We start from the raw sequence: 144,179 nt of genomic DNA, 5'->3' as shown, positions 1-144,179 counted from the left end.
CTTATGAATCCCACGCAACACATATATCAAATCAATTTCAGAGTCAGATGTCGATAAGGCCTTCAATTCACAAACTGAAACTAAAACATGAACATATCTTTCTACAGTAAACAGATATAAATGCTATAACGCAAAGCACACATGCAAATTAATCCAGGAATTCTCCTTAAGTACTGATTAGACATAATTAAGTAAGATTAACGTTAATCAAGGATCGGGGTTGTTACAACCTTTGAGTCCAAATTTGAGTGGGTCCCACACGTCTTTTGGGGTGGATCCAAAAAGGTGGCGTGTTCTTTGTCGCGTGGCAAGTCACACGGTGAAGACGATTCGCCAAAACCATTTATGAGCGAATGAGAAGTTGACATCGTTCTTGGGTTCGTGAAATGGGAAGTTAAAGAGTCAAAAGTGGGTTTTGTCCCACATTGAAACTTTAAGAGAGCTAAGTATATAAGGTCTAGGTTGATACACTTAGGTTGGGCCCCAAGGGGCACCCCAAGTTTTGTAAGGAGAGAAGTTATAGATAAAATGGGCTTGGCTCAAAACCGCCACATGCGTGCCACTACTGCTACCACCTGTCCGACCGGCTGAGATGAGCCGTGTTGATTGTGGGTTGGGTCGGGTCCTAACTTTAATTTTTTGGACAAAAATTGTTCGAATTATTTATTTATTTATTTTACTTCCATAATTCTTGCGGGAAATTTGAATTCCTAACTGGAAAAAATTCAAACACTTGCTTCAAAATGTCAAATTCAAACCTAAACAGTGGCATCCCTTCCTTCTCCGGTCACCTCTCTTCACTCCGGCAGTTTCTTAATTTCACACCTGTTCGGAGGGCTTCTAAACCCATCCGAACAGTCACCTTATTGCCTATAAATTCAAACTTTCTTCAACCATTTCTCTCATTTGTTTTTCTTCATTTTCTCTATATTGCTTTTCTGCATTCTTATATATTCTGTAAAAGAGAGAGATACAACTCAGTTTGTTTGTCAGACCCAGATTGTAGTGCTGCAATTTTGGGATATAGTCATTGTATCCACGGAGGTTGGCATCATCTGTTCTCGAGCACCGTTGTGAGGACATAACGATCTTAAGGAAAGTGTGTCCAACACATGCCTCGGCTGTCTTTCCTTTCTGTATTTCTACAGTAATAATCTGTAAGTTGTTTTGTATGCAAATTTTTCCTGTTTTATTTCAGTGTGTGTTCTTGTTCTTGTTTTAGACTTGAACAAGAAATTTCTTTTCTTTTCTTTCCTTTCCTTCGTTTTCAGAAACATTTCTGTTATGAGTTTTGGGAATTAAAATTTACGTTATGAAATTTAGTTTTAGAATTTTACTTGCAGTTGTGGTTTTATTAAATACACACAGTTTGCTATTTAATTTAAATAGACGTATTTTTCCTACATCCATTACATTTATGTTGGGTGTTTGGGAAACAATAAGCGATATTTACATTTATGATTTGTGAAAGATAATGCCACGTTGTACTCTATTAACATACAAAAATTTCTCCCAACTCTCACCCCATTCTCAGGTCTTTCATTGTGTTTGGATGATAAATTTGAATAAAAATTTAGAAAGAGAAAGAGAAACAAAAATGGAAATAAGAATGAAATAAAATTACATTTTAATTATATTTTATACATTTTTTTAACATTTTAAAATTTTTATCTAAATTCATAATCCAAACATAACTTTAGAGTTTTGGTGAGTCTATTTGAGATAATCGTGATGATATGAAATTTTGACTTTGTAGGTTAGTTATCCAAAGAATTAAGTTAAAAATTTGGTTGAATTATATAATTTTTAAAATCATAATTTTTATTTAATTTGATTTTTAAAATTTGATTTAATCATGCGAATGTCTTGATCAATTTAATCTTTTTACCTAAATAATTTATTTGACTTGTTTAACATGTTGAATCATTTGAATCATCTAAAGAAGTTCAAAATGAGCCCCAACAACACAACACAACACAACACAACACAACACAAATCCCACCATAGTACCATACTGTGTGATTGATGACTGGTATTCGACCCAACTATCGTTAGAGACACAAAGGTCGACCACCCAGTCTGACACATAGCCCAGCCCATGAATCCAAAGCCCAAGCCTTCGAGCATACAAATAGTATTGACTAAACTATTTTACCTCATAAATCATGAATACAGACTGCAGTTAAATAGTATTTTTACTGTTGATTGGAGAGAGAGTATGGTCTCGTTTGGAAATAAGTTTTTTTAGTGATTTTTTGATTTTTTAGTTAAAATATGAAATCAGAGAAATTAATATATTTAGAATATTTTTTAATTTTTTACAAAAATATGTGTAAAAAATAGAATGAATGAGAAGAAATTTTTTATTTTTTGATATTTGTTGATTTTTTAAGTGACTTTTAAATTAAAACATAAAGTGAGAAAATAAAGTCAATTGTAAATAGTACAACTGACCATAAAAAAGATGTGACGAATTTAACTAATCACTAGTGTTTGTTCTAATGCTGACGGATGAATATTGACTTAACAAATTTCATGATTGGTTAAGATGGCTTGGACGTATAATTGGTTAAGATGTTTACACAATAACAATTTAGTGACTATTAACATTAACCTTCTTTGGATATGATTAAAAAAAATTACTACTTCTGGCAACATAAAAATATTGTAACATAGAGATTCGTAAACGCTCATGTACTTGAGTTATAACTTAACACTGATCCTACTAGAATATAATAAAAATAAATAAATGACTAAAAATTAATAAAAAATAATTTCACTCTGAACATCGTCATAAAAACTCAAGCCTATGTCCACCAAATCAAAATGGGAGTAAATCCCATCACCACAATTTTCAAAGACAAAAACTGACACTGAAAACACACAAACCTTCTACTCAAAATGGCAGAAGAAAACAGTCATTGTGGAAGTACTCTCAAATTGACAAGAAAAAGTACAAACTGTTTGGCTGTTTGTTAATGGAAAATTACCAAATAATCCACAGCCATTTTAACAGCACTGACAGTCCATTTATTTTCTAGCATTGTGAGTGCCCACCATGTGAGAGGGAGTGCTATTTTTTTTTTTTTTTCGATACAGCGGAAATGAAGAGGCAGTGTTATTAATACAGTAATTTTATTTGTGGGAATTTAGCAGTCTCCTTGTTAATAACAGAATAATGATACATATCTTTAATTTGAGAACTCTAAATAAAACACTAGTGAGTGGAAGAGAAAGGAGTGTGAATCCCACCTTCACATAGGTATTTGAGAGGGTAATTTATACCTAAATGGGCCGAGCTGGGTAAATGGACCGTTTTTTGGGCCACAGTAAGAAGGGCTGGATGAAAAAGGGCTTGTAGTTAGCCCGGTCCTAGTAAGGCTAATTGTTATCCCGGTCCGAAAGAATCTTGAAGTTAGTCCGGTCTAAGAGAAGCTTTGAATATAGCCCGATTGCCGTACTCAAAGTTAGCACGGTCATGGCTTATCGTGGTTATCTCGGCCAAAGCCTTGCGGTTTGTTAGCTCGGTCTGACCACACCATGGTTAGCATTGGGAGAAACTGGGGTAAGAGCAATGAATGGAAGAGTCGAACTAAAGTTAGCTCGGTCTAGTCTGCGGCTTAGCATAGCCATGCTTACCTCGGTCATATTGGAGTCCGACCATGGTAAAACCATCTCACTTAGTTTAAGCAGTGAGGAGGGTGTTGAAGGATAAGCATTATCTTTCAGGAGTATGACTCCTAGGAGGACTCTACATGGAAGAGTAAGAGTCCTACTAGGATTGTGCCACGCGGAACCTATAAAAGCTCACAACATCACCTATGGAGAGGTAACACAACTTTGATTCCTGAACACACAGCTTTTTGTCTATTTGTCTATTTTGCTGACTTAGGCATTGGAGAGGTATCCGGCACACACCCGCCGGCTAGCTCACGTTTGTGTTTTCAGGGAGTAAAGTGACGACCTACAGAGGAGCGCAGACTTGATCAGCAGGATTATACGGGAAGAATATTTCGTGCCCGTACAATTGGCGCCATTTGTGGGAAGATCAGACTAGAACAAAACCTCTTGATCAAGCTTTTCCTCTTTAGAAGCAATGGCGCACAACGAAGATTTGCCGTAGCCCGCCATCGACGGACAAACACCAGAGGGGGGTGCAAGGCGCGAAGGCCTACCTTTTATCCCTCCCATGGCGGACTTAGAGCCACAACGATAAAATCCCAAGAGGGATGCAAGGGGGAGGAGGCGGACTAACAGTCCCCGTCACTCTTGTTCACGAAGTCCTGACAGACAAAGGCGGAGGATTGATCCTCAAGTTCTGGAGGATCGCGTGAAGGAGCAAGATGAATTAATAAGGAAGATGGCGGCAGACATGGAGGCCATGAAGTGCCAGATCAAGGGAAAATGGGTGGCGATAAGAGAGGGGCACAAAGGCAATGCGCCTCCTCGCCACTCAGAAGATCGTAGTAGGTATACCACGACATCGCAAGCAGAAAGTAGAAGCCTTAAGACGAGCGACACTCAATCAAGGACTTCCAGAACTCGTTACTCCAGGTCTGAGAGAACGAGATCATTAAGGTCTTACACAGAGGGAAGTACCTATCGGCCCTCACACACGCACCATACATCATCCAGGCAAACGGAGTTGCCTAGATCGCCTGACTTACGGATTGTACTTGAAGAAAGGGCGCGACAGAAGGAGGATGTTAGGGCACGCGACCCGCACAGAGTTTCAGCCCTTCGGCGGTTGGCTCCTCGGACGCATGGAAGCGTCGAGGTTGGAATGCCAGTACCACACCTTGCCTACGAACCAACAGATAAAGTGTTGGCAAGACTACATAGCTCGCCGTTCGTTCCGGCGATTGAGAACGCATCATTACCCTCAGGCTTTATCCAGCCTAAATTTACCATGTACGAAGGAAAGACAGACCCTTATATGCACCTAAGCCACTTCCACCAGGTTATGGCAGTATATCGACGAAACGAGGCTTTGATGTGCATCCTCTTCCCATCAAGCCTTGGTGACCTAGGCTTGACTTGGTTCGAAAAACTTCCAGAAGGCAGCATAGCCTCCTGGGTGCAATTGGCGGAGGCATTCGTAACAAGGTTCAGAACAAACACCAAAACCCCGGTGGAAATTGATCAACTGCTCTCCATCGACATGGGCGAAAAAGAGTCATTAAAATCCTACAATAGCCGCTACTGGGAGACCTTCAACCAGATTGGGGACTGCCCCACCAATCTCGCCATCGCATAGTACAAAAGAGGCCTTCCAGTCGGGAACAGACTAAGGGACTCAATCACTATGACATCGCCTCTCACGATGGAGGCCTTAATGGAGAGAGTGCACCAGCACATTCGGGTTGAAGAAGATGGTGCCCGTGCTAAAGCAAAGTCTAGCACGATGGCAGTACCAGATAAAAAGACCGCGGCAAAGGTCAACACGGTAGAACGTCCGAACAAAAACGGACGAGGCAGGGGGGACAACGGAGAAGACCATGATAAGAGATGGTTGAGAGTTCGCACTGCCATTACCACGGTATTCGAAAAGCCAATCCACCGAATTCTAAGCGAGATACGCGATGAACCTTTCGTCAGATGGCCTGCCAAGCTAGGAGAGGCACAGAAGGACTACGACGAAAGATCACGGTGCACCTTCCATAAAGAAAAAGGGCACCGCACTAAAAATTGTACACCATTGAGACAACATCTAGAGGAATTGGTGGCAGCCGGTCACCTGGACAAATACATTGAAGGAGGGGCGCAGCCAGCCCCCCAAAATGACAACCACCCGAACGGTATGCCAATCGACGCCCCACCTCAAGGTGTGATCAACGTAATTCATGGAGTATTCGAACCTGAGCGCGTATGCGAGCTTAGGGGCATGATAAAGAAGGCTGAGCACTTGAGAAAGGTACTAAGTGCCCAACCTACCATCAAAAAGGGGAGAACAGAGGCCACGAACGTCATGTCTTTTTCAAACAAGGACTTGGAAAGAATATATTGCCCTCACAACGATGCACTGGTCGTCACCCTCCGCATCAAAGACTACGACGTCAAGCGAATTATGATAGACCAAGGTAGCTCGTGTGAGATAATGTACTACGACACCTTCAAACAACTGAAATTGGAGGACAAAATCCTGGCACCAGCTATATCCCCCCTGATCGGATTCAACTCAATGCCAGAATGGCCAGTTGGCAAAATTATCCTGCCAGTCAGGGCAGGAAGCGTGACAAAACAAGTGAAATTTTGGGTGTTAAAGGTCTCTTCCACTTACAACATAATCTTGGGAAGAACATGGCTCCATGCCATGAAATCAGTAGCATCATCCTACCATCAAGTAATGCGGTTCCCCAACGAAGCCGAAGTAATTGAAGAGGTCTTTGGAGATCAAATTATGTCCAAGTAATGCTTTGTCACGGTTAACGGCAGCCGCGCTACCAAGGGATATGTTCACTCGGTGGAAGAACCTAAGAGCAACGAAATGTTCACAGATGTCGGCAAAGTAGCTGATCAAAAAGTAGTGGAAGACTTGGTAGAGGTAAGAATAGATGAAAAGAACCCAGATAAGTTCTTTTTGCTCAGTTCGTCGTTGTCCAGCACTGAGAGATTAGAGGTCTTGGAATTCTTGACCTCTAACATCGAAGTGTTCGCCTGGACACCCTACGATATGTCAGGCATTAATCCAAACTTCATCTGTCACTAACTCAATGTCCACCCATCCGCCAGACCAATCATTCAGCGCACTCGCAGATCGGCACTCCACCAAGCCGAGATAGTGGCAGAAGAAGTGGGAAATCTGCTAGAGGTAGGAGCTATCAGAGAGGTGCATTACCCCAGATGGATTTCCAACACAGTCGTGGTACCAAAAAAAAATGGCAAATGGCGTGTTTGCGTCGACTATAAGACAATCAACAAAGCATGCCCAAAGGACAGCTTCCCCCTACCGCGGATAGATCAACGGGTAGACCTAACGGCAGGGCACAACTGACTTAGCTTTCTTGATACGTATAGAGGCTACCATCAGGTCGCCATGTACGAACCAGACTAGGAGGTCACATCCTTTACAACTCCAAGAGGACTGTATTGCTACAAGGTCATGCCCTTTGGCCTAAAGAATGCAGGGGTAACATTCCAACGGATGGTCACCAAGATGTTTGAACCATTGTTAGACAGAATAATGGAGGCTTACATCGATGGCATGGTGGTCAAGAGCAAGGATGAGAATGACCATCTAAGGGACCTAGGTGAGATGTTCCAGATTCTGAAGAGACACAAGTTGCGCCTTAATGCATCTAAGTGCGCGTTCGGTGTAGGATCTGGCAAATTCCTAGGCTTCCTGGTGACCAACCGGGGTATAGAGGCAGACCTCTCCCAGATCAAAGCTATTTAGGATTTGGAGAGGCCTAACTCAGTAAAAGAAGTACAGCATCTCACCGGCATGGCTGCTGCACTCAACCGATTCATTAGCCGGTCGTCAGACAGACTACGACCATTTTTTCAAGCATTGAAAGCCAAGTTCGAGTGGGACGAAGAATGCGACCACGCTCTGAAAAGCTTGAAAGAATACATGTCTTCTCCACCAATATTGGTAACCCCAATACCTGGAGAAGAACTCTTCCTGTACCTGGCAGTCTCTCAGCACGCAATTAGCGCAGTGTTGGTCCGTGCGGAAGGAATCCAACATCTGCCCATCTATTATGTCAACAAGACATTGCTAGGTGCCGAAACAAGGTACTTGCCACTGGAAAAACTAGCCTTGGCCTTGATGATGGCCTCAAGAAAGTTATCGCACTACTTTCACGCCCACACCATAGTCGTCCTCACAGCTTTCCCATTAAAAGCTTTGTTTGAGAGGGCAAACTTTTCTGGGCGAATCTTGAAGTGGGCAGTAGAGTTGGGACAATTCGACATCAAGTTCCAACCCAGAACCGCGATAAAGGCCCAAGCTTTGGCAGACTTTGTCGCAGAATTTACCCCGGGAAGTCATCATATCTATTCAGTCGACCTGACTAATGACACAACCGAACTAGGGGTGGGAGTTGACGCCAGAATAGCGCAACCCCTGGTGCAGAATACTCAGTCGGATCCCAAGGCAGACCAGAATAAAGAAAGCAAGGCAGAAGTGCACCATGCTACACCAAGCCAAGACTCACCAACAAATAAAGACTTGGTTCAATCAGATAGCGAGGGACAGACAGCCAGTATGGACCTTGAAGAAAACACCAACAACATCCTTGACCCCATGGCATTATCTGATCCCTCCACTTGTTGGAAATTGTTCGTTGGAGAGATATGGAAGCTCTTTGTGGACGGAGCATCCAACCGGCATGGTGCAGGACTTGGCATAGTCCTCATCTCACCAGTCGGCCTGGTACGCAAGCAGTCAACCTTGGATTCCCAGTATCAAACAACGAAGAGGAATATGAAGCGCTTCTTGTAGGTCTCAAATTAGCATTCTACATGAAGGCCACCGAGCTAATGGTCTACAGCGACTCACAGCTGGTGGTAAATCAAATTTCTGGCGACTACGAAACAAAGGATGACAGGATGGCCAAGTACCAAGAATTGGTCAGAACAAAGATCAAGAAATTTGAAGTAGTAAGGATAGAACAGATTGGCAGGGAGAAAAACAACAGAGCAGACGAACTAGCAGAATTTGCTTCAATGGCAGACACATCCATCCCTCACCCACTGCTAAGCGATTACCTACCAAAACCAAGCATTGAAGACCCCGAAGCAGAAGAGGTATGTTGCGCCGAACTAGGCCCTTCATGGATGGATCCCATCATAGCATTCTTAAAAAACGGCGTCTTACCAGAAGAAAAGAAAGAAGCCAACAAAATTAGAGCAACGTCGCAGCGATTTTGGCTCTCCCCATCTATAGCATTGTACAAAAAGTCATTCTCAGGACCTTATCTAAAGTGTGTCCACCCCAGTAAAGTAGAAGCATTCTTGTATTAAAGCTTTTAAATTAGAACTCTCAAACATTATTATTAATAATAATCAGTGTGTTTGGTTTGGGTTTTCTGGATTAAGTTTTTTGAAAATTGACTTTTTTAATTTTCGTATTTTTTTTATTTTTAGTGAATATTTTTTAAATTTTAAACATTTTTTTATTTTTTTGGATGCACCTTACTTAGATGTATCTAAAAAGTAAAGAATTTGTGAAAAAATATTTAAAAAAATTAATAAATACATAAAAATACAAAAAAATGTACTAAATTTTTATATTTTTTTGTATTTTTGGCATTTAGTGAATTTTTAAAATATTTTTTTTACAATTTTTTTTACTTTTTAAGTGTATTTATGTTAGGTGTGTCTAAAAAGTAAAAAAAATACTTAAAATATTTTTAAAAATTCAATAAAAATAAAAAAACACGAAAAATAAAAAAAAAATTAAAAAAAATATTTTTTGAAAAGTAGAAACAAACAAATTAAATATGTCTGGCACTACTTAACAGTCTCAAATTTGGCATCACAATCACTACCTTCTCTGTGCATGTAAGGGAAATTGCTTCGGCCAGAAATAGTGATTGTGTAAAAAGGAGTGGCGTCAATACAGGGGTTCTCTCATAAAACTTGAGTTCGAGTATTTTGTTGTGAATATAACTTCTCTTTCCTTATTTTCTTTTCTTTATTTATTTCAACATAGTTTATAACGGCAATATATATATATATATATATAGCGGGATCGATCATATTAATCTGACAGTTTATTATTGAATAATGATATCTTGTACTGATGCAAGAATTCTCTCTAATACTTTCATCATCTCATTATCATTATAATTTTTTTTGAAAAGTAAGTTAAAAATTAAATTTTTAATTTTATTTAAAAAAATGTAAAGTGATGATGTAACCTAAAAATATTAAAAAAATAATTTTTAATTAAATTGTCAAAATAAACTTTTAAATCAACTGTTAGATAGGATTCGAATCCATGTCGACGATGATGACATGACATGATGTTACAATTGGATTAAATGTTTGTTTAACAACAGTTGGTCCAACCCAACGAGAGAACCATTTTAACTCACAGGCTTGTTCAGTTCAGTACCATTCCCTGCTCGGCCTATATACTGGCTATCTTTGGCATGCGAGGTTGGAATTATGTTAGTCATAAAAAAATAAAACGGATTAAAAAATTAATAAAATAAAATGTGATATTTAAAATATAATTATTTTATTTTTTTATAAAAGTTAAGAAAATAAAAAAATATTTATTTTAAATGAGATTTTTTAATTAAAGTTAAAATAGCCAAAAAAAATAAAAAATTAATTTACTTCGTTTGAGAAGGCACTCTAAGCCGTCCAGTCTTTAAGTTTAAAAATAAATATTTTTGAATTTTTGTAACTTGTAGAATTTTTTAATAATTTTTAAAAAATAATTTTAATATTGAAAATCGCCTAAAAATGACATTTGTTTAGATAGAGATGGATTAAATTGTTTTTTTTTTCTTAATTTAAAATTGTAAAAGAATTTTTTTTTTTAAATGAGGGAATATTAAAAAAAAATTAAATTCAAGAAAGAATTAAAAAGACTTTTGACACTTTAAAAAATTAAGGTTTTAGAGATCAAAATCTAGAGACCAAATTATTTTTTAGGAACTACATAATTTTGGAGAAAATTAGTCTAAGGTCCCTCTCCCATTTTTAGTAATGGAAGAGATCCACAATATTATTTTATGATATCTAAAGTCCCTCAACTCCCACACCCATATATCACAGAGAAATTTGACTGAAATCAAACCTCAGCATTCCACTTCTCTCTCTCTCTCTAGAATACATACAAAAACATATATATATAGCTTCAATGGCGGTGGAGTTGTTGTGGTTTCCGTAGATGGATAAATAGATGGCAAGATAAGAGGCGGCTTCAACTGGATTGAAAGCCATGGAACATCTGATTCATATAATTTCTCATCAGTCTCAGCAAAGGCAACAACAATAACAACCTTCTTCGAATTAGTTGGATTGCAGAGAACTCACTGATTTCATTGTTTCCAAGTTCAAAAAAGTCATTTCAGTTTTGAACCAGATCAGCCACGCTCAATTCCGTCGCGGACCGATTTGTCCTCCGTCGTCTTCCTCCTCGTCTCTTCACGATCAAACTCCGACGCCAGCCTCTGTGGCTCCGGCAAGCTATCATCCATACTCTATTGATTGATGTGAAATTACAAGAGTAAATGAAAATTTGAAACATCAGTACGGCCACTTACAACCAAAATACAACACTGGAAATTTTTAGTAATTTTCCTACGGTTTCTCAGAGACCAAACACATGCACAAGTGAAGGGTATGTAGAGAATTAGAGAGAATATCACATTTGTCTGCTGAATCGAGTGGAGAATAGAGAGAGCACGTCCAGCTCAAAGGTAGGGAAGCCAGAGAAATTTCAAATTTCTCTAGAAAGGTAATTTTGTGAGGAGGCCGGTGAAGCCAAAGAAATTTTCAAATTTCTCTGGAGTGTTCCAGAGAGTCCAGCGTAAGAGGGTTGTAGAGAGAGAAGGTGGAGAGTCCAGAGAAATTTCCTTTATCCTAAGTAAGCTCAATCTCATTGTTTATGATTTCTATGAGCATTTGAAAACCCAATAAGATTTGAGCGTGAACAGCTTTTTTATATTTGAATCAAAAAAAATTTCTCTCTGGTTTGGTCTAGAGAAAATTCAGTCCAAACTACAGAATTTCTCTAGACCAATCCAATTTTCTCTGAAATAGAGCACTAGAAACCAGAGAATTTCTCTAGACCAACCCAATTTTCTCTAAAGCAGAGCACTAGTTCAACCCAGAGAATTTCTTTGGACCAACCCAATTTTCTCAGAAGCAGAGCACTAGTTCAACTCAAAGAAAATTCAGTCCAAACCAGAGAATTTCTCTGAACCAACCCAATTTTCTCTGAAGCAAAGCACTAGCCTTCATTGTTGTCCAGAGAAATTTGGAGTTTTCTCTGTGATGTGTCCAGAGAAATTTGAAATTTTCTCTGTGATTTGTCCAGAGAAATTCTCTGGATCGAATTTTCTCTGAATCGATGTTGAGGGACCTTAGATATTATGAAAATATTAAGTGTCCTTTATACTATAAAATCTTAATACGAGGAACCTCAAAAAAAAATCATTTTGAGACTAAATTATTTTGTCCTTAAAAGTCTATTTATTAGTGACATTTTCAAAATTTTGTCACTCAAAGTCTTATTTTTGACTTTTCGGGACGACCTTTTAGTGATTATCCTTACGACGATGAAAATTGGTCCATAAATGTTTTTTACAACAAATTTTTCACTTTTTGACCTCAAAATATCTTGAGTGGGCCCTGCGGTTAAAGTTGTTGTGTAAAATATAATAACATGACTATCTGGACATGCATGCAACACTGTGAGCTTTGCATGACCGACGTGTTCGGACACGCTACACCGAGGGCAATTCGACTCACCGCGCCGAGTCATCGGGGTTCACTCGCTTGAAAAATCAAAGATTTAAATTTGAATACTTAATTAGTAATCAAAATAAATACCCAACTCGGCTAGAACTTGGGGTGTTGCTGTGACTTAATCACAGCAGCAATCTGCTGTGCCTCCATGCGGGCTTTTTTCAAGACTTTTTTGATGATTTGAACCGTTCATATTATAGGGTTTGTTGAATAGATCATCCATGCAAAAAATCAAATTGATTGTAAATCTATGGCTTTGCTTGGTTGTGATTTGTAAACGTGTTCATGTGCGTTTGGGTATGATGTTTGGTTGTTGTTTTGGAATCAATTTTTACGAGCTCTGCAGAGAGCTCTGTGCATCATCAGTCGCTGTTTTTGTGAAAATTTTGCATAGGGGAAGACCGCCCGGATGTCCTCCGCTGTACAGATTTTTTTTTTTTTTTTTTTTTTTTGCAATTGATTTATATAATTGGGAAAAATATTTTCTGAAATTTTTTTAATTTTTAATGTGCTTTAAAATAATTTTGAGTTGTATGCTTAGTTATGAGTTGTAAATTTTTGTATCACATATCAAATATCACATCAACAATTCCCCACTTAAATCAAACATCTTTTCCAAAACTATTTTCAAAACTCTTTACCAAACAAATTTTCTACACTCAAATCATAATTCTACAACACACAAATTCAAAATATAACTCATACTCTCAAATCACATTTATAAAATACAACCAAACGCAGGCTATATCTTTATAACAAGAGCACATTTGTTTTTAAAAAAATAAACGGTTGACATTATCTTGAATTTTTTTTTAGAACAATTTGAATTTGATCATGGGGTTACGGATTTCTGATTAACTTAATTTTGGGCATGGATGATATACTCGACGAATTCTACAATGTGAGCGGTTCGAATTATTGAAAAAGACTCGGAAAAAAGCCCCATAGACTCACAGCAGATTGCCAGCACCCCGGGTCCACCGGGCTGTTTACTAGAAGGTCCATCTTCTAGTGATTGTTAATGTTTTTTTTTTTTGAATATTTACTGTAATTTGTTTATCTTTGTTTTGTGATTATTGAATTTGTTGGGTTTGCCGTATTGTATTGTGAGATTTTCTTAAATAATTGAATGTGTAGTTTAAGTTGAGAGAAATTACAGTTCAATTGGGATTTTAAAAAATAATTATAAAGAAGTGATAATTTTTTAATGAAATTACCATTGAATAATAATTTTCTTTTAATTTAAGTGTTATAATATTGTATTTATCTCTTATCATTTGAAAAATAAATAAATAATATATATAGCACCGCTGAGATGCATTCAAATAAATAATGTATATGACACCGCTTAGCCTTAGATGGTAATTGTTACCCAAAAGACAATTTAAGAGGGGATAAATTAGGTTTTGATAATTAAAATTAATAATACCTTAATAAAAATTATGACTAACACAATAAATAAATATAATTAATGAAATAAAAATAATTAAAACAAGTATCTTCACAACTATGTCAGTTAATGATTTTAGTACAGTAAAAATGTGAAATATAGCTATGGCAATTTAAAATAAAATAAAGAGATAAGAGAGAGAGGGGCAAACAAATTTATAGAAGTTTGGCTTCAGCTCGACCTACGTCCACTCCTCAAGTTTCACTTGAGATTTTTCACTATTTTCTAGCTTCATAGGGGTGCTAGCAACCTCTTCACAAATGGAGCAATCTTCCACGGATTTTACACAGACTTCACAAGTCTAAACCCTTGCAAATCTTAGGTGATTCATAATCACTCTCAAGATTTCAAGAACACAGTATTTGCAATACTTTTACAAGATGAAATGGTATTTTTGCTTTCAAAAAAAACTTACAATAAAGATCTCTCAAAGATAGATATATAAAATGAAACTTTAATTTTTCTGTAAATCTCACACAGGAAAGATAAGCTTAAAGCTATAAAGCTCAGTGTAAAATTTCTGAGAATAGATGTGAGTGATTATAGATCAAAGAATATTTTCAATTTTTTTGTAACTTATTTACATTAGAGGCTTTGGTATATATAATGAAAACTATAACCGTTTATAGCCGTTGTATTCATTTGAACTTATAACCGTTTATACTCGTTGTAGTTATTTGAATTTATAGCCGTTTATAGTCGTTGTACTTCCATGATTACCAATTTGAATATCTTCCACTCCATCATTACAAATTTGAAAATCTTCTACTTGAACCTTTTGAACCTTTTGAGCCTTTATAACCATTTATAGCCGTTATACTTTCATCAGTACTAATTTAAATATCTTCCACTTGAATCTTTTAAACCTTAGGCTGTTTGAACCTTCGTTTTGGGCTGTTTGAACTCCTGATTTAATCAAATATTAAATACATTCTAACAACATTTAGGATAAATGTTTAGGTGAGAAATAATAGAACAAAATAAATTTTGATTTTATTTTTGTCTTTCAAGTAAATCATCAAAATAAATTTTAGATTCTATTTTTCTCTTTTAAATAAATTAAAACATAATTAAATAAATCATCAAAATAAATAAGTTTAACAGTAATTTAGAAGTATTTTCAAATGCTTTGTAGGGCAAAAAAATTTGCTTTTGAAGGTAATATGTTAATGGCGAGATTACCCCTCACTGGTACTTCAAGAAAGTTTATTACGGATTTATGAAAAAAATTATGATTTTAATTATTAATATTTATATAATTTATTACTTATTGGTAATTATTTTTAAAAAATTTCACTGAATTTAATTTACCCCTATATTGTTAGTTCTCTAGTGCCTATTTGGTGTCAAAAGTTTTTTTTTTTTTTTTTTTTTTTTTTTTTTTTTGTAATCGATAAGATTTAAATTTAACATTTCATGTTATTACTTGACTTTAGAACACAAACAATAATGGCTAAAGTTTATTAATTAAGAGGGAGCTCTTTTTTAAAGTAATTAAACATATTAATTGTTAGTTCTCTCATGTCTACCAAATGGTGCCAAAAATTGTTTCTTTTTTCTTTTTATTTTTAACTAGCTTATCACTCGTGTTATGCATGGGATAATTATAGATATTTATATTTGTTTTAGATTTTTTTAATATATAAATTATGTTTTTAAAGATTTTTTATAAAAATAATTTAACAATCTTATCACTAACCATAGTTTATGAGAGAAGTTGAAAAGGATATTGTAGTAACTATATACGGATTGTATCTATAGTTATTTGTATGAGGGGATTTTAAATACTGATCAGGGGATTTTGACCAAATCAATAAATGCAGTCATGTGGAAAGACATGTGGATTGAAAAAAATTAATAAATGCTAATCAGAGAATTTTAATCAAATTAATAAATGATGAGTTTTTTTTTTAAATAAAAAATAAAAAATTTAAAAAATTCAGATTGAAATATTGAAACTCCCACAGGCCTTGGGGGTTAAAAATTCATTTTTACTTAATATATAGTATAGATTAATAAGATTTAAATTTAACATTTCATATTATTACTCGACTTAAAATACAAACAACAATGGGTAAAGTATATTAATTATGTAGGAGGGAGCTCTTTTTTCTAAAGTAAATATATTAATTGTTGGTTCTCTCGTGCCTACCAATTGGTGCCAAAAGTTTTTTTTTAAGTTGATAAGATTTAAAAAATTTTTATAGGTACAACGGAAAGTAATAAGATTTAAATTTTAACATTTCATATTAGTACTCAACTTAAAGCACAAACAATAATGGCTAACGTGTATTAATAATGTAGGACGGAGCTCCTTTTTGTTTTGTTTTATAATTGGGGTATGATGAAGATTATTTAAAATTGTATAGAAAAAATTACTTTAGATATGAGCAAATCCACAATGAAATGTTGCCTAAACATTTATTTATTTATTACATCTTGTGACATTTTGTTCAATTTTATTATATTCATTATATGACTTACTTAAAATTGAGTATTATTAAGGACATTTTCCAAGGGCCACTTTGAAAAATTAGAATTATTTATTTTGTAAGATTTATAAAGCAGAGTACCTATATAAAAAATCAAACTAATCGAATATCAATAGTCAAATAATTAGACTATGAGCTCGTTTGGGATGTCCAATTGGGGCTAAAATAGCCACATAAGACAAAATAAGTTATTTTAGACAAATAAAACAAAATGTCACATACAACCTATAATCATTTCATTTTTTTTCTTATAAAAGTCAAAAAAGTCAAAAAATCTATCTCAAATGAGATTTTTTAGCTTCAGGCTAAAATAACCAAAAATCTAAAAAGCTAAAAAACCAACCCACATCCCAAAAGTCAGTTGTTAATTGTTTGATTAATACCTATGAGGATTAGTCTTCTCATCCTTGCCCTTAATTCAATTCCCTTTAAAGTGAGTTAAACTTATGACTTGTCTCTTAAAATTTAATAAGTCAGAGTGGCCTAGTTGGTTTCATGAATTTTATTCTTAATCTACACTACAAATTAAATGAATGGGATGATAAATTTATCAACATCATTCTAGTTAGATACCACTAGTGTAGCAATCTCCTTCTGATTAACCTATGTAAAGTTATTACAGCACTTTTGACAATGTAAATTGGGGCTATTTTAGCTATTACGGGACAAAAGAGACTAAAGTAGCCAAATAGAGACAAAAATCACTGCAATTGATTGGCAACAATCCACTTTAAGGTAAATTTATCAAACTACCCCCACATGAAAAATCACAAATAAAAACAAATTAATGTATACAAATAAAAATAAAAATGACAAAAACGTAAATTAAAAAAAAAAAAGAACTACAAAAATACGCCTCATCCAAAAATTAGCATTTTTCACATCATTTAAAAAAAACATAAAAAATCTTTTTCCAAAAACAAAAAACAAATTAAAACAAAGAAAACTTTATTATTTTTCAAGTCATTTGAAAAAAAAAAAAAAACATAATAAAGCCTTTTCCAAAAAAAAAAAACAAATAAAAAACAACAACAACAACAACAACAAAAACACGTTAAAATGAAACTGAAATAAGCATTGTCAACGTCATTTAAAATTAAAAAACAAGAAAAAACCTTTTCAAAAAAAAAAATTTAACAAAATAAAAAGTCAATAAAATGAAACTGAAATTAGCAGTTTCCACGTCATTTCAAAAAAAAAATGAAAAAGCCTGTTCCAAAATAAAAAAAACAAATTAATATATATATATATATAAAGAAGACAACAACATAACACCCAAATTTACATTTTCAAAGTCATGTTGAAAAAAACAAAACATAAAAAAGATTTTTCCAAACCCAAAAAAAACAAAAAGCAAATTGAAAACAATAAAAAAAAATGACAAAAACGTAAATGAAAAAAAAAAAGAATCACAAAAATACGCCTCATCCAACCAAAAAAAAATAATTTAAAAACAGAAATTAGCAGTTGTCACGTAATTTTAAAATAAATAAAACACATGAAAAACTATTTTTGAAAAATAAAAACAAATTAATGTATACAAATAAAAATAAAAATGAGAAAAAAGTAAATTAACAAAAAAAAGAACATAAAAAATACGCCTCATCCAACCAAAATAATAATAATAATAAATTTTAAAAAAGAAATTAGCAGTTGTCACGTAATTTTAAAATAAATAAAACACATGAAAAACTATTTTTGAAAAATAAAAACAAATTAATGTATACAAATAAAAATAAAAATGAGAAAAACATAAATTAACAAAAAAAAGTACATAAAAAATACGCCTCATCCAACCAAAATAAATAAATAAATAAATTTAAAAACAGAAATTAGCAGTTGTCACGTAATTTAAAAATAAATAAAACACATGAAAAATCATTTTTGAAAAATAAAAACAAATTAATGTATACAAATAAAAATAAAAATGAGAAAAACGTAAATTAAAAAAAAAAAAAGAACATCAAAAATATGCCTAATCCAAAAAAAAAAAAAAAAACAGAAATTAGCATTTGCCACATAATTTAAAAATAAACAAAACACATGAAAAACTATTTTTGAAAAATTACAACAAATTAATGCATACAAATAAAAATAAAAATGACAAAACGTAAATTAAAAAAAAAAGAACCAGAAAAATACGCCTCGTCCAAAAAAAAAAAAATTAAAAACAGAAGTTACCATTTGCCACGTAATTTACAAATAAATAAAACACATGAAAACCTATTTCTGAAAAATAAAAACAAATTATTGTATACCAATAAAAATAAATAAGACGAAAACTTAAATTAAAGAAAAAGAACAAATTAATATATACAAAAAGAAAAATGACAAAAACATAAATTAAAAAAAAAAAACCATAAAAATATGCCTAATCCACCCCCCAAAAAAATAAAATAAAATAAAATAAATCCGCACCAATGACGTTGACGTGGAGAATGTATGGCAAGGAGTAAAAATATAAAAAATCACTTCAAGGGTAGTTTGGTCATTTACCATGAAGACACTTCACCAAAAAGCCAAAAAATCAAAAAAGTCAAAAAGTCCTTCCCAAACCAGACTTTTTAACCTCAGGCTAAAATAACTTAAAAAGCCAAAAAACCAATCCACTTCCCAAACGGAGGCTACATCAGGTGTGGAGGTGTAAATTTGGACCATTGGTTCGTGGCACACTTGAAGCCTGTTCCCAGTCCAGTTAGGCCCAATTCTGAGCCTAGCCCAAGACTATGGGCCATCTGTTTCGAAGCCTAGCCCAACTCGTCAACCTGCTCAACACCCACTCGAGGCTTGGTTTGAGGCCTGGTTTGCCTGGCCCATTCGAGGCCCAATGTTATTTTTGGTGGAAAGAAATAATTTTTTGGTGAAAAAATAATTAAAAAAATAAAAAAAAATAGTCAGGCTTGTCTAACCCCGCCTGACTTTTGAAGGGAGCCTACACAATCTGACAGTCGGCCGGGTCAGGCCTACGTAAGGTAGACCGGGCCAAATTTACACCCCTAATTAGGTGTTCTAGCTAGGGAGGGATATGCAAAATACTGCATAATCCGCTAAAATCGTACGGATCCGTATCAATCCACATTGCTCTATTTGTCAATTACAAATTAAATTTTAAAATTTATAATCCACCTTCCAAACGGGCTCCGTTATAATTGATACATATATATATTTTTAATATCCAATGAAATATCAAAGTAAAAATGAGTATAAGAGAGATTTAAGATGTAAAATTTGTTACAAATTAGTAGTTATATATATGAAACATACTATGGGTTCGTTTGGGATGTAGGTTGGCTTTTTGACTATTTTAACTTGAGGCTAAAAAGTCTCGTTTGTGATAGGCTTTTTGACTTTTTTGACTTTTGTAAAAGAAAAAATGAAATGATTATGGGTTGGATGTGATATTTTATTCTATTTAACTAGAATAATCTATTTTGTCCTATATGACTATTTTAGTCCAAACACTCATCCCAAACGGGGCCTATGTAAAATTACTTTGTATTAATATTATACAAATTTGTGTTATATATATTTTTTTTTGATCGGCACAAATTTGTGTTATATATTATGCAAATGTTTGATAATTAGTTAGAATATTCTTTAATCTCCCAATCCGTCCAAAATCATCCAAATCAGAATTTGCCAATACCAAATCCACTAATCCATTATTCGATTTGTAATTTTACTCTCAAACTATCAGAACTACACCGCGCACACCCGTAATTCTAGCTATCTCAAAGACAACCAAAGGTTATTTGATAATTTTAAAACATTATTCCACATCATTCATCACATAACAAATGTCAAATTGTGTGCTAAGAATCAATATAAAAATATTGAATCTTATTGTTTTAACTTTAAAAAAAAATAAAATTAAAACACTACATAGATTTCCTCCAAAATCACCCTATGATTTTCCGTCAAAGACACCATTTTTCTTTTTGTTTCTAGTCTCCCAAACGATTGATCTTTGCCCATTGTAGTTGGAAGTATAAGTTAAAGCTGTGCTTTCCTCTCTTTCTTTGCATGTTTGCTTTCTTTAACTTTGGTACTCGTGGTTTCCCAAACACCAAGCAAAAACTGTGATTGGGCCATCACGCTCTCAAACGGGCCTAAAAGTTGGTGAAAAACTTTAATTATTTATTCATAATTTTTCTTTTAAAAATATATTTTTTTGTATTAAATTTAAATTTAGGTGTAATTTAACAAAAAAAAAAAAAATTGTAATTGTTTTACTTTTATGCTTCTTTAGAATTCTAATAAATTGATATATAATATTCGTCTTATTTGATAGATTTTGTCATGTAGATTTTAAATATATAAATTTTATTAAAAACAAACATATATATTAAAATTTATAATATTTTAAAATTTTTAATATCAAATATATAAATAAATAAATAAAATAAAATGCCACATCAACAATGTGTGGAGTAGATGTGTGGAGTAGAAGTGCATGCACAGCTTTTACTCAAAATTCACATACGTGTTGGGTTAAATTTTTGTAATAAATATTTAGGTCAAGTTTGGCATATTATAAAAAAGTTGAAAAGTTAAAAAGCTATTCAAAAAGTTAAAAGGTTAATACTATTCACCAAAAGTCAATAATTACGACTGCACAACTTTCAATCTTAATTTTTTCTTACAAATCAATTTTTACAATTTTTTATTACACATTTTTCTATAAAAAGTCAAAAAGTTAACCCAAACATCCATATTTTCTTCCTGAATTTTTTAGTCTAAAAAAACAAAAAGTGCACTTATTTAGGACACTCCAAACAACCCCTAAGTCTCAAATAAATATACAAATGAGACTTTTTAAATGTACCTATCCAAAAAATAATAATAAGAATAATAATAATAAATTCCCATAGATATTTTGAATAATAATCTATTATGAGACTTTATTATTGTTATTAATTTCCATAGAAAATTAATTTTTTTATCTACTTTTTTACACATTTTTTTATGAAAAATAAAAATATTAAATTCCCAAAATAACACTTAAACTTATTATAAAATAAAGGAAGAATATATATAAACCCACTTTCTAGATTCATTTTTTAGATCTAATGATATGCAAGTGATATGATTAGTTGATAATTAAAGAAAATATGTGAAAAAATATTACCTTTATATCCTTATTGATGGTCATATCATTACGCTTAAAAATTGAATATAATTTTTAAATTATATAACAATACTTAAAATAAAATAGTAAAAATTGATGTGGATAATAACATTTATTTATGTTAGAGCATCTCCAACCATTGTTGCTATAATTTCATTGCTATTGCTGTAATTTGGCAATGAATAGTGTTATTTTGCCAAATTATAGCAATGGTGCTTCAATGGTCATTTGCTATTTTGGCAAATCTCAACCAACTTTGCCTCCAAATTTGTAGGTGTTGTTTGGATATAGATTTTTTTGTGATTTTTTTTGGTTTATTTTTTGTCTTTTGTGACATTTTTTTAACCTGTTTGTAAAAAAAAAATTATATTTATATTATTCCCAACTAGACAAATATAAAAAATGAAAAAAAATTGAAAAATTGGAAGAAAAAAAAAACTAAATATAATTCACCCCACCAAAAAACATATCACTACATATTTAATAAAATTTTTTAATTACACATAAAAAATAAACAATCATCAATTACCCACCAACAATCATCTATCATTCACCCATCATTCATTCACTAACAATCAACCACCAGCAATCATCCATTATTAACCCAGCATTCATTCACCAATAACTACCCATCCAACAATCATTCATTATATCAACTTGAGATATCCCATTTGGGTGAATATTTTCGACTTGCTCTAAACACCTCTGAAATTTGTTACAACATTTCATGATTATACCCCATCGAGATTGAATAGACACTTGTGTTCTTAACTGATCATTCTGAAGCAAGCAATAATTTTTATAAATTCTCCCAAAAAAGTGAGCATATGATTGTAAATTGGCAACAATTGGGTCTTTCGAAATGTGAAACCAAGATTTACAAATTATCATATCTTCTTCAATGGTGAATAATTTTTCTCTCTTTGTTTTTGGTGAATCTTCCATAGTGATTAGATGAAAAAACCAACAAGAAAATAATTTTAGAGATTTGCTATGAAATCAAATTCAGAGAAGAGAGGAAAAAAGAAAAATTAAATCCAAATGTTTGCTATGAAATAAAATTGACATAGAGGGTTTCAATTTATAGAAATTCAAAATATTACCGTTTGGGAGAAATGGCCGTTTGAAGATAGCTATTGTAAAAAAAATTAATGTTTTTGTGATGTTTTGTTTTTTTGCTTTTTGTTTTTGTTTTTTTTTTAAAAAACCAAACAGAGCACAACGACACTTTTTATATAGAAAGAGAGCATCTCCAATGTCTACATATAAAACTTCAATGGTTGAAATGATTTCTCTAGAATTATCCAACCTCCCTTCGATTGATATGCACAGTCTTCCTCTCCCTCTCACTCTGTCTTCGCTCTCCTCAAACCACTATCTCTTCTCCTCCTCCATGATCGACACCTCTCGCTCTGTTTTCACTCTGTTTTCCTTCTCTCTCTGCTTTCACTCTTCCTCTCCCTCTCTCTGTCTTCCCTCTTCTCAAACTAGTCCTTTCTCCTCCTCCATAGTCGAAACGTCTCTCTCTCTCTACCTATGAAGTTGTTTTCACTCTCCCTCTCACTCTCTCACTCTCTTCCATCATCCAAACGTCTCTCTCTGTCTGTGTCTCTGTCCTTGAGCTCAAGTCTTCACCAATCTCTCTATTTTTCGATCTGTCTACTCTCTCTCTCTCTCTCGCTCTATCCTTGGTTCCAAGTTTTCACCTCCACACAATCGCCCTCTATTTCCTCTCTCTCTCTAGAGTACGATCTCTATCTATATACATACTCATATATATATATATATATATGTGTGTGTGCTTTGATTTTTTATTTATTTTTCTAGTTTTTTATGTGGATCTGAGGTGATCATGATTTTTGAAACTCCATTCTCGCGATGGCTTGAAATTGGATCTTCAAAGAACTCAAGCATCTCTAGAAGGATCTACAAATAACACAATCTGGTATGTTTGTTAAAAAAAATTTAATTATTTATTTTGATTTTTGGTTTAATTTTTGTTCATCCATTTATTCTATTTTGATCTTCAATTTGATTGAAGTCTATTTTGGTTTGGTTTATTGTGATCATATCTATCTGATTTGGTTTGGTTTATTGTAATAATAATATCCATCTTATTTGGATCAACTGATTTGGTGATAAATGATTAAAAAAATAAAAAATTAAGAGAAACAAAATTTGGGTTTGTCGAATTTATTTTGAAATTTGTTAATTTGGCAACAAAGTTGGAAATTGGGTTTGATTCTCATATTTGGGTTTGATTCTGAATTTTTTTGGATTTCCTACTGTTTCAATTCTGTTTTTATCAACTGAATTTGGTGTTAAAAATCTGTTGATATTTACTGATCTGGCTAGTTTGGCAATTGCTATTCAACCTGTCAAATTTAAAAAACAGATATAACTTTTACTATCTTTAACAAATAATATAACAAGCCATTGGAAAACCCTCCTTTTGTCATTCTTTATCAAATTTAACTTTAACAATTACGAGTGATTCTCTTTTTTTGACTCATATGTCCATTCATCCATCTCTCTATATATACACACACCATCAACTTGTAAAGCATATGGGTGTGCCCAAAAACCTGCTCTTCCAAATCACTATCCACAACCCATTACATACTCGCCTCTCTGTCCTCACATCACCCAATTGTGTTCTATAGCCATGGAGAACTCATCTTCTTCTTCTCCCCCTCCTCTACCTCATCATCAACTCCTCTCCACCCTCCTCATCTCCGCTGTCCCCCTCTTACTTTTCATCATTGTTATCACCCGATCACGTCGAAAACTCCCATACCCGCCGGGCCCGAAAGGGTTTCCGGTGATCGGAAACATGTTGATGATGGATCAGCTGACTCACCGGGGACTAGCCCGACTCGCCGAGCAATACGGTGGACTATTCCACCTCAAAATGGGCAGCTTACACATGGTGGCGATTTCATCACCGGAGATAGCCCGTGATGTCCTTCAAGCCCAGGACAGCGTGTTCTCGAACCGTCCGGCCACCACGGCTATCGCCTACCTGACCTATGACCGGGCCGACATGGCCTTCGCTCAATACGGTCCGTTTTGGCGCCAAACGCGAAAGATTTGTGTCATGAAGGTAATTGTTAAAAAAATATTTTGTAAAAATACAATTTTTTTCAATCATGGTTTTAAATTGATGTGTTGGTGTTGGTAAAAATTTAATTTAAGCCTAGTGGATGATGATTTGATCCACATATTTAAATCAATTTTTAAGTAAACACAAATAAAAATTAAGTTTTGTAGTTGAGTTCCATATCTTAAATAGATTAAGGACTTCTCTGAAGGTAATTAGGCAAAAAGAAGAAATAGAACAAAAAAGAATATGTATTAATTTGAATGAATTGTTACTTGTCACTAGTTAAAAGAATTTAAACAAGAATAAAAAAAAATTGAATAAATACAGCAATTGACAAAAAGAAAAGAAGTGGGGGGTCTAGAGAAAACTATCACTAATCAACTTATTCCTAATAATACTAAGTTAAACTATTCCTAGATAAATATCACGTGTTGTGAATGAGGTTTGAGATGTCCCTTTTTTCATTCTTCAAGTTCTCCTTTTATACTTGCAATCACCTTATGTTGTAGCTATCAATTTATGATTTTTCTTTATTTTTGCTCCACTCAACCATGTCCCATTTTCATAGAAACTACTTGCAAATTTTGTGCTTTGACTTAGGCCTCGTTTGAAAACCAGCCTATTTAGTCAAAAAGTTATTAAAAAAGTCAAAAAGCCAACAACCGATACCAAAAAGTCAAAGATTCTCTTTTCTATCTACTTTTTACACATCTTTTCGTAAAAAGCCAAAAAGTCATCCCAAACATACTAGTTTTTTTTAACTCATATTTTAGCCAAATAGTTACTAAATTAACATGTTCCCAAACGACACTTCAATCTTGGCTCCTTGATCTTAACAACTACTTTTGAAATGGTTACATTAACTAATTTTTTGACCTTTCATTTAACATGTCATCATGCCACATTATGTTACGGCTTTAACATATCTGTCATACCACGTTAACATGCCTAATAATAACAACAAACGTGGCCAATGTTATTATTTAAAAATAGTCTATGATTTCAATCGACAAACCGTAACCAAATTTGATCTTAATTAATAGGTCACAATTGACAGAAAAATAAAATGTGGAATAAAATTTATGAGCCGTAGTATTACTGTTTCATTATAAATTTTCTAACAGGTTTTCAGTCGGAAACGGGCTGAGTCATGGGCATCGGTACGCGAAGAGGTCGATTTACTGATAGGAAACATCGCGACCAAAGTAGGATCGCCGATTAATGTAGGCGAGGCAGTGTTTTGTTTGACGAAAAACATAATATATAGAGCGGCGTTTGGGACGATATCTGACGAAGGACAAGAAGAGTTCGTGAAAATTTTGCAGGAGTTTTCGAAACTGTTTGCAGCTTTCAACATCGCCGATTTTTTCCCATCGATGGGTTGGATTCATGGGAAGGAGCTCAATAATCGGCTTGCGAAAGCTCGCAGATCGCTTGATGGGTTTATCGATAAGATTATTGATGAGCATGTTGAGAAGAAGAAGAGAGATTGTGAGAATGATGATGATGGTGAAGTGGAGACTGATATGGTGGATGAGTTGATGGCTTTTTACAGTGAAGATGGTAGGAAAGAAGATGGGGATGAGTTGAAGATCACCAAAGATAACATCAAAGCTCTTATTATGGTAAGTAATTCAAAACTAAATAAGTAGTCATTAAAAAAAAATTGCATTGAAATCACATCCTTCTCACAAATGTTTGTATTTATAGATGTAAATATTTTTGAGAGATTGGTGATTTTGATTATGAAATATTTTGGTGATTGTAGGAATGCTTAATTAAAAAACCCATAAAATCTCATATTCCTAACAATTTCTCAATTATACGATTTTGTTTTGATATTTTCACTTCATTATAAATTGATAGTATATTAATTTTCAGAGTAGATTTGGTACCATTGTGATTCTATTTTGTTTTGGTTTTGAAGATTTGAAAATTTGTTGAATTACCTAGGGCATCGCGACACATACCAATTCAATTGCCACCTTTCATATTGTTTTCTCAAAATACTAACACAAAAATAATAAAGACATTAAAAAAAACTAATTACATTTAACACTGTGTTCGCTTGAAAGTAAAAAATCAACTTGCTCAACAAATTCATTTTCTTATTCATTTTAGTCATTCTAAAAAATTACTAAAAAGTCAAAAAAAAAAATTTTGCCAAAAAAATTAGTGCTGTTATTATTATTTTTTAAACTTATTTTTAATCAATAATTAAAAAAAAAAAAAAAAAACCGGTAAATTTCAACATCTCATGTGAGTGCACACACATGGACCAAGACCACCTAATAACTGCACCTACGATTTAGATTGTGTTTGATTTCATTTTCAAATCAATTTTTAAAATATATATATTTTTAAATTGTTTGATTTACAATTTTATCAAATTCATTCTAAAAATTATTTTCTCTCTCTTATCTTCTTCTCTCACTTTTGGCTTTGAAGATTTGAAAAATTATTGAATTACCTTGGGCATTGCGACATACCAATTGCCACCTTTCATATTGTTTTCTGAAAGGTAAATTTAGTTAAAATCCTTCTATTGAATTTTTATTTGGTAAAAAAGACAGCTTAATTTATTATGTTTCATTAATTTTTTAAGAAAAAAATATATAATTGAATAAGGACAAAGCAATATATATATATATATATATATTTTAGATAATATTACCAGAGTAACATTTTATTATGCGAACTAGAGTAACATGTTACTGTTTATATTAATTTCGAAGGTAATAATATATTTTTTTTCCAATCCTTTCCATTTTATTCCTATACTAACTTCCATAAAAAAAAAAGTAACTGAATTTGTCACATCACTAACACATCAACTGTGATGTAAAAAATTCACTAAAGATGTAAAAAATAAAAAACAAAATTAGAATGTTTTTTAGTCTTTAATGAACTTTTTTTAAAAAAATTTATTCATAAACATTATTACATTATAGATGCATCTAAATTAGATGCAGCTAAAAAAATAAAAACAAATTTAACTAAAAAAAAGAAAAGTTCACTAAAAACGAAAAAAAATGATAGTAATTTTTTCATTTTAAAATTGACAATACAAGTATTTGAGCAATTATATTTTTATTTTTATTTTCGTCTTTAGTAAAAATAAAAAATAAAATTTAGTTAAATTTGTTTTTATTTTTTTGGTTGCATCAAATCTAGAATTTTATTTTGTTTCATAAATTTGAGTTTTTAGTTAAATTCTAATCAAAAAATTTTATTCTTAAGCATAAAAAGAGCGAAATTTACATTAATATATATTATAGAGAAAGAGGCTGTAAAAATAAAAATAATTATAATTTTTTTCATAAATTTATGATAATTTGAAAAAATTAATCTTTAATTGTTGTAATTTTTTTTATTTTATTTATAAATTTTATATATAAATAGAATTTACAATTGCATGATATTTTATAGGACGTGATGTTTGGCGGCACTGAAACAGTCGCATCGGCGATCGAATGGTCAATGGCGGAGCTAATGAAGAATCGGGAAGATCTAAAGAAGGTCCAACAAGAACTCGCCGATGTAGTAGGCTTAGATCGGAAAGTCAACGAGTCTGACCTCGAAAACCTTCCTTACTTCAAATCCGTAATCAAAGAAACCCTCCGCCTCCACCCTCCCATCCCCCTCCTCCTCCACGAGACCTCCGTCGACGCCGCCGTCGCCGGATTCCGAATTCCTGCCAAGTCCCGAGTAATGATCAACGCGTGGGCGATTAATCGCGATAAGGATTCATGGGTCGACCCGGACTCTTTCAAGCCTTCGAGGTTTCTCAATGGTGGGGCTCCGGATTTCAAAGGAAGTAACTTCGAGTTCTTGCCATTCGGGTCGGGTCGGAGATCGTGTCCGGGTATGCAACTCGGACTCTATGCAATGGAGCTCGCAGTGGCCCATCTCTGCCATTGCTACTCTTGGGAGTTGCCTGACGGAATGAAGCCTAGCGAGCTTGATATGAATGACGTGTTCGGACTCACTGCGCCGAGAGCGATTCAACTCGTCGCGGTGCCCAGTCATCGGTTGCTTGGTTCACTTGCTTGAAAGAGGAGAGAGAATTGGATTATTATTATTATAGTATAGAGAATAATTTGGATGGCACCGTTTGGATGGTTCCTAATTAAAAGAAAAATGACTTGGACCCCAGCTGGTGGTGCTGGGGTCGTCCATGATTGGGCAAAAAAAATAAATTTTTTTTTTTTTTAAGTTCCCGGCCAATCCCAGGCCGACACGTGGCACTGGGAGGTCGGTGGAGGTCGTCCGTACTGTGAGTCTGTAGCATTGTTGTAATTAAAAATAGTGAATAATTGATAGTCGTGTACTTACCTCCAAACGGTGCCTAATGTGTTTTATTTTATTTTGTGTGGATAGTGATGATTTGTTATGCTTTCTTTCTTTCTTTTTTTCCTTTTATTTTATGAACTTATGGACATGAAAACATCTACAATGAAATGGTGTCCAAACTTTCATATTTTTTTTTTTTCTAAGGAATGCAAAAGTTAAAATTTGATATTGCATTTTCGAAATCATATTATTTAATAGTGTCTTCTCGTTGTCAAATTATAACAGATCATATCTAAATTATATTTGTGTGTAGAGATTTATTAAATAAGATTAATATTATATATGTATATATATAAATTAAAAAAAATTCGTAACTATTGTTGTTGAGGGTTCTTTTAGCTAGCAACTCTTGTGTGCCTAATTGAAAAAATATTTGCAATTGTATAACTGAAAATTTTCTCTACTTTCGTGTGCAACTAAACAAATTTTCTAAGTCATTGTGTGTGATTGCAAAATTTCTCATTTTTTCTTCAATGGAATTTCTCTATTTTTTTCTTCAAATTTTTATATTGAATATCAATCTTATTTGATCTCCACGAATAGGTTCTAAAAACATATAAATTTCGTGAAAAATTAATTTATAGAATAAAAACTATCAAATTTTAAAATTTGAATAATATACTGTCCCCAAGTTGTTTATGTGCATGTTCAAATTTTAATGATATATGGGTATTTGGGTATTTCAGTAAAGTGATGATGAATGAGACTTAATGGATTAACAAACAAAATTTAAAAAGATTTGATCTTGTAATATTGTAAATTAGGGGACCTATCAAAAATCAATACTTAGCGTCTGTTTGGGAAGCCAATCCAGGCTAAATTAGCCAAGTCACGACAAAAAAGGCTAATTAGCCAAGTGACGACAAAATGGAATTGAGCGGGTGTTGGGCGAGGCTGTCTCCTGCGAATTTACCGAATTGCCCCGAGAGGCTAAAATCTGTCCCTCTGCAAACAGAAGCTCACATTAGAGCTCATACACACCCATTTCGGAGCAGAGGAGAAGAAGAACGGAGGTACTGGAGGCGGTCAGACCGACCTTGGCAGACGAAATCGCAACCGGAGATTGAAACCGCGGCGGCGAACAACAACCATCTCTTGCACACTCAAACCGATCTGCAAGTGACGATCTATGGCCTATTTGATTTGTTTTCTCTTCTTCCCATCTGCGTAGTGTATGTTCATAACAGCATCGGTTCATGGCCGATCTGTTGGCTCACGGTCGTTATTGGGTTGATTACACTGATATTATATACAGACCGGCCACCGATCTGTCTCATCCCTAAATCTCCTCTTTGAGATCTGTTGTGATGTTCGAAATCTGTTCGCATCCAACAAATTTGGGGCAGATTTGTATATATACATATATATATATATATATAATATATGATCTGATTCAAATAGTTGGTCTGATTTATAGAGCTTCAGAATCACAAATTTGGGCCATATGTATGAAGGCACCGTTGTTTAAACAAGTTCGGAAATGCAAATCTGGTGTTGAATTCGAATATCTGTTCGGATAGTTTGAAATGCAGATCTTCCATTTTTTTTTTGTTTTTTTGTTTTTTAAATAAGAAATGCTGTTCCCATTTCTGAGTGGCTCCCATTTGTGCTTAACAGAAATTAGAAATTCCCATTTGTGAAATGCTCTATTGCCCTGATTGTTGCGTAATGCTCAATTCCCATTTGTGAAATTTTTTGTAATTACATAAAAAAAATAATTCCAACTCTGGGTTACAAGTTACAGATATTAACAACAACTTGTGAAAATATATATAACTTGTGGTCCAAAAAGAAAAAAATTGAAAATCGGGATCAATTAAGCAATATATTGAAAATATATTACGAAGATATTAAAAAAATATATGTCAAATGTTTATTACAAATTTTGATTTACAAGGTAAAGACTGTAAAAATTTTATTACACATATATGTAAAAATTTAATTATGAAAAACTTTATCATGAATATATGAATAAATGTTTTGAAAAGAGACAAAAAATATATTGAACATATATTACAAATTAGATGTATTAATTTGCGTATATTTTTTACTGAAGACGAAATGGTCAATTCTCAATTCAAGAAAATCAATTAATTACATAAAAAATATTTTCCAACTAAATTTGGGAAGGAAGGTTCATATATTATCTACAGATATTAACACCAAATTACAAAATATATTATATTTATATTAGAAATATATTAAACAAACAGTTTATTAAAAATACATTAGAGTTAAAAATAAATGCGTGTAAAACTTTTATTACACAGATATGACAAAATTTAATTATGAAAAACTATATCATAAATATATTCAAAAAATATTTTCAAAATATGAAAAAAAAAAATTGTTGAAAATATATTACAAATTAGATGTCTTAATTTGCATATATGTTTTACTCAGGACGAACTGCTCATTTCTCATTTCTAAAAAATAAATTAATTAGCACCGTAAATATTTTTATTACTACATTTGGGAAGGAAGGTAGATATATGTACATATATTAACAACAAATTACAAAATATATGAAATTTATGTTACAAATATAGAAAAATAACAGTTGACTAAAAATATATTACGAAAATGTTTGACAGATATTAATAATGTATTAATATTATATATTATAAATTTAGAGGTAAACAATAAAGCGTGTAAAAGTTTTATTAAACAGATATGACTACATTTAATTATGAAAAACTATATCGTTAATATATTCCAAAATGTTTTCTAAATAAAAAATATATATATATTGAAAATATATTACATATTAGATGTATTAATTTGCGTTTATTTTTAACTCAACACGAAAGGGTCAATTCTCATTTCCTAAAAATAAATTAATTAGCACCATAACTATTTTCGAACTACATTTGGTAAGGAAGCTACATACATTATGTACATATATTACCAACAAATTACAAAATATATATAAAATTTATATTAAAAATATATTAAATAAATAGTTTATTTCCAATATATCTTAAACAAATGTTAGACAGATATTACTAATGTATTAATATTATATATTACAAATTTAGAGGTAAACAATAAAGAGTGTAAAAGTTTTATTAAACAGATATGACTACATGTAAGTATGAAAAATTTTATCATAAATATATTCAAAAACGTAAATATAGTACAAATATATTCTCACCAATCCATTTTGCTGCCTAGCATAAAAAATATTATCAAAATATATTACAACATAGATTTATTAATTTGAGTACGCAATCGTGTTCATGTTCATTCATGTCAATTTACTTTATATTAAATCGTAGCATGGCGTCGTTCACCTCTACTGCAACTTCCAGTACATGGCCAGGACGAATGTGTGCCTGTGGATATGGCCCGTGTATTGTTAGGATTTCCAGGTCCACCAAGAATCCAGGGCGTTCCTACTTTGTCTGTCCCCGCCCTGTGGTGAGTGACCCAATCTTTACCGGTCATAACTTAATGAACATTAACAACCCATGAAACTAATAGTTGCATACTTTTCACTCATCAGCCTTGTGTCAGTTGGATTGGTTGGTGTGAAGAACGAAGCCATGAGAACCAAGGCTATGCGTCACCCGGAGATGAAATTGCCATGCAATTGCGGGCTGATGTCATAGACATTCAACAATCCTTGCGTGTGCTTAAGACCATTGTGTATGTGCTCTGCATTGTCGTTGTTATTTTGTTGTGCCGTATGTAAGCACCGTTACCATGTTCTTAGTATGTACAAAGACATTAGTATGTCTTGAATATGTTGTTAGTATGTAGTTAGTATGTTTGTAGTACGATGGTATTATGTTGTCGCATATGGGAGCCGTAATACTAACTATCATGTTTTTGTCCACTACTAACTCCCATGGAACCTGTGTACGTACGTAAAAAATGTTTTCAATGGGTATATGCAAATTTCATCTTCAGCATCATATATCTGCGTTTGTTGTTTTTAATGTGTCATCTGTTGTGTGTGTGTATATAACAACCAAATTTGTGATGTATATCTTTTGTAACCGTACATTAGTAATGGCTTCCACACGTACTTCGCCTCGTAACCACTCGAAAAGCAAAGGCGTTGTCAGTGACAAGTCAACCAGTCTTGAAGAGACACAAACTCAGCTAAGCCACAAGGCCTCATGGGACAGTAAGTCAGTCCGAGTTTTCCTCCAGTTGATTGCAAATGAGATTAGTAAAGGAAATCGGCCATTCTTAGTCCTCAGCCAGGCAGGGTACAAGTCGTTGTCAAGGAAATTTCAGAGAAAAACAGGAAAAAAACATGGACTTAAACAGTTGAAGAATAAGTACATGAGCTTGAAGAAAGAGTGGCAAACGTGGATAAAGTTGATGGATTCAAGCAAGGGAGTGTCCGGGATAGGCTTTGACTATGACACCGGTTTGTTTCAGGCACCTGACGAGTGGTGGGACAAGATGGAATCAGTAAGTACATGTAGAAACAAGTTTTATATTTCTCATTTACCAGTACATTTTTTACTTCTTAATTCAACTTCAATAAAATTTATGAATATGAAATATAACGTCAACCTCTTTTACACATGTACATGTCTGCAGATCAACAAGGTGTGTGCGAAGTTCAGGAAGAAAACGTTGGAACACCGTGACTTGCTGGAGACGGTTTTCATGGGGGCAGCAGCTACTGGGAAGCACCATTGGACCCCGGGAGAGAACATTCCTGAAGCTGCTACAGACTCATCTGATTCAGTGCGTAGTTTGGGAGCCCAGCCATTCGCTGATCCGATACCCACAGGAGTACAGGACGTGGATTCTAATTCTTCACTGGAGCATGTGTCGATTGAAAAGGCAAAATGGAGAAAGACGCCATCAACAAGTGTTTCAAAGTCGAAGAAGGCAACAAGTGGTGCGTCTGTTATTGCGGAGAGCATGAATAGAATGACAGATGTGGTCCGTTCGAAGAATCAGCAGGTCACGGTCAGGCACCTGACAGGCAACGAAGCACTGTACACTATTTCCGAGTGCATGCATAAACTGAGCAGTATTCCGTCCCTGATTGGTACACCGTTATTCCACTTCGCCTCCACACTTATGGATAACGCTGATTACCGGGAGGTCATGATGTGCCAGCCTGATGACGACCACATCATTGGCTGGCTTACACAGAAGCAGCTCCAGTGTACTGCGTCGGGGCCATTTGCAAACCTGTTTGGGGGTAGGCGGATGTGATGCTACGGTCTTACGAGTGTTGAAGATGCATGTCTTTTTCTTCCTTTTTAAAACTTAGACTTATGGTACTGTTTGTTATGTACTAAAACAGGATGGTGGTGTGTGCATGTTTTGCATTATGTCTTTTTTTTTTTTTCTTCTTGCTAGCTACGGGCAGTGACAAGTTTTAGGTAAGTGCATGGGTTGACGGACCGGAAGCATGGTTGTGCTTCGTTTTTGGGAAATGAATGGGATGTTTACGGTTTAATATTTTGTGGCGCTACGTTTAAGACAGGGAATTACGTTTTCGATGCACGCTTCTGAATGCCTATATGTCGCAAGTTCTTTTCTTAGTTTTGTGGTTGTTACAACCATGGCCCCCCTGTAAAGCATACGTTGAACAGCTTCTTTTTTTTTTTGCAATTCATATGATCATGCCTTCCAAAGGACATTGGTGACAGCATTGCGTTCATTACAAACAATGTCGACATTGTATAATTGCAAAATTCAATATAATTTAACTCAATGAATCACGTGCAAACTAATTGAAAGCCTGCCACTTTTGTAGGTTTTGCATCAACGAAAACGCGATGAATCCCTGGGATGGAAGCAACCATGATGAAATAATGGAAATGCTGAATCAAATGACGGTCCAGCTGCAACAAGAACAGAACTGCACATTTCTACAAGCATGCCACTTGGCGACAGAATGGTACCAAAAACACATGCATAAAACGCCATGTCGCACTTCTATACTAACCGGGAATACATGGATATGCGAACTATATGCGGGGCATATGGGTCGCTTTGAGGAAAATGTTTGCATGCCGAAGGAAGTGTTTGCCGCATTGTGTGAGACATTAGTAAATGATTTTGGGTTACAAGTCCCGCAACGTCCACATGGCTTAGCTGTTGAAGAAAGCGTTGCGATGTTTATCCATGTCTTGAAAGGGAAGCAAAATCGGGAAATCCAGGAACGGTTCCAACATTCTGGGGAGACTGTGTCGAGGCACGTGCATAACGTATTAAATTCCATGAAAGAGTTCACTGTTGTCCATTGCCGGCCCACATACAGTCAGCATCGTATACATCCATACGTGAGGTCTAGACGGAAATACCTACCGTTCAAGGTACTTCAGCAAAACATGATTGACATATAAATGAAGAAAATATATATGTTTTTTGTTATTAACTGCACGTGACAAATGTGAAACACTTGTTACAAAGTTACGAATCAAAACATATGATCCATGTTGACAGGACTGCATTGGCGCAATAGACGTTAGTCAGTGCATGGGTTACGGGGCCAGATGCGGCAACATATTTCAGTAGGAAATACTGTCACACACAAAATATAATGGCCGCTGTCGATTTTGACATATGTTTCATATTCATTTCTTGCGGATGGGAAGGAAGTATGCATGATAGTCGCATATTCAACGAGATACTAACAAATGACAACGTCCCCTTCCCACATCCTGACGAAGGTAACACATGGCCATGTTATTAGATTTGTTAACAAATATTTATTTGCTGACAAAGCGTTATATGAAAATGACGCAGAATGTTGGTTTTGGTGTCATACATTGTCGTCATGTCTGCAGGCAAATATTATCTTGTCGATTCTGGCTATGCAAACCGGATTGGTTACTTAGCACCATTCAAAGGCCACCGTTACCACCAACAAGAATTCCGGCGTATTGCAAGAAACGCGATGGCAAACACGCCAAGGGAATTATTTAACAAAGTCCACTCGTCCTTACGCAGTGTCGTGGAACGCACTTTCGGTACCTGAAAAAATCGATGGGGGTTTATTCGAGACATGCCTCGGTATGACTTTGCAAATGTGCAAGTTCAGTTAGTAGGTGCGTCAATGGCATTATATAATTATATACGGCGAAACACAGGTAACCCAACAATTGTTCAGCCAATCTGTGACGAGGAAGAGGCTATGACAATAGTAAATGCCATACCAGAAGTTGAACATGACGAGGATGGTTTAATGGTTGGAGATGAGGACCCCCATATGGCATTGGTCCGCCTTCACATACGTGACAAATTATGTTACATGCGTAATAACGGAATGTTAAGAAATATATAGTACTCGAAATAATGTTCGTATGGTCGTCACGTAATAACACACGTGGAACAGACTGTATTCAAATATATTATTATGTATAATATGTATGAGTTGCCAGGGGAATGTAACCCCTTCCAGTTGCTGACGTGCCTAACTTAAAAAAACAACAATCCATATGAATTTTGCTTTTGGAAAAATAAAAAGAAGGTGAAACAAATAAAAACAAATTAAAAAGAAAACTAACACACAAATTGTAAAGTGCGACGTGAATTACAAATAAATGAAACACATAAATATATTAAAAAAAAGTTATTGTATACCAATTAAAAAAAACAAGACTTAGTTCAAAATAAAAATCGAAGACAAAAAAAAAACATAGTTAAAAAAAAAACATAGTTATAGTAAAAAAATAAAAATTTAAAAAGACAAAAACATAAATTCCCAAATAAAAACCGAAAAATTTAAGCACAATACCCCAAATCCAAACCGAAAATGAAAAAAAGTAACAGGAAAAAAAAATTAAGCATAATATGAAAAATCCAAGCGCAAAATAAAAAAATGTCAAACAAAAAAAAAAGTTAACGCAAAATCCGCCAAACTACAACAAAAAAAACATAAAATAAAAAAGACAAAATTTGGAGTTGCAAAATTCGGGAGATCGAAACACAACATACAAAAATTGTCAAAAAAAAAAACATAAAGCAAAAAATGCCAAAGCGAAACCCCCCTCCAAAAAAACAAAACAACAAAAAAGGCAAAATCGAAACCCCAACATAACAAAATTAAAATAAAAAAGAAGAACCAAAATATGGCAAATTCAATTCCAAAAAAAAAATAAAAAAAAAATTAACAAATTAATCAAAAGTCGGCAGATCGACACCCAAAATGAAAAAAAAGAAAAAGAAAATAAACACAAAAAAAAAAGACAAATCCAAACCCTAAAAAAAAAAATTAGCAAAATACGTGAAATCGAAAGATAACATAAAAAATTTTTTAAAAAAATATAACAAAAAAATGCCAAATCCAAAAATAAATAAATAAATAAATTTAAACAAAAATCAAAAATTGGAAAAAAAAAATACCAAAACAAAATAACAAAAAAATGCCAAATCCAAAAATAAATAAATAAATAAATTTAAACAAAAATCAAAAAATGGAAAAAAAAATACCAAAACAAAAAAACCAAATTTTTTTTCCCAACAAAAAGCCAAATTTGTATAAAAAAAAAAAACCAAAAAAAAAAAAAAACCGAAAATATGCTAAATCCAAACCCAAATAAAAAAATCAAAAAAATGGAAAAGGGTAATTTCGTCATTTAACAACATCACACCTCACCAAAAAGTCAAAAAGCCAAAAAGCCCTTCCCAAACCAGGCTTTTTAGCCCCAGGCTAAAATAACCAAAAAAGCCAAAAAGTCAAAAAGCCAACTCACTTCCCAAATGGAGGCTTAATTAAAATCCATCTTTTACAATACAAATGAAATGGTTTGTTGAAAATATATAAATAAAACATAGGACTATGTTTTTTGGCATTGTAGGTATGGTACTACGAATCTATGATGATTAAGGACTTGGAAATTGGTTAATTTTTGGATGTGGGTGTTAGGTGGAGTGTGGAAGCTTCTATGACCTCTTCCAACATAATGGTCCTGTTTGGTAGAATTGTGGAAAAGTACTTATAGCTTACGTCTAAACAGCTTATAGTTTATAACTATGAACATAAATTAATTCCTGACTTATAAATTAAGCATCTCCTGCCCCACTCAAAGAATAAGTTGATTTCTGATTTCTAAAAAGTTATAAGCTATAAGCTATAAGCTATAAGCTAAACCAAACACATCAAAATAACTTAAATTAAGCTAAAAGCTGAAATAAGCAGTTTTTAAGCTGCACCAAACAGGCACAATAAGTACATGTTATGACATGAATTTAACTAGATATGACATAGCTCATGATCAACCAATTAGAGGTGACAATGAGAATTGAAAATTGGAACACTTTCAAATGAATACAAAAATCACTCTTTTCAAATTGCCTCGCCAACCAGAGTGAAATGACATTTTTTTGTTAGATGGTAGTGAAATGACATGTTTTAACTCTTATGTTGCAGTTTAGGTTGGCTCACCAACCAAAATATTTTGCCTCCTAAAAAAAAATGTGATCCCATATTATAACAGAATTAGTAATGTCGTAATGATTAAAATTGTTATTTATCAAATGTTGTATTATCACTGTGTTAGTATAATGAATTTACACTTTTCGTGTATTATACTAATGCAAAGACGTCATGTAAAGTAATTTTTATTCTCTTTTTTTTTTAGTACATAAAAATACAAATAAAAAAGGAGTAGGTATGAAAAGAAAACATGATAGTGAGAGGCTGAAATAAAATCTCCAAATTGCAACAAGGATGGTGTTTTACAATTTAATGCGCAGGCAGACGACGAGAGATTTAACCAATTGGATTTTACTTGTCAATAGTTGTAAAACTCAAAGATGCTACATAGTTAATGTCGAAATTATTAAATATATTCCTTCTAAATCATGAGAAGATCAATTGTAAATAAAATTAGCAAGTGTAGCATATCAAAAAATAAAATAAAATAAAATAAAATTTCTATGAGCATCAGTTGAAAATTAACTAATGTAAGTCCTTCCCCAGGCAGGCATCTGTGTCGTATCTTACAAAATTGATAATTTTTTATTTATTTATTTTAAAAATAGGTAAGAATTAATGAACGAAACAAATATGTCAACAGTAATCACAATTGGATGGTTTTGGAAGGACCTAACTCTTCCTTTGGTACGTTGCTTTTAATTTCATCTCACTATTTTTGAGTTTCTGTATACCATCACATGTTAGGTTTCCAGTCAAACAAAAATTACATGTGTTCTAATAAATGAAGATTATTTTCTGCTAGATTCCTTAATTTCATTATTATTTTATTTTCATTAAAAAAAAAAAAAAAAAAATCCCAACCATGGAGATGCATAATTTTTTACTGTAGATTCTTTTTCCTTCACAAATTCAAGATTCAAACACAATTAATAGTGTTTGGTTCATTAGCATGAAGTGGAAGATAATAATCACTCCATAAAAAATAAGAAATAAAAAATAAAAACCATCCTACGCCAACCAATCAAATGATAAAAGGTCGAATTCAACAAGGTTGCAGGCACGTAATGCCGATCATATCCAATAAAGAAAGTCGTGCCAATCAAATCCATTAAAAGAAGGCTAATCAAAACAAGCAAACAAGATCAGACTTAGTTGATGATAGAAGCTAAGAAACGGTCATTCACTCCTATTCTATCTTGAAAATGATCTTTGTGATATCTACTTTTGCTAATTGTTTGTTCAAGTGCGTGTCTGTATATTTTGGTATAACGGAACCTTTGAGGAAGTGGTTGAGATATGGAGATATGCCGATTGTGTCATCGTTTTAGAAATGCGTGGGATGCAAGCCGTGTTGTTGGTAGAAGGTGAAATGCGGTGAGGATGCCAATGACCAATGAGTTTGAGAGTGATATATATTGAAGTCATCTTTGCGGCATTTCCTAAAGGCTTAAGCTTGGTGCAGAATGACTGGCATCTCATCATAATAATAAGTTCGCATCGAAGGTGGGTTTGAGATGTTGACACTGTTTCTTTCGTTTCCAACTGCGAATAATGAGTCGGTGTCAAGGTTTGAAAAAACAGCCGTATGAGGACATAATTTTTGAATGTCAACGCGTGTCTGAGGTGACACCGAAGTGTCAGCCAAAATCTCATGTGTTTTGATCATGACACCGAAATGATCTCGGCTAGGACGAGATTATCTACGAAGATACCGGAATCCGGGATAAGCGAATAAGGAACAAGAATCCAAAGATTTCAGTTTGGGTAAAGATAAGACTCTTAGAGAGTTTATCCCAATCCTTCCAAGATTAGCAGTAATCCTACGGCTCCGTTTGTTTTGGGGTATGAGAGGGGGATTGAGATTAGGATAGCTGTGAGTCTCATTTAATGTGCTGTTTGTTTACAAAGTTGAAGAATGGACTGCTAAGCCGAAAGGCTTCAAATAGGCTTTGCAAATGAAATTCGGATGGGCCTCCAAGACATGATATTAGAAAAATAGTCTGACGGACTATAAATATATTTTTTTTATTTTATTTTTTACATGTCGGACATTTTTTTTGAACATTAATGTTTAATTTTTTGTATTTTTTGTTAAGTAAAAATCATTATTTTATTTTTTTATTTTTTTCTAAAAATTTTTTATTTTATTTTTATTTTTAAAATTTTTTTTACATGTTAGGCATTTTTTTAAAAACATTAACGTTTAATGTTTTTGTATTTTTTTATTTTTTTTATTATTTTATATTTATTTTATATAAAAATAATTTAACAATCCCTACACTAACAACTATCATAAAAAAAAACAAACACAATTTTACTTAATCTTCTCACTATCAATCCCCTCACTATTAATCTCCTCACTATCAATCCCCTCCATCCTATCTCTAAAAACAAACGGGGCCTAAGTCCATTGAAGTTAGGCTTCTATTGGGATTAGATTTATGTTGGCTACAAAAGAGAGGCACCCTCATGAGTCTAAGGTATGCTTTTTATGCTCTGAATAGTGAGTTAAACATTTTTGCTATCTTTGAGAGATAACTGACTTGATCGTCGGAGTACCCCGGGTGGACGAGCCACCGCTGGAATCTCTTCTTTCTGTGATAGGTTGTTCGGGCTTAATCTATTCTGTCAGTGTTTTCCAGCTGAGTGCTTGATTGGCAGTGTGGTCAGAAATTGACACACACAAGCCGCAACCGTTACGTAACACCGTGATGTAATAATTCTGGTGGTTCTCACCACCTTTTATGACCGCTATAACAATGTGACAGAAATTTGTGAGAGAGAAAATTTTATGTTGGATAGTGTTGGAGTAAAGGTATTTTCGGTATTTCACAGTTTTACTCGTCTTAATACTACATATTTATAGTTAAAGAGGAGCGTGTATCTCTCTGTATTGAATTGCAAATCTTTTAGATCATAATGAAATCACAGTAATCATGGGCGTTTTTAGGTTCAGTGTGCTTGATTTAGTTTCTTATTTTATTCCTATTTGTGTTTCGTGTACACGATCCTAGTTTGGTATATTAATTCTTTATCATTTGAACCAAGCCAACAATATTCAAGTGAATTTGCACCCAGAAAAAAACCCCTAAAAAAATGATATAAAAGAGCAGAAAAAAAAAAATTGAAAAATTCCAGCAAATCAGGCATTTCTTTAGCCCTTCAATAGAGGAAACTAATAAATATTGTACAAATAGCACGTCAATAGGAGTTACGCAACTATTGTGAGATACTAATGGTTAGCCTAGTGAATAAGCGGCTTCCTCACCGAGCGTGATGCTAAGGTTCAAGTTTCGTAGTTTCTACTTTTCCTCCCTTTCATACTAATTGTTTGACAAAACAGAAGAAATTGTGTTGTGGATTCACACAAGACAACAGTGCAGTTTCTATCTCATATATACATATAGATATTACGTTCTAAGAAGAAGAATTTCAACTATTCCGACAAAAAAGGGAAAATTGAAAAACATACGTCCTAGCAAGAACATATCACGAATATATTGGAACATATAACAAGTCAAGTCATGCACATCACGCATACATCTATCTGCAACAACTTTCAAGGACCACATAAAAAAAAAAATTAAGAGCAGAAAATCGTACTTGTAGGTGTGCAGGCTTTCCAAATGAAGCTAGGTCCACCCACCATCCATCTTTTACATTCTGCACCTTCAAGCTAAAAGTTTTGAAGGTGCACAAGCATACAGAGTCAAACAAAGTTACACCAAGTAAAATTGGTGTTTATACCAAACAGAGTGAAGATATTAGTTCCAGCCAACTTGGATTTGCTTCTTTTGAGATCCAAAAAAAATGACTACTTAACAATGTCGCTAACATTTCCCAGGTTTTAAGGGTTGCCGGAACCCTCTAAAAAGAATCACACTAAAACACATCACGTCACCTCTAAATGTCAAAGCTAATACCTACCCTACAACAGGATGCGGATTACGGCAAGACCAACAGTAGAGATCGAGACGAGAGTACCTATGCAGTATTTGATCACATCATACTTTGCTGCTTCCAACTGGGCTCTTAATGCATGAATTTCCTGCAGAGAGAATAGAGAAACTGAAATTAATGCTTGGAGTCAAAAGTACAAAACACATCGTATTTCTCAAATGCACATCATAAAGCTCACTCGATCAAGCTTGTTAGTGAGGTTGGTGGTTTCTGCATTCTGATTGGCGAGTTCATCTCGTATGCGCCTGCAGTTCATTGCAAGTATGAATCAAATGGAGGTGAAAACAAAGGAAATTAAGGGTTAGATGGAGTTCTATTTCTCACCCTCTTTCAAGATTTAAATCTAGTCGTTGACCTGCTGTGACCTTGTCAATCTCATACCTGTTTCATAGCACAAAAGCCTTGCACTGAGAATATCACGATTGAAAAGAGAAAATGGAAAAAACACTAAATGACACTTTGAAGGCAAACAGACCTAAGTTCACTCCGCATTTTCTCTATGTCACTCCGAAGCTTTTCAGTCTCACGTTGCAACAAAGAAAAGTGATGCTCCTGCAGCAAATAAAATTCTTAATATTCTTTTTCTTTTCTTTTCTTTTTTGATAAATAAAATTCTTAATATTCTACACAAGGGTGCATCACTATTTAGGGTTTAGGGTTGCTTTAGTTATAACAAAAATACAATGTACTAAAACAAGCAGACTTAAGACAATGGAATCTATATCAGCCATCAAAAATTATTTTTTATAACACTATCTTCCCAAGTGGATGGAAAAACTAAAATGTCTGCTCCAAAGGGAACAATGGTCCAGCAGGTAAGGCAATTTGATCAGAGATGACATGAGCAAAGCAGCGGCAGCGGCGGGCGGAAAAGGACTCAAATCAAATTACATGTCATAAAAATCGAGGCTGGTAACAACACAAACGTCTCCACCCTCTCATCGCTCTACTCACTTCTTTTGCCATTCATTCCCTCATTCTCTATCCACTACGAATCTTGGAAGATGAGAATCCACTATGGTTACATATTACTCCTCTCAAACTTTTATGCATATATCGAATTGTTGGTGCATAGAAGACCCTTACGGTCTACTATGGGAGACCTAGAAACACTCTACAAGTTTTAAAAAAGCATTTCTCTACACAGACACTTGCCAGGGCGATTTTGCTGTTATTGATAAACTGTTCTCTGCACATCTATGTGTATTTATTTCTCAATAACAGCATCATCGAGCATTAAACAATGCCCTTGAGTTTCATTTTGTATCAAGTTCCTCCGAAATTTCAATCAGCACATAAATTTGATGACCTGCATAAAAAATGCAGCCAGTTTTTGCATGAACTAGATATCATTACTGTAGTTTTTACCTTACTGGACTATGCTAGAAATGAAGTGTCCAAGCATAATGAGCAATTTGAACATATTCCTGTGCAAGATATTTAAGAGCATCCAAAAATAATCTATAAGAGCCTCAAAGTCATTGGCCACTCAAACTTCCATCTAAAAATGTATCACATAGCACTTGCTCTATTTTCAACATGTTTCTTCAATCTAAAAAGCCATATGGCATCACAAACTATATTTGATAAAAAGAGAGAACTACTACTAACAACCACGAACTCATTTAGTGAGAATCCCTACCATTATTCTTCTACACTTAACATATAGAATCACACGCAAAGCTATCTTCATGTTCCATAGGGATATCTAACTCTGAAAGGCCTCTAAAATAGTCATCACTTTCTTGAAGACATTCATGAACAGTCAGTAAGCCAAACATGGGAAAAGAAAATACATGGTGAGTTGTTATCTTTAACATTAAGAGACAACAAAGGAGAATAAATAGATGATACCACTATATCTTTTCCTTGTTCATTGCCAAATATTAAACCACCTAACAATCGTCAACAATACAACGTGATAGCAAATCCCACTAGGGTTGTGACTTTTAAGAGCAAGAAGTAGTATCAAAGATGGTGGCATAAATAGCAAGGGTTGTAAAGATTGGTAAACATTTGTCTTATAGTTTCTTGTGATGAACAACAGACATGGCAGAAACCTTCAAAAAGTACAGAATTTATTGTAATTTTTGATAGGTTGACATCTTCTACAAAAAATTGCGTATCTCTTTGGAAACAAAATACTGAATGGTTGATCTCAGTGCCTTCAATTGACACAGGAGAATGCAAGGTTTCATAAAATATATAAAACAAGTCCAGCTGCCACAGGGCACACTATTGAGACGTCAAAGAAAAAATGTTGACAATAAGAGTATATGCAGACAAAATCTCATGGAAATTACATAATTTTTCATTTAAAAACTTACTTTTAGATAGAAGTGGCACTTTTCTATTTGAATTTTTGAGTCATTTTAGTTTCTTTTTTTGTTGTTGGTGGTACCTTCTGAACCTATCAATTCTCCAATTCTGATTCTTCCCAAATCGGGGGAGGATTACACTTCTAATGGAATGGGTTAGTTTGGTATTATTTTCATTTTTGGCATTTTCATTTTTTGTGTCTTTGGGGGGAAAATGAAATTGAAAACACACATCGTTTCATTTTTGTGTGAAAACAGTTTATGAAAATCCAGAAGAAAAAAACTGTAAAATGAATTTTTTCAAGAAATTTTTTCCAAAAACAGTTAGCCAAACAAGTTTTTTTGTCAGTACTTGATGATATATATATATATATATTTTTTTTTTCCGCGTAGGTAAGTCAAAAATTTTATACCAAAATCAAATATTACAGTGAAGCTCATTACAAGCCCAAAGGCAAAACACCCATCAAAGAGGGAAAAAAATGCCCAGCTCCTACACAAAATCTTAAACATGAAGCTCTTGATATGTAGACCGACTTCCTTAACAAGTGAAAAATATTTGAACTGACCATTATGTTGATCCAATGGAACTAAAAAAATTCTTATAGAAAGTGAAACACTTGATTAATGTATTAAATGGATAACTCACAAAAGAAACTTCCTACTGATTACAATTAAAGTATAAGACATACACTTCATAAATGGTGCTAAGAAGCTAGAAACTCCAATTTATGAGAAATTGGCTCTCCAAAATGGCCAAAGAAGCTTCTATGTCAAAACCAAATACATACATAATTCATAAAGGGGTATATACTTATGACAGGCCTGCTCCTGAAGGGTCATTTTTCTTTTTTGTAAAAGAACAAAAATATATTTTCAATATGTGGCAGTCACGTGAAAGGGGCATGGATGTCGACATTTTGGAGAATGATCACTATGGTAGTTATTAAAACCACTTATAGGAGATTTCTGAGAGACACAAATATCCAAATCCTAATTCCGAATCTCAAATGAGAGACAAAAAAAGAAGAAGGAACCACTCACCATTCAACATTCAAACACTTGTAAGGTTTTGTTGCACACAGAGAGAGAGAGAGAGAGAGAGAGAGAGAGAGAGAGAGATTCTTAAAGTTCTCAGGGCTAGTTAAATCAACTGAAATAACCACTTAAAAAGAAAATACCACTAACCCCAAGTTATGCCATTACAAAGAACCTTGTACATGGCCTATCAAAAAAGGAGAAGAGAAAAAACTATATCCATAAGCTTACAACACCTCCTACAAAAGTGGAATCCTGTAACAGACCAAAAAATGTAGTATGCTGGGATTCAAAATCAAGTTATAAAACAACAAATTTCTTCTAGGCAACTACAGGCAATTTTATTAAAGGTAACCAAGACGCCAAAGGGGCATTATCCATGGGCAAAAGACTACACTCTAATTCGTTAAGTACTAAACGAGAAGTTTACTTCAACCATGACTATTCCAACAAGAATCCAACTATCACAATATTGTACTCTTTTGTCTTTATTTACTTGCCCTTTAAAAAAATAAAAAAATAATTCCTTGTCTGCATTCTTTTGAATTTTTTGACTCTAATGCTTACCTATCTTGGCTAACTAATCTTGTCAACAATTAAAATTTCATCAAGAAACTTACATATTCCAACATAGGAGTTTAGAAGGGTTTACAATTGATCCTTAACATAATCCAATCAGAGTTGAATATTCAATTGTTTCATTAAGAACTACTGTCACACTAGCTACAAATCTATCATTCACACATGCATAGGCATACACAAGTCCTTACAAATGCGAAAATCTTAGGCCAAGTTTGGCATCTCCCCAAAACGACAAAAAGCCAAAAAGTTGCTCAAAAAGTTATTACTATCCACCAAAAAAAATATTAAAAAATTAATTTTTCAAACAAAAGTACAACTCAGCAATCAAGTCAGCTTTAGCTCTGTGCTACGTTTATTAAGAAAAATTGCACAGTTTTGTTGCAATTTTCACACACTGCTGTTCGGCCCATGGGGGCCCATCACGGGTCCCGTTTTGATAATCTGAACCATTCAAAGTGTAGAACTCGTCGAGTACTATATGTCTGTAAAAAATCAAATTGATCGGATATCGATAACTATATGATCAAATCAGTTTTGTATAAAAAAATGGATGGTGTTATAATTAACGATTGAAAAAAAACAAATCTGATCAAATAGCTATCGATATCCGATCAACGTGATTTTTTATAGACATATAGTACTTGACGAGTTCTACACATTGAACGGTTCAGATTATCAAAATGGGGCCCGTGATGGCCCCCATGGGCCGAACAAAACAGTCCAGTGCAATGCCCGAAAAGTAGCCAATAATTTTTTACCATCAATTCGGTTGTGCAGATTGTATGGCTGTACAACACACATCTCTAATCTTCTCCTACACACTTCTTTATACAATTTTTTAATACACATTTTTTCATAAAAAGTCAAAAAGTTAACTCAAGCATCCATATTTTTTTCCTCAACTTTTTAGTCTAAAAAGATAAAAAGTGCACTTATTTAGGACACCCCAAACAATCCCTTAATTTGATCATTAACTTGTTCTATAACTATCACATGTCTTCTTTTAGTCGATAGCCGCACGTGCTTTCTCTTCCAATCATAGCTTATTCCAAAAGAAAGAGAACAACATTTAATCCCCAAAAGAAAAAAAAAAACAACGAGAGGTGATTTCTTGCATTCAAATCAAGAAGGTGGAAGAAAACCAAGCTTAAAGTGAAGAAAAAAAAATATCAAAAGAATTACATGAAATGGAAATACCCTAAAAAAAGTTCATGTGAAAGAGCAATGCCTAGGCTAGAAAATCTTACTCTTACATATAAGTTCACGACAGCTATAAATCTAGCAAGCAATTAATGATGAGTATCATGCCTAAGGCTCCGTTTGTTTGAATTGAAAATATTTTTATATTTTTCTGTGTTTGGTTGCATATAATTTAAGTACAACATTTTAACTCTAAAATGTTTTCCAGCAAATCAAGGTAGAATGAGTGACCGATCTAATTTCGGTAAGTCATTTTGCGAATCACCAGCAAGCTGCTCTGGGGCTCTCCACCTCTCTCCTTGTAAGCCATCAAACAGGTCAGCTGCAGAATATAGAAGCTGGTGGTTGTGGGTTTCAAATTGGCAATGGCCTTCTTGTGTGCGTCAGCGAGTGAGTTGGGTTGGGCAACTTGCAGATTTGTGAGCCATGGGGTGTTCAATGGGTGTGGTATGGATGGGAAAAGAATTTTACATGCCAAACACCTACAAGTAAGAATAATGTAGAACTTTTTCTTGTAAATTGTTTTACCTATAAAATAAAAAGTAAAATATTTTATGGCAAAACAAATGGAGCCTAAAATAAATTTCCAGGCTCTTTCAACCATATAAATAACATCAAACATTTTGGCTTAATTGAACTTGTGTTACTAAAAAACGCTAATACCCTAGCGAATTACATATTCGTATACACGTTCCGAAACACAGTACACTTATATTCCAAAACAGTAAATTTAATGATCCGAAGTGATCCCAATTTTTTTTTCCAAATCCTTAAATGTTACCTTAGGAGGGAAAAAAATAAAATAGAATGAACTAAAACCTAAAGTGACTTAAGTTTTGACAAGACAAAAACATCAATAGCTAAAAGAAAATTACTCTAGAAGTACCTTAAATTCTTAAGTATAATATACAAGTCTACCCCTATCGTACCAAATTTTAGAGCATGTGGCGTACTACATTCCCGTCTCACATTCCAGGTAACATAGAACTGAACCAATATAACTTTTGCGGTTAGAATATGCTCAAATAACACTCTTAACGAGGTCTAGCCACAAACACTTTCCACAAATAAGGGTGTAAAGGAGTAGAATGCATATCAGTTATTAGCAATGGCCATTCATGCAGATAAAACCAGTTCAACTTCATCCCTAAGGTTCCCAACATCATGAAAACTGTCTTATTTTATCTTAATATTCTTTTCTTCCCAAGTTAGCACATGCCACCCAAAAAAAAAATGAAGATGCCTCAAGGAACCTGTGAAAGATCCTAAGGCTCGTGCCCCCAGGCATACTTGGTTAACCCTAGGTTGCAGTACTTTTAATTTTAGGCATATTGTCTGCACAATCTTAAGTTCTTAATGGATTGAAATAGTCCATTTTCTATCAATTGGGTATCTAAAGTGATTTCCTATAAATTATGCTACCTAAGGTCAAAAAGGAAAGCAACTCAAAAAAATAAATCTGTAAATCCTCATACCAAAACGAGTGCAAAAGCAAAGACAACTAGGGTGAAGGTAACAAGTACCAAGTTGATCTTCAAATTATCTCAACCTCTTGAGTCTTGACCCATGTTAAGAAAAGACAATGACGGTGATGGTACAAGTCCCAAGTTGATCTCCAAACCATCAAATCCTCTTGACCGATGTTATTATAAATCCTTCACATAGGTATCATTTCAATCACAGCCCATCCTTTATTGTTCAATCAATTCTAAAATTCAGGAGACAACAGTGTTTATTGATGATAATCTCTATGACGTCTCTTACAAGCAATTCATTCTTCTTGGTGGTACAGGGGATCAGGAACATAAAAATGTTGAAAAACACCCTAGTACAATTTTTTTTTTTTTTTTGGGATAAATAAAAACACCCCAGTACAATGAAACCTTTTTCTTTTTTCCATCCTTTTTTTTTTTTTTTTTCCCTTCTATGAGTAAAGTGCAAGGAAACCTTCGATTTCAATTTTCATCCATCTCTAACATCATAGAAAGGCCAATTGAAAAAGCATTCCCATACACAGAGTCAACGCGAGTTCCTTGTGTACGAGCTTGCCCATTATGTTATACTGAGGTGATAAATACATTAAGATTATGATACCACATGCTTATTCTTCAACAATGTTATAAAATCTTGGATTTTGCTATATGATTATCAAATTTGAGAAAATTATGCTTTTGATTTCAAAGCTATCTATTGCATACCGATAAGCCATGTTTCATTTCAAATGAATTATGCTATCCATTGATTATCTATTTAAGTATCCTATGCTTTCAACTACATCGTATCCATGTTAAAATGCTAGCTCTCGTGTTCATATTATTCACTAAGTTGGATAGCTCATCACATTATTTCCACCACGTTTATGGAGATGAAGCTTAAATTGAGGATCTAGTCTTTGAATATGAAGATGGTGATTGGAGTTTGTGCATGCTATGAAATGAAGAAATTAAGTTTTGTATATTGAGACCATATGTACTAATTTGTGAAAATATGAGATGTGTGTATTATGTGGCCTTGTGTTTGGCCAAGGATGATGATGACATGTAATATCAAGTATCTGCATCATGGAATGCGCATTCGGGACTTAGGAACTTGCTCTCTAAGGAATAGAAATGAATGAAATGTATTACCAAATGTACATGTGTACTTTATGCTTCTATCATATTATATTGTAATTGTTCAAAATATAACAGGTGCACTACCCTTCAGTTTGGTTAGGCCTTTGGTAGCTATGCTACTGGTTGGTTATGCATTCTCATTTTGTGTATGATGTGGGTCAAGATAATGACACTAATTTCTCAAAATAACAGTGATTTTCATTCAACAATTACCAGTTTCTTCTAATACTAAATCAACTATGTGATTTTCATTCAATAATCACGCCTTTTGCATTCCTTGTCTAGCATTAATACCAATGAATCCTCATTTTTTATTTATTCAACCTGAATAACTATAGTTTTCCGCTCTCGCAACTTAGCAAGTTCATAAATACTCTTATCCCCGTTCTTAGTAATTAACTTACTATAAATGGGAAAATGAACAAAATTTCATATATTCAGCAATTATTACAAATCAAAAGGATTCTAGTCAGATTTGGGAAACGAAAATGCAGAAACAGATTAGTACCTGGGAACTTTGTACTTCAGTTTTAAACTTGGAGAGGTTTGACTCATGAAGCATGTCAGTCTACAACAACAAAAGCACAAACATTATAGCTATATATATTCTCATACCAACCCTTGATCAGGCCAAAAGTAATGCAGGCCTAGTATTCAAACCCTTACTTTCTGCATTTCTGCTTTTGAAACAAAAGAGTGAGCCACATTTTCCAAGCTATCATTTAAAACTTCAGTAATAGCAGCAGTTATTGCCTCTGCCTGCTTTGAAGGCACACCTTGTGCTTCTAACCTCCTCACCTGCCATAGCAACAACAACCCTAAGCAAAATGTCATTCCAATCCAACAACTAAATCATATCTAAATCACTTCTTAACAACTACATTGTGTTATCTAAATAAAAATCAAAAATCCAAAGCCATATTTTAATCCAAAAAATACAAAAAATTAGAAATAATGTTTCGAATTAGAGAAGAAAAAGAGGAAATTACCAGAGCTAACGTGTCTACGAGGAAAACACGCTTTCCATTAGGTTTGACAAGTTGAGAGATCTGCCTAAAGTCAAATCGATTAAAACTCGAATTGGAAGACGAAGAACTGCCAAAAATCATCGAAGAGCCATCGAATTGCTTCTCTGAAGAAGAAAACCTTCGAAATTTAGTGAATGAGATTCCAGAACTTGGACGTAGTTGAACCAGGCGCTTACACGCAGCCATTAACTTCAGAGACGGAAACTTTTGAATCAAAATATGAAATTTTTGAAATGATCGAAGAAGTAAATCACTGGATTGATGGGTACAAAAAGAGGAACAACAAATTGCTCATTGTGGTGTGGCTTGGGCAGAAATTTGAAGAATTGGTTTACGAATGATCGATGAACAGTGAGAGATGGAATAGAAATTTGTTTCCCTCTAAAATCAAATAGGACAGAGGTCTGTGGAAATTGCGGGACTAGATGGCAGAAGATCGTTATGCGAACAAAGAGAGAGGGGAGAGGGAGATGAGAGGCGGCGAAAAATGTGGGTTCAATGGGTTGATGGTTAATGGCTATATGACTTATGCGGAAAGAAATGAATACCCTCCATTTCATTGATATATTCGGTGCTTTTTTTTTTTTTTTTATTTATTTATTTATTTATTTATTTAATGAGAGAACTAGAGAGCAATGGAAAATGGAAAAATATTTTAAAATTGCAGTAGATATGAGAATATGGGGAAAATGACTAAATTGCCCCTTCTTTTCCTCGCTCATATCCTTCCCTCTATCCTTTTGATCTTTTAATAGGTAATTACCACTCCTCCACCATCTCCTATTATTCCCATCCCAGCTCTTTTTTGCATTTTTTTCTGCCATCGGCATCTTTTTCTGCCATCTTTTTCTCCCATTATTCATTTCTTGACAATTTCACACTTGTACCAACAAGTTTCACAACAATATTAATGTAAGTGTGAGATTGCATGCGAGAGAGGTATTGGAGGATTAAAATGGTTATGGAGGCTAAGGTTTGCGGAAAGAGGGATGATGGGTGGAGAAATTAAGGTCATGGAAAGGTAAGAGAAGAGTCATAAAGGATGGTGAGGAGGATGACAATGAAGGAGAGGAACTATTTATATTATCATATCATATATGTATATACTAATCTCACCTATTTTAATGTTTAGAAATTGGCCTTGTTAGATTATGGGATGTATTTTTTTTCAATTTTACTTGTTTATATTTTTGTTAAATAATATGTTATATAATTTAATTTTTAAGTGTCAAATTTTATTATTATATGTCACATTGTAAGTGAATCATTTTATATATATATATATATATAAATTAATTATTTATATTTTTGTAATGCTTTCTCTGAATTTTTTTATTTTTTTAAGAACATGAAAAATAATTATATTAAAATAAAACAAACAACATATAGATTAAAAACAAAAACAAAAAGTCCCTGAAAGACCAAACAACAAAAACAAATCTGCCAACAAAATCAACTTTCTCCAAATTTTAAGACTAGCATAATTCTGCTCACCAATTTGCCTGTCTAGGCCCACATCCATTTCATATTCAACAAACCCTCCATTCAGGTTTCGAACAAACTAAACTGTTTGGAAGTTCAAACTGAGCTTAAATTTTGAATTCAAACTGAGCTTAAATTTTGAAATTATTAAACTAGTTGAGGCCTTGTATGGGAACAAATTTTTTTAGTAACTTTTTTATTTTTTTGACTAAACTGTGATGTAAAAAAAATTAGTAAGTTTGGGATGAATTTTTAACTTTTTACAAAAAGATATGCAAAAAATAGAGAGAAAATAGAATCTTTAACTTTTTGATATGGGTTGTCGGCTTTTTTATTTTTTTAGTAACTTTTTGGCTAAAAAAACTACTTGCCAAACGAGGCCTCCGAGTATAAATTTAAACTTAGCTCATGAAGCTCATCTGGTATTTTACTTAGGGATGAGCAGCGGATATTTCGATATGTCCAAACCAATCGAATCAATCCAATCTGTCACATTTTGGACGGATACGTGATGATGAGCAGATGGTTATGGATTGATTTTTTTCAATCTGCTTAATTTTGAACATATAACGGATTTTTTTCAATTTGTTTAGATATTCTGTTTGTGTTTTCAATTGAAAAAGAGTTTAGATATTTTGTTGTGTATTCAATTTGAAAATCCTTTTATCAAATGACAAGGGTTAATATTTGGTATTTTTGTCTGAAAAATATAAAGTTTAATTTTTTTTCATTTTTAAAAAAATCAAATTAAATAATTTTTGAATTAAAAAAAAATAATGAAATAGTTTTTATAATACATAATTTTCTTATATGTATTTATTATTTATATTTGACAATTTACTCGATAATCTTTTGATTATGTTAAGTTGGATTATTATCCAAAAAAAAATATTGACAAATTATTATATTTTGTTCAAAATTTGTAAAAGTTTAAACCGCCAAATCAATTCGCATCCATCCGCCAATCCGCTCAATTTGCATCCATCAATTCGACGAACGGATGTAAATTGATTTTTCCAATCCAGCCATCTGGCGGATTAGAAATTTCCTAACCACAACCGAACCACGAATATATTAAATAATAAAAAATGTGTATAAAAAATAGGATAATGTTTAATGATAAAAAATATCTATATAATAAGACAGCTCAATTTTTTTTCCTTGATGGGACTTCTGTCCCTTTGTCAAATTATAAACCATTGGATTGAACTTAATCCAAAGGTTCACAGTCTTACACCCTCCAGACCCTCCAAACCATTGGATTAAACCATTGGACTTCTCTCTCTCACACTCTCATCTCTTTTTCTTTGATTTCAAATTTTGAAATTAGACCCCCATTCTCTCTCTCCCTCTCCATTAGTCTCTTCCCTCTCTCCGCTATCCTAATCGTCATCTTCTCTCTTCCGGAGATGGGAGATTCACAGATTCAGAGATGAGAGCCACTGTATGTATAGATATGCATTTGTGTCTATTATATACATAATTTTATTCACAGATTCGGAGGAAGATGAGAGCCCTAGCCTCCAAGATATACTCTGGATTGAGAGCTCAGGGCAATTACAACCTACCCAAGCAGTGTGACAACAACGAGGTCTTGAAAGCTCTCTGCTCCGAAGCTGGTTGGACAGTCGAACCCGATGGCAATTACAACCTACCTGATGGCACTGTGACAACAACGAGGTCTCTCTCTCTCTCTCTCTACATGTCTTTCTTCAATTTTTTCTACTTGGTTATATAGATCTATAGTTCTTGACAGCGGGTTTTTCATATCTAGATCATAATTGTTGTTCTTTATCATCATCTATTGTTTGGAGGTTGTTAATTCTGGGAATTAATGAGTGCCATGCTGATATTCTTTTGGGGTTTTGTTGTTTTTTAGCTGGGTAGAAGAATGTTTAAATGCTCTGTCATCATCTTCTTCTCTCTTCGATTTTGTTTTTATTCTTCCAAAATTTTTGCCATCAATTGGAACTAGCTCAGCTTAATTAGCACTTTGTGATCTTTGGGTGTTTTTTTCAAACTTTTCATTGTGTTGTTTTCTAAAACATGAAAGATGAAAGCTGAAAGCAAAAACGGAACTAAACAGCTGAAGCTTGAAGCACCAATGTTTTTCATTTTACTTTGTGATTGCTTATCATCTTCATGTGTTTTGATCATACAAAAATAAAGTCACAAATTTTGAGGTCTGATTGATATAGGGTAGGAGGGATGATCATATCTTATTATGATCAACTTGTGCAGCTCAATCAATTGCATTTTCAGCTTAATAAGGAAGCTCAGTTTTTTTTCCTTGATGGGACTTCTGTCCATTTGTCAAATTATAAACCATTGGATTGAACTTAATCAAATTATGAAAAAGGCTCACGTCCGTCCTCTGTTAAATTGTTAATGCGTGCATCCTTTTAAGATGTGCATCCTATATCATAGTGTAAAATTATTTTTCTCTTTTCCTTGCTAAAAGACACAACTAGACAGTGCTTCATCATCACTACCCTACAATAAAAGATAAAATCATGGCTTTGCATCATCATTACTACCCATCATAGATTAAAGACAAGATTTCAGAAGAGTGGAAGTAAGGGGGGAAGGGTGAGTCACAAAATGCCAAGTTCAGATTCATTTTTGAGGTAGTTAAGTGGAAGAGAGGGTTGGAAATCAACATCCAAGAGGTGGGGTACTGGTGGTGGTTTGAAGCAAATGGAAGGGCTGAACATGTATTATGGGAATGGTGGTGGAGGTGATCAAAATGGTGGTGGTGGTGGTATGATGATGAGGAAGAGAGTGATGGTGGTGGTGGATCAGAGCTCACATTCAAAGCATGCAATGATGTGGGCACTCACACATGTCACCAACAAGGGTGATCTCCTCACCAATGCTTCTACTTCCACCTATATAAAAATAAAAATAAAAATAAAAATAAAAAAATCATACCACCAGTGGTATGTATATACATACATACATATATACATATATTTGTATATACATACATACATATATTTGTTCACTTTCAAGCTTATAATCTTCAACTAGATATATTCATGTTTGTTCACTTTCAAGCTCATAATCAAATGGATCTATCTATACATGCTTTTATATACATATGCATATATTGGTGGTTATTGGGATCAACATAAACCACACTTAGAGAAATGGCTCAAATGGGTCTTTTCTTTTCTTTTGATTTGATAGATCTAAATCTAATTTGCTTACAGGGAGACAAAGAAGGGAAGGTTTTCTCATATTTTTTATTTTTTTGATTCCTAGATCCTATTCTTTCTACTTTTGTTTAAACTTTTTCAATGCTCTGTGAAGGAGTGAAATCAAAAAATTTTCTTTATTTATTTGAGTCTTGCTTTTTTGCCGCTCTTTTTTTTTTCACTGGTAAAAGAGAGAAACATGTACCCTCTGTTTTCATTGTCATCTTTTTCAGTATTTTCTTTTCCAGAGGACGGACGTGAGCCTTTTCATTGTCATCTTTTTCAGTATTGTCTCCATAGATATCATTTTCATTTGATTTTTTGTATGTTGAATTTGATTTTATTTTATGGGGGTGTTTAATTTGATTGATAGCAACAAAAAAGATTTAATTTTATTTTTTTATTTTTATTTTTATATAGGTGGAAGTAGAAGCATTGGTGATACGAAGTCCAAACTTGAACTTGGGCTTTTTGTACAAGAAAAGCAATTGTCAAAATTGACCTGACCAACTTTGGTCAATTTGATAGAGATAAAGTCATTTTCATTCATTTTTTATTTTTGCAATCTCATTGATTAGAAGTACCATATGTATATACTTTTATGGCATTCGAAAAATATTCAATAATTTTTCAAGTATGATTTAATTATTATTTAATGTTACAAGTCTATTGGACGAATTAATTTTTTTGTACAAATTTCTTTTCCTTTTCCTTATTGTGATTTAAAATTTCTTTTTCAATTGTCAGTGCTGAATTTATCTGTGAATAGAATTAGTAATAAACTTATTTTTTCCCTACAAATTTGGATACTTTGTTTTTTGTCATCCCACCATCCCCACCATCACTCTCTGTCAAATCAAATGGGGGTTAAAGGAAGAAATTGGTTTCATGTTAACACCCATTTTTATTTCATATTAGTTAAATGGGTTGAGGATTGTTAACATTAAATGGGTTAATGTGAACATTAAGGTTAACCTGACTGTTAACATTAAACTGAAAATATTTTTGTTAGCATTAAATTGGTTTCATGGTCATATTTTTTATTCATAGTTTCTAATTAATGTTAATTAGAACATTATTTTTGGTATTTATTGAATACTTTTGTATTTACTTATGTAGGACAATCTTCACTGTATTTAAATAGATTAAATTCTGTTGTGTACAAAACAATAACAAGAATATAAAGAAATAAAGAAAAGGAGAGAATTTGTTTGATTACAAAAATCAAACTCGAAATAATAAATAAATAAATAAATAACAGATTTTATTTTATTACAAAAACAAAATTTAAATCTGATTTTAATAAATAAAAAACAACACTGAAAATAAATTAAATAACTTACTTGATTTAATTTGTTCGAATTATTTTCTGATCAAGTCCAGTGTTTGACACTGTGTCCTTAAGACAGATTCGTCCTCTCCACGGTGCTTTCAGAATTTGGACGTCTATCTCCCAGGATGAAATGATCTTACCACAAACAATAGCAGCACTACAAATTGTTTGCCTTACGAACACACTAAGTGTTTACACTATTTCTTTCAGAAATAAAATGCAGCAAGATAAAGAATATAATTAGCAGAGGTGAAATACAAAATTTCTGAATATCATAACATCAAATGAGGGTGGTCCTATTTATAGATGTAAAGGTGGCTCTAGGTTTTAAATTGAACAGGTATGATACCTGTTGGTTTTGAATTCAAACAGATTTGAATCTGTTAACAATTCAAACAGATAGCAAAAAGGGGAAGAGCCCTGTCATTAATTCCAAACTAGTTTATTTCTGTTTGAAAATGGGAAGGGCTCTGTTTGGATGTACAGAAAATCCAAATCAGTTTAATTTGAATTCTGGATTTTATTTTACCAAAAATTAAATTAAATTCAAATGTTTTGGGTGATTTTTGGGTCCAATAGGTCTAGCCCATTTTGCTCATAACCTCTCCCTCTAAAACACTTAGGTACCCCTTGGGGCACACCCCAAGCATCTAACCCAAGCCTTATAAACCCTTTCAAAACTTTCCACCAAATCAATGTGGGACAAGCCAATTTACAACCTTAAGGAATTTCCACCAAAACTCCATTTCCATGAAACACACTTTGGCTTCAATTTCCCATTCACTCGGTAATGGTTTTGAGCAACCAAATATACCACGTGAATCACAACGCGGCATAGATCGCGTTACCACTTTGACCCGAGTAAATCGACACTCAGGGCCCACCTAAAAAATAGACCGAACTTAGGAAAAAATTCTGGTTTTACCCAGAATTTATAACCATTTCCAACAATCCCCCACATGAATGGAATTTGATGACAACGGAAATGCAACAATATACAGATTTATCGAAAGAGTATAAGTCGAAAATATCTTGCATCAGGATAGGTAGTTTTCGGCCTTGAACCTTCTCTAGTGATAACCTATCGGACTTACTGACTAACCAATGGACGCGATGCCTTGAATTGTTCAGCCGTTTGTGTAAGCCAAGACAATAGATTTCACACAAAATATCTTCTAACACATCGTGGTTCTCACTGTTGTGTTCATTTTAGCCTTGAACGCACCTGGTTTTCATAAGTATTTCTAGAGAATTTAGCCTCTTTATTCTCATAGAACCGGCCCCAGTTCAACACTCATATAGGTGATTCTTATTGTGAGTATCTCCTTATACTCATCTTGATTTTATGCCTTAACCAAGATATAAGTAATCATTAAAAGCAAAGCTTATCCTTATACCCCTACAGACAACATATGTTGCAGATATCACTCTCACCATAGGAATGGGTAGGAATTTTAATCCCTTGGTGATTTCTGGCGAGCCATACATAACTTAGTTGTCCCTTTGAACTTAGTTCTTGGGATCTCCAGTCATATAAGTAGGGTTACCATTATGACGACTCTTATGTAATAGGCTTTAATCTCATCCCCTTTGATGAACTATATACTAGCTCTTTTGTCAAACCTTTTGTTAACGGATCCGCAATATTCTCTTTAGATTTTATATAATCTATAGAGATTATTCCGTTTGACAACAATTGCCTTACGGTATTATGTCGACGACGAATATGTCGTGATTTACCATTATACATATGATTCTGTGCCCTGCCTATTGCAGATTGACTATCACAATGAATGCAAATAGTTGGCACAGGTTTTGGCCACATTGGAATGTCTTCTACGAAGTGACGAAGCCATTCTGCTTCTTCTTCTGCTTTGTCCAAAGCAATGAACTCGGATTCCATTGTGGATCGTGCGATGCAAGTTTGTTTTGTGGATTTCCAAGAAACAGCAGCGCCTCCTAGAGTAAAGACATATCCACTTGTGGATTTTGAATCTTTAGTATTCGATATCCAATTTGCTTCACAATAACCTTCAAGTACTGCTGGATATCGAGTAAAGTTCAAACCATGATCACGGGTGAATCTTAGATATCTAAGAACCTGAATGATCGCTTTCCAATGGTCTTCTCCGGGGTTACTAGTGTACCTACTTAATTTACTGATAGCATAAGCTATATCAGAACGAGTAATATTCATTAGGTACATTAGGCTTCCAATGATTTGGGAGTATTTTAACTGAGACACTGCATCACCTTTATTTTTCAATAAATAAAGACTGATATCTACAGGTGTTCTAGCTAAATTCAAATTATCCTTGATAAATTTATCAAGAATTTTCTTAATATAATGAGATTGAGATAATGTATATCCGTCAGATGTTTTAGTAATTTTCATTCCTAATATAACATCTGCGACCCCCATATCTTTCATGTCAAATCTTTTGTTAAGCATTTGCTTAGTTGATTTGATCATGTTTTGACTGCTTTCAATGATAAGCATGTCATCCACATAAAGACAAACTATGACATATCCTTGGTCAGTGTTTTTAACATAGACGCATTTGTCACATTCGTTTATCGTAAACCCATTAGTAAGCATTGCATAATCAAATTTTTCATGCCATTGCTTAGGTGCTTGTTTTAATCCATAAAGGGATTTTACAAGTCGATAAACTTTCTTTTCTTGCCCTGATACTACAAACCCTTCGGGTTGTTCCATATAGATCTCTTCATTTAGATCACCGTTTAAGAAAGTTGTCTTAACATCCATTTGATGTATTTCTAAATTAAACAACGCTGCTATAGCAATAAGCATGCGGATGGATGTTATTCTTGTCACAGGGGAATATGTGTCAAAATAATCCAGACCTTCTTTTTGTCTGTAACCTTTAACTACAAGTCTTGCTTTATACTTGTCAATTGAACCATCTGCTTTCATTTTTCTCTTGAATATCCATTTATATCCAAGAGGTTTAGAACCTGGTGGAAGATCCACCAATTCCCAAGTATGATTTTGCATAATGGATTCAATTTCATTATTAACAGCCTCTTTCCACAAAGGTGCTTCAGGACCTGTCATTGCTGCCTTAAAGCTTTGAGGTTTATTTTCTAACAAGTATGTCAGAAAATCTGGACCAAAGGATTTTGATGTTCTCGCTCTCTTACTTCGTCTTGGTTCATCATCAGTTAAATCCTTTTGGTCGAGACCATTACTAGTCTCTTGTGTTTGATTGTCATTAGTCTCTTGACTTTGTGTACAATCATAAGTTCTTTTCCTTAAACTTAATTTCTGTCCTTTCTTGTAAGGAAAGACATGTTCAAAAAACACAACATTCCTTGACTTTATAATAATGTTCACATCTATATCAGGTATTTCTGATTTATAAGTCAGAAACCGATATGCACTACTATTCTGAGTATAACCAATAAACGCACAATCTACTGTTTTTTGTCCAATTTTAGTCTTTTTAGAAACAGGAACTTCAACTTTTGCCAAACACCCCCACACTTTTAAGTATTTGTAGGAAGGTAGTCGACCTTTCCATAATTCATAAGGAATGCTGTTGGGGTATTCTATTAAGAACATAATTAGCAGACAATATTGCTTCTCCCTACAAGTTCTGTGGTAAGCCTGAACTTAGTAACATAGGTGCTGTAGTTTGGTGAATAATGCCATGTTGTGCACAAAATACATTTAATGGTACATCATATTCACCACCCCTATCACTTCTAATATAAATTAATGAATTTTAAAACAAATTTAAGAAAAAACCAAAATAATTATGACTACTCAAGTCAGAATTAATGTTTTGACAAAATCATATCCTCATAAAAAATTTTGCTTAAGAATCAAACAATTCAAAAACCCATTTGATTGTATACATTCTTGCAACTCAATAACAAATAAATGTCACTGTCATAAGCATATTTGTGACAGAAGAAAATTAAATTATCTCAACTAATGCAAGATATACACCCCCATAAAAATGGTTTATGGTTTAACAAATTCTACTACGCAAGTAAAATAATTATTAATGACATCTCATGTCACATAATTCAATAATCAACATAAAAGATTTCTTAAATTACTTCCCAATTAAACGAACCGATATAATTACATACATCTTCATGTCTAAATTTCTCTGGTGTTTAAACACCCATTCAAAATTGATTAGAAATATTCAAATTAACCTGCTTATGTCCAAAGTCGACATAACAATTTATCATTCCAAATCACTTGAAATTATTGTTTAAGAAATAACTTGAGTTGATATCATACATGCATATCAAACACATCAACTAAAAATAATGAATTAACAAAATAAATTAATCATGCACGATCCCATCACTTGCATCATGAAATAAAAGGATTTTCAACTCATAAATAAAATCCAACGCATTTAAACTTTAAACTTCAAAATGACAAAACATACATTCATTTAATAAGTTTGATTTGTACATAAATAAACAAATTAAATATGCATTAAAAAGTTCTTGTGAATATATATATATATATATATTTTCCAACTCAAGTGCAGATATAATTCAAGACTATGAATCCACATTGTAATAAAAATAAAATTAGTTTGTAAAACTAATATTTTACTCTAGAAACAAATTCTTCCATGTATACTCACGATGAACTATGATAAAGTCAAAATAATTAACACCTTTTCACAAAGGGTTCAAAAATAAGTGGTCTACCAAACGAAACCATAAGTTACTTACAAAATTAACAGATTGTGACCGAGTCACAAAGTTACATGATTGATTAACAAAATTAATTTTCTAGTTACTAAAACCAGAAAATAAATTACAATACAAAATAATTTTATTTTCCTTGTTACTAAAACTAGTAAAATAAAATACCGAAATAATATCTGATTACAAAAATCAGAAAACCAAACCACAAATTAATTTTCTAGTTACTTAAACCAGAAAATAAATTATAACACAAAATCATTTTATTTTTCTTGTTACTAAAACTAAAAAATACTGTAATTTTATTTTCCTTGTTACTGAAACTAGAAAATAAAACACCACAAAACTATCTGATTACAAAAATCAGAATAAACACAAAATAATTTTCTAGTTACCAAAATCAGAAAATAAATTAAAACACAAAATAATTTTATTTTCTTTGTTACTAAAACTAGAAAATAATATAATTTTATTTTCCTTGTTACTAAAACTAGAAAAATAAAATACCAAAATAATTTTCTGTAAAACCAAATAATATTCTGCAATTGTTAATGACACCAGTATATTACTACTAGTTGTCAAAGAAAATAAACAGTATATTACTACTATCTGTCAAATAGCATAAATCACTATTTGTTTTTCCAACCAGAATATTAGTTTGAAAACACAGAAAATTAAATACAATAAAGATACCAAAAACGGATCTGTCTTAAGATTGTAGGACAATCTTCACTATATTTAAATAGATTAAATTCTGTTGTGTACAAAACAACAACAAGAATATAAAGAAATAAAGAAAATGAGAGAATTTGTTTGATTACAAAAATCAAACTCGAAATAATAAATAAATAAATAAATAACATATTTTATTTTGTTACAAAAACAAAATTTAAATATGATTTTAATAAATAAAAAACAACACTGAAAATAAATTAAATAACTTACTTGATTTAATTTGTTCGAATTATTTTCTGATCAAGTCCAGTGTTTGACACTGTGTCCTTAAGACAGATTCGTCCTCTCCACGGTGCTTTCAGAATTTGGACGTCTATCTCCTAGGATGAAATGATCTGACCACAAACAATAGCAGCACTACAAATTGTTTGCCTTACGAACACACTAAGTGTTTACACTCTTTCTTTCAGAAATAAAATGCAGCAAGATAAAGAATATAATTAGCAGAGGTGAAATACGAAATTTCTGAATATCATAACATCAAATGAGGGTGGTCCTATTTATAGATGTAAAGGTGGCTCTAGGTTTTAAATTGAACAGGTATGATACCTGTTGGTTTTGAATTCAAACAGATTTGAATCTGTTAACAATTCAAACAGATAGCAAAAAGGGGAAGGGCCCTGTTATTAATTCCAAACTAGTTTATTTCTGTTTGAAAACGGGAAGGGCTCTGTTTGGATGTACAGGAAATCCAAATCAGTTTAATTTGAATTCTGGATTTTATTTTACCAAAAATAAAATTAAATTCAAATGTTTTTGGTGATTTTTGGGTCCAATGGGTCTAGCCCATTTTGCCCATAACCTCTCCCTCTAAAGCACTTAGGTACCCCTTGGGGCACACCCCAAGTATCTAACCCAAGCCTTATAAACCCTTTCAAAACTTCTCACCAAATCAATGTGGGACAAGCCAATTTACAACCTTAAGGAATTTCCACCAAAACTCCATTTCCATGGAGCACACTTTGGCTTCAATTTCCCATTCACTTGGTAATGGTTTTGAGCAACCAAATATACCACGTGAATCACAACGCGGCATAGAACGCGCTACCACTTTGACCCGAGTAAATCGACACTCGGGGCCCACCTAAAAAATAGACTGAACTTAGGAAAAAATTCTGGTTTTACCCAGAATTTATAACCATTTCCAACAACTTAAGCTTTATCTAGAACATTATTTAGTGGTGATTTGCAGAATGATGATGAATTGTGGTACACAGCAGATGTGAGCAGTGGTTTTGTTTATTATTTTGAGAAGTGCTCTCCCAGATTTTGGATTTGGTGCTCCTTCATTTCTAAAAGATATATTTTGTTTATGGTGATTCTTTTGAATATATTTATATATTTTTTGTTATTTTTTGGTATATATCTAAGAATGTTTCAGTTGCAGTAACAGTGCTTCAAAGTTGAAAATCACTTCTAGATTAATTGCTTTATTTACATTTTATGGTAATTTGTATATAAAGCATTGTGTTTGTGGTCTTGTATATCTAAATCAATTCTTTAAATTTGCTTAATAGGTTCACATTAGAGAGCTTGAGGAAGAAGTGAAACTTCTTAACAACCTTTCGCATCTGAACATTGTGGTAAGTATCTGATTTGCATTCTTACTAAAGCATTTTAACGTTTCCTTTTGTTGGCCATCCCTTAGAAAACAATTCAAATATCTTTCTGTGCCTATCCATAAATTCTTCAAAAGGTAAGGTATAACTTCCAGTTTTTTGTTGTAATAATAACATTTTAATGATTGTTCAAATATAAGTGATGATCCTCGCCACCATACATAGAACTTTAAATCCAAATGAAATTCTAATTTTTCAAGGCAATTAAAATCCATTGGGGTTTCCGTTATATAATTTGTTGTGGTATTGCTTTGTTTTCACTTAAAATCCATTGGCTTTGGTCTGGTTTCCTTTTCTTATATAGAGTTCTGAGCCATTATATTGGTTTTCATTTTTTTGGATAATTAATTATTTTCTTTTATCCACCAATGTCGATAGCTATTGTGGGCAATTTAGAAGTTGATTTCAATAATTTTCCATGATTCTTTGATTTTGAAGCCCAACACATGCTCTACATAGTGGATTTGTGGTGATTCTCTCTCTCTCTCTCTCTCAAGATTTATATTTAATGGGTTCAATAACTTTTTCGTGGTGAGCACCAAACTTAGATTTGAGATATATTTTTCATGTGAATGGGTGGTTATTTCGTGCTTTTATTGGCATATTAGTACGAGATTTTGGGGTTTTTACTATTTTGTTATTGCATTATTGTACAAAGAGGTTTTCATTTGGACCTTTCTCACCTTTATTTCCCCCCCAATATTTAATGTACATTTGTAATCTCATCATATACCACCAGTTGAGTCCACGTGTGGAATGATTTATAATGGAATGATTTCCACTCACTTCCACCCCCTATCTTAGTTATATCTAAATACAATTTTGGTTTTTTTAATTGGTACAAATCTATTCAATTTTCATGGAATTCGAAACTTTACCAATGGAAGCAATTTCAAGTTGAGGCATGAGTTATAGATATAAAAGGTAAATTCATGACTTAATTCGTTTTATACTTACAGAAGTTGAGTTGGAATTTTTATTTACTAAGATTTCAAATTCATGATTAATGATTAATTTCAAGTTTTTATTCAAATTCAAATTCATGACTTAATTTCAAGTTTTTATTTACTTATAGAAGTTGTGTTAATGATTAATATTTGAATTTTTTTTCCAATTAATTGGTTTTGAATTTCATAACTTAATTATTTAGATTTGTAATATCATCCAGTTTAATTTTTGATTAATCTCATTAACAAAAGTATTCTTATTTACATAGAATCCTCTAATTGGTTGTTTAGAATTTCATCATTATTAGTTGGTTTAATAGAGAAGCCTTCTATTTGATTTCCAAATTCTGTTTTTTTCATAGTGGAATCTAATCTCTATTTGTTCTTGGTATTATTGATTGGTTGGCTATTGATATTGACATAAAACAGTGCATTTTTAGCTTAAATTTTATATTATTAGTTTGGCATCTGCATGTGTGTGGTTTTGATTGATTGCTTGAAATAGATGGTTTGATTCTTGATCAAAAGAAAACATCGTGCAATAGCTCATATCTTTGTCAGATTGATTCAATTTAGTTAAATTAATAGTATTGGGTAATAGTAAAATGAATATATACTGTCTTTTGGGTATAAATAGGACAGTTTCATGATTTCATTGTAAATTTTATCATTTTTACTTGAATAATCAAATGAAATTGGGAAGTTTAAAGGAAAAAGTTTTGTGGATGGGGCTGTTTTGTTGGGTATTGCTCATTTGGGACATTTAATTTTGTTTTTGCATGTAACCTTTGTTATTAAGTGATTTTGAATAGAGTTTCAATAGAGTTGTTAATAGTTGTTGATTCACTTCCTCCCTCTCTCAACTAAATCTCAATTTGCTTCTTAATTTTCAATTTTTATACTGGTTTGGTTTTGGATTCAATTTGTGTGGAATTCAAAATATAAAATTTTTATTTTTTTAAGTTGAATTGAAGGTGTGAGATGGTGTGGTCATGACTGAAATTTGGTTTTGGAGTACTTGCCACCATTGACTGAATTTCATCATAACTTTTCTAGCATTTTCTACTACTTAATTGGTTTCATTTGTGGGTTTTTGATTATACAAGCGTGATTATGTTAATTACATTTTTTTTTTTTTACTTAAACACAGAATCATATTTGAACTATTATTTTTTCCCAAGTGGATTTGGCATAACTGGTAGTTTTGCCCTCTTTCCTAAATTGTGGAGTTTAAGTTTTTATCATTAAGTTGATCGTTAAATTGTAATTTGTGAACTTTATCATTTCTTCTTCCAAAATTTTCTTTGTTAACATCTAGGCGATGACACTGGATGTTCAATTCAAATATCAGTTCAGTTTTTAATTTGTAGTTCCTAATGTGCCATTATGGAGTAACAAGAAGATTTCAGAAAAATTATGGAGTAACAATCATTTGGGTGCTTTTTGAATGGCTAAGTTCTCTCCCTCTCTCTCTCTCTCTCTCATGTACTCAGCCACCGAAATCAAAGTTGGGTTGATGTTTATCAGATTGATACAGAGGAATTAACGATGTTGACATGTCCAATAGCCACTGCACCCACTTCGTCTTTCCTCTTTGCCAGTATGTAAGCACTGCTTGCTCAAATGGCTCTTCTTAAAATACTACTCTCCACTCTTTAAAATTTTTTCTGATTTTTTTTTTCCCTTTCCCCCTTCTATTGTTCATTTTCATCACTTGAATTACAAGCTGTTAGGTGATGGAATATACAAGTGGGTGACATGGATTGCACAACTGGGAGACAACGCGTATCTAACTTAAAAAGCATTTTCTTTTTACTGTCATTCCTTCTTTAAATATTATAAATGCACACATATGTATGCGTATAATGTAATGGATAGAATGAATTTATTTAACGTGAATAGATCAAATGGTTCCATTTGATCAATTGGATTTTGCAAATGGATCTTTTGATCTTTTTCAAGCATCATGCATTTATGGTTATGTGCTATTGGCAATAAGAAATAATCAGATCTAAAATGCATATAGAGATGTTGAATCAAGTTTAAAGTGGGACTACACTTGAGGCTATACATATAGAATGCATGATTATTTATGTTTTGGTTTCAAATTAATTCATGAACTATATGTATTAAGTAAATCTCTCCTGATTTCATATTGTAATTACAAAGTAAAAGGATAAGGGAATTAAAATGATTGTAATTGTCTATATACACTGTGACACGGAGTTTAACCTTGAATATGAAGAATTATTAATGGATTGAATAGATTATAACTACAATGTGGTAAATTTTTACCAGTATGGAAGTACTATATTAGTTTGTCTTAATTTTTATTTTTCATGGGTCAAAATGTATTAACTTGAATGTGAAATTTTTTTTTTTTTTTTTAAACTTAAGAGAGTGCCGTAGGCACGGGTCATCTACTAGTATATATATATTACGGAACTTTGAGCCGGGCTCAATTAGAATAAGCAACATAGCTGAGCCAAGACCAAGCTAAATTAATTTTCCAAACAAGCTCAAGCTAAATTTTCCAGCTTGATACACAAACCAGCTGAGCTCAAGCAATACGAAGATCAGCTCAGCTCATTTCAACCCCTGTCTCCATTCAGCCGATCCCACATAAGAATGCAAGAAAATGAAATAATTTGCCAGATTAACGTTTGCCAAAAAAAAAACGTAAAATAACTGTGCTGTTGAACTGCACAAGTTTTTACCATAATAAGGCATAGCCTATAGCAAAAAGTCAAAACTGCCTAATAACAAAACTACTGTACAAAACCATCTTCTCCCTGCCCGGCCACCATGAGACTCCACAGTTCAAGTGTGCATACGATCACAAGAAGCTCCCTTCTTACAGTGCCCACTCTGATAGTATCCGCACACCAACTGTCCACTGCCCTGTCCACCACCACTATGTCCACCGCTGCCCTGTCCATTGCCACCATGTCCACCGCCACTACCAAATGACTGCTGTCTGTTCCACCGCCTACCGCCACCACCGCCACCGAAACCAGAATCTCTACCCTGAAAACTCCTGTTCCTTTGGCCTGAAAATCTATCCCCATTGTGTTGTTTCTCATTTCCCCTCATGCCCGAATTTCCAGGCGGTGCACCCCAGCCCAGGTTTGAATTTCCAGGTGGTGCTGGCCCTTGAACAGTAGTTCCTGGATTTCCAGTTGGTCCGGCCCAAACTGGATTTACATTTCCAAGTGCTGGCCCTTGAACATTTCCCGGATTCCCAGTTGATGGAACCCACCCAGCATTTCCATTCCCAGATCCTGGATTACCTGCTTGTGCAGCCCAACCCGGATTAACATTACTGGGCTGTGCAGCCCAACCTGGATTAGGATTACCTGGCGGTAGACCTTGAACCATAGCTCCTGGATTTCCAGGCGATGCAACCCAGCCCGGATTGACAGTCCCAGGAACAGGCCCTTGAACAGCAGGTACCCAATTCATATTTGTAGCTACAGGTTGTTGTGGTGGTGGTGGTGGTGGCAGTGGCCCTGCCCAACCCATGTTTGGATTCCCTTGCATCGGAACCCAAACAGCATTTGCATTACTTTCGGCAACACCCATGCCCCAAGGTACACTGGGTGGAGCTACAGGCTGGATGTTAGGTTGATTACTGGCAACTGGAGGCCTCCAAGGCTCAGGTTGGGGCAAAGCATTGAATCCTGGAGTCTGGAAGTTTCCGGAGGGATTTGGAACAGTAGATGGAATACCACCCCAATGACCATAAGCTGCTGGTTGTACAGGCACAGGAAATGATGGGTTTGGTACCCAGGTTTGAGAATCACTCACAGCGGGTTGACTAGGTGGAACCATTTCTTGGTTTTGAACTGAACCCGATCCCCATCCATGAGTTTCAACAGGACCCATCACAATTGTTTGAGTAGGCAAAGCAGTTGTAGGGCCTACAAGAATACCCTGTTCGGAATTAGGTGCTGGAATTGAACCAGTGAGAGAACTAGAAGGATCATTTTCAAAACCCATCAACTGCGTGCCAGAATTCATTACTGAAACAGGTGTCGAAACAGCTAAAGATTCTAGTGCAGTATGTTCTTTGCTTCCAGTTTGGTTAATTGAAGATGAGAGAGACGAAGGAGTCAATTGACCACTATCTGAAGTAGCCACAGCAGCTGAATGTGTTGGTCCTTCAGTCCATACTGGAGTACTCGATTTTGGAGTAGGAGATGGCAGGTTCAATGGATCATTTCTACTATTGTCAGAACCCCATCTATCGGCTTTAGGGACCTCAACTGAAGGAGTGCTCCATCCACTTGAAGAACTTAACTCCAGTTGATTCCGTACACCATGACTATGATCAAAGTTCAATCTCTCCCCACCTTCACCTTCCTTTCCTTTTTGTAAAGACGCTCCATAAGTCTTTGCAGCATGTGTTGAAGAGAGTACAGTTGGAGCCTTCATAGAATTATTATCCATCGGTGGCAACTCTTTCTCAAACCTCCCAGCTAGCGCATCTGCCAAAAGTATAGAATCCTCTTGTTTCTCAGTGGTTCTCCAAATTTTGAGATCGGCGGGAAAGTATCCAGTGTTGTTCCATTTACGCAGCTGAACGATAGAAAAAGGTCCTTGAACTTTTCCAGCTGGATCCTGATAACGCCACATTTTCTCTGTTTCATTGACTTTAGCAGCAGTTTCAGCTAGTCCACCAGGGAGAGAAGCCTGTGAAGCATCTGATGCAGGACCAGTGAATGATTCTGACCTTACAAAAGGATGGCTATTCCGTCCAACAGTTTCAGAATTTGAAGCTGCATTCAACTTCTCCATGTTAGCTTGTACGTCTTTGTCTCTTCCTTGATTCCATGCATTTTTATTCAATATGTCGCCCACAAAAGCAGACTCTTCACCTTTATTTGAGAAATTTTTACTAGAGTTGTTTCTATTTAGTTCCCAATTCTTGCCAGAATTTTTCCTTGTACCACTCCAAGAATCTGTTGAAGAGAAACTCCCTCCACGGGGCGAGATTGGCTCCATTCCTTTCCTGCTAAAGCCAGAACCTCTTGGCGTAGGGTAAAGTTCTGCGTGTACCAGAAGCAATTTCAAAACTCAATAGCCATAGCTAAAAGAATAGAATCAAGATATTATGAAAATGCAATCAGTACAAATTGGACCTTTTTTGTTATCCTCCATTTCAATATCATCCTCTTCAGACTCGTAACTTGGATCCATATTTGGGTCTGCATGTATTTCTGGAATTTCCTCTAGTCTCAATCGACGCTCTTCAGGTGTTTTCAGAAGCTGCAGTTTCTCTACACATTCCCTAAGCGTAAAAGTCAGTAAAGGATTACATCCACATATTACTAGAATCATTAATGTCCTTGACCAATTTTTGAAGCTACAAACTACCATATAGTATCTGAAAGAGAAGAAACTTCTGGCGTCCAACAGTGCTGTAGCTGGAACCAAAGCAACATACAGCAAACCAGCAGAGTCATCTAATTCATGGATGCAACTTATTCAAGTCACAAAGACACTGATCACCGACAAAACATGTGTATGCATATATATATATCGCACACACATAAGCCAAAGTTTGATAATTTGTTCAACAAGCAACAAAATGAAACTGAAACATCATACGTAAAATCACGTAGCATTGAGAAAAATAGATTTTAAACTAAAGATCACCCAATTGCACGAGATGTTTAAGAACTTCATAAACTTGGACAAAAAAAGGATATTCCTTCCTACGCCCTTTCTCACTAGCTCGATCACGGAGATGACTAAGCCTCACAACTTCTGATTCCAGCCACTGAAATATAACAAAGAGAATCATGCATCTCATTAAAGAAAAACCAGAAGAAAAAAAAATTCTAAAAATCCAGACAATAGACCTGTGAAAACCTCAAAGACAACTGACCTGGACAAAAATAACAGCTACACTCATACAAGGGATATATGTGACCACTACAGATTTTGCAACGTGAAGTATTCTTTGAATATACAACCATTATTTGTTCAGCCAATTTGAATCTCAAGACTGATCTCCCAAAAGAACATATTAAAAACTTAACTAAACTACGCAAATCCACGCTCCCCAATGATAGAAAAAGAAAACAAAAGACCGCAAACAGTATTAAGGCTTACAGGTATCAGTTTAAGCACAAAGGCATTCATACACACGCAAATGCATTCAGTTAATCATCATTCCTCACAAGTCAATTTTTGGTTGATAAAAACTATATACTTTTTATGAAGCCAAGACAGTTACAAGGAGCACTAGTTTAGCTAAAAAAAAGACCATGCATGAAGCCCATGTTTGTGAGTCCCACATGTTTCCCCCTTGACCCCAAGCCCTCCATGTCCCATGTTGGTTGGCCACAATGGGGGATATTAGATGTTGACTATCAATCCCTCAAAACCTTGAGATAACTAATAGCCCCATCGTATAATTAATTCCCCTGGATTATCTCCGTCCCTCCATCCAACGACAAAAAATAATACATCAAATCTTATCCAATTCTTTATTCCACTCTAACCAAACGTGGAATAATTGTCAACTTCTCTTTATTCCTTCACAAGTCTCCAATTTATCTTTATTCAACTTTGCATTTCTTGAAGCTAAGTCAACTTATATGAAGTATAATTGTCATTTAGTTAGAAGAACGAATGAGAATACAGTTAAACTTGTGAAGTAGAACCTAAGAGAAACTGCTTTGGTTATGTAAGACCAATTGTCCGTAAGGATTGGGATACAGAGGAAGACATTGCCCATATTTGGTACAAAATATTCAGGCTATAAAGGAACTATCAGTCACAAATCTGAACATAGCAAAAGGTATTGAGATGGATGAAATAATAGTAAGAAATGAATGTGTCAAATTAGAAGTTGCAATGGTTAAGATGTACAAAAGAGTGACAGGATCCAACTTGAGTTTGCAATGAAATAACTAGACCACCCAAAAGAATATGAATTTCTTTCATGAAGAAAGCATAATTCCCTTGGATTTAACTAAGAAAGTGGCTTTAGGAAAAGCTAATTGGGGCCAATTTCCGTAGGCAGTACAGTACCTAATTAAAAAGTAGGCAGGACAAAGTTTTGTTGAGTATGCCAAGTCTAATGAAGCTATTACTAATTATAGTTTTGGTTTCGCCTACATCCTCTTTATTTCAATGTAAGGCTTTTCTTATGTATTATTTTTATAGTCTCCATTCTTTGGCTCTGCACAAATTTGAATGTTTAGTACCTTTATGTATACAAATATGTTCACTTTGTTACCATCTTGAGGAACCACACAATACCACATTCCATCGTAGTACAACCAATCCCAAAGGAGGTTAGAACTTTGGAGCCTGAGCCAAGCTTGAGGTTCCAAGTTTACGCAGAAGGGAAAGGATCTCTTGAAGAATTGACGATTAGGGTGCCAGGGAAAGATAGTCTTTTAGTTATTATGCAGGGAATTTGGAAACAAGCGAAAAGACATACTAAAAGATAAAGGCCCCAGTGGGTGGTGGTCAGGAGGATTTATTCTAATTCTTACAGACTTAGTGAGTATCCATGTGTATTTTTAAATTACTTGGTGTCAACCACAATTCTTAAGACTTCCATATCAGTTGGGCTTCTCCATTCATTCATACAATTACTTTTATTTATGTCTATAGCAAGCAATGGATAAGAAAAAAATTACCAGATATATTCTAAGAAATCGGCATTGTTGCACAATAAAAAAACACTTACACAGAAACAAACAAACATTAAGCAATCATATGCATGAAACTTACATCATTGACCCTAGCTGCCTGGACTTCCATGGCCTTGTCCAAAATGCCACCCTAAAAGCAACCAGATACCTCCTTAGATCTTAAAATCCATGTACTTGAGTGAAGTCATAAAAGTGACACTACAAATGCATAATTACCACAGTAAGCCTGTTGATAAGTCCACATTTTATACTCTGCCGTAACCGCTTGCATTCGTCCTAACAGATCAAAACAAGAAACATGTCAACCACTTCAACAAAGAGGCAATATATGATATGAAGAAACGGCGTATGTGACCCAATGTGTTCGCATAACATTATAAATATGCAGGCTAGGCACTCTTTTCCACGAAGAGCATGACTCATGTGTTTTTTGTCAAATAATGCAATGCACATTAATACCCTTTTTGATGCCTGCTCTTTAACCAATTGCATTTGGATGGTCAAAGCACTATTTTAGGATGAGGAAGGATCCAAATCAGGAACCTCGATAATATTGTTCTTAAAAAGAAAGATCCAAAAAGTAAATTCTTTTCAACTAGCTCGAAAGAACTGCAAGATAACTGTAAATTCATTGCAATTTTCTAACCTCGGTAAACTCCTGATTCGAAATTGTATCAATTGATACAACCTCTGTTTTGTTTAAATTTAATATTTCTAGCACAAGATCCGTTGTCTTTTTACCAACTTTATATGGCTCAGCTGCTTTCCTCGTCCCTGTATACAAAATCATTCAAAAAACTTAAAAATAATTAGACACCAAATGATTAATGCAACAAAATAAAAGACAGCAAGGGGGGGTACATAAATATATACCTACAACTTGGACTAGCCTATATATGTCTTGCTTTTGATTGCTACCAGAAATCCTTATTCTCACAAAAGTACCATCAACCTTGTCAGGGAACCTCTCCATATCTTCAAGTAAATCCTCCACCAACTTTCGTCGTAAGTAAATTAAATTAATGTTGTGCATATCAATGGCTGCATAATCATCAAGATTGGATTGTGGTCCTCTTCCATCACCTTTCTTACGCATTTTACGCTTCCTATCTTTACTCCCTTTTGATGGGGCATCAATGGCCCCATCAGCCTCCAACCGGTTAACTTCAGTATCGACAACAGTCCCTTGGATATCATCTATTTGAGAATCCTCTTTTATAAGAAAATGAGACTCAATAAGTTTTAACATTTCAAAATGCGCCACGCGAGTTTTTCCAAAGATATTTGTAAGCCTTGCATCACAAACAATTTGACTTTTCCTACGAGGATCACGAAGTTTGTTTCTTTTTATGTATTCAAGCAACAAGGCCTGTACATCATACTGAGATAAAACAGATCTGTCACCATCTTTCATGTGCATAACAAACTCAAGAAGATCTTGTGATGCCCATTCAGTGTTGCCAGGTATAGCAGTCTCTTCAGCACCAATTGCTGCTGTTGAACTTGGTAAATCATCTTCCTTGGTGAGTGGTTTTGACCTTTTCTTGGACTGTCTTCTTTTACGCCTAACTACCTCTAGGTTCTCAGAACTGTCTGAGCCAGAACCTTGATCATTGTTAGCATCAAACACTTCCTCAGGTGATTCATGTTTACCAGACAATAAATCAGATCCTTTCCATGGATTTTTAGCCTGGGCAAGTTCAACTGAAGATAGAGAGAGCTTTTGTTTTAAATCTATCCAGTAATCCTTGAAAAGATACTCCCAGCTGCTCTTGTCATCAAAATCTACTCGATCCTGCACAAGCACAAAACCCAAACAAAAGGCAAATCAGATTTTTATTTTTTCAACAGGTAAATCAGATTTAGATTAAAGAAGGTGCCAAGGGGGAACCATCCCTTCACAGCTCAAGCCTCCAAGGAGGCCAAAACAAAGACAATGAAATTGAATGATCCACACAAAACAGTAAACAATATTTCATGGGCAACCATCAACATTCAACAATCCCTCCTCTACCTCCCTTTTATCCTGACCATTTATCTCTATCATCATAGGTGATCAAATTCATTAGCTCCATGCCACTTCTCGCTTTGTTTCTCCCAATCCTAACAAAATTAACATCCATCTTGGCCTCTTTTTTTGCTTCAAATGCTGCTGACAATAGCATAATTCACATGGAATTTAGAGAAATTTGATTAGACCTTCTACCCTCTTCATAATACACTCTGACAGTTCAGTCCCATCTCCCACTTTTGTAGATAAACTAGCTTCCTGAAAATTCACCACCAGCTGATCAATGCTTTTCCCCCTATATATATATATATATATCAGCTGACTGCCCTGCCCTACTTGAAACTCATCCCTACTCTTCCAAAGCATCTAATCCTTCAATACTAACATCCAGACAAATCAGAACCCTCTCAGCTTCTGCCTCCAACTCCTTTGTTAGCACTGCAGGAGGTTCCTCCCCCACCACCATTGCTAAAGACAGGCGGCCATCTATTTGCAGCAAATATTTCCTCCTCTGTAATCTCCCTTAGATTTAGCCCTTCACTAGCTGAAGGGCCAGCTCCCTTCCCAACATCCCACTGACATTTGGCTGGAACCAAAGCTCCATTTTCTTCTTATTTTACTAGCTTAACCAAACAAAAGTAAGGAAATTAGCTTCTCTCGTGTCATTTTCATTTATCGTTTTTTCCCTTTACGTTTCTTTTCCATTAACAAATACGAAAAGCAAACAGAACAATACTAAACAAGAGCATCAAATTACAAAATCCGTTCCACTTCCTAATTTATCCTTTTTAGATATAAGAAATACAGTTTCATCATATAGCGTTAACTTGTCAATTTTTCAAATATTAAAACTGAAAATTTTATGTAGAATTTTCATAGTACCAATTAAACCAAAATATTTGAAATTGCTAGAATACAAAATATAATTACAGAAGTATTAAAATTTTAATTTGGACATTTGAATGGTCAAATTAGATGAGGCTTTTTATTTTATTTTATTTATGGAACTGAAATTGGATGAGTTGCTATTTGGTATGGTTATCAGATCTAACCAAACAAAGCAAGGACACCATGCAGTGAAGACTGAAATATCTATACTATACTATTATCTTAAGTGAAGGTTGGACTTGGTGTCCAAGCCTTTGTTTACTTATCCTTATGCCAAGTGTCCCTCATTTTACTATCTAGAAAAAAAAAATTAGATAGATGGGAGGAGTGGGACTCAAAACTTGGACCTTGAGTCTACTGAAAGACTCTAACCACTTAAGTGGCACACAATATATAGTAAATATTTTGTTTTATTTTTACTTATTTGAATTTCACAAGTATCGCGTGTAACAACCGCTAGTATTCATAACAGGAAGAGCAAAAGTAGAGAGACAATAAAAATAAAAATAAAAATAAAAACCATTCAGAATGTAAGAAAGGGTAAAAGAGCAACCAACCGGAGCATGTTTTAATTTTGATACATGTTTCACCAGCTGAATTACATTTGATTCCAAGTCCTTAAACTCTTACTCAAATAACTTCAGTAATCTCGGATGCAATTTCTTATAAAAATTTTGAAAGCAAAATAAAATAATAATAATAATAATTTCTATTACTTTGCTAAAGATACTTTTCGCATTAAACAAAGATTGACAACTATTCACTCAACTATTATCCGTAAAGAGACCTTTTCCAAGTATATGACATGTAAAAGGGTTTATCAAAATTCTATGAACATTTGACAGATATTTTAGTTGGTATATTGAAAAATATTAAATGCTCATAATAATAATAAGAAGAATAAGAACAATAATAACCTTTGACAAGTAAATATAACTATTTCATTAATGGGACCAAACAAAAAGGGATGCAACTCTTGACAACACCAACAACAATAACAGACTTATCTATAGAGTTATAAATAGCATATATTAGATACGAAACTTTATCAGGATACTTTATGACCCAAAAAAAAATTATGTAAAAATGATTACTGAAATATTGACAATATGTTCAAGTTATTTATCTAATAAAAAGTTATACACATACTAATACTAGTCGCATGGACATCAATATATCACCTTATAGGGTACCTTTTCACACAAAATATGTAAGGATTTTGAAATATTGACAACTTGTTTAAGATACCTTTGTAGTGGTGAAAGAGTTACAACCATGCATACTTATTTTAGTAATATCAGTATGGATAAGTCACTTAAAGGGTAGGTTTCATTTACAAATGTCAATGGGTTTTTGGAAATAACAAAACCATTAACTAAACCAGCCATCCTAACTTTATTGATAATCCCACTGGTTCTCTTGACTTTCATTTTTTTTTTTTAAAAATTGAAAAGTAATTGTGCCTCTTAAGTTAAAATTTTCATGTGGAGTTTGTCTCATAGAAGTATGAGATGTTGATTTTCTTTGCTCTTTTGTTTTTATTTTCTTGGCAGACTCTTGTCCTCTTCTTGTACTTCTTTTTTCCTTTTTTAAAAAATGCCTTTTTGTTGCCAATCAATAATAATAATAACAACAACAATAATAATAAGGGGACGGCTAATGTCATGCACTACTTTGATGGTGGCATGAACATTACATTCATATGACATTTTTACCCCGAAGGCTCCAACAAATTGTCCCTTACCAAGCTCCCAAACCTTTAATGCAATTTCTCTCTCTACAAATCCCTTCAAATTTGGGATTTGTCCCTTCAGTCATCCTTTTCCTCCTTGCAAACCTTGTAATCAGTCCACCCTTTTCTCTTTCTTTTATTTCTTTTCAATTTTTTTTAAATCTAATTTGAACAACTTAGAAAAGCACAATCTAGATTACAGAATTCTAAAATCTCTCAACCAATCGCAAGACCAATTTCTTTCTCTCTCTAGAGAATTGACTCGCTTCCTCTCTCTTTGTGAAAGAGTAGTAAAAATCTAAAAATGAGAATCCATTGAAGAAGGGGCCCGGTTCAACAGCTTCTCCCTATCACCATGTTGCTCCTTACTCTATCCATCTAGATGAAGTCGATGCCAAGGAGCAACATCAGCGGGTTAAGTGGGACAGCAATGCGAAGGATAGATAGTCTTAATTTTGTAGTGATAAAGAAGAGAACGTGAGAAAAACAACTCTTATTGTTTTCCCACTGCCCCAAGCACCAAAGTGACCAACCATCTCAAGTCAATGGTGCACCTCATTATTTGGGTCATCACCCATTTACCTCATCAGTTTTGCTGCTGATCTTGGACTCCTCTGTTCGCTTCTTTCTTCGGCTTCTTCCTTTCTATTAGATTTCCCTCTCATTGAAATTGGAACCCATTTTTGTCTCTACAAGTCTCTCTCACATTCTCTTTCTACTCATTTCTCTCACTACAAGCTCATTTCTTTTATCTTCATCTTCTGTGTTTCTCACTGGAAGTGGTGGTGACTTTGAACATAGCAGAGTGATTTTCACAGGTCATGAAAGAGAAAGAAGAGTATTGTAAAGAGAGTTTTTTTTTTTTTTTTTGAGACACCCATTTTGTCTTGGTTATTAATGAGATTTCAAGAATAGAGATATTGTGCAGGTTTGTCGGTAAGTGAGACTGCGAATGAGAAGGATGAGAGAGAATGAGTAAATAAGCAAGAAGAGGGGATACAAATGTCAGATCACAAAAAGTTTTGCGGCTAAATAAAAAGTTGCCATGGCATTATAATAATAATCACACCAAATATTATGGTTACATAATGCTATCCTTCCTATGAGAGTTTCACAAGGTATTGGAAAATTCTATAAAAATTGTTGTCTAACAAATAAAAAAGAATCATGAATAAATAGTCCGCTACACTTTTCCCACTTCGACTAAAACAATAGCTCTATTTGAACCTAGAAACTAAAGTAGCAAAATCCATCTAAACCAACAAATGGCTACACATTAAGAAAGAATTGAAAATCAACACACGAGTTGCAGCTATCACAAACTATGTAGCTCTCCTTTGCATCATCCCATTGTCCTTGCTTTGGTTTCTCAGTACGCCTCACCCCTAATTTTGGGCAAGACAATTGTTGGTCCTTTGAATTGCTAAAGTGGCTACATGATGAAGTGGTTAAATCTACAATCCCCCTCATGTATTGTAAAAGCACAAACCAATCTAAACAATTCTAAAAGGCACCATTATAAGAATCACTAATGCTTTTCCAGTTTCATATAGTTTTTAGACCACTCATGGAACAACCTCCGAAACCGGCAACCTTGATAGAAAAACAAGCTGCTGCTATCACAAACTATGTAGCACAAACACAAATTCAAGACACGAGATGACACAAAGATAGAAAATCCAACAAAAAATTGAAATGTGGACATAACAAGCACAGTAATATATAAATATATTCATGTATTTATATTGCACAAGAAATGTGTATTAATATGTTATATATTCTATAAGAAAACTATATTGCTAAAATGATAATCTAAATAGTTATAAACACAATTGCAAAATGGGGAAGATGAAGCTCCATTTGGGATGTGTGTAACATTTCAAAGAATATTAAACATCACCCTTGGTGACAGATTCACCAAACAGGTGTTTTGTCATCCTTGGGGAGTGTCCATAAAACACATTTTTGGGGAGTGTTCGACAAGTGTCAGTTGCCAATGTGCGTCCAACACAAACACAACTTCTCACTAAAAGTATCTATGATAGTTAGACCTCCGTGCCTTAAAAAATTAAAAATTACCAAAATAACATTTAACCCAAAGCATAATATAAAATTGGACTAGCCTCATATAAACTGATAAAAAATAAAATAAAAGAGCATGAAAAGAAACTCAACGAAATATTGAATTATTCAAAATCCCAAGTGGACCCTGCCTTGGAGAAAAACAACATATAACATTTCTCTCTACTATAATTTTGCATTTCCTTCACCTCTTATGGATTGCATCACTAATATGAGTTCCAAATGTATCAACACACCCAATCCAATATATGTTTTGATGTTCCTCCACAGCATCCAAAGTACTAGTGCATAAGGTGAACTAAAAAACGGGTTTAAAATAACAACAATAATAAGCATTAACAATGTCGCCATAAAACAACTTAGCATGAAGAAAATGATGGTTGATCATAAAATATCATACATTATATTACTGCAACAAATTCCTCTCTTCTGATCCACGAGAACAAGAATAACCCATCCCATCAACTACTTTTCCCCCTCCCCCCCTCCCCTCCAAAAATATCCAAAAGCAAAAAACTATATAACCAACCAAAAAAGAAGAAGAAGAATAAAAAAACCAAGAGAACAGTGTATATACCTCCTTATTAGCCTGCTCATTATTTTCAATCAACAACACAGTTTTCATGCAAGTCTCACAAAAGCCTTTGTTGCCTCTAACACATAAGATAACAGCATCTTTAATGCATGCCTTGCACAAGGAAAATGTACATGTAAAACACATATAGTGCGCATTCTTCTCACATATGCTGCAAAGATGCCAACCTGAAAATGGACAAAATCCACTTCAAAGCTGAAATAATCAATACATATATCAAAGAGCACATATATAATATGCAATATTGATCCACAAAATGGCACCGAGAAATACATGAATTGCATGACAGTAAGGGAACTCATAGTTCAGTGTCATCCTTTGTCAACCAATCATCTCCTCATAGTTCAGTGTCATCCTTTACAACAATTATGAAACTAAGGCTAGAAAAGCATAATTCTATCTCTGAACAATATATTATGCTTCAAAATGGTAAAAGAGTGGCTTCCAGCCCTTCAATTATTCATACAATGATCATCAAAATTGGATGAGTTTTTCCCTCTCCACATTAAAAGGCAATTAAAGAAATCAAAAAACAAAGTCGCCCAACAGTTAACTTAGAAGGCAAACAATAGAACTAGAAAGTAGAAGACCTAGTTCGAATTCCCATTGGAACCAACGCCACGAATTTATCAAGTAATTGTCCCTCCCTTGTGAGTGATATGGGTGAAAAACATGCCCGAGAGCTAGTTGGGTGCTCTAAGAGTCCTAGACATCATGTTGACCAAAAGATCAAAAACATAAGACAAAATATCTAAAGCTTCCTTTGTGCAAGCCAAAATTTACTTCTCCTGGTACCAATATTAGTTCAGGTGCAACTTGATGAAATTCAAGGGCCAACAAGGTTGATGCCATACATGCATCTACAGATGACAGAATTTGACAAGCTTTCAAAAATGCCCTAATGAGTTTTTCCTTCTTTTTTTCCTGGAACTTGCATTACCAAAAGATATTCACTTGCAGTTAACAACCAATCACTTCCAAGATGATGACACTCCTAATGAACGACTGGCAAGTTCTTTGACCAGCTTGTCAATGTTAGAATCGTGCGCTGGACAGGTTCTCCAGTGGAACTCCCCGCTCCTTGACACCAATCCACTCCTTCAAATTTTTGCCCTTATATACTTTAAACGTTCTAACAGACGATAGAAGAAAAGTAACAAGTTTAATACATCTGGGATATGAATTAAAAAGCACAGGGATGTTGGAGCTTTTGAATGTCTTGAATACTTGTCAACCAGAACAAATCTTCAATCTATTCATGTTGAAACAAATCCCAATGTCTTTTGTGGGTACTTGTATCAAGCCCAATACATGGCAAACCCTACAGGCGCCACATCACCAAAACCTCACACGTGGCAGACCAATAAGGGACCACGCAGGCATGTCGTATGTTTGATACATGGCGAGCCCTACGGACGACATGTAGCAAGGCACTATGTAAAACCAAGACTATATGTTTAGCCTAAGCAGAAGCATCCATATAAGCCCAAATATATCTAAATATGAAGAGTCCTGCAACAGGCAGCACCATGGCCCCGCAGAGCCCATGATCCTTCATACCTCGCTCCAAGACCAAACAACAATACAATCAACCCCCGGCTCACTTGAACTTGGATTGATAAACAATGGTTCTCCTAAACATTGAGCCTAAACATTGAGATAGGCCTGCGGCCCATTCTCCTACTTGGTTGCTTAGAAGCGAGCCCCTCTCCTAAACATTAAGATAAGCCCGCGGCCCATTCTCCTACTTGGTTGCTTGGAAGCGAGCCCCTGGCTCTCCTAAACACTAAGGTGGGCCCTGACCCATTTATCTACTTGAATGCCTGGGCTGGGAGCAAGACCCAGGCACTACTGCTCGAGATCATCAGAGGATACTGGATTGGCGGCCGAGGTCATGGGATAGTCGAGATGGTTGTCTTCTTGCTAAGACAACTCCATCTCGACCAAGCTTGGAGGAGAGGCAACAATAACCTTACATTCATGTCATCCGATACATATATGAAACGTTACTTTTCGCCTGCCATGAAACGTTGCTCTCTGCCTACCGTCAAGCCACAGACGGCAGAAGAGCTTATATCACTTCTGGTAGAGTTGAGGAGAACGAACCACCTGTTCAACAGTTTACTTGGGCTCCAATACTCCTGTGGCCTATATAACGTGGCGTATATGCAGCAAGACACAACAACAACACAACTCCATAATTCTAACACAACCAAGTTTCATGTTTAAACATCCTCTCTCATACTCTACATTAGTGTTCAAGGTCTATCACTACCAACCTCTCCCTCTCCAAGCTTGCCTTGACCTCCTCCTCTCCACCTCCGGTGATCTCAGGCCATTGAAGTGCCCGCCATCTTCCCGGACTACCTCTAACCACACCTCTGATCCACATCTTTCAAAACACAAATCAATCCACTCAAATACTTGTAAAACTACAAAGGCAATCTAAAAAACCAAAAACCACCATCGTTAAACAGACATTGATCACACAAGAACCAAGTGTTGGAGTGGGTTGAAGTAATATGCAAGTATAAGATAATAACAGAACAAAAGCAAAATTATAATGCAACTTATATCAGTATGTAATGTTGACTGAATTAAAACACCACATGATTATAAGAGGTACTGAAGATCAACACAGAACAACTTACCACAATTCCAACGACCCTTAGCTCGAAAGAATGCCTCATCCCGATTAACACAAGAAGGGTGATACGCCTTTGGGCATCCCCTACAACCCGAAGAACAAACTCAATTACAATATATAAACACACACAACATAACAGAAACGCAACAAAAACAACAGTTATAAATCCTAGAAAAACATGTTCCCAAATTTGATAGCACCCACCTGCGGTCACATAGCACAAGGTCTCCACCGTCAAAGCAAATGAAACAAACATCTTCTTCAATGACCTTCCTAGCTGGAGGAGCTCTAGTCGAAGCCTTAGAATTCTTCCCTCTCTTCCGCTTCCCCGCACCACCAACTCCTTTCTCTGTCTCTGTCTCTGCCATTTCGGCAACATCCATTTCTATCTCCATTTCGGTGTCCACCATTGGAGTCTCGTCGTCCTCCTCCTCCTCCCCTGCCTCGGCCCCGGCCTCCACCGCCACGTCTTCATCATCATCATCATCCTCATCATCTCCGGCTACAATCGGTGACTCAGCACCAATATTATGCAAATTGTCCATCTCCGGAATAGAGCTCGATCCAGCCTCATTTCCCATCTCAGTATCCGCGTCCATTTCCGTATCTTCCACCCTAGTCTCCCCTTCTGCCATGGCTTCCTCGTCTGAATCTTCTTTGGCAGCAATGGACGACTCTGTACCAACCACCTGCGAATCTTCTTCTAATTCAGGACACTGCACCTCAACCTCATTTTCAGTTCCCACCTTTGGAATTTCCTCCTCATCCTCCTCCACCACCACCACTTCATCCACAATCGGTGACTCAACACCTACAAGCCGCGATTCATTCAACCCAGGAACAGGTGAATTAGCCCATTCAAGTTGCGAATCGTCCAAGTCAGGTATAGACTTTCCCAAGCCGATTTCCAACTGCTCCGCCGCAGCCTCAGCCTCAGCCTCAGCATCAGCATCAGCCTCCCCCTCCGCCTCAACGTCTTTTGCCGCATTTTCCGACTCATCGCCAACAAGTTGCGAATCAACCAACTCGGACACAGACTTGTCTACGTCACCTTCAACTCCACCGTCTTTGGCCGCATTTTCCAACTCATCGCCAACAAATTGCGAATCAACCAACTCGGACACAGACTTGTCTAGGTCACCTTCAACTCCACCTTCTTTGGCCGCATTTTCCGACTCATCGCCAACAAGTTGCGAATCAACCGACTCGGATACAGACTTTTCTAGGTCACCTTCAACCTCATCTACCACATCATCAACATCTTCGGCCGCAATAGGCGACTCTGCGCCAACCATCGCCGAATCATCCAACTCCGCCTCCGCGGCCACCGTCGACACCGCTTCATCCGCCACTGGTTCAACCGGCGATTTGGCAGCAAGCAGTTGGTAATCACCTAACTCAGGAAGAGACTCGGGAACAAACTGGCATTGTTCGGTGTTAGTGAAATCTAATGGCTTGTCTTCCATAGTTGAGAATTCGACTTCTGGAGTCAAAGAAGGTTCGTTTACGTTCTTTGCTACCTCCTCGTCTTCCATGTATCAAATTCAAAACCCTAACCCTAGGTTGTCGTATACATAAATCTATACATATAAAATTGTGATAGGTGATTGAGAGATGGTTATCGTTGTTGTCCACAAGCATAAACGAATGCGTTTGTATGCGTATTTGATAAGCCTCTAAGCGTAAAATATACAGACAGAGAGAGAGATATTGAGAGAGAGATTGATGAAATCTGCATAAACAAACAGAGAGCTGTTCGGGAGGACCTTAGGTTTTGCCGTTTCGCAGTCGAAAAACGTCCAGGTTTCTAGTTGAAATATCCAATATGCCCCTGTCAATGGGTCCAATGGGCTGACAGCAACTCGCAGTGATGGGCTGGGGTGGTTATGGCTTCTCTTGGGCTTACGAGCTAGGACTAATTTGCAACTGTCCTCGTTCTATTAAATTGGACTTGCGGCCCCAAAAATTTTATTTTTGGCCCATAATTAAATTTGAGTCGCGGAAGTATTTATATTTTTTTTTGTACAACATGGATTAGTATGTTAGTAGTTAGAGATTACGGTTAGAGCCGTGTAAAATACCGTTCATTCTTAATTTGTTAAAATTGTATTAATTCGCACTACTCTATCCGTTAACCGCGGATTAAACTTTAAAATTTATAATCTGTCATCGAAATCACTCCACTCCGGTATAGTTAATACGTATATATTTTTTAATATCTAATAAAATATCAAAGTAAAAATGAGTGTAAGAGAGATTTAAGATATAAAATTTGTTACAAATTAGTAGTTATATATATGAAACATATTGTGTAAAATTAGTTTTTGTTATATATATGAAAAATATTATGTAAAATTGGTATTATATATTATGCAAATGTTTGATAATTAGTTAGAATATTCTTCAATCTACCAATTCACCCAAACTGCTATTTATCAATATGTTAATTCATTCTTCGATTTGTAATTTTACTACAAAATCATCTGAACTGGACCACGCACATCTCTAATTACAACACAAACCACCATCCCTCTCCATAAACTTGAACTTGTGATCTCACCCACCTTAGGACTTAAGTTCCCTCTCCATAATCACTTGAGCAATTGCCTGATGTCATGAAATATTTATCAGTTTGGTCTGATTTTTTTAAACGGTTTTTAAAGGAGTTTTCGTTTGTTTTATTGGTTTTCTTTAATATTTTAGTCAATCTTTTTTTACATAATTACGACTAACCTATATGCTTCCCAAAAAAAAAAAAAAAAGCTAAAATATGAAAATAAAAATTTACCAAAATATAAGAAAACTTGAACAAAAAACTGTGTGTTCTTGGACATATATATTTCTTTCATTTTTTTTTTTTCACATTTTAGTCTTTTTTTTTACTTTTTAAAAGTATCTAGATTAGGCAGACCTAAAGGTCTCGTTTGTTTGACTCTATAGGATAAAAGGGATTAGAAGTACGGTAGAATTAAGTGAGAAAATTATTAGTGTGATAGCATTAGATTGGAGATGTAAGATAAAGAGTCATTATTTGTACACCACCAAATTAGTAGTACTATAGATAATATTAATATATAAAATTATTATTTTTTCTTTTTTAGTATTTATTAATATTATAATAATTATTATTTTTATACTTTTTAAGTTCACTTAATCTAGACACTTAAAAAAAATATAAATGTTGCATAAAATTATTTTTTTTAAAAAATCCATATTTTTATAGTATTCATTAAAAAAATTAAATATTTCTTTCTCAAATAAATTATTTGAAAAAAAATAATATTAAAAATATTTTAATCTATTTTATTTAATACTTTAATCCATTAATCGTATTACTATATTTCTAATCCCATATCTTTTCGTTCATATGTTTTCCTTCCATGCTAATTCAACCAAGGAGGAGGATTGCTAGTCCCTTTGGGTGTGTTTGATTGGACGGACTGGAAAATGGGGGATTAGAATCCATCGGACTTGAGTCCTGGGACTGTGAATCCCCCGGACTATTTGGTCGGATTGGATATGTATCCTGTGTTTGTTTTTTCATGGGATTAGATGTCTAGATAGGACTATTTTCAGTGAATCCAACGTTTGGTTGGACGGACTGGATAGGATAAATGAACAAAAGACTATTTTACCCTTTTTCAATTGTTTACTAAGTAATAGCAATATTAAACATATCTATAATATTTTAATTATTTTTAGTAAACATTAAACATACTAATGGTTAAACAATTAAATAACATTGACAATTATTTCTCAACTAATTAATTAACATTGAAATTATTTTGATGTACAGATTATGTTTAAACAATTAACAATTAACAATTAACAATTAAATAAATGTTGATGTACAGATTATGTTTAAACAATTAACAAATGTTGATGTAATTAACAATTAACAAATGTAGATGTAATCAAATGTTGACGTATTAAAACATAATTTAATAGATGTTAAATAAATATACATGTTGATGTACAGATGTTGAAATAATTTAATAAACATGTTGATGTATAAATGTTTAAATGTTTAAATAAACATAATTTAAATAAATGAAATTATTTATTGTTGAAATTAAACATTTAATTGTTTAAATAAAACATCTATTAAAACATCTATTAAATTTAAATAATGAAATTAAATAAAACATAAACAAAATTTTAAAATAAAACATCAATAAAATATCTATAAAAAATTATTTTAAAAAATCAAATAAATAAAACATTAATAAAAAGTTAAATAAAATTATTTTTTTTTTAAATTGAGTCATTTAAATTTTATTAAATATAATACATAATTAAATAATAGAGGGTCAAAATTGTCATTTTCGCATCTAATCCAAACAGTGATTAGTCCTCCCAAAACAATCCCACCCCCCCAGGACAGGATAGTCCCCCATATGGGGGACATGGAGTCCGCCGGACTAAAAAAAAATCAAACGACGGATAAGGAGGGAGGCCGGACATGGAGTCCAAATAGTGGATAGTCCCCCCCTTATCCCCCCAATCAAACACACCCTTTGAGTATTAATCCTATCACAACCTTTCACAATTAAACACTTTCTATGTGGCTCTCCCTCACTATTAGTTTTTCTGAACACAGCAGAGCTTACACAACACACGTCTTCAAAAAAGCATGTGCAGGTAAGATGCCATATACACACGCACACCCAACTGGCTATCCGATGCGGGATAGCCCCTGCCCAAGACCACCCCGCCCAGAAGCCCCGCCCCGAAACGAGGCCCTAAGAGGGCTGGCAGCAGAGCCCACAGCAGATGTCCAGTCCAAAGCATATTTGTTTTGAGCACAGCAGAGCTTACACAACACACGCCTTCAAAAAAGCATGTACAGGTAAGATGCCATATATACACACACGCCCTCACTATTAGTTCGATTCCCTTACTCATTGAATCAAACAAATATGACCAAAAAGTTAAGAATAATTGATTAAAATATGAAGAAAAAAAAATATTAAAAACAAATGAAAACCAGTCTACAAACAGATTTTTGCAAAATCAAACCAGATATGAATTAGTTAGGTTTAACATCTGAGTTCAAGTTTCAAGATGTCCCTCCCGGTCCCTCCCTCTCTCCCTTGTGAAAAAAATTGTCAAATTGACCAGGCGAAAAAATATTTATGTTATTTCAAAATTGCAAATACAATTCTACAAAAGGAAAAATCTTGATGGAAAAAGAGAAAGTCAAATCACTACATCGTAAAAATGTGAGATTGTTTAATAAGGACTCGTTTGGGGAGTGGCTATTTTAGCCAAAAAGTCAACTAAAACTAATCACATCACCTCTCTATTTTTCTGCACATCTTTTTTGTAAAAAGTTAAAAAATTACTAAAATAGCATGTTCCAAACGAGGCCTAAGTGCTAAATAAACGTATTTTTTAATATTTTATAAAAAACGTGTAAAAAAATAAAAATATAATACGACTTAAAAAATATAAAAATATAAAAAATGCTATTGCAATAATTCCCAAACAACCTCGTAGCCATGCAATTCATTTGTTCCTTTTGACTTCCCCTACCTCAATTTTTTTTCCTATTTTTTTTAGTGTTGTTTTTTTTTCCTCAAATTTATAGCAATTTTTTTTCCCAAATCCATGTAAAAAAAAATAAAATTTTTATGAAAGCATCACTAAAACACATCTTCACAGACTAAAAACTACAAGATCATCCAAGTCATTAGGGGGTGATGGAGGGATCGTACCATTGGAGCATTTTTTTTCATGCTTTTCCGAGAAGAGTGAAGAAAAATTGCAATCAATAGAATTTCATTAATCCTCCCTTGAGGAAATGAAGCCACCTGTACAAGAAAAAAAGAACGGCTAGTTGCTATCAGCTACATTTAGGTAAAGCTACATAATACTCGGGAGAGTCGAGAGCGATTCCCAATATCCCTCACGTCGCGCGACTAGCTATTTTAATATTTTAAAGGGTGAATTATATTAATAGTTTTTATAATTTAAAATTTGTGTCATTTTAATTTTTGACTTTTCAATTGTAATATATTTGATCTTAAATTTTAAATTTTGTTTCAAATAAGGACAATTGAAGATATCATTAGATTTTTTAAGGGTAAAATCGTCAATTTAAAAAAATATAAACTAATTTGACAAAAATAAATGTCAAACAAATATTTTTAAATTTTTAAAAATTATTTCTACCCACTAAAAATAAAATTATGTAAAATTGATAAATCTTTTAGACATTTATTATTTTTTTTTACCAAATTAATTTTTATTATGTATTTGGATGATGATCATGTAAAATTAATTTTAAAAAATTAATCATGTAATTTTTATCAATTTTACATAGTTTTATAATTGGTGGATAAAAATAATTTTTTAAAAATTAAAAATATTTTTTTAACATTTATTTTTGTCAAATTAGTTTATATTTTATTAAATTGACGATTTTGGCTTTGAAATTAAAGAATGATATCTTCAATTGTCCTTATTTAGAACAAGAGTCAAAATTCAAGGTTAAATATGTCACAATTGAAAAGTCATGGACCAAAGTGACACGAATCCCAAACTATAGGAACTGTTAGTGTAATTTGTCATATTTTAAAATACTCAGTAAAGACGACAACAACAATGATGACAAAAAAATAAAAATAAAAAAAAAAACAACAAAAAATAGTTACTAAACAAAACTAATCTCAAACACACAAGATTAAATCTAACCCAAAAATATCCACTTACCACCACCAACATGCACTGCCTCATACCATCTCCAATGGTTCATTAAATTCATCGTTAAATTTGAATTTGGCGAAAAAGAATAGCTTTTTTGTTTCTAACAGTTTCATCAAAACGATATCAAATTGAGAATGAGTCAAATTTTTCACAAAACTGAGGATGCTGTTGCCTTTCAGCAAAACACTGCTCATTATCGTTATATACAAGATGACCCACCAAATGTCCCCCCGATGTCCTTTTGGATGAACACCTTCAGCAAAATTTTGTACAGATTTTACATTGGGAGGTCAACCCCCAAGATGACCCCTCAAACTTGAAAATGTGAGAAAAAAATATCAACAGTATACCTCAGTAACAAAGCTGAAGAAGAGATAAATAATCAGCCAAACAAACACATATAAATCTCCGTAATGATGTATAATCAAAAACCTAGATGTAAGAACTCTATTAAATTCGAAATCGATCAACCAATAACACTTTGTTTGATGCAAACATAGAGTCGATTTAGCTTCGTTGCCGACCAGACGATTGGGAGAGAGATTTTGACATAAAATTCCAAAGAAAATTTGTTTGGAAGTAGAGAGAGAGAGATTTTGGAAAGAGAATAGTAGATGTGATATGATTTTTGTATTGAAAGCTTCCAAACACAACACGACAGCCCCAACACAACACAATAACCCCAATTGTTTCATAATAAGTTTTTCATTTTTTGCATTGACTGGTCGACTAGCCGGTCGTCCGCCCAGTCGACTAGTGATTTGATGAAAATTCATATTCTTCCGTTATAGCATGCGATATCAAATAGAGAAAATCGTTTTTATTTTACTCAAATTTAATGAAAAGTCTGATGAACCGTTAGAGATGCTCTCAGATGAGAATGTCATCCCTGATAAAGCCTTTCAAATCAACACACCAAAAACCACACTGATTTCTAGGAACACAAGAATCAAATTCACAAAAGACCCAACAAAACAAATTGTGCCTGAGGTAATTTCATCATCAGCTATCATAGTTACCATACGGCTGCTTCACCTGCAGGCTACAGAATTACGAACTGTTCAAGAACAAACAAATCCATAACTAGTTAACATCAAATGTTCCAACTCGATTTCAGTAAAAACTATAAAAGTTCTGAAAATTCAACTCATAAATAGGAGGTTTCAACCAAACTAACACCCAGTTATTCTGAAAACCAAATAAGCAAATACTAGTAATCCTTAAGTGAAAAAGCATAAAATTACTTTCACCAATCAGTATCTCCTGGGAAAGCGGTCCATGAACCTTCCTGAGGGGCACTCGAATGCAAGGTGTCCTCTACCCCCACAATTGTGACAGATCATCAAAGGGCCCCCCATGCAATCTCGGCTCATATGACCAGGCTGCTGGCAACTCCGGCATATAATGTCTCGATAACCACCAATACGAGGCCCACCACCCCTCTCTTCAATAACATTGGACTTGGGGCATTCTCTAGCCACATGACCAGAAACATTACACAAGTTGCAGACGGGTTCATTCTGACATTCACGAGCAAGGTGACCTGTCTTCCTGCAGTTCTTGCACGCCTTGTCATTTGTACAGTCAACGGCAATGTGACCTTGCTTGAAGCAGTTATTGCACAACCTCATGTCGCCAGGTGGCACTGGGGGAGCTGTGCAGTCTCTAGCACGGTGTCCTGTCTTGCCACAGGTGTGGCAGATGCCCTCGTTTGGACAGTTCCCCGCCATGTGACCAGGTTCACGACAGTTCCAACAGAGCGATTTCGTGGTGCATTCTGATGCAATATGCCTGGTTTACATTTTCGAATGAGTGATTAACATAGAACTGTTAGCGGTGGCAGTGATTATGATGATGATGACGACGATGATGACAGTAAAAATGTAATTTGTAAAGATACATGGGCTTTGGGGGGGGGGGGGGGGGCAACGTTCACAAAGCAAGGGTGTGGAGTCCCTCAACCCACACCCACCGCGTGGCCATCCATCTGTACATAATTAAAACTGAGCTCAATTAACATTTTTGTGCCGCTCTAAAAGTTTATTAACCAATAACAGAGACTCCCCATGGACATGGACCAGGACCAGCAACAGCACCAGCACCAGCACCAGCACCAGCACCAGCACCCAGACACAAACAAATGAACAAAAGAAAAGTCCAACATCATGAGCATAGTTTTTAAAGGAACACTTAGGTGGCAAGGCATATGAAGGCATCAACTGAAGGTTTTGCTAGGGTTCAAGCGAGGCCAATTCAAAAAACCACATGCCAAGGCCCAAAGCACCTCAAAATATAGGATTCAAGCAATTTTAACAAAGCCTAAGAAGGATGATTGAAGCTCTGCTTCAAAATAAAGTTCTATGCTCTCCATCATAGAGGCCTCAACATTCAAGCAATGAAAGGTATGACATTATTACAGAAGTAATCAAATACATAATGAGTATCTAGCCTGGAAAACAGTCCAGAAAATGACTCCCACCCCCACCCAAAAGAATAAATATAAAAATAAAATAAGATTTTAACAGTAGACCACCCATTTCCTTCCCTATTAAAAATGCCTCGAGTTGCACAGGTAATTTATATTATACCCATCTACCAAGTTATAAGTCCAAGCTATTGTATGATAACCACATATTTGGTAGACCAAAAAATGACAATTAAGTTATAGTGCTAACAACAAATGCATAAATGAACAGAAGTTGCATTAAGCCTCTAGAGGCACCAAAAGAGCAGAGAATATCATGTACCCCTAATGCAAGAAGTGACAGGATTTTTTAAAGGAAAAATATCAAACAAGTCCTACTTTTCCAATAAAATTTACATTGAGTCTTATTAATGTTATATTGAGACGATTGATTATGTGTTAATATAACTCAATGGAAAATTTTCAAAGAAATAGTAGGACTAGTTTGATATTTTTCCCTTTTTTTTTAACCCCTCTGTAGAACTGCCACTACGGCATGCTAAAACAACACAAACTATAACATATTAATGGCAAGTGAACTCATGAAATAAAAAGGGATATGCAAGTCTAGAATTTGGAAGTGCTATCGGATGCATATGCGTTGGATTACCAAAAAGTGCATGACTAGAATTCTTACCCTGGAAAACCACAATTGTGACAGATTGCCACATTAGGGCATTCTCTGGCATAATGACCTGGCTGTTTGCAGTTTTTGCACAAATTGCTCTGGCTGGAATAAATCAAAAAACAATTATTGCTCAGAAAAAAATTGAACAGCATTGTAGAACTATGCATTCAAGAACCAAACTTTTGTAAAACTCCTTGCCTGATTCATCATATGCTGCAGATCACAGGTTTAAAAAAACAAACAGCATGACAGCAGCAAACAGAAGCAATTTTTTCACCTTCTTTTGGGCAAGTGATGAAATAAAGGACAGGTTCACAGTTAACAAAGACCAAAACAACATTAAAGCAACCTGACACCCTCTACTTCCCAAGAATCACAACTTTCCAGACCCCATCTCAAGGAAACAAAAATTTAGCACCAGTTTTTTGGTCGTTGTTTTTGTTTTTGTGTGTGTGCAAGCATTAAAATAAACACATAATATATATACACACACAATAAAAGATCTTAATATTTACAAAATTCAGAAAACATTAATACACATGGATTAACAGTAATGCTTCCATTAATTATTCAATTCAAAAGTGGTATTGCATAAAAATTTCTGTAGCCAAAATATGACATAGATAAACCATACAAGATGTTAACAGTAAAGCAATATTAACATGCACATAGCTTTTGAAGTTTTTAAACATGTTGCAAACACAGTTTGGATATTTGAAACCATGGACCTTGCAATAAGTATAGCAGTCATCTAGATATACTCTGGTATAGACAAGTAAATTCAAATATTTAAAAACAAGAAAACATAGCAATATTATGTTAGTATTCAGACACAACACCATGAGAAATCAATTTCAAAGGTCCTCATAGTCATATACAGAAGCGTCATTCGTCATATGTGTGAAATTTGTCATCTTCCATGACTATCTCTAGCAGACCTCACATGTAAGAGTTATTTTGCTTCCCAGCCGGCATATCTTTACACATAATAGTCAAATGGAGAAAAATAACAACCAACAAATGATTGAAACCTAAACCACCTGAAACCCCGCCGATCCCTCCTGTAAGGTGCATCACGATACGAATGCCGTACAGTACGGATCTTGCGATCCATTGGGCTCCTGCTCCTGCTCCTGCTGTCCGAGCTCATATTCAAAACTATTGCAATTGACAAAAGCACCACCGATCTGCAAAAACACCACCACCACCACCACCACCACAGCCGCTGCCTCCTCCCTGTCCACATTACAACCACATCCAAGACCATATCCATAAGTCCAAATAAAACTCCTACTTTCCCCTTCATATATAAAACACCAGAACCCCTACATTAAAGGACACGCGCTTTCTATATGCAAACCACCTTGCATCTATTTTTTATCACTATTCTTGGCAGCAAGAGATTGCTGACTTGAAAAGAACCCAATTCTTCTACCACATCCTTGGTAAGAAAATTTGAAAGTGGCATAAACTATTGGTAGTGCACGTGGTAAATCACATGGGAAAATCACAAGTATTTGAAGAAAAGCGTTTTACCTTGTATTATAGAAAGTGGCCTCATTGTTTTAAGAACATGCGTTCCACAAAAACGGTTTTGATCAAGATAAAGAATATAAAATTATATCGCAACCTTAAACTAATGAAAGCTCCTTCTATTCAAAATGCTCAATTCAAAAAATGGGGTAAAAACTAGGGCCTTGAGCTTTAAAAGCCAAAAAGACATGCAAATAATCAATTAGATGCTAAATTGCTTGCCTGCCTTTTTATATTATTTTTTTGTACAACATTTTGTTAAACCCGAGCTAATAGTTCTTTATCCCAAAGATAGATGAGATGGTTAAAATAAAAACCCCTAAAATCATCTCTTTCTCTTTCTCGGCATTGACAGGTACCAAAAATGTATACATTTAGGCTTCCTAAACTATGGTTGCTATGTCCATAATCATTGTTATTTGATTATTCTAATAGATTTATGTGCAGTGTAAGTCAATCGAGTTCTTGCGATATAAATATGTCTAATTAGGAGTACTACAAGACAAAAGCACAAGACAAAACGAAGTGAAGAAGCTCAAAGCTACAGTGCATATGTGAGCCCGGACACAGGTCGTGGTGAACCCAAGCGCACACCAATGTGTATATTGTCCATGTGAACTTGGGCATAGGTCGTGACGGGCATAGGTCGTGACGAGCACAGGCACACCCCTTGCAGAAGAGAGCTCTGAGTGAGCTCGAGAACAAGTCATGGTGAGCCTAGGCGCACGATACATGGAATTGGTATGAACTAAAGTGAAACACGTGAAATTTTGACTAAAAGTGGTGGCGTTGAAGAGAAAAGTACAATAGGACTTCTCAACTTGGTTTTGGGGTTTCGAATATTGTGCAAGAGACGGCTTGATGCTAGAGAGAAGTTTCTACCATCAATCCATGGCATTCTTCTCAACTATCGTGAATTCTACCTTCTCCATAAGCAACTAAACTCTCCTCTTAGGATCAAAAAGAAACCCTAGTCAAGTAACGTGTATTGATGTATTGATATTTTAGTTTTTATTTGATTTGGGTAATTGTTGTGTAACATTTTAAGATATTTTATTCAAGTAAAATTTTATCCAATTAATGTATTTGATTTCTGTTATTGAAAATACATGGTTATGCAATTGTTTTCTTTGTTTGTATACACACCATAAAATAAGTCATGCCTGAGGAAGACGAGTCATGCCACAAAACTAGTATTCTATTATAATAAAAATAACATTTTTTATTTTTCCAAAAATGCCCTATCACTTCCAATAACTTCCACATTGAATAACTCATTAGCATCTCCAGTGGTTGGACACATAAAGAGCTAGTTATTGCTATAATTTAGCAATGAATAGTGTTAAAATATTTAATTTTAGCAATTTTACTCCAATGATACAATGTAAAAAAATTTAACTTTTGACACAAAACATCAAATCGAAATGCTATATATGTGGATCCCTAGAGGAGAGAGAGATACACAAAGATTTTAACTATAGGTAAAACTTGTGCTATATGTTTACCTATAGGTAATATATAGCAAGTCATATGCCTTGAAAGTTTGGAAGCTTTTAAGGCAAAATGTAGCAATAGCAAGCCATATAGCACACCATTGGAGATGCTCTAACAGTTTCTATCATTCATCACCAAACATTCCAAAATAACTAAAACGATTTTCCTGATTAAAAAGTTTGAACAGCTGTTAAAAGGATTTCTCATTTATCAAACATTAATACAAACGCATCGCGTTTGCACCCACCGTTAATATATATCAATATTTACACATATAAATCTGTCAAATACATAAATTAGAAGATGGAACAATCAATTGATACATAACAGAGAACAGTTATTTCTCAATTTTTTTCGAGTAAGAACCGGGCCAAATCTCACGAAACAAACAGATCAGAACGCCTAATTTATCAATTCGAATAAAATTGAACCACAACCGAAATCGTAAAGAAAAAAACCCTAATAAACCAAATTGAAATCAGACTACGATTCAACCAATATATATATATATATATATATATAGAGAGAGAGAGAGAGAGAGAGAGAGAGAGAGGGAAGAACCTGGTGTGATGCCTTGGTAACTGTCGACCTTGAGCTAATTGTGGGTGCAGAGTTAGGGAGGGAGAGAGAGAGAGGGAGAGAGCGGATCGAACGAGACCGAGAAGAAAGCCGCCAGTCGCTGTATTATCTAATCTAAACCTAAAATCGCCCCCTTGTTAAATTCCGAACGGGTTTCAGGTCCGCTCTTTTGTTTTTTTCCTTTTTTTTCTTTTTGTCTTTTATCTATTTTATCAAAATAGCCTTATGAAGGCACCGTTTGGGAAGTGATTTTATGGATTTTTTTGACTATTTTAGCCGCAAAAGATAAAATAGACTATTTTAGTCACAATAAACAAAACATCATATTAAATCCATAATCATTATACTCTTTTCTCACAAAAAAAAGTCAAAAAAGTCAAAAAGTCAAAAAGTCAAAAAGCTAAAAATCCTTCCCAAACTAAGTTTTTTAGCCCAGACTAAAATAGTCAAAAAAATCAAAAAGTCAAAAAGTCAACCTTACTTCCCAAACCAAACCTAAGTTTGGCATCAAATATCAAATTTAAATTTGATAAAAAAAAAAATCTTAAAAAATAAGTTTCAATATTTTCATATTAAATAGGGGGAGAAGTAGATATTTTATCAAATAGATGGAAATTTTATCTTTTATAAAATTTAAATAATTATCGTTGGACCGGATGTGCACCGAATATAATTTAACAATTTTTTTGTTTATGACCAAATGACCATCAAGACATACGCCCAGACATCTTTCCGAACAACTGGAGATGTGAAAAAATATAATAAAAATTATAATTTTAATATTGGAATAAATGGTATTAAACCAAACTTTTTATCAATTTTTTACTCACATTTGATGAAATTTTTTATTTGACATTGAAGATGCTTTAAGTGATTGTTTAGGATGAACTAGACAAGTGCATTTATTTATTTTTTATTATAAAAAATATATATACAAAAAAATAAAGAGGTGATTTGACCTTAAAAAGATAAACAATATGATATTTTAGTATATTTCAAACAAGTTTAAACCTTTGTGGTTTATAGATTAAACTAAATGGAGGTAAGAAAAATCGAAAAAAACAGATCAAACAGGTTAAATTAAAACAAACCGACTATATTTGGTCGGTTTTTTTAATATGAATCAGTCTGTGCAATTTTTAAAATTAATTTTTTTCAATTTTTGATTTGGTACCAATTTAGGCACTTTGTGCACCGAATTAAACAAAAAACGATAGGAAGTTTTGCATATTAACCATACTAATATATGTTAATTGTTTATTTTTTCTTAAATATTTCAGGTTTGACAATAGATATTGGCAATGTGAGAAGTTGTTAGTTTGTCACTCATGTATACTTGAGTCAAGTTTTGCTACTATTATGCCTATATAGTTATATTAGATGTTTATATCGTTTCAATTTTTTGTTTTAGCTACACTTGATAAACATGTGATTTAATCTTATAGGGCGATAGCTTTAAATTTTGGTTTTGCTTTAGTATCAAGACTTTGGTTTTCAAATTATATTTTGTTTTTAATTCTATTTCAATAAAAACTTAAACACTTGGTATTTATTAATTCTTTAGTTTGTGTTTTTGTGAATGGTTAGATTGGATATTGAAGTAATGCATAAATAGGTAATTCAATATTTTTATATAAATTATTTACTGTACTACAAATTTAAGAAGTAACTACAATTTGGAAGGTTGTAAACCAAAAACTGCATCGAGCCGAATCGTTTGAATTAGTCCAGTTGGGTGCGGTTTAGTGAAAATTTCAATTTGTATCGATTCTCAATATAATAAAACCGATATTATCGGTTCGGTATAAAATTTCACCTAAACATCGATTGTCTCAAACCGATTACATCCCAACTAAAGTATATCTACAAATTTAAAAATGGCAAAAAACAAAGAAAAAATTCAATTAAAAAAAAGGGATAAATTATAAATATATTTATTGAAATTTGCTTAAAATACGGTTTCCTTATTGTGATTTTGGGAATTTATATAATTTCATAACAAACTGTTTCTTTTCTTAATAAATTATCAAATTAATTAATATTTTTTTAATGATATCAGTAATTTATTTCAATTAACATTTTAAAAAAAATTATCATTTGTATAAGAGAGCAGTTAGAAATTTTATTTTTTATGTTAATTTTATTGAAAAAATATTATAATAAGAAAGTATTTGTAATTTTTGAAACTATAAAAATAATTTATATTTTAAGTAAATCTTAAGAGATCTATTTATATTTTATCCAAAAGAAAAAAAAGAAAGAAGGTTGAATAATAGCTAACAAAAATAAATTCCCAAACCAAATGAAGTTGGGCCAAGAGACATTTATGAGGCTGCATGTAAATGATGCTGGGCCGAGAGACACTTATGAAGCTTTGAGTAAGCTAAAAAACTATGGGTGGACATCTTTATTTCAAAACACAACTCTCCACTTCAAATGAACCTTAAACTTAGAGTTATTTTAGAAAGATGATTAAAAGTCATCTTTTTAACTTTTAATTCATTTTTAGTTGCATCGTTTCTCACAATTTTTATATTGTTTTTTCAAAAAATAAAAGTCAAAAAACTAATTTTTAACTATCTTTCCAAAATAACCCTTACCCACCATGACGACGACGATATGAGATAAGACTAAACATTATTACAAAATTTCATAGCCCATGTTCCGACCCAAACCAAGCCCAGCCAGATCCATGATCCTTAGCCCAAGCTCGAGGACGGCATAAAAATCAAAAATCGAGTTTCATATTTCCTGAACATTTTTTACATTGATAAAATAAAATAAAATATATTAAATTTTCAAATCAAACTTAGACTTGGTTTGGAATAGCCTACAAAAGTTAAAAAATCAAAAAATTCATACTATTTTAGGGAAGCAAGCTTAGAAGGCAAAATTATTATTTTTCCATTTGAATTCAACTACTTAAAAGCCAAAAAGTCAACAAAGTAGAATGGTCATTTTGATTTTACTGTAATATTTTATTATATATCTTTTCGTAAAAAGTCAAAAAATTATTCAAAATATATATATTTTTCTCTACATTTTTAGCTAAAATATTCAACTCGTCCGCTACAAATGTGTAAGTTTCGACCAAGCTCACGAGTGGTTGGTTGTGGGCTTATCTAAAACACTCTCCAACATGGTGGCAATAATGCAGAGTTTGTTTGAACTTTTTCGAGTTAATTTATAATTTTTTAGTTTTAAAAAAATTATTTTGAACTGTTTAGTTAAATTTATTTTAAATAGTTTCTAATTCTAATAATTTATTTTAATTAAAAAAAATTGATTCTGAGAAACTGCTCACTCCTTATTTTTAATTATCAACTTGTGCTGTGGACATGTTAATTTACGGTTATGCTCTTAGATTTTTTTTATCTTTTATTTTTTTTAAAATAGAAAAAGACCTAAATAGACTATAAATTATTATTATTATTTTTTATGAGAAATGTACACAAACAGTGAATAACAAAAAAATAAAAATTAATTAAAAAAATTTCTTTACAGCTTATTTAACAAAAACTATTCAACAACTTAAATTTATAATATAATTATACCAAACAAATTAATAATTTCTGATTAAAATCATAATTTTTAATTTATTAAATTATAATCTATAATTTATTTTAATAATTACGACAAACGAGCACGATCACAGATGAGATGAAAGGAATCAAATTTTGCTTGTGACTAGGGCAAGGCAGCCCACTCCACAAAAAGACTACCCTGACAATATATCTATTTATTTGAACTTTGCACCCATTTCCAGCTATAAGAAGGCCATATGAGGTTCCACAGGGGTCCACTCAGCCTAACTGCCAACCAACCAGTTACGGAAATCACCTGCCACACTCACAAGCACACAAAAGGATGAGTTATAAATAAACAAGTTTTCTTGCAAAATATTCCCTTGGTCTTTTTTTTTTTGGCTTCAAATTTTAATTAATTTTTTTAAAAAAATATTTAATTTAGATGCATTTTAGAAAGTTTCCCCCCCCAATCCAAATATATTTCTCTAGTTAGGGAGAAACAGTAAAAAATAACCCCCCCCCCCCCAAAAAAAACATTTAGAAGTTGAGGCTCCAAAATTATTGATGGTGCTGAAATTGGGCCATAGAGCTTGATGACAATCAAATTTGTATAATTCCAATATGATTCGATAACTTGCAAGAGAATGAGTCTTCGGGGGCATCTATGTGATGTCAATCAAAGACCATCCGATACCTTAGTTAGATGTGTAGATGTAGAGAGAGAGAGAGAGTAGAAATGAAGAGCTTATAATTTTGGGTATGTGGGGATATATTTTTAGGGTTGTTCACGTAGTTAAGGCGGTTGCCGAAGTGCCACATGGATGAGTCATGTTGCCGAGATTAGTGTGGTGTAGTCAATATGTGATACGGCAATATCGGAATCCAAGATATTCTAATAGAGGATAAGAATTCTTGATAGTTTGAGGCTCTCTGTTTGGATAGAGATGAGACTCTTTAGAGAGTTTATTCTTATCTGATAGAGTAGTTCGATATGAATGTGATCCTAACAAAGGGATAGAGTCCTATGAAATGATACTTCTAGAATATGAAGGCACGGGTCATTAGTAAGTAATCTTTGTAGGTCTAAGGTACGCTTCAATTGAGAGTTGTTTTACTTGAGTTGATATCTTGTGAGATTCATGATTAACTTAATCGCTCTCGAGTAGACGAGCTACAATAGTATTTGTTATTTTCTTGTGCTTAAGTATTGGGTTTAATCTATTATGTCGTATGCTCTCTAGCTAAACTCTTTAGATCTCGATTAGGAAATCTAATTTAGTTGTAAAATCAAAATTCAACACCCACAAGATGCATACCTTGACATTTTTATAGAAAGTTTTTATCTTGAACCATTAATGCCAGTGAGCCTCAATCTTGCTAGAGCATAGACCATATAAGTTGATCTACTAAACATGAACCTTAACTTATCTCGTACATAGCCTCGGTAAAAAGAGAAGAATGATAAAGGGCATATAACTCACTTCCAATATACCAAAATTCCTTTGTTGGATTGTCCATTGTGATTAGTGTTCCACACCCCTCTTTTTATATGAGATGAAAAGCTTCAATTGGTCTAGCACAACACTTTCTAAAATTTCACATATACATAATTACTTGCAAATCACGTATATAAATTAACCGAGTGTATTTCGTTGTAAAAATGAAACCACAAATTAAAAAAAGAAAAAGAAAAAGAAAAAAGGATTCAACGCTTAATCCTAAACCAATGAAGCCATATCCAACCACCAAACCTATCTTTCAACAGAAAGTAACCACTACCAACACTAGTAGCAGTTAATACATACGAACTGGCCCACCAAAAAGCCACACACACACACCCCGATGAAAGATAGAATTGTTGAGTGAGCAGCGGCAGTAGTGGTAGTGGCCTCACATTTCCATTGCATGTGAATTATTAACTGATACTGCCAGTGGTGTCGGCGCTCATTCGCTCCCTCCCCCAATTCATTTATCAACACAAAAATTAATTACAATATTTGAAACATAATAATACATACAAAGAAATAAAATTTTGCATAATTTCTTAAAAAAATTTATATTTTATTTGGTGTGAATACTGTCACATTCTTTTTTTTGGTAATGCTCTTCCCCTCATGGAACAATTACATCAAATAATTGTTAAATGGTATAAAATTATTCAACATCACTAAGCATTTTCTTTATTTATCTAATTTCTCTTCAATTATCAAAACATCTAAAAATTTAAATTTAAAATTGAACATGTAGCTCATTTGCACTACTAGTCTATATATATACTTACACAATTGAGCGATTCACAGGAAAAAAAAAAAAAAAAAGAAGAAGAAAAAAAATCAATATTTCTTAGTCCTAATCACTTGTTTGCATTATTGCTAAACATGAGAGAAATATTTCTTGCACAACATTTTGAATCTCTTCAAAATTAGAGAGATTGGGAGAGAAAAAAGAAATGTAAAGATTATTGATTTTGTACATTACAAAAGTTGTCAATCTATTTACAAAGAAATAAAAACATAATCAAATAAGATTGAAGAGAAACTACTATCTTTATTTTATTTTATTTTCAACTTAACCAAATAAAAATAAGAGAAATTATAATTATTTTTTTTTTCTCATAACTTAACAAATAATTTCATTTATTTTCTCTCCTAAATATTTAAATATAGTGTTAATATCTAATTGTGACTATTTTATTCAACATGTATTTTTTATTATTTCGAGAGTATCACACTATTTGTTACAAAATTAATTTATAATTTACTACACAACTAATTTGAAGAAATTTTTTAAAAGTAAAAAAAATAACCTATATTGATTATTATAAATTTATAATAAACTCCACTCAACAAAAGCATTAGAGTTATGTTAAGGATTCTAAATAAATTATCAAATTTTTTACCAAATCTCTTATATGAGTATGAGAATTTGGGTAGGTCCCACATCTATGTAAGAGATTTGGTAAAAAATTTGATAAGGAAAATATTATAGATTCCAAAATTTCTACAAAAAAAATGATTAAATGTCTCACATGACTGTAGGGTCCACAAAATTATAGACCCCACACATATATCAGTCATTTAATCATTTATTTAATAAAAAATTTGACAAAAATGCTAGAGGCTCCAAAAATTGTACCAAAAGTTTTACCAAATATCTTGTGGACCCACACAATGTGGGTCCCACACCCATGTGAGACATTTGATAAAATTTTTGATAAAATATTTAGGGTCTCTAACATTACTCAAAATTTAATACCCCTAATATTACCTGTTTGTTAATTTATTTAGAATTTATACCATTCTCCAAAACATTATGCCTATCTCCCTCCCGTGATGCCCCAATGTGGCAACCAAAAACAACAAAAAGCCACCACACCACACCCCACTGTTCGCTTCCCCTCCCGCATAAAAACAACCCCAAAAAACTTCACAACACACCCACTTCCCAATCCCCCAAAACCAAAACAATGAAACTCTCATCTCCTCTCCACCTTCTCAAATCCTCACTCATTCTTCTTCTTCTGCAATTACCTCTCAATGATTCAAGCTACCACGAATACTCACTAGCACTCTCAAAATCCATACTCTTCTTCGAGGGCCAGAGGTCCGGATTTTTGCCGAACGGTCAGAGAATTATTTGGAGATCGAATTCCGGACTTGGCGACGGTTGGACGGTGAACGCCGACTTGACGGGCGGTTATTACGATGCCGGCGATAACGTCAAGTTCGGTTTTCCGATGGCGTTTACCTCCACAATGTTGGCTTGGAGCGTGATCGAGTTCGGCGATTCGATGCCCAACGGCGAGTTGAGGAACGCGCTGGTCGCGACTCGTTGGGTCTCTGATTATCTTCTCAAGACGGTTTCTCAGCTTCCCAACCGAATTTTTGTGCAGGTAATGTTAGTAATGGTAGGGGTGTTTTCGTAGTTTTGGTAGTTGGGATGAGGGGCAAAATTGGTAATGATTGAGTGTGACGCTTCGATATTCTTTTTTTGGAACTTTTATTTTCATACCTCACTTTTTTATCACAACAGGATTCCCTGTTGGGTTTGGTTTTAAATTTTATTTTAAAAATTTTGAATTCTGAATTTTTCGTATTTTGTAAATATTTTTTTCAATTTTTTTTGTTTATAATTTTTAGATGAATAATTAAAAATTAAAATATTAGAGAAAGAATTTTAAAAAATTCAATAAATATAAAAAATACGTAAAAGTACTCAATTTTTATATATATTTTTTGTGTTTAGTGATATTTTTTTAAAAATAAATCACAAATATTTAATATTTTTAATGTTTAAGTGCATCATCTAAAAATTAAAAGAAATACATAAAAATACAAAAATTCAAAAATTCAAAAACTATATTTAGAGTATATAAGTTTTTTTATTTTTTATTTTTTATGATTCAACTACATATTTTTGTTAAAATTTTAGCAACCATATTTTTTGTTTGAATTCTCATTTCTATATCATTAATTTTCATTTGAGAATTGATTTTCAAATTATAAAATTTTCTTGAGAAAATAATATAAGAGCTAAGGATAGAAAATAGTACGTGTCCGTGACATGAGAGACGTCGCTTTTCCTCTATAGATTAGACCAACTAATCCGCAAGGGAGTGAGAATGGGAAAACGAGTGAGATCCTTTTTGAAACTCAACAATTTTTAAAGCGATCCATATTATTTATGTATGTATAAGATTTATTTATATGTATGTGTGACTCACATTATAACTGATGTGGATCGCTTTAAAATTTATGAGTTCTCAAAAAAAAAAAAATCTCTATCATTTTATGGGTAAAATCCACGTCATCATAAATCGTATGAATTACTTTCGAGGTTGTTGGGTCTATCATTGTTGAGGGAGAATGGCAGTGTGGTTCTGTTTGAGTCCACGGATGTTGCTGGGTTTGACACTTTTGGTCCCACCAGTTGTTCTCACAGATAATAAATCTAGCGGTAGCTCAATTTTCGAAATGTGCCTTTATTTTGCTGTCGTTTAACAAAAAAAAATTTAGTTTAGCTTTTTGATGTTGAGACTTTTTTAAGTTGGAATTAAAAATTTTATTTGAGAAGAATTTTTTTTTTTTTTTTTTTGACTTTTTTTAAGAGAAAAATTAAAATGATTATGATTTGAATATGACATTTTGTTTTATTAATTTATTTAGTCTATTTCATATTTTTTTTGTACTTTTTTAATCCCAACTTGCATTATGTGTCCATTTTTTTAGTAAAATTGTATTGATTTATGTATTTTTTGTGTCCAATTTTTATTTATTTTTGATATCTTGAATCCATGGTGATGAATAGTCTATCTAGGTTTTCAAGTTAAATAATTAACTAAAAACACGGTTAAAAAAAAAGAGAGAGAAAATAACAGAGTCCAATTTCCCAAACGATCCCTAAAACCAATGAGCAAGTTGTTATTTTATGAACTTTTCTTGAGATTTTATGCTCAGTTTGTTTGTCCTTATTGTGATGAATAATATTATATGTATCAATTAGTATATTAATTAATGTACTAATTGATAATGTATCATAATTTTAGAGGTTTTGAATTTTGTACTGCTTTTAACATTAACTATTTATTTAATAGTGATAAATTTGTTACATTAAACTATGATTTAATGATTGAGTTATGTTAGGGACCCTAAGTAAATTATTAAATAAATTATCAAACCTCTCACATGGGTGTAGGATCCACATACGAAGACCCACACAAATCACATGGGTGTGACGTACACATGTGAGAGGTTCGATAATTTATTTGGGATCAATAACATTTTCCTTAATGATTTATTAGCAATAAGTTTGTAACTGATGCATGAAGAGTAATCTTAGAATCATTCATTATGGCCCTGTTTGGTACAGCTTAATTTCAGCTTATTTCAGCTTTCAGCTTAATTTAAGCTATTTTGATGTGTTTGGTTTAGCTTATAGCTTATAGCTTATAGCTTTGTGGAAGTCAGAAAACAGCTTATTCTTTGAGTGGGGCAGGAGATGCTTTAAGAATAAGCTGGAAATCAGCTTAAGCTGAAAGTTATAAGCTATAAGCTGTTTAGGCATAAGCTATAAGCACTTTTCCACAGTTCTACCAAACAGGGCCTATGTTTGGTTTCAGAAAATTGAATCAATTTTTTATTTTCTATATATTTTTATTTTTAATGAACTTTTTTAATATTGTACACAATTTTTTTATTTTTTAAATATACCTAATCTAAATACGTTTAAATTTTATAATATTTGTAAATTTTTTTAAAAAAAAAAATCAGTAAATACAAAAAATATAAAAAAAATACAAAAATTCAATATATTTTCGTATTTTGTTGTATTTAATTAATTTTTTAAAGATTTCTGTTCAATTTTTTACTTTTTAAGTATATTAAGATTAAGTAAATCTAAAAATCAAAAAATATCTGATTGAAATATTTTAAAAATCATTAAAAATATAAAAATGAATTGAAAATTCAAAAAACTATTATTGATATATATATATATATCACAGTTTGCTGTAGTAATATGGGTGTATGGCCCTTTTTTTTTTATTAATTTTTTTTTTCCCCTTTCAATTTAGGACTTTGTTTTATAGTGTTGGTGTAGCTTCTTTTGCATTTAAATTATGAGAAAAATAACTTCGATATTTTTTTTTGTTGAAAAAATTGACTTTTGGGTAGATAGATGAGTAATGGTTTTATACATATTGTATCGATCTTGTAATAATTTGCACCAAATTCGGCCTTAACACAAGTACATAGGATAACATGATTTAAGCACGGGCTTGTGGAAACATATTGATGAAGTCTTTTGTTGGGTTTAGATATTGAATTTATAAAAATAAAAGCAGGGTTTGGCCAAGTTTTTGGACTCCTCTTATGAGTTGTGAAGCTTAAGTTCGAGCCCTTATCAATTCATCATTATGCCTCTTCCTAAATAAATTATATAAATTGCTTTGAGAATTGATTATTTTAATTAATTATTTTTAGTTTTTAATGAAAAAAACGTATAGAAAAATAGAGAGAGTAATTGATTTTTTTTTACTATTTTAATCTATTGTCAAAACTTGTTTTTTTTCTTTCTTCATTTCGCTAATTTTAAATCCAAACACAACTAGAATCAATCACCGGTTACTAGACTACAAAATTTTTTAGAGGTTGTTTATACTTTAGAGGATGGATGAGGTGATTATGATTCCAGTACCTTTAGTCATGGGTTATCCCTCGTACTAGTACATACTGGCCACAAACACAGTTAGTTCATCAGAGTATCCACAATGGAGCTGTTGGTGTCAATTGTTAATTTCTGGCTAACAAAGTTTGTTGTTTGATGTTGCAGTGGAGCTGCTAACAGCAGCGTTGACACACTTTGTCAGTGTCAAATGTTAGAAAGTATGTTAACTGCAGCGAGCGTTTTAACCAGCGAAGGGAGAGAGGAGTGTTCTTGGGGAAAGTCTGCCCGGACGTCCTCCCGGAACTCCCCCCGGACGTCCGGTCGGAAGTCCACCCCAACGTCTATATATTTTGGTCTGACCGGTTGACCGGTCAACGGCAATATATATATATATATTTTTTTACTTGTTGAGATTTTTTTTGGGCTTGAAATTTAATTTTGGACTTGAAATTTTGATTACACTAAATTATTTATTTATTATATATACATATATATATGTATATTCTTAACACACTCCTTAACACATTCATTGTATCACCATTTATTACTATTTATTTACTAAATTAACAAACTATTAACATATATTTTTGGATCTCACTTTTAATATTTTTTTGTTATATAACACAGTTTAACACATCCATTGTGGATGCCCTCAGTCACTGGTCACTAGTCACTAGACTACTATATTGGCAACGTCTATGATTGGCCTGCCTTTGGGTATGTCCCGTGAAGTCCTTCATCAACTTGTCCTTTCCTCAGTATGATCCAATCACAATCACAGTTCTCTTTTGGTGACTAAACATGTCTTAGTGTGATTCTTCTCCAAGAAAATGTCAAGTGGTCAAAGACATTTGATTTTTTTAAGTGGTTGAGCTTTATTTTTATTTTTAATTTGCACAGGTTGGGGACCCAGTTATAGACCATAATTGCTGGGAAAGGCCTGAAGACATGGACACAGCAAGGACTGTTTATGCAGTGGATGCACCGAATCCGGCCTCCGATGTTGCCGGTGAGACAGCGGCAGCTCTGGCAGCTTCGTCAATGGCATTTCGTTCGTCGGATCCTGGGTACTCAGAAACACTGTTTAGGACGGCTGTTAAAGCATTTGAATTTGCAGACAATTACAGGGGGGCTTACAGCGATAATTCGAATATTAGAGATGGTGTATGCCCATTTTACTGTGATTTTGATGGCTATCAGGCAAGCATTCCTCTGTTTAATACTATACAATAGAACAACTCATACATCAAAATTGTATTGCACTACTTCGAAATTTTATGTAGTGTAGTTGAGTAATAATAATTCCTGCCTGTTACAATTTTTACTGCACAATAACACAGACATAAAATCAACTATGCACAAAAAATAATATTTTTTATTCATATCAGATAGTGAAGCGTGCTCTACAAGAAGGTGCTCTACTTGCATTGTTTATGATCGGTCATATAGTTGATATTCATTATATAATTTTTTTAGGAGTGTTTTTTTGTATTATTTTTTATTTTCTCACGCTATACTTTGGATTTATATTCTTAACTCATTTAATGAAGGAATAATTATACCTTAGCCCTGGAGGATAAACAAACTTGTCATGTAAAATAAAAAATTAAAAGTGCAACAAAATAGAAGGGAAGTTTAAAGTAGCATTTTGTATTTTGGTCCATTCATTCATTATGTTAATTCACGAACAATATAAAACACAAATGCCTAGGAATCAACTAGGATTCGATTTCCCTCCTTATATGTTATAGTACTTAAAGTAATAGGATGATTAGTTGAGACCAGTTTTAGTGGGACATTGGTCCATCTTGTGATTGTGTAATCTAATTAGATTGTTTTCGGATTTGTTTGTTTGTTTGTTTGTATGCTTCTTTATCTATTATTCAATTGGGATGTGGGTTTTGGGTTTGGTAGGACGAGTTGCTGTGGGGAGCAGCGTGGCTGAGGAGGGCCTCTCAGAATGATTCTTACCTTAATTATTTACAAAACAATGGCAAAACACTTGGTGCTGATGACAATATTAATGAGTTCGGATGGGACAACAAGCATGCTGGCCTAAACGTCCTGGTGTCTAAGGTTAGATATATGCTCTTCATTGTCATAAAACACTCCTTGTTTTTCACTTATTATTACGATTGTTTCAAACCAATTTTAATTGCTACACCTTCAAATTACCAACCAGTTTTAATTGCTGCACCGATACTCAGAGTTGGGATTTTTTGTTTCAAAAAAAAAGCGAGGGTAGTGTTATTCTTACTCATCTTTTTCATCAAATACACTATTTTTTTGTCCTGTTGTAGCTTTAGTGGAAATGACAAAATTATCCTTCTTAGGTGATGAAAGAAGAGGAAATGTAAAAAATTGAGGGATGGACTATTTAGGTAGTTGATACAGAGTGTAAAAACTTTGTTGCAACCCTGTCGAATAAAAATAAAGTGCAAAAGCCATGTATAATCAGAACAACACAATCGAGTAAGAGTGAGAACAGCATCAGCCAAAATTAATTAAATATAATATCGCATAGTTTTGGGTCAATAAGAGAGGGCAATATGAACTTTTTGAAAAAAGATAATTACATCTCGTATACTAACACTAGATTATTAATAGAATTATGCTAAAAGTAAAAATAACTATTATATATGCCTTCTTTCTTTTCTCATCTTATATCGATTCGACCACCCAACAAACATCATATACTACATGTAAACATTTTTCATAATTCGTTATCTGGAGGAATAATTTCACTATTCACTAGCCGGAGCACAATTAAAGTCCAGACAAAATTCTGTGTGGACTGACTCCAAAAAATTATTTGCACCTGTATGTAAATATAATGTTTATTGAGAAAAAATTTAATAAACTTCATTCCATGTCAAATATATATATATTTTTTCCTTGTAAAAGTAATTAGCTATAACTCTTGTACATTTAGTCAATTGACTCCAATGTTAAAACAGAGAAGAGAAAAAATAAAATAAAATAAATAGAGGTGCATCATTGTAAGATTGACATGAACATGAACATGAACATGAACACAGGAAGTGATAGAAGGCAACATGTACTCACTCCAATCATACAAGTCCTCAGCCGATAGCTTCATGTGCGCCCTCGTACCCAACTCTGACTCCTCCCACATTGAATACACCCCGGGTGGCCTCATCTACAAACCGGGTGGCAGCAACTTACAACACGCCACCACAATCACGTTCCTCCTCCTCGTCTACGCCAACTACCTTGACCGATCATCGCAAGCTGTCAATTGTGGCAGCGTCACTGCCACTCCCACACTGCTCCGACAAATTGCCAAACGACAAGTGGATTACATCCTAGGTGACAATCCTAAGGGCTTGTCATACATGGTTGGGTACAGTAATTATTATCCACTACGCATTCATCACCGCGGCTCATCAATACCGTCCATCAAGGATCATGGAGAGTTCGTTGGGTGTAAGGATGGATCTGTGTACTTCAACTCATCCGATCCTAACCCAAATTTGCTGGATGGGGCTGTTGTGGGTGGTCCTGGAGAGGATGATGCTTATGAGGATGATAGAGTCGATTTTAGGAAATCTGAGCCGACCACGTATATTAATGCACCGTTTGTTGGTGCACTTGCTTATTTTGCTGCTAACCCGGATCATAGTTAGCAGATTTGAAGGGAAAAAAAAAAAAAAAATAGGCCAAAAAATCCCAAACAAAAAATTGTTCCCAAAACAGAGGCATTGGATTTGTATATAATTTGACATTGGCATTTAAGATTAGTGGAAAAAAGGTCTCTCATCTTGTGCTAAAAGCGAAGAGGGAAGAGGCTTAAGCTTGGGGCATTTTGTTTTGTGTTTTATTTATTTATTTATTTGATTAGAATTTGTCATTCTTTTTTGTTATAATCAGTACAGAGAAATAGAAGAAATGAAAGCTGCATTGCGTAAACATCATATTTAGGGGTTGTTTGAGATATTCTAAATAAGTGTATTTTTTAACTTTTTAAGAAATATAAGTTCGGTTTAAAATGATGTGATAGAGAAGTAATGTGACTTAAATAACATGATGTGACTTAAATAGGATAATGACTTTTGACTTTTTCAAAAGATGCCAAACTAAGCCTTAGTAAAAAATGTCACATCCACCAAATCAACCCTTCATTTTTATTTTATATTTTTTTTTTAAAAAAAAAAAAAGAGAATTAGCACACATAATTTCAACCAATGTTTTAAAAATTGGACCAGTGAGTGGACTGGAAAAGGGATCAGATGCATGGGTTACCGGTTCAACTGTCGGGTTAAACCAGAATCGAACTATGACATAATAAATATATTAAAATTATATTTAAATAAAAATATAAGTAATAAGATTATAAATTAAAAATATTAAATTATCTTAAATATTTTTCCTAATTTTTTTTTTATTAAAAAATATAATAATATATTTTAACTGTCGAACCTTGACTGATCAACAATTCAACTGTCGAACCAGCTGGTCCAGTTTTCAAAAACATGATTTCAACCATCAAAGGTCAATCTATAAATTGTGTGATGGTAGTTGTACAATTGATGGTTACCTTACCTGTATGAATATTTATCTGCTTTTACCAGCACTTTTGGTATAAAGTCTTAAACGGGTCAACAAGAAGTGGTTGGGTTTGGCTCACCACGTTAATATTTAATTTCATCTGATTCGGTAATCAGATTAGTTATGGCAATAATTTTATGTATTACATAACTAAACCATGATTCTAAAAGTAAAAATTTTTATACGTGCAGTTCATTCAGACCAACTTGTCTCTAATTATTTTATTGTCTCATTATTTTTACTAATTAAATTTTAAAATACTAAATAAGAAAATTTGGATAGGGCTCCATACATACAAGAGTGATGTCGGTATCAATAATATCAAATTACAAGTGTGTCACATCTGCAATTGAATTTAAGTCCACTAAGAGAGTTTTAGTTAGACGGACTGTATAAAGACATAATAAATTATTAATATTAAAATATATAGTTCTTGAACTATTTGATTAAAAATTATATAAGTTTTATTATTGGTTTGGCCTTAATCTTTCTAATCAAATGATGAATTAATAAATCTATTGAATATTAAGTGTAATTCCATATTTCAATCCCATGAAACAAATGCGCCTAATATGAATTGTCAGCACTTGTGGGTGGACAAGTTAGTTACCATAGATTTGAAATTAATATGCAACATTTTCTGAGTTTATAATACGAGTACATAGACTTTCGGTTGTTAAAAACGGTCAGGGAAATATGAGAAGAGACACAACTGCATGGGCAAAACGACAAAAGTATTAAAAAATGAATAATGTTAGGGATATTAAATTTTTTACTAAATAAATGATCGTGCGCCCTGTAATTTTATGGATCACACACTTAACATTTGATCATTTATTGAACTATACCATTTTTCTTAAAAAAGAGCTCAAATGAACCCACATGTGAATTTCATTTCAAATATGACCCTACCAGACTATTTATGTGTGCAGCTCCAGCTAGGGAGAAGCATGCGAACTATTATGTGGTATTTTGGAAAATTGATAAAAAATTAATTTTTTTGACTTTTTGATTTTTTTGGCAAAAAACTGACTTCTTTAACTAAAAAAACTAAAAAATTAAAAACCTAACTTGTTTAGCTTCTTCCCAAAGTGCCCCTATATGTTCATCTTCATTTTTTTTTTTTCTTTCTTCATCTTATCTTCATCACACACCAACCACATTTATTATTCTCATCATAGATACTTTGTGCTCTTTTGGAAAATTGGTAAAATGCTAGTTTCTAGCTTTTTACCAATTTTGAGTCACATCACCTCTCACGTAACTTACCCACAAAAAGACAAAATAAACTACAAAAAGTCAAAAAATTAACTTTTTTTCAACTTTCCAAAACATCCCTATGTACTCCGTCCCCTATCTCATAATTGGCCGCCCAATTATTAGTGGCCTATATTAGTCATAATTTACCGTACGCCAGTAATTGAATGACGAGTTAAAAATAAATAACGACAAGTTTAAATGCATTTGATAATAGTTGATACAATATAATATGTTCTTTATCTTTGTAGGGTGCAATTTAGCATGGTTCAAATGAATTCATGAGTAATCCAAATCAAACATGGGGTATTTGAGGGATTTTTTAGAATTAAAAGTTTGAATTTCGGTGGTTGAGCGACAATTGAAACTTGCTTTCTAATAAAGTTCAAATTTAGATCTTAACACCAACTAATCCCTAATCCCTTGTCAAATTTATTAATTGATATTAGACTTATTTAAGATAATTTTTCTAAATTTTAAAATTAATAATTAGAAAATAAAAACTAAGAGTAATTATTCTTGAGCTTCCAAATAATGAAAATTTTCAACTTTTGAGAGTTATTTTTATCTTATAATTTTATACACCAAAATTGTACCAATGCCTCTTAACACATATTTTTTAAAATGAATATATATATATATATATATAAAAAATAAAAGAGAGGGAGAGAGAGAGGATACATTATTGGTACGGAAATGCATTATTCACAAGAAGTGGGATGGGCCCATTTCGAGAAGACAATGGCCCACAACTTAGTTTTCACTTTTGGGCCCAAAAAAAACAGGTGTTGAACTAGTAATGAGATAGGCTCAAATCTCGTGTACGTGGTAGCTCAAGAACTTGTCAGCATCTTGTTCGCTTGATCTGTTTTCTAATAGAAAGCCCAATCCAGTTTTCCAAATGGATTCAATGGGCTCCAGCCCATTAACAATATTGGGTCAACAAAGAGAGGTCCATGGGCATTTTAGTCATGAAATTATAAATTTCCAAGTTTAAGGTTAATTTTGAATATTTTATAATATTTGAATTGTGACGTGGAAATCCACTAAGATTTTTTTATTCATTTGCATAACAAACTTTTTTTTTATTTTTTATTCAAGTGAAAAGAAGAACAAAGTAACAGAGTTTTAGTACAAACAAATAATCAAACAAAGGGTATCAGCCCTTAGCTACACTAGAAGAAACTATGTCTGCAATCAGAAGAGAAGACATAGAACTAAGAGGGTCATCTAGGAACATCAGGTGCTCAGATTGGTTGACTCCAATGTTGGCAAGTGTATCTACACATTGATTTGCTTCTCTGGGGATATATTGGATGCTACACTTGTATTTCTTCAGCATGAAATTAGCGTCATCAATCAGAACTCTGTAGGGGGATGATCTTTCAACTCCATCCTCAATTAGCTTCGTTGCAGGCTAGGAATCTGTCTCCAGCTCTATATTGCCCAGTCCTTTTTGCATGATGATTATGAGACCTCTGTAAAGTCCCTAAAGTTCTGCTTCTAAGCTTGTACAGTTTCCTAAGTGTCCATGGTAGCCCCATAGTCAGGTGCCTGTTTCATTCCTCAGTAAGCCTCCATATCCGGACTTACCCAGGTCACCTTTAGAGCTTCCATCTGTGTTCAATTTTAGTTTCCCTACAATAGAAGCAAATCAATTAATTAGTCTTGGTTCTGAGTAATTAGGGTAAAAGGGGTTTTGAAAAGCTTTCTATATTTCTTTGGCTTATTAGAGTATTCTTATTGTACTGATATGGACAGGTTGAGTTTGTTTGCCAAACACCTCATTGTTCCTATCTTTCTATATGTTCCGGAGGGCTGTTAAGAAGGTTGTTGGCCATTGGAGATCAACCAACTTGCCTTTACATTTCAGGTTGGATTTTAACCATTCAGATAATGACTTGTTGTCTTCTGTTATCCACCAGTGGAGATCTTTCAGCTGGAGCCATATGGCTTTTGCTTTGGGGCAACCTCTGAGCAGATGTATCATGTCTTCTCTATGAGTTTGGCATCCGTGGCAGATATCAGAATCAATAAGTTTTCTTGTAAGTCTCATCTGGTTTGTAAGTAGCCTACTATGCATGGCTAACCAAATGAAGGTTTTAAGCTTTGAGGGGCTTTCATTTGCCATATCCATTGCCAATCAACTCCATCTTCATCTTGTTTAGTAAGAGCATTGTAGGTTGTTGATGTAGAGAAATTACCATTTGTAGTTCCTTGCCAAGTTGGAGTGTCCATGAAAGTCACAAATCTTGGTCTGTAGATACTAAGGATGTTATCCTTGTCCTGTTGGGAGATGAGGTGCTAGATTGCGGTTAGATCCCAATTCCCTTCTTCATCAAGAATAAAGCTAATTATTGTTGTATAATCAATATTAGAGCTTTGATTAGTGTTACATAAAGGTTGAGTGCCACACCACCAATCAGTCCAGAGTGAAATGTTCTCCTCATTCCTTATATTCTATTTGATGGTAGCCTCTAAGACTTTCTTGTTTTTAATCATACTCTTCCAAGTATGAGAGACATTCCTCTTTATGGGCCAGTTAGAAATGGAATGATTCTCAGCATTGCTAGCAATTATACAGCCCAATTTAGAAATTAAAGCAGAATTCTGCTCTATAGTTTTTTCTGATGCCCAACCTACCCTGTTTCTTACTTTGCAAACTTGATTCCAATTCACAAGATGGACTTTTTTGGCAGTGTCAGTACTGCCTCAACTGAAGTTCCTGTTTAATTTATCTATTTTGTCACAAATATTTCTTGGAATTTCCGTAGTTTGCATAAGATGGTTAGAGATAACTGAAGTAACTGATTTCACAAGTGTAATTATGCCAGCCAAAGAAAGAGTTCTAGCTTTCCAACCAGACAACCTGTTAGTAAGTTTATCAATGATATCTTTAACATGGTTTCTACTAAGTCTGCTATGATCATTAGTAAGGGATATACCACATTGGTAGCTAAGAGGAAGAGCCTCACTCTTGGGTATGTTAGGGGAAACAAAAAGTTTTGACTTATGAAGATTAATTTTTTGTCCAGAAATTTCACAGAATTTAGTCAAAACTTCCATGATGCAATCACAGTTTCTTCTGTTAGCTTTAGCAAATAATATAAGGTCATCAGTAAAAAAGAGATGAGAGATAAGGGTGCTATGGTTGGCAGCCTTAAGACCTTTCCAAGCTCTACTTTGGGTTTTGAGTCTAATCATGTTAGAAAGGTTCTCCATGCAAAGCACAAACAAGTAAGGGAATAAGAGGTCCCCTTGTTTGAGACCTCTCCCAATATTAATGCTAGGAAGACACTCACCATTTCAAATGATACAAGAATTAACAAAAGTAACACAATTCATGATGAGATTAATCCAATCAGGGTTCAAGTTAAATTTCTTAAGTGTGTGGTGAATAAAATCCCAGGATATACGATTATAGGCTTTCTCAAGGTCAATCTTGAGAACCATACCACCAGATTTGCCTTTCTTATTCCCGAGGGTGTGAATAATTTCCTAAGTTATGATAATATTGTCTGTGGTAGTTCTACCAGCGATGAAGCTACTCTGGTTCGGGCTAATGAGATCAGGAAGCAATGGTCTAATTCTGTTGACAATGAGTTTGGTGATGGTCTTTTAAGTCACATTGCATAGGCTTATGGGCCTAAATTAATGAAGGTTTATCCTAATATAAATTAAATCAATGTATTGAAGTTTAACGTTTTTTAATTCAAAAAGGCAGAATGATACTGAATTATGGTTCAAGATAGTAAAATGTAATTTGTCTAAAAATAATCCTATTAAATTGAAGACATATCTAAGGTCATTCCTCTTACATGATATAATTTATTCATATGAAAAAAAACTCTTGACAGATTCATTTAAATCACATATATACCCTCTCCAAATTAAAATTAATTTTATTAGTCAGCGTATAATATGTAAAACTGATCATTCTAAAATTTACTGGTCTATTACTTAAATAATTTAACATGTTTAACTATGGAAAATACAATTTTTTGTATTCTTTGTGGAAAAGAATATTATGTGATTAAGCCATTTATGCGATTTTAAAAATAAATACGAAATATGGAATGGCTACAACCACTTAGATTTTGAATTTACTTATGCTGTGTTTGGTTGGGGGATTTAGAGATGGATTTGGAAAGGGAAAGGGAAAAGGTGTGTGAAAATAAGTGAAATGTAGGTACATTTTATTCACATTTCACCTAACTTTTTCCTTTCCTTTTCCAAATCCCTCCTCAAATCCTCCAACCAAACAAAGGGTTAGGGTTCCTTTGCTAACATTATAAATAAGTTGTTTATTAGCTTATTTCTATCATATCACCTATTTTTTTGGCGCATCTTTTCTTAAAAAGAAAAAATAATAATTTATAAAAAAAATTGATGATAAATATAATTTTGTCTAAGGTATTAGATTTAAGAGATTTTTTGTTGGTGAAAAAATCATGTTTTGTGAAATAATTTGATGAGAAGTCTTATAAAACTTTTTGTTTCCAATTTTACTCCTGGACTTTTTTTTATTTGTTGACTTTTCATTGACTACCTGTTCAAATTTATATTTATCTGTTCAATTTTTTTAACTATCTGTTTAATTTTTTTCCCTTTATCTGTTCAAATATATGTCTAAATTTTATTATCTGTTCAAATTTTTTATTTTATTTTTATATCTGTTGAAATACCAAGGAACCCAAATTAAAATTTTACCTTGTGCAATTTTTCTATCTGTTAAAATCTTTCTCACTATCTTTCTCACTATCTTTCTCTCCCCAGGCAATGAGATCTATTTTTTTATCTGTTCATTTACAATCTATTTCTCAACAACAACAAGAATAACAACAAAACTACAACGAGATCTGTTTTTTTTTTTTTTTTTTTTTTTTAAAATATGTTCATTACAATCTATTTCTCAACAACAACAACAACAACAGAAAAACTCCTCCAGATTTTCTGCAATCATATTAAAAAAATGTAATCATCACATCTAGTATTGAAAATCACGAAACCCTAACCTAGAACTGGTTAATCCGGTGGAAAAAAAAAAATTTAATCCGTTTCATCATCGTTCATCATGCATCATCATCATCAACAACAACGACGAGGACTACAACTACTATTTTTTAAAATTTTTCAAAAAAAAATTTTCTGAGATCCTATATGTATATATACATCATATAGAACACAGATCTATATATATACATCATATATCCATAGATCTATATATATGATTTTGGTTTCTCTCTCTCTAAAGCTAATTGTTTCTCTCCCTAAATTTCTCTGTTTTTGTTTTCTAGAGAGAGAAAATTAACTCCAATAGCTTACTCGAGCGTAGCGGTGGTTTTGATGTTCGCTTTGGTGGCTGGATCTGCCATCGCTCAGGCTTTGGCAGCCGCCGACGAAATCTCAGGTGGTGTCGCCGCCGAAGGCCACCGAGACTCATTCAGTGGCTCCGACACCGTCCGTGAATGCACCGCTGCAGGGATTTACGGACAGAGAGAGAGAGATATAGATCTGATGATAAGGAGAGAGGGGGGTTAGGGACAGCGACGGCGAGGAGGCTGGAGGGGGAGACGACGGCTAGAAGGCGAGAGGAGGCGTGGGCGGCGACGACGAGATGGCAGTGGTGAATCTGAAGGGGAGAGAGATTTGAGGGAGTGAGAACCGTGGTGTAATGATATATACAGAAGGGTATTTTGGTGGAGTTTGTCCTTTTGCAACGCTTGGACCTATGGATAAAACATAATTAGAAATTTTTGGATGAGATAGATGTCATGTGGTGTTTTTCTCTTCTCTTATTAGTTGAGTGAGTGGATTTATATTTATGTGTTGGGTAATGAGGAGACAACATGAGAAGCCATAGTGAGCCTTTTTGGTAAAACTGTGGAAAAGTACTTATAGCTTATGCCTAAACAGCTTATAGCTTATAATTATGAACATTAGCTGATTTTTAACTTATAAATTAAGCATCTTCTGCCCCACTCAAAGAATAAGTTGATTTCTGACTTCTAAAAAGCTATAAGTTATGATAGTTCAGTTCGTCCTGGGTGGATGGGTCGGGCTGGTCCAGGCTCTTCAAGTTCTGGTTTAGGCGGATGGTTCCACCGGATGACCTGCAAGCAAGTCCAAAGGGGAATAGGGCAGTCCCCCAGTGAACCCTTCGGCGAGAGAATCAGTAGAGGAAGAAGGAAAAAATGTAGAGAGAGAGAGAGAGGGATAAAAAGCTTAACCTTCATTTTGTCTTCTGATCTTGCTTACCTTGTTCAGGGTGAGGGGGCTCTGTTCCGACGGAGAGGTGTTGTCGTAATAAATGCTGTGATGGGCTGCATTAATGGTGTGTTGTGGCAATAACTATGCAGATCTTTGTCTGCTGATGTGGCCTATGTTTTATCTGCCATGTGTCCGGATGCCCTTGGTCCTCCACGTCCAGGTGGCCTCCAGCTGTCCTGGGCTTTGCCAACCGGGTTATGCTATGGGTCCAAAGCGATGGGTTCGGAGTGGTTTGCCGTGGGCTGTATGCCTCGTGGGCTTGTCCATGTCAAGTTATAAGTTATAAGCTAAACCAAACACATTAAAATAGCTTAAATTAAGCTGAAAGCTGAAATAAGCAGCTTTTAAGCTGCACCAAATAGACACAGTATTTATAATTGGTTAAAAGTACCATGTGACATGCCACGTAGTACCCTATCTACACCCAATAATTTTTTGAAATTTACACTTTTAAATAGAGTGTATTAGTTTATAAATTATATCCAAAACAATTTATTTCAAATAATTATGGGGGTGTTTGGGAAGAAAAAAAATAGCCAAATTTAGGCTAAAAATCACAAAAAGATAAAATAGGCTAAAATAGCTAATAAGACAAAATATCACATCAAACCCATAATCATTTCACTTTTTCTCTCACAAACATCACATCCAATTACAAAAAAATCCAATCATCTTCCCAAACACAAAAATTTTAGCCTAAGGCCTCGTTTGGCAAGAGGCTATTTTAGTCAAAAAGCCAAAAAGTTACTAAAAAAGTCAAAAAGCCAACAACTCATACCAAAAAGTCAAAGATTCCCTTTTCTCTCTACTTTTTGCACATCTTTTCGTAAAAAGCCAAAAAGTCATCCCAAACATACTAGTTTTTTTTACATCACATTTTAGCCAAATAGCCAAAAAGTTACTAAATTAGTCTGTTCCCAAACAAGGCATTAAAATAGCCAAAAACTAAAATAGCTTACTAAAATAGCCACTTCCCAAACGAGGCCTATATTTAATTCAAAGAATGTAAATTTTCGAGTGTATTAGTTTATAAATTATATTCAAAACAATTTATTTCAAATAATTATATTTATTGCAAAGAATGTAAATTTATTAATATTTGACAGCCCAAAATATCAACTTCCGTTGTAGTCTAGTTGGTTAGGATACTCGGCTCTCACCCGAGAGACCCGGGTTCAAGTCCCGGCAACGGAACTTTTTACTTCTTGTTATTAAATTAAATTATTTTTTATTTTTTCCCTTCACAACTGAATTCTAAAACTATAGTAAAGTTCGAACTGTTCTTGTTAATAGGGTGCGCACAAATTGAGTCGGGGATATCTCATCCGCTATCTATTTGAATTGAAGGCCTAGTTTGGAAGTAGGTGTTTTTAGTTAAAATATGATATTAAAAAAAAATAATATGTTTGGTATGATTTTTTAATTTTTTATAAAAAGATGTGTAAAAAATATAAACAAATGACAATTTTTGACTTTTTGATATAGATTATTATCTTTTTAATTTTTTTAATTACTTTTAAACTAAAAAGTAATATTACCAAACGAAACCTAAGTATGGTTTATTTGAATTTAAGTGCAGATGCAAATTGTATTAAGTGATATCCCATCTGCCATCCATTTAAATTTAAGTGCGAGTATTGTTTGAAAAATCGGTATGAATTAATGGTAGATGCGGATTATTTTGACGATTTAAACTTTATTATTTTGGATAGTTTTTTGAATTATTTTTCAATAATTGTCTTTACTATTTTAGATCTCGTTTGAGAACAGACTTTTTAAATAATTTTTTGACATTTTAGCTCAAAATTTCTTATGTTCATTTTTTATAATAAAAATAAAGTCTTGAGTTTTATATTGGGATTTTTATTGATAAATCTCATTTAGAAGTGTTTTAACCTAAGAAGTTCATGAATAAATTTTTTAACTCACTTAGTCACATGTATTTATACTTTTATTCCATAAAGTCTTTTTTCTTGATTTATGTTATTTTCTTAAACTCTTATACCCTTATATTTAATATTGATATTTAATGTTGATATTTAATGTTGGAGGTAGGAGGGAGAAGAGAAAGAACCAAGGTATAAGAAATTCATACACAAATTAAATAAAATTGATGTTATTATTTTATATTATTATATAATGTGAATATATTTTTAATTGACAACACATTAAAAATAATGTGATCATTCTCTCTCATCTGATGTGAACGTTTACAACACCTTTCCGAAATTTTTTCTCTCATCTAATGTAGTGATGTGAACCTTCTTATTTTTAATTGATAGCACATTAAAAATAACGTTAATTATATTTTTAATTGACAACACATTCTTATTCACAAACATGTGGTGATGTAAACGTTCACAACATGTGAACATTCGCTCTCATCTAATGTAATGATGTGAACGTTCACATTCGTATGCTTTAATATGAATATTCACATCATGTAATTAATAACACAATGACAAAAACTCATTTTAAATTGATGTGAATATTCATTTCACATTATGTAGTTAACAACACAATGACAAAAATTCATTTTAAATTAATATGAATATAATGACAGTCAACATCTTGATCCACGAGAACTACCGAAACATAATGACAATCAACATTAATAGGGGCAAGAGAGAATGTAGGTGTTTTGATATTCTTATCTCAAATAAAATCTAATGGAATAGTTAAAAAGAAAGGGAAAATTAGTCTAGGGTCCCTCCCCCACTTTTCGTAATGGAAGAGATCCACAAAATTATTTTTTGATGTCTAAGGTCCCTAAACATATATCAGAGAAATTTGACTCTTTGCCCACAATTCCTCTCTCTCTCTTTGACTTCGCGTTGTTGATTCTTCATCAGATATGGCCGAGGCCAGCAACAATAACATTGCGTCTTCCTCTTCTGCTGCTACGCCTATGGAAATAGCCATCGATGGATCCGACTCCGACGAGTGATAGTCTGAAGTGAAGCACCAAGATGAGGTGGAGATGGTATCGGCATGAACCGATGGTAGCCAGAGCTGTCGCGACGTTAATGGTAACCGAAGCTATGACCGCCGATGGTGTACAAGATGGCTTGGGCTTCGGTGATGACGACGGCCCCTAGAGTGGCAGCCGTGGGCTATGAGCAAGCTGGGTTTTGCCCCTGTGGAGAGAGAAAATGTGATAGATAGAGAGATCATGCATGTGTCTCACAAACAATGTTGTCTCTCCCACCCGAGAGAGAGAGAGGTCTGGGTTTGTGTCTATTCATCCGAACCTCGGTTGCTTGGTTTCTTGCTTCACCCGAACAGCAGCATCGTCCATGGTGGTTTTAAAGGATTTGCTTGCATGTGATGGATGGTCTCGTGCTAGAGAGAGAGAGGAGGCCACCTGAATTTTTGAAAACCAATTTTATTCATAACCCAACAAAGTGGAAGATTTGAAATCACAGCTTCAAATTCAAGATTCTAATGATTGTACCAATTTTCTCTGGACTTGGGAAGTCCATAATTTATCAATTTTCTCTGGTTTGAAAATTGGTCAAACTGAACCCAGAGAAATTTGAATTTTCTCTATGATTGAATCATTTATACAATGCCTGTGCTGTAGAACGATTATGTTGTATCCATGCATTTTGGTGCTGTTACTCTTCCTTTCACCAATATATATATGCATGCTCCTATATTGTATAGTCTCTCATTTAGTTATCCTTCCATCTAGTAACTTATTTTACCTATGATGTATTTGGTAGGCAGTAGATTTGAAGTTATGAGTTGGAATAATTTAAATTATTTGTGATCTCTATACTAGGTTTTTTGAAACCTTTAACAGTATCATGAGAATGAAACTGTGTATAGTAAGCAAAATGTGAGTATTCTAAGAACACCACTTTCCCTGATCTCCCTTAATAAGCTTCAGATTTTCACCAATACACAGAATCATTGCCATATTAGCCAAATATCAAATATTTGTGTCGTTTTGTTATGACTATACCCAGATCCAAATTGGATTTTCCCTATAATTGATTTGCCCTGAATAGAGAGAGAAACTAGAAAAGGCCTATAATGGATTGTTATAACTAGCTACAAAAATAATAATTTTCTCTGGACCAATTTTCTTTGGACTAATGGTATTTGAATTTCAATGCTACTGCATATATATCACTGCGTCTTCATTTTCTTAATGCATGTGTTCGATTTTAATTCTAATTATTTATTTATTATTATTATTTTGTGTGTAATCCACCAATGCACCGCTCTAGAGTTTCTAAACATTCTTCTCACCAACACTAGTTGCCTTTTTGTCAAGACCATAAGCAATGGCAGCAGCAGTGGGTTCATTGATGATATGCATCACATTGAGACCAGCAATTACACCAGCATCCTTTGTTGCCTCACTACTATGGCCATTCACCTTAACTGAATTTTCTCTGGGTTGAAACCAGAGAAATTCTCTGGTTTTTAAACTGAATTTTCTCTGGATTGGTTCAGAGAAATTCTTTGGTTTTTAAACTGAATTTTCCCGATTCAAAAATTTCAGTATTATGGAGATCCATGTAGATTTCGGCAAATCATCGCAAATCTCATGGGTAATTCAATCAAGGTAAGTATGCATCAGCTTCTAAAATTTCAGTTCAACAACCCAGAGAAAATTCAGGCCAACCAAACCAAAGAAATTCTCTGGACCAACCCAAAGAAAGTCCAGAGAAAATTCAGTTAAGACCAAAGAAAATTCAGTCTAAACCAAAGAATTTCTCTGGACCATGTAGACAAACCCATGGTGGTAACGCTGCAAATTCAAACAGGTGAAGAAATTATGAAAATATTGAGGAATTTTCTTTGGACCAATTTTCTCTGGACTAACTTGAGGGACCTTAGACATTATGAAAATATTGAGTTTCCTTTACGCTGTAAAGTCTAAATACCAGGGACCTAAAAAAAAATTCCCCTAAAAAGAATATAGATTGGATGGAATAAAACTCTTAGAAAAAAAATTTATCAAAAAATATTCCTTTTATATTTCATGATTAGCAAATCGAATTACTAAATGGTGTTTTGGCAAGTTGGTAAAAAATTAATTTTTTGACTTTTTAGCTTTTTTATGACTTTTTTGGCAAAAAAGCTGGCCTTTTTGGCTAAAAAAATTGATTTTTTCGACTAAAAAAATTAAAAAGTCAAAAAATTAACTCTTTTAACTTGTTGCCAAATTGCCCCTAAATAAAATATAATTTTTCAAACACACAAAGCATAAAAACATGACATTATTTTTTTTAGGTATGTTAACGGATCGAGTTGAGTTAAATAGTCTCTATTTACTAATCATCCGAACTTAAATAGATTAGGAAAAATATATTTGTATGTATCTATTCAGACTATCAAAATCGTTTACTTTATCAAATTGAATGGATGTTTGTCCACCTTACTTGTTAATGTATATAAGAAAAATATTATATTAGTGAAATTTTTTTAAAAAAGTTTATAAATCAAATGAAATTTTTTATAATTGTTAATAATTATAATTAATTATTTAATTATTTTTTATGAATATGTGTTCTTTTTTCTCTAAAATTTCACTGGGTGTAATTACTGTTACATCCACTCAATTTATTCAGTACGAATTTAGCTGAATGAAAGTCTAAGTTAGATCAATTCAAAAATAAATTCGGTGATGAATCACTAACGATACCCATATATATACCCTGCAAATTAGAAAGTTTTTATTCGCTCAAAATCTAGGGTTTCATTGTTCGTTGACGACAAAGGTCTGCCTATTCTTCTTCTTCTCCTTCTTCCCCTTATACAGGTATACATTCTCTCTCTCTTTCTCTCTCCCTATATTTTGTGGTTAGGTGTTTGTTTGTGGAAGTCTGTGTGCTTGTGTTTCAATGTTTTGAGTCTTGAGTTTCAATTTTATTCATGTCAAGATTGGTCACAGTGGTTCTGTGCTGGTGAATTTTTAATTTGGTGTTGGATGACAAATTAACAAAATTACTGAAGTATTTGTTTAAATTCTTTATCCCCAAATCAAATCATGGAAACTTAATGTTTGCTTGCCACTTAGAAACGGAGACCAGTTGCTTTGATTGTAAAGTTAGGTTGGAAAATTAGGAAGGCTATTGATTGTCTGGGTTTAGGTGATAAACCAAATTTACCCATGGAACTTGAGATTCTGTAACATGGCTAAATGAACATAATTGATGCAGCTGAAAGTAAACTTTAGTAGAACCTATAGTAAATTTTTTTCTTTTTTTGATAAATAAACCTATAGTTAATTTTGAGCTCACGTCAAACACTTATAGAAGTTTTTTATGATGATTATTGTCCAACTTTGATTTGGGTGATGTTCCAATCTCTGTACTTTAATGCTGCTTAAGCAATGACAGCTCACAGAAGTTTTATCCCAAGAACATGGGGCAGGCAGTCCAATTTTTGCTGAAAATTACCGAAAAATTAAATGTTGAATTAGAGCTGTACATAGAACCGATCACCCGATGAATTCGACTGAACCTGACCTGCTAAACACTGCAATGGACGGTTTCACACTTTGCAGCAGTTGGCTGCGGGTCCAGAGAGTTAAATAATTCGAGTTATCAGTCGGATTTCGGGTTGATTGTTTATTAAATTGCATTACCTGAACCGACCGAGTGTTATAATAAATTAATATATTTTACGCATGGTATGATTCCTTGGGAATCTCATATGGCACCTTTATCTTCCCAAACCCATCTCATCTTGGTCAAATTTCCTCTCTCTCCATCTCTCTCTCTCAGACGATTTTGTTTCTCTCAAACCCTAGCTGCGGTATTTTATCTTCCCAACCCATCTCATTTTGATCAAACTTCCTCTCCCTCTCTCTCTCTCTCTCTCTCTCTCAGGCAATTTTGTTTTTTCTCAAACCCTAGCCACAGTAGGCACCATTTTTGGTCTTAAGTTCATCTTTACACCTTACAATCTTCATAATTTAGTCTCAGCACAGTCCCCTCTTTCACAAATTGAAATTCAAAGAATGGGAAAGCTCTCTGCTGCCGGAGATTGCTTAGATCTTCATCCGGTGAGTACGTCTGATACTTGAGGCTTTGAGTGACTGTCGACAATTATCTTCTTAAAGTCCAACAGTAATATTAGATTACAAGATTTTGTTTCAATCTTTTTGATTTTATTTTATTTTTGTTTACCAATTTGATAGATCCATGCTAAAGGAAAGTGATAAATTTGTTTCAATTTTTTTTTCCCTGTTCTTGTTTACCAAAATTGATAGATCTATGAGATTCTCAATTCCTTTTGAGTTAAAAGCCTATGTTACATGGACTCGGGTACGCAAACTCGGCAAAAAAAGTCATATTTTTATATTTTTGATCAAGTATGTGAGATGAAAGTGTTATATGTAACTTACAATGTCAAAAAGACATTTATAGCAATTATGCAACAATATATACATATAATAATAGTGTTAAATATGATTATATAAGAAGTGTTTGATGAAAAGTATATGGCACATATCACATACCCTTGTCCAAGTGTCGGGTGTCTGACATGGGTATTTAATTTATTTTGAAGAGTCCGTGTAACATAGATTAAGGTCCGACCCGGTAATTGAACTGAATGGTTGGGTCAAAACCGAAAGGAGTTCGGGCCAAATCGGTTGACATTTTCTCCACCCGAATGGTGCCGGTCGGTTGATGGTTTAGGGGTAAACCCAGCCCATGTGCAGCCCTTGTTGAGATTGTATTGTTAGTTTGTTACCCAATTTTGTTTTTCCTTACACAGTTGGTGATTCAATTTAAGAATGGAAGATTTATCATCTGCACTTGGGAATTTTATCTTCTCACAGAAAGCCACCATAGAATATGAGGGCTTGTCTCTTCTTCTTATGTACCCATGATGTTCGATTTGTGTCCTGATAGAGGTGTTATACATTGGTGCGAGTAGGACTGTATTTGTTACAGCATTAGCAAATTCTTGGATTCTTACTTGTCTAAAACTTGAGGTTTTCTGAAACAGTTATGCAATATAGTGTTTTAGGATACCGATACCATGTGCTTTGCTGATATATGTGGGATTGTTGGTTACTTTCTGAAATCTGACACCTTGTATATATGCTGCAAGGAAGGCTACATTATTTGCATTTGACAGAAAGCCCTGAAATATGAACAAATTTGGCATGCCAAATTTGGTAGAATGTTTTTCTTGAGGCCAGTCCTTTCATTTTGTTGTTTTATGCTGTAATTATACAGTAATGATTTTGCTAAACATTACGTTGATGTGTGGCTGCACACTTTGTGTAAGATGAGAATGGGAAGGGAACCTAAGGTGTTCCACTACAGTGAAATTCTACAGCTGCAAGGGGCAATAACTCTAGCAAGTTATATGCTTTGAGATTGTCTGCACGATTATCAGCATTAAGACTTAATGTAAGACGACCCTGTGGGTGAGTCAATGTAATCTGACTGGTACAAACAAAATCTTGAGGTTTGTCAAAACCGAATTGTCAATTTAAACTAGTATGCTGCTCTTTGGTAGTTTAATGTAAATGATTTGTGTTGTTTGTAACTAAGGAACTTGGTTTGAGTGATGCTACTGAGAACTGTCTTCATCAGTTGTTACCATGTTCCTTTTTTGTTGAATGTTGACCTTGCTTATTGTTTTTGCCTATTTTTCCAATCTGTAAATGATTCCTGTCATTTGGGATATTCTTTTTTAGGGTGTCATAACTCATATGATAGTGGGTGCTAATGGTCCTTAGGGAAAGAACACTTGTTGCACCTTATAGCTTGCATGTTGCTATGCAATTGATCACAACTCTTGCCTCTGGTTTGCAGCTCTGCAACCATTGACCAATGTTGTAATTTTAAGCTGCTTGTCAGCTCATGAAGTCATCATTTGTTTGAAACCTTTCTTATCAGTGCGCGCTTCATACCTCACTTGGCAATATCAATTCTTTTATTTATCAGGGACCTTTATGTTTTGATTCTTTTGAATTTAAGCAGAGCGAAAACCAGCTGATATTGTGAAGAACTAACCATCCAGAAAATCTGTTGATTTTACAATTAATAATGGGTAGTGCAATACTAATAGATCTCCTTGGTAAGACTGACGGTTGCCATTATATGTTACTGACAGGGGGAACAATTCTGTACTCCATTCCATTTTATAGCCATGGCTATGGGAGATGATGTAATGGGAGGTGCCGGGTGCTCTTTTTTTCTTGATTCTGTGGAGTCCAAGCAGGGTGGAGATGCACTTTCCCCTGAAGATGTAGCCTGGGCTGATTCATGCCTCATCAAAGATTCTGAAATATCAGATGGTAACTGGGATTCTCTGAAAGCTGCCTTACTGAACTGTCTGGACATTACAACTTCACAACATGATTCACTTGGCTTCTCTGCAGCTGGAAGCGATGGTTTTACTGGAGGAACTGATTTTGAGAGTCTTCCTTCCATTGAAGAGGCACAAACGCCACCCAATCTGGGAAGGACTGTTGATAATGATGATGACGATGATGTTCTCCATAATGAAGTGGAAGAGAACAGTGATGATTACATAGTCCTCAATAAGGTTGACAAATTAAAGTCAAGAACTAAGTTGGGAAATCCTTTTCTGCCAAATTACAGCGAGGATGTGAAAGAAATCGAAAATACTGATCTTGGGTTGGATTTGGGTTTTCCTGTATTTGAAAGAGAGTCATTGGGTGCAGATATCTTCAGGGTCTGGGATTTGGACATCCCAGATGAGGAAGATGGTGAACTTGTTAAACAGCTTAACAAGGCCCTTGTAGAAAGCTCCGTGCGCTCAATGCCTTCACTTGATGATCTCATTGCTGGCATTTCAGACCTTTCTCTGAATCAATTTTCTGGATGAAAATGCTGTTAAACACTAAAATTTTGGAGTTGCGTTATAAAAAAAACAATGGCACATCTGGGTGTGGTGGGTTGCCTTTTGCTGTGTGTACAGATTGATCTATCTAAATGGTGGTTGAGTTTGTGTTAGAATATTGGAGAGTGCAATGTAATTAAAACATCTACTATATTGACTGATAATTTTAAAAAACGGAACTCTCACATCATTCTGATTGAGTTTTTGTATGAAAATTATATTTGTAAATGAAGTTGTACTGGGATAGACGTGCATTCTGTTTTGTTAGGTCAGGAGGTTGATTTGTCAGAGGCTATAACCTTAACTAGACTTCCCATGACCCAACTACCAAGACTTAACTAGACTCCTCATGACCCAACTTCCTAGTTTCATATGGGGGTTAGTTGAGTGTTGGAATAGCACCAAGTTTGATTGGAGAATTGGGGGTAGGGGGAAAGGAGGGTGTGAAATGATGGCATTACCAGTTCTATGCTCAATGGTATTTAGTGGCTCATGTTATGAAAGTAACTTTGTTCATTTCACTATAAATCAATATCTTGATTATTTTTTATTTTTTTATTTTTTTAAGACTATGTCTACTGTTTTAAACTTCACTAATTTGAATTAAAAGTGAGTGATGAGAATTGTATTTCAAACTAATGATTGAACATGTGCCCTTACAGTTCTGCACAAGAAGTCTGATGCCACAACACGTAAATATCTCTGATGTTGATGACCAAATCAAAGATTTGATTCCGTGGTTGCGCTTTGCTTTGTTGAATTTGAATTCTCTCAACCATACAGTACTGTCTTCCCAAATGGGTCACCAGCAAGCTAAATTGAGTGACTGCTCCAAGGTGAATCTGCTATAATTAGTTCTTTGGGCTTTCTCTAATGTTTACACTAACCACAGATCCTAGGTAGCTGACTTGGCAAGTTGTCTGCCGTTGACATGGTGATCATGTCACTTCAAATCCTGGAATAAAACCACAGCCGTTAGTCAATAAAAAATAAAAAAAAAATAACAGAGTGATCACAGCCTCAATTTCATTTTCCAAGGGGAATCTCCAAAACGACCCTGATATTTTGTATCAAATTCTTTCTGTATTTTGTTGTTTTAAAATTATTTATGATCGTTGAATTATCTCTTAATATTTTTAACAGTAATCTATTTGGGTCTTTTGTAATTTTTTTTTTTTTAAAATAAACAACTATTTTGATGAAAAAATGAAAAACATTCATCATTTTCATACGATTCATTTATTTATTTATTTGGATCAAAAATATGTTTTTAATATTTATTTTCGTTAAACTAATTTTTACTTTTTCACACAAAAAATTGCAAAAAACATATTTTAAAAACCAAACCAAACCAAACAGAGAATTCTTGTCCCTCCAAACAACTGTAGTTTGGAGTCCATACTGTAAGTGAAAAAAAGCTTGGTTTTCAGGACTATCATTACAATTTTTAAGTTGTTAATTTTTATAAGGTGGGCATTAATCCATCAATTTCAGCCACCTATGCCACATAGGCAAATTATCATCCACATGGCAACCTATGGTTGGTTGAGTCATGACAGCCTCAAATGAGACATCTTTTGATAATACAGACACTAGAGAACAATTATAAATAGAGTGAGTGAGAAAGCATGTGTGGTAAAGAGAGGCATAGAAAGCTTTGCTAGAGGAGATAAGATTGCACAGCTTCTCAACCAGAGCACAGTACAACAACATCAATGGCCTCAGCTTCTCTCCTAAAATCATCACCAGTTCTTGACAAATCCGAGTGGGTGAAGGGTCAGACCCTTCGCCAACCCTCGGTCTCAGTTGTCCGATGCCTCCCTACCGCTCCCTCGGCTCTCACTGTCCGAGCTGTTACCTCCTATGCCGATGAGCTTATCAAAACTGCGGTATGTCTCATACTTCATTTCAATCTCCCTAACTTATGTGAATTATGCTTATAAGATTCTCTGTCCTCATTTTTCTTGTTTTTTGCTTTAAATTTTTTATCATATGACGTGTCACGATAATAAATTTTTTTAACTAGAAGTTGACACATCGCAAATGGAAAACAACATGTGGAATATAAGATTATATACTTCATACTAATATCTAACATATACAAGTGTAAACCGTGTATTTAAGTAACCTGCACAAAGCATTAATTGCAACTTAGTGGGTAGTTGAGAAAAATTTTAGTTTTTCAAATAGAAGATTTTGTGCTTTATAGTCTAACATAACTCATTGAAGCGTAAATCGTGTATTTAAATAACTCAAACAACGTGGGTCAGAAAAAAATTAGGTGTTTGAGATAGAAGATTTCACGCCTTGTACTCCTACATACCATATGGAAGTGTAAATCGGGATAGTATTTTCAGAGTATGGACACGTAGTGTTTCATAAGGTTTTGATTGGTAGAGAGGGGTAGGGGCCTACGATTTATGTTAGGAATGATAGAATAACATGAGACTAAATAATTGGTGATTGGGTTGAAGTATGGTCACGTGGTGTTCCGAGATTATTAAATAATTTCTTGTGTAAATTGTGGGTCAAAAAAAATTATTGAGTAAATCCCACTTATAAAATAGTCATATTATCCTATTATTGAGGCACAAAACCACTATTAGAAACTTCTCTTGTAGGTGACCCCATAGAATACAAGCAGGGGTGATCAACGAGCTGAATAAACCAAACAATTAACTATTCAAACTTGGCTTGTTAAACTTTTTAAGCCAATCTCAAACGAACTTTTGTCGAGCCAAGCTGGACTAGTTTGGTATTTTTATATAATTTTAGGCTAATCAAAATGAGTCGATGAGTAATTGATTGTTCAAATTTGGTTTAAAAACTTTAACAAGCTCCAAAATATATTTAAACTTATCTTGTTTACTTAACAAATGAACTCAAACGAACTTTTAACAAACCAAACAAGAGTCGAACTCGAGATGTTTGGTTCGTTTATTCCCCTAAATACAATTAAGCCTAAGCTAGCTCATGAAGACTTCTCAAACCTTCTCTTGTCAACAAAGAGAACAAAAAATTGTAAGATATTATCATATATGTCATTGCCTATGCATAAGAATTAATGTAAATCTCTAAAACACTAAAAAGAATCTAAAATTAATGATTTGTACTTGGTGTGGATGGGTACAGAAAACCGTTGCATCGCCAGGGCGAGGAATTTTGGCCATGGATGAGTCAAATGCAACCTGTGGGAAGCGGCTAGCCTCAATCGGGCTAGAGAACACTGAGGCCAACCGCCAAGCCTACCGCACCCTCCTTGTCTCAGCTCCTGGCCTCGGAAAATACATCTCTGGTGCCATCCTCTTTGAAGAGACCCTCTACCAGTCCACTGTCGATGGCAAGAAGATAGTTGACGTGCTTATCGAGCAGAACATCGTCCCCGGTATCAAAGTCGACAAGGTAATTATAATCCATATTGTAAATGTTACGTATCCAGAAAAAATATTTAAAATTTAAAAATGTCAATAAAAATCTTAACTACATATTTCAAAAATGAGTACAGGGTTTGGTACCACTTGTTGGATCAAACAACGAGTCATGGTGCCAGGGTCTTGATGGACTCGCCTCCCGCACTGCTGCTTACTACCAACAAGGAGCTCGGTTCGCCAAATGGTATGTATATCTCTATAAATAATGAATATGATCCGCACATTTAATATTTTTCTAGATATTTTTTCTGGATACATATTAGTTATATGTTTCCAATTTCAATTACAATTAACATAAACCAATGACGAATTAACCAGGCGTACTGTTGTGAGCATTCCCAATGGTCCATCTGCTTTGGCTGTGAAGGAAGCTGCCTGGGGTCTTGCTCGCTACGCTGCCATCTCTCAAGTAAGAAAACTGCTTTCTCGGGAGTCTCATGCACTAGTGAATCATCATTTTTTAAAAAATAAATTATATTTGTTTGTGCACGAGCACGTTGATAGAGAAGAACTTGATAAATGAACTTGCAGGACAATGGGTTGGTTCCAATAGTGGAGCCAGAGATCTTGCTTGATGGAGAGCATGGAATAGAGAGGACATTTGAAGTGGCTCAGCAGGTTTGGGCAGAGGTGTTCTTCTACCTTGCTGAGAATAATGTGATGTATGAAGGAATCCTACTCAAGCCCAGCATGGTCACCCCTGGTGCTGAGTGCAAGGAGAGGGCTACACCCCAAGAAGTTGCTGATTACACCCTCAAGCTCCTCAAGAGGAGAATCCCCCCTGCCGTCCCCGGAATCATGGCAAGTGTCCCTTAACATTCTGTTTGTTTTAGCAGAAAAATGTTTTTGGAAAATATTTGTGCTTTCTTGTGTTTGGTATGACAGAAAACGAAATTGAAAAATATATTATTTGTAGTCAATGGAAAATGAGCTAATTTAAACACAAAGGTGGAAAAATGTTCTCCCTGCCACCACCACCGCTACCACTGCTGCCATTGCCTCCCTAGCACCACCAATACCATCTCTACCACAAAAGCATTTTTCTTCAAAACACATTTTTGAAAAATGTTTTCCACCCAAAGGGAGAATCATTTGCTAGACACTACTTGAAATCACAAAAATGCTGTGTAGCATGAATTTTTATCCAAAATTATTCCTGGAGTGTATGATGCAGATTTAAAATTAGTGGGATACGGGCCACACTCTCAATGAATATGGCTCATAGATATAGTATTGTTGATTCAAATCAAGTACTAATGTTTTGAAAAATGTGTTTCTTGATGATCAGTTCTTGTCTGGTGGGCAATCTGAGGTTGAGGCAACACTGAACTTGAATGCAATGAACCAAGGTCCAAACCCATGGCATGTGTCCTTCTCATATGCCAGAGCTCTCCAGAACACCTGCCTCAAGACATGGGGAGGCCGCCCTGAGAATGTCAAGGCTGCTCAGGAGACTCTCCTCATTCGTGCCAACGCCAACTCTCTGGCTCAACTCGGCAAGTACACCGGTGAGGGAGAATCCGAAGAAGCAAAGAAAGGAATGTTTGTCAAGGGCTATGTCTACTAAGCTTCTTTTTATGAATCTCTTTATTCTCTATAGATGATGAAGATCATGAAGAAGAAGAATATGAAGATGATGATGATGAAGTGAGGAGGACAGAGTTTCTCTCTGATGTGTACTGTTGGTTGCTTAGAACAATTAAATGGAGACTATTTTTGCTGATCACGACATGTATTTTTAGCCATTTTAATAAGCTTGTTGCTGCCGATGAGATCAGTTCCTGCCTACTTAATGCATTTTGGTGGTGTTTGTTTTTGCGGGATTGAGGGATGGGATTGGACTAGTCCATTGTTTAGTTTAAAATTTTTGCATCAGATTATTAGTCTCAAATCTATAGAACTATTGTGTCCCTTGAGGGTGGGACACAAATGGAGGGATAAAGAGGATATGGAATTAGGTGGTGAAATGATTATTTTGACCTTCTACTATTTAATTATGTATTATATTTAGCAAAATTCTATAAAATTTAAATGTCTCAATCTAAAAATAAAATAATTTTATTTAATTTTTATTGATGTTTTATTTATTTAATTTTTTAAAATAATTTTTTTATAGATATTATATTGATGTTTTATTTTAAAATTTTGTTTATATTTACTTAATTTCATTATTTAAATTTTAATAGATGTTTTATTTAATTTCATTATTTAATTATTATTATTTTTTAAAATAAATTTATTTTATATTTTATTTATATAATTTTTTAAAAATAAATTTATTTAATTGTGTAAAAAATAAAATAAAATAAAATTTTATTTAATCTAGTTAAAAATAGTTAAAATATTAAAGATATGTTTAATGTTGCTATTACATAGTAAATAATTGAAAAGAGTAAAATAGTCATTTGAACATTTATCCTTCTCCATAATATCCCAAACAAACCTGGGATTCATATATTATCCAACCAAATAGGCATCTAATCCCATGACTAAACAAATATGGGATACAATCCACAGTCTAACCAATAATCCGGAGACAATGTATCCCAGGATTAACAGTCCGGTGAATTCCAATCCCTTCTTATTCAGTCCGTTCATAGCTGCACTTGCAGTTTTTGAACAACTTAAATTGTTCCCAACTCAAACATTCAACTTCTGTACCATTCAAAAATCTTCAATTTTTTCTTGTTTGGCAATTTTTTAGATTTTAAAAAAGCAAAAGCAAAAACAAAAAGTTACTTAAAAAAAGCAATTACCAAACCCGACCTAAGGCATTCTCTAACTAAGCGTGATGTTTGGATTCAAGGCTTGCCACTACGAGTGCAACTTCCATTTCCCTATTTCCATGCCATCCATTGTTTAAAAAAATAAAAAATAAAAAATAAAAAATTGCGTTTAGAGCACAAATTATCAGCTTCGGCAAAAGCAACTTGGTTATTGGGGTTTACCTGAAACAATGGACTTCAAAAAGTGTCAGCATGCTTGTTTATTGTTATTGTTTTCTAGCCTAACCATGAAAAAGTACGGATTATCTGTTTTGCTCTCCGTTTTGTTCATCTCTCATTTTCATTTTATGTTCTCAAATTACCAAAATTATAGACTAAAACATAGGGGACAAATGATTGTACAAATGATCCCACATCCCATTAACTGTGAGTATAACTCAGCTCGAGATTTTCAATCTCCAAATTCTTCTATACCAAAAAATTTTTAATTATAAAATCTTGTCTCGAGATTTCTATAGCAAGTGTATTGAATTGAGACAATCTTCTTGAATGAACTCCCAAGTTCTAACATGATTGCAATTGTAAGGAAGTCACCACGCATAATCATGTTTAAAAAGTCATTTCACTGGTAGATTGGAACTTATTTTTTCCTGTTAGAATCATATAAGATTGACCAAGTCTTCTTCACTCCCCTAGTGGTAGAGACGCAAAGTTTATGCAACCCACACAACTATGATGAATTCATTTATTTAATTACATAGTAAACTAAAAAAATACTAAAATATAAGAAAAGTATATAGACTTATTTCTATGGCTTAAATTCAAACATTTGTGAAAAAGTTCAATTCAAACATTTGTCTGAAGACCCAAATTTATTTTACCATGAGATTTTGTTAATGATCCAAGTTCAAATAATTATTTGGAAAAATGCAATTCATTTTTGCAATACAATATATATTGGATCAATTAGTTCTTTTGAAGTTGGATTTGAAAATATTAGATTATGCCCAATATTAGGTCATGTCATGCTGGATTTGAAATGATACATATTCTCCCATCTGAACCCGACTCGGGGATGCTCTATGCCCACCCCAAATATGAGTTGCTGCAACCATGGTTATAGCAAGTTGTCGCATATCTGATGCCACTTGTAAACACCAGGGCACCACGGGCTAGAACAGATTTTGTAGTAGCCACTTGGATATTTTTGTTGACAGTCACTATTCTTCCCAAATTTTTAATACCTGTAACTTTAACATCGATTTAGGTTGCTCACGAGAGAATCAAAAGTCAACTTTTTCGCATTCATTTTTACCCAAACTTAAACTACAGAGGTCACTAACCAACTCTTTACAGAGAACCTTCCGGTTCAACTACACAAATGTAATGGGGAATTCAATTGCAGGGATTTTGAGGAAATAGCATGAATTGAACAGTATAAGAAACTACACTTGCTTTGCTACTATTCTGATTCTGAAAGCAAGAAATCACTTTTGGTGGACATCAGCGAAAGTTCTCTTCAACAAACCAACTTTTGTTAAGCATGGGAAGAGACAGCTTAAACATCGCGTAACATTGGGCAACCCATCAAGAAGACAAGAAGTCCTTAATTCAGTCAACAATCAGGTTGGTGAGAGAAAGTTGTCCAAGAACATCTGCTGCCACAAAGTGAGAGTTAGAAAAGAACTCAACGTAACCTTTAGCAATGCACAATAGCTTCTATGGACTGAACATGGTAACAAAAAATGTTCATTAAATGGCCCATAAAGCAATCATATAAATTACAAAGTTCAGTAAGACAATAAAAATTTCAAAATTATACAGGAAAAGCAAATTAATCAAGCAATGTAACAGTTTTAGCTGTTCACAGATTCTTTCAAATGAACTGCAATTGCTAAATTCAACCGAAATTGTCCAAAATGAGTCAGTGGTTATGAATCTGGTTCCAACTATATTGCAGAACTGTTAGTATAAACAGCAGTAATCTTGCCATGTTCTCATGCCAATTTTGGCATGATTTATGAAAAAATTGGTATCATAGCAAATGTACCAAAAAATCAGTTTGATTTTATATATTCTGACTATTTAGTTTGAACATCCTTTCTTCAAACCATCTGAAATAATTTCCTAGTACGTAGAAACAGGAGGAATTGGAAAAAGATGTCATCAAACCAAAGCTGATTTTTGGTGTACTTGATTAACTACATGAATCCCACTAAATGCTAAGTTTTGATCTTTTGATGGCATTCTTTTATTACAATCTAACAACCAGCATTGGCCAAATTTTAAGGAGTCAATTACTGCCAGAGACCATGCAATGATTCCTCTCAGCAGTGAACTACCTTGTCGCATTTACTCTTTGAAACTTGGATTTACAGAGGGACTCGTGGAGGGTAAAGAAAAGGGAAGAGATTTGTGAAACCTACACATTTTTGCATTTCACATGTTCTCCATCAACCAAGATTAGTTCTCAAGACAACTTTTCTCCATGTAAGAGAAATAATAAGTACCAACATGGTCAGAGGTAGGGACGGAGCTACATAGGGTCCAGGGGGGACACATGCCCTTCCCCCCCCCCCCCCCCTTCATTTTTTGAAAATTACACTTTTACCTCTAATTAGATAGGTTTTTTTATTTAATTCCCTTTTAAATTTCAAATATGTTTCAAAATGTTTATATCTCATCTTTCTTTTCTCTTTCTTTTTAATAAATTCTTTATAATTTACCATTATGAATGTTTAATTTTATCAAAATATTCTCTTATAATTATTTTTATCTCTCTCATTTCTCTCTTATTTTTCTCCAAATCTATCTTCTTCTTCTTTTTTTGTATGCATGTTATTACATTTTAAATTGTGGTTACCATCATTTTAGTAACTAAAATAGCAAATAAAAAAAGCATCGGTTAATTAAAACATATCTAAGGCACGTAATTTTGACATCACGATGATTTTTTGTCATTCTATCACTAAATGAAAATTGGATTTGGTTAAGTTTTGTAATTGACATCGCTAAAGATCAATGGTGTCCCCATGAATCAAAATCCAGGCTCTGCTACTGGTCAAAGGACTTTTTTTTGGCCAAACAAAAAAAAATGAAATCTTATTCTGTGAACACTTGTTGCATGCGGTCGATATGGTGATCAATCTTGTTATAGACTTGTAGTAGAGGAGAGAGCATAATTTTTCCAGCATATGCTAGTCTTCTTATTAAAAAAATGAAAAGCAAGAATAGGGAAATAGAAATTCTCAGAACTCCCTAATGGGGTCAAATTTCATTGACAGGTCAGAAATTCCAATAGCTTCTGAAATGGATAATCAAACATAAGATTCGATTAGCAATTCCAGTCAAGAACATGGTTTTGTGAAATCGGCAACAGCCCATGCAATCTGGAATTGTGATGCTTTTTTCAAGCTAAATTTTTTTAAGCTGTAAAAGTCATACCAAACATGCCCTATGAATGATGTCCAACGAGTAATCAGCTTCAATAACAAGCAACACAACGGACTATTTGTAAAAACTATAGAAGATAATAATAAACACTACACAAGACAAAAAATGGAGAAAATCATAAAGAAAACCAGCTGTGATGGGTGATGGTATATAATATATACCTTGATCAGTTCTCAAACTCTCTTGTGAAGTATCCACCAGGAACCACACCAGCAGATTCATGATTAGCCCCACTTAGAACATCCATTCCTTGTTCCTTAAATATAGGAGCAGGTATTGAACTTAATAAATCACTTAACCACAAATCCAAACTACGGTGTTCAGGTTGCAACAAGAAGCCCAATCAAAAGTTCAACATCACCCAATAGAACCTTTCTCAAAGAGAGAACAAAAATGGATATTGGAAAAACATCTACCTGGTTGTTTGAAGCCTGCCCGTGTATACGCTGGGGCTTGGCATTAAGATCAATCATTTTATTGTCCATCATGCCACTGTCATCAATATTCGTGTCTGGCACTGGAACAGAAGACACCCTGCGATGTTGCTGGTTCTCTCCCATTGTAGGCCTAGGTGGCTGATTTTGTTCCCTCTTTATTTCACCAGGTTGCATACCTAGCTCATCAATATGGCCAGGTTTATCCCCTGGAAACTACAGGTCACACCCAACAATAAGAGAACTTTCACGAGGCCTTATATCTACAAAGTACCTTAACCAGATACAAAATCACAAACCTCAACTCTTTGCCTCAGTAGAAGGTATCTTCCATGTGTTCTTTTACCTCCAACATGTACAATCATATCACATTGCAGGCAAAGGGAACTACCATCGATCTCACAGTAGAAGAAAGCTATGTACAAGTTTTCAAAAGAAGAAAACTTCAAACCATGTAGTGTAGAATGCAAATGTTGAAAACTGGAAAAAGGAAAGGCAGAAAACAAATAAACCTGCATACCAGGTGCATTTTCACATATGTCACATCGTGGAACATCACTAGGGTCGGCTAGCCCAACCCGTACATGCCGATTAGCAAGCTTGTTACACATATGAACCTGCCAATTAACTTAAGTAAATATAAAGCTTCACAGGTTTGATGGCATGCAAGTAAATAAAACAAATTAGGATGAAGCAACCCTGCGAGGAATGCAAGCGTGAATTTTGAAAACAAAAATTCCGTATAGAATTTTCTGAGACCTGTGTATAATGAAAATCCTAATCTATTTGCAATGATCTATAAAGTAAAAAACCATAATAAGCATGTCATCACATAATAGAGATTTCAATGTGATCTGCTCATAGTATCTATTTATATTAAAAAAAGGTTTAAATATTTAGTTTTGAATGACATAGATAAGAGAGTCATTCTTTTTTTTTTTGATAAATAGATAAGAGAGTCATTCTAGTCAACAATGGAATATTTTTAACAGATACCAACAGCAGGGAGGTTCTATCCAATTTAAAAAAGGGTAAACTACTAATAGGTCCTAATAGTTGGACTTAATTCCCATAAAGTCCTATTGAAAATAAATTTTGGTAAAATTGTTGTTAAAAATAATTTTTTTGTGACAATTTTTTATATATGTCGTTAAAAATTGATAATTAATAACTTTTTTTTGTCATGATTTTTATAAATTGTAGCTAGAACTTACAATCAGTGACATTTTTTTATGACAAATTTTTTTCATAGGACCTAGTAGACAATAAGTCCACTTATCAGGACCTACACGTAAGTACCCCTTTAAAATAAGGAGATCTAGCTACCTAATTTGAAACCTTAAGGGAGATGCAAGTACAATTAACCCTTTAAACCTAAGGGGAGATCTTGCGCATCCATAAAAACTTCTCAAGCACTCAAACATATGCCCAATAAATACTGGACATTGGGATAAGATTTTCTTTTCTCATGGAAAAAGTACTATTCTAACTATCAAACCAAAGGTTAATACATCTTTCCATTAAAATTATCATCCATTCTCAAAATGAAAAAGAATCAAAATATTTTATGCAAAAAAATGGTGAGTAGAATAATCGTAAAAATATGTATGCATATAGAGAATAAAGGAATATCCACATAAAAGTGCATGATGCAAGCTTGTAAATGCACATATCCACATGGTTTCACCTTGTTATGTCTTTATTGTGTGGTGCAGGTGAGTACTAGCGATAATAATGATTCATAGGCCACATATTTGATCTTATAACCACAAAAACAATATCCTTCCCCAAAACAATATTTCTATGTCCTAGTAGAGTCCATTTTCCACTTTTCATCAAAGATTTGTTAGATGTTGCATGTGTCCATGTTTACATAGAGGACGAGCTAGGGCCACCACCCCCAAACTCACAAAATCTTACTTCGGCCCCATGTCTGTCTAGGTGTGTATGATCCGTTTGGCACCCCCAATGTTCAACTAATATTTCCTTAGCCCACCCTTATCTATTTACTCATTATGGATATTTGAATATTTCTAGGATGTAAATTTTTGCATAGCTTGAATATAAGCCCACTATAGAAAGTGTTTATCCTTTTTTTCCTTGCATCCTTCATATATTTCTTTAACTTATGTAGTACCTAGTAAATCTTCTCTTATAAAAAAATGAAAAAAAAAATAATTGCATACATATATCCAAGTAATAGGTAACATTAATTCTCTAATGCTGTGTTTGATTGAGGGATTTGGAAAGGGAAATAGAAAAAGTAGGTGAAATGTAAATCAAATATACCTACATTTCACCTAGTTTCACACACTTTTTCATTTTTCCTTTCCAAATCCCTCCTCAAATTCCCCAACCAAACATAGCGTAAATACATTAAACTTATAATTTAAACCATTGAAAACATAAAAAATGTTTGGTTATTTTATATTTTGTCAATATTTAGAAGTATTCCAAAGACCTCTAAAAAGTATTTGACATATAAAATTTTGAATTATTTAGAAATTCATTTAAGATAAAGTATAATTACCAATTCATCAAAATACAATTTTCTTTTTATTCAATTTTCTACTATGGACTTAAAATAATGAAGCCATTGAAATAAAATTCAAATGAAATAGCTATTCTTATTTTAGTCTTACTCAGCACTACCTTTCTAATATAAGTAACTTTCAATTGATTGATTTATGTGTGTATTGTATTTGCAAAATGATCGAGAGAAATTGTATACACAACATATACATTACATATGTATTAATACATGGAAAAAACAACAAACAAAAAATAAAGCAAATATGCATCTTAATCTGTGACATTTTTAAAGATCCAAAGCAAAGTACAATAATTTTTTTTGAACATTTTTAAAGTAGTGTATTGGTTCTCCACTCCCCAATCCACATGAATTTGGCACCAAAAGTGACCTTTAATCTCAGTTTTTCTAGCACTAATTAACAATCGCTTCAACCTCCAACATTGAGAAACCCCAAACAATCAATTTTCAATTAGCAAATTAAGAGTCATACTACATGATAGATCCAAATGTTCATCAAAAATTAATTTCACAAAACAATCAGTCTTACAAACATCTAAACCTCAAACATACATACACATACAAAAAAATCAAATCAATACCTTCTCGTCGCAGGAACGGCAAAGAGCGGCCTCGTCCGCAGCACAAAACAGGATCGCAGCGGCGCTCTCACAAACGTCGCAAATTGTTCGCATAATTTCACGCTCTCGATTCCACCATCATCGACGTCCGATTCAGCGATAGATACAGAAAATTGATCAATCAGAATCTAATCGTACTTACATATATAGATGTACAAATATAGAGATTGGAGGAGAGAGAAGAGAGCGATGTGAAGAGCTTTAATAATGGTGAGGTGAGGAGAGGAAGAACAGTGAAGAAGCACGATTGGCGAGCAGAGAAGAGTTGGAGGAGAAAGAAATGGAAAAAAGCAGAACGGGTATTGGATACTCGCGAGTGTAAGTAGCATATTATGCATCCGCCACGTGGAACTGCGGGTAGCAGAGTGTGTGAGAAATTAGCAAATTACAGTTTCAACAATTTGAAATGAATCGGGAGATTGTAGAATATTATTAACTAATAATTAAATATTTGTATAATATATAGTATTAATTTATATAATATTTTTTATACGTATGATACAAATTAATTATATATATATATATAACTGTTAATTTGTAACAATAAATTTTATATTTTAAATCTCTTTCATATTTATTTTTATTTTGATATTTTATTAAAAATTAAAAAATATAATTATAACGAAACGGAACAATTTCGAATGTAAATTATAAATTTTAAAATTTAAATCTTAATTGATAGATAAAATAATATAAATTAATACTGATCGATGCGATTTTAATAAATTGAACAATATTTCACACCATCCTATAGAGTAGACAGGGGGCATTTTAGTAATTCAAAAAGTGAATTTGTTTTGCTGAAGTTACGAAACTACTCGATCATAGCGAGTACGTGCGTCGGCTATACCCTCGAAAGTCGTCTGTACTGGATGCCTAGGCTATGTCCCCATTGTGCTGACAATTTGATTGTTGACTATAATTTATCTAAATTGCTTGCAAATTTATTATTACTATTATTTTATTTTAAAAGTTTGGGTTACATTATTTAATATGAATTTTGTTTATAATTTATTAAATAAATTTTTTTTAAAAAAATAAAAAAAATATAATTACTAAAAGATTAATAAAATAATTATCAATTTTTAATTTACAATCAAGTTGAATCAATGTTTTTTTTTTATTATTTGATTTCTGTTATTGAGTGTTTTTTTTTAAATATTCAAATTCAAATTGATTTAAAGTCAAAATTTAAAAATAATTTACATTTTTTTACTCCCTAATTTTGGTCCAAAATATTTCATAAAAATTTAACAATAGTATTAAATTTGGATAAACTTTAGACTTTGGTTGAATTTTAGCCAATTTATATTTTAATTTATAAGCATAAGTAAATTCATTCAGATAGGGAGATTCGAGAAGAGGGACAGCGTGGCTAATTTTGTATTGGGTGGGCCCACAAACAACTTAGGCAACTTTGTGAGGGAGTGTTAATTAATGGGGAAATTATATTTTAGTGGTACAAGAAAAAAATAATTTTATTTTTATGATAATATAAATTTTTGTATACATAATATAAGTTATTTTTTGTGTGTGGTATAAATGTTTTTCTTTTTGTACGTCAGAGTTATATTAAAAAAAAATTATATTTACAATACAAATATTTTTTTTATTATACTACAAAAATTCAATTTTTTCTTAATTAATAAGCCTAAATAAAAAAAAAATAAAAAAGTTGAGGTTGTTGATATCAGGTTTTGGGGGTGGGTTCACCAGCAAATTTAGCCACAAGTTTGAAAGACAAATATGGAATGAAAGCAACTCTCGACCCATCATCGTCCACCAATTTCATATCTTTAATGTGTCCCACCTAGATCTTAAGGTCACTTCTTTTTCTCCTCCTTACAAAAGTAAAATTTTATTATTATTAATAATAATAAATTGTCATGAAGCTTCTTTTGCAATGATGGAAGAGAAATTTAAAAAAAAATTAACATATAACTTTTAAATTTATCTTTAATGATGCGAAAGAAAGTTGAATTTTAAATGATTAATTTTTAAATTAATCAATAACTAACTTGGAGTAGTTATTATTAGTGGGAGTACATCGTATTTTAAGAATCTAAAACTTTTTAATGATCATGAAAAAACATAAGCTTATAGATAGGGATGTGGAAAAAAAAAAATCATTGATTCGTCAACTCATGCCAATCCAATTCAACTGAAATCAACTCGTTTGATAATATAAACAGTTTTTTTTTTTGAACAGTAAAAGTAAAT

The 144,179-nt window shown here is 33.7% G+C and overlaps 9 protein-coding genes, 1 long non-coding RNA gene and 1 other non-coding gene across 16 annotated transcripts; 7 read left to right on the top strand and 4 right to left on the bottom strand.

Annotated features, from left to right (window-relative positions):
* The first annotated feature begins 24,073 nt into the window (after positions 1 to 24,073).
* Positions 24,074 to 29,009, top strand: LOC114304830 (cytochrome P450 84A1). The gene is made up of 3 exons (XM_028250005.2): positions 24,074 to 24,605; positions 25,730 to 26,230; positions 28,035 to 29,009. The coding sequence occupies exons 1-3, from the start codon at positions 24,168 to 24,170 to the stop codon at positions 28,656 to 28,658; spliced, it is 1,563 nt and encodes a 520-aa protein (XP_028105806.2). The 5' UTR covers positions 24,074 to 24,167; the 3' UTR covers positions 28,659 to 29,009.
* A 3,963-nt stretch (positions 29,010 to 32,972) lies between these two features.
* LOC145811922 (L10-interacting MYB domain-containing protein-like) lies at positions 32,973 to 34,145 on the top strand. Its single transcript, XM_082907580.1, has 2 exons — positions 32,973 to 33,383; positions 33,516 to 34,145. Exons 1-2 carry the CDS (start codon positions 32,973 to 32,975, stop codon positions 34,143 to 34,145), a joined length of 1,041 nt encoding a protein of 346 aa, XP_082763706.1.
* A 7,760-nt stretch (positions 34,146 to 41,905) lies between these two features.
* LOC114304744 (coiled-coil 90B-like protein (DUF1640)) lies at positions 41,906 to 51,707 on the bottom strand. Its single transcript, XM_028249921.2, has 7 exons — positions 51,025 to 51,707; positions 50,702 to 50,833; positions 50,544 to 50,603; positions 42,758 to 42,834; positions 42,607 to 42,663; positions 42,461 to 42,527; positions 41,906 to 42,370 (listed from the first exon to the last, which is right to left on the bottom strand). The coding sequence occupies exons 1-7, from the start codon at positions 51,247 to 51,249 to the stop codon at positions 42,251 to 42,253; spliced, it is 738 nt and encodes a 245-aa protein (XP_028105722.2). The 5' UTR covers positions 51,250 to 51,707; the 3' UTR covers positions 41,906 to 42,250.
* Positions 51,708 to 53,848: 2,141 nt separating this feature from the next.
* LOC114290655 (uncharacterized) lies at positions 53,849 to 66,998 on the top strand. The gene is made up of 3 exons (XR_014360682.1): positions 53,849 to 54,225; positions 64,029 to 64,094; positions 66,448 to 66,998. It is a non-coding gene; the product is annotated as an uncharacterized LOC114290655 (long non-coding RNA).
* A 718-nt stretch (positions 66,999 to 67,716) lies between these two features.
* On the bottom strand, positions 67,717 to 84,496 carry NERD (GW repeat- and PHD finger-containing protein NERD). Its single transcript, XM_028249828.2, has 10 exons — positions 82,910 to 84,496; positions 82,710 to 82,789; positions 80,041 to 80,225; positions 73,624 to 74,545; positions 73,397 to 73,524; positions 72,967 to 73,026; positions 72,830 to 72,880; positions 70,789 to 70,859; positions 70,219 to 70,373; positions 67,717 to 70,125 (listed from the first exon to the last, which is right to left on the bottom strand). The coding sequence occupies exons 1-10, from the start codon at positions 84,238 to 84,240 to the stop codon at positions 67,898 to 67,900; spliced, it is 5,211 nt and encodes a 1,736-aa protein (XP_028105629.2). The 5' UTR covers positions 84,241 to 84,496; the 3' UTR covers positions 67,717 to 67,897.
* A 5,848-nt stretch (positions 84,497 to 90,344) lies between these two features.
* LOC114304570 (uncharacterized) lies at positions 90,345 to 96,313 on the bottom strand. Its single transcript, XM_028249752.2, has 4 exons — positions 96,094 to 96,313; positions 93,546 to 93,741; positions 92,515 to 92,607; positions 90,345 to 91,204 (listed from the first exon to the last, which is right to left on the bottom strand). Exons 2-4 carry the CDS (start codon positions 93,653 to 93,655, stop codon positions 90,667 to 90,669), a joined length of 741 nt encoding a protein of 246 aa, XP_028105553.2. The 5' UTR covers positions 93,656 to 93,741; positions 96,094 to 96,313; the 3' UTR covers positions 90,345 to 90,666.
* Positions 96,314 to 102,957: 6,644 nt separating this feature from the next.
* On the top strand, positions 102,958 to 110,732 carry LOC114304484 (endoglucanase 24). Its single transcript, XM_028249670.2, has 4 exons — positions 102,958 to 103,530; positions 107,703 to 108,002; positions 108,717 to 108,878; positions 109,841 to 110,732. Exons 1-4 carry the CDS (start codon positions 102,979 to 102,981, stop codon positions 110,447 to 110,449), a joined length of 1,623 nt encoding a protein of 540 aa, XP_028105471.2. The 5' UTR covers positions 102,958 to 102,978; the 3' UTR covers positions 110,450 to 110,732.
* Positions 110,733 to 120,019: 9,287 nt separating this feature from the next.
* Positions 120,020 to 120,092, top strand: TRNAE-CUC (transfer RNA glutamic acid (anticodon CUC)). Its single transcript has one exon. It is a non-coding gene; the product is annotated as a tRNA-Glu (tRNA).
* Positions 120,093 to 124,508: 4,416 nt separating this feature from the next.
* LOC114304332 (uncharacterized) lies at positions 124,509 to 128,934 on the top strand. Of its 4 annotated transcripts, none has more exons than XM_028249576.2 (3): positions 124,509 to 124,674; positions 127,992 to 128,175; positions 128,260 to 128,934. In XM_028249576.2, exons 2-3 carry the CDS (start codon positions 128,028 to 128,030, stop codon positions 128,727 to 128,729), a joined length of 618 nt encoding a protein of 205 aa, XP_028105377.2. In that variant the 5' UTR covers positions 124,509 to 124,674; positions 127,992 to 128,027; the 3' UTR covers positions 128,730 to 128,934. The 4 variants fall into 4 exon arrangements, with proteins under 4 accessions (XP_028105377.2, XP_082770032.1, XP_082770034.1 ...); XM_082913907.1 differs by lacking the exon at positions 124,509 to 124,674 and adding an exon at positions 125,766 to 125,922; XM_082913906.1 differs by having other exon boundaries at positions 124,522 to 124,633; positions 127,992 to 128,934.
* Positions 128,935 to 129,406: 472 nt separating this feature from the next.
* Positions 129,407 to 133,952, top strand: LOC114304236 (fructose-bisphosphate aldolase 1, chloroplastic). Of its 2 annotated transcripts, XM_082913905.1 has the most exons (7): positions 129,407 to 129,580; positions 130,334 to 130,633; positions 131,877 to 132,146; positions 132,250 to 132,359; positions 132,494 to 132,584; positions 132,707 to 132,976; positions 133,464 to 133,952. In XM_082913905.1, exons 2-7 carry the CDS (start codon positions 130,460 to 130,462, stop codon positions 133,740 to 133,742), a joined length of 1,194 nt encoding a protein of 397 aa, XP_082770031.1. In that variant the 5' UTR covers positions 129,407 to 129,580; positions 130,334 to 130,459; the 3' UTR covers positions 133,743 to 133,952. The 2 variants fall into 2 exon arrangements, with proteins under 2 accessions (XP_082770031.1, XP_028105242.1); XM_028249441.2 differs by having other exon boundaries at positions 129,407 to 130,633.
* A 2,229-nt stretch (positions 133,953 to 136,181) lies between these two features.
* Positions 136,182 to 142,285, bottom strand: BBX19 (B-box type zinc finger family protein). 2 transcript variants are annotated; one of them, XM_028249299.2, is made up of 6 exons: positions 141,921 to 142,285; positions 139,309 to 139,405; positions 139,088 to 139,203; positions 138,771 to 139,004; positions 138,516 to 138,610; positions 136,182 to 136,556 (listed from the first exon to the last, which is right to left on the bottom strand). In XM_028249299.2, exons 1-5 carry the CDS (start codon positions 142,011 to 142,013, stop codon positions 138,521 to 138,523), a joined length of 630 nt encoding a protein of 209 aa, XP_028105100.2. In that variant the 5' UTR covers positions 142,014 to 142,285; the 3' UTR covers positions 136,182 to 136,556; positions 138,516 to 138,520. The 2 variants fall into 2 exon arrangements, with proteins under 2 accessions (XP_028105100.2, XP_082770035.1); XM_082913909.1 differs by having other exon boundaries at positions 136,344 to 136,486; positions 138,517 to 138,610; positions 141,921 to 142,263.
* Between the last annotated feature and the right edge of the window lie 1,894 nt (positions 142,286 to 144,179).

Source organism: Camellia sinensis, chromosome 2 (genome assembly GCF_055761805.1).
Source record: "Camellia sinensis isolate YWXY chromosome 2, ASM5576180v1, whole genome shotgun sequence".
Taxonomy (NCBI): domain Eukaryota; kingdom Viridiplantae; phylum Streptophyta; class Magnoliopsida; order Ericales; family Theaceae; genus Camellia; species Camellia sinensis.
The sequence above is the reverse complement of the archived record's forward strand: the minus strand, read 5'-3'. Positions and strand labels throughout refer to the sequence as shown.

Excerpts from the sequence above, each read along its gene's own strand:
- LOC114304830 (XM_028250005.2), top strand. The coding sequence starts at position 24,168 with ATGGAGAACTCATCTTCTTCTTCTCCCCCTCCTCTACCTCATCATCAA. Across the intron at positions 24,606-25,729 it reads GAAAGATTTGTGTCATGAAG|GTTTTCAGTCGGAAACGGGC; the intron begins GTAATTGTTAAA and ends ATTTTCTAACAG. Across the intron at positions 26,231-28,034 it reads ACATCAAAGCTCTTATTATG|GACGTGATGTTTGGCGGCAC; the intron begins GTAAGTAATTCA and ends GATATTTTATAG.
- LOC145811922 (XM_082907580.1), top strand. The coding sequence starts at position 32,973 with ATGGCTTCCACACGTACTTCGCCTCGTAACCACTCGAAAAGCAAAGGC. Across the intron at positions 33,384-33,515 it reads GGTGGGACAAGATGGAATCA|ATCAACAAGGTGTGTGCGAA; the intron begins GTAAGTACATGT and ends ACATGTCTGCAG.
- LOC114304744 (XM_028249921.2), bottom strand. The coding sequence starts at position 51,249 with ATGGCTGCGTGTAAGCGCCTGGTTCAACTACGTCCAAGTTCTGGAATC. Across the intron at positions 50,834-51,024 it reads TCGTAGACACGTTAGCTCTG|GTGAGGAGGTTAGAAGCACA; the intron begins GTAATTTCCTCT and ends TTGCTATGGCAG. Across the intron at positions 42,371-42,460 it reads TCACTAACAAGCTTGATCGA|GAAATTCATGCATTAAGAGC; the intron begins GTGAGCTTTATG and ends TTCTCTCTGCAG.
- NERD (XM_028249828.2), bottom strand. The coding sequence starts at position 84,240 with ATGGAAGACGAGGAGGTAGCAAAGAACGTAAACGAACCTTCTTTGACT. Across the intron at positions 82,790-82,909 it reads CTTGTGCTATGTGACCGCAG|GGGATGCCCAAAGGCGTATC; the intron begins GTGGGTGCTATC and ends TTCGGGTTGTAG. Across the intron at positions 80,226-82,709 it reads TAAGGGTCGTTGGAATTGTG|GTTGGCATCTTTGCAGCATA; the intron begins GTAAGTTGTTCT and ends GTCCATTTTCAG.
- LOC114304570 (XM_028249752.2), bottom strand. The coding sequence starts at position 93,655 with ATGAGCTCGGACAGCAGGAGCAGGAGCAGGAGCCCAATGGATCGCAAG. Across the intron at positions 92,608-93,545 it reads AGGGATCGGCGGGGTTTCAG|CCAGAGCAATTTGTGCAAAA; the intron begins GTGGTTTAGGTT and ends GATTTATTCCAG. Across the intron at positions 91,205-92,514 it reads CACAATTGTGGTTTTCCAGG|GCATATTGCATCAGAATGCA; the intron begins GTAAGAATTCTA and ends AATGTAAACCAG.
- LOC114304484 (XM_028249670.2), top strand. The coding sequence starts at position 102,979 with ATGTGGCAACCAAAAACAACAAAAAGCCACCACACCACACCCCACTGT. Across the intron at positions 103,531-107,702 it reads CCAACCGAATTTTTGTGCAG|GTTGGGGACCCAGTTATAGA; the intron begins GTAATGTTAGTA and ends TAATTTGCACAG. Across the intron at positions 108,003-108,716 it reads GTGATTTTGATGGCTATCAG|GACGAGTTGCTGTGGGGAGC; the intron begins GCAAGCATTCCT and ends TGGGTTTGGTAG.
- LOC114304332 (XM_082913908.1), top strand. The coding sequence starts at position 125,878 with ATGGGAAAGCTCTCTGCTGCCGGAGATTGCTTAGATCTTCATCCG. Across the intron at positions 125,923-127,991 it reads ATTGCTTAGATCTTCATCCG|GGGGAACAATTCTGTACTCC; the intron begins GTGAGTACGTCT and ends TGTTACTGACAG.
- LOC114304236 (XM_082913905.1), top strand. The coding sequence starts at position 130,460 with ATGGCCTCAGCTTCTCTCCTAAAATCATCACCAGTTCTTGACAAATCC. Across the intron at positions 132,147-132,249 it reads CCGGTATCAAAGTCGACAAG|GGTTTGGTACCACTTGTTGG; the intron begins GTAATTATAATC and ends AAATGAGTACAG. Across the intron at positions 132,977-133,463 it reads CTGCCGTCCCCGGAATCATG|TTCTTGTCTGGTGGGCAATC; the intron begins GCAAGTGTCCCT and ends CTTGATGATCAG.
- BBX19 (XM_028249299.2), bottom strand. The coding sequence starts at position 142,013 with ATGCGAACAATTTGCGACGTTTGTGAGAGCGCCGCTGCGATCCTGTTT. Across the intron at positions 139,406-141,920 it reads GCCGTTCCTGCGACGAGAAG|GTTCATATGTGTAACAAGCT; the intron begins GTATTGATTTGA and ends GTTAATTGGCAG. Across the intron at positions 138,611-138,770 it reads GGCAGGCTTCAAACAACCAG|GAACAAGGAATGGATGTTCT; the intron begins GTAGATGTTTTT and ends CCTATATTTAAG.